The sequence below is a fragment of the Triturus cristatus genome, chromosome 4_2 (assembly GCF_964204655.1).
Source record: "Triturus cristatus chromosome 4_2, aTriCri1.1, whole genome shotgun sequence".
Classification (NCBI taxonomy): Eukaryota; Metazoa; Chordata; class Amphibia; order Caudata; family Salamandridae; genus Triturus; species Triturus cristatus.
The window spans coordinates 905,144,288-905,288,466 of record NC_140586.1 but is presented as its reverse complement, the minus strand read 5'-3'; positions in this window follow the sequence as shown (position 1 = coordinate 905,288,466).

Genomic DNA, 144,179 nt, shown 5'->3' with positions numbered 1-144,179 from the left:
TTCCAGTTCGTGGTTGCGACTTCTTTCTCGGTCCGCTAGTTCCTCTGGGGATAGGCCCCCCTCGGGGGCGCCGTTCCTCCCCGGGCTGCTTCATGGTTCGTTGGGAGGCTCTCCTTCTGCTTGTGACCGGGGAGTTTCTGCCTCGACCCAGGTTTTTAATGCCCCCTGGAAGTCCTCTTTCGTGCTTAGTCCGGTGGTAGCAATTCCAAAGTCTTTGCAAAATTGTTTCAGTTCTCGGTGCGTATAAGATTCTAACTGGTCTTTTTGAAATGCCGTGCTTGGGTTGGTGCCTGCAGCACCTAGGGAAGTTTCTCCTTCCATTCTTCTTGGTGGTGCGTCAGCCGTCTACTGCACAATCTCTAGGTGTTGGCTCGGATCCCGTCGCCTGCCACCAAATGTTGGAAGGCGTTCCCCCGGGGAGGCTGCGGAATGGGTTCCTGACCACCCGGAGGCCCACCTTTCCCAGAATTAGGCCGAGCAAGAGCAGGGAGGCCCTTCCTGGAAGGGTCTCGCACCTAGGATCACACGCGCTGCGCTCACTCTCTCTTCGGATAGAGGGACACCACACAGTAGGTCGTTATAAGGTAATAAGCTTTTATCAGTGGTTGTCAGGGATCTTTATGATCCGGCAGGCAGGTGCAGAATTAATGCCACAAGCGGCAGCGATCTTGTGATGAGGGGGAAAAGGGTAGCGGGACAGACTTTCAATCAGTGTCTCTGCGAGGTATCCGGCGCACAGCTCTCAATCCTCGAGCTGAGGGGATGTTGCTTCTCTTGGCAAGCTCTGCCGATTCTCTTGGAGGAGCGGGCCGCGAGTCACTCAGCAGGCACCGGAGGTTCGTTGTTCGGGGAGCCGCGACGGCGTCAGCAGGGCTCAGATGGTTCAGAATTCGAGGAGCCGCGAAGGCGTCAGCAGGGCTCAGATGGTTCAGAGTTCGGGGAGCCGCGACGGCGTCAGCAGGGCTCAGATGGTTCAGATTTCGAGGAGCCGCGACGGCGTCAGCAGGGCTCAGATGGTTCAGAGTTCGGGGAGCCGCGACGGCGTCAGCAGGGCTCAGATGGTTCAGAATTCGAGGAGCCGCGACGGCGTCAGCAGGGCTCAGATGGTTCAGAGTTCGGAGAGCCGCGACGGCGTCAGCAGGGTTTAGGTGGCTTCAGAGTTCGGATAGCGTTCTTCTGTTCGGTGAGCGATCGAGCCGCGACCAGGTCAGCAGGCTCTCGTCAGTCCAGGTCTTCTCTGCCTCTCGTCCCTTCGGCACTCCTTGTTATACTCCCCCTCCTCTTTGAAGTCCGGAGTCTTCGCGGAGAGGGGTCTCGTGCCTGGGGGGCGGTGTGTCGGGGTTTCCTGTCGCTCAGCCCCTTGATCTGTTCAGATGTGTCCGGGAGGGACTCTAGACGCCCAGCAGGTGAGGCGCCCGCTCACCGGGGACATGGTGGCCGATCGAAACCTCCCTCGGGAAGAGTCCAGAGGTGTGACAGAGTCGGCGCCTCTCGGTCTGGTTTGGGGGGGGGGTTTCGTTCTCCCTCGGCCGGGCATGCGTGTTGGGGATCTGGTCGGCCCTCGGGATGTTGGTCCATGGAGGCCGGAAGGCCGTGCCCACGAGGTTCGGCGTGCTTGTAGTGTGACTTGCTGGTCGGGAGGGCCCACGCCACGAGGCCGGTCTCACAGGTCTCTTAGGGACTCTGGATGAAGCTTTTCTAAGGTCTCTTAGGGGCTCTGGATGAAGCCTACTCAGGTCTCTTAGGCGCTCTGGATGAAGCCTACTCAGGTCTCTTAGGGGCTCTGGATGAAGCCTTTTCAGGTCTTTTAGGGACACTGGATGAAACCTTTTCAGGTCTCTTAGGGACTCTGGATGAAGCCTTTCCAGGTCTCTAAAGGGCTCTAGATGAAGCCTTTCCAGGTCTCTTAAGGGCTCTAGATGAAGCCTATGCAGTTCTCTTAGGGGCTCCGGTCTCTTAGGTGCTCTGGATGAAGCCTTTTCAGGTCTCTTAGGGGCTCTGGATTAAGCTTTTTCAGGGCTCTTAGGGGCTCTGGATGAAGCCTTTTCAGGTCTCTTAGGGGCTCTGGTCTCTTAGGGGCTCTGGATGAAGCATGTTCAGGGCTCTTAGGGGCTCTGGATGAAGCCTTTTCAGGTGTCTTAAGGGCTCTGGATGAAGCCTTTTCAGATCTCTTGGGGGCTCTAGATGAAGGCTTTTCAGATCTCTTAGGGGCTGTAGAAAAAGCCTTTTCAGGTCTCTTAGGGGCTCTGGTCTCATAGGGGCTCTGGATGAAGCCTTTTCAGGCCTCTTAGAGGTTCTGGGTGAATCCTTTACAGGTCTCTTCGGGGCTCTAGATGAAGCCCTTTCAGGTCTCTTAGGGGCTCTGGATGAAGCCTTTTCAGGTCTCTTAGAGGCTCTAGGTGAAGCCTTTTCAGGTCTCTTAGAGGCTCTAGATGAAGCCTTTTCAGGTCTCTTAGGGGCTCTGGTCTCTTAGGGGCTCTGGGTGAAGCCTTTTCAGGTCTCTTAGGGGCTCTGGGTGAAGCCTTTTCAGGTCTCTTAGAGGCTCTGGATGAAGCCTTTACAGGTCTCTTCGGGGCTCCGGATGAAGCCCTTTCAGGTCTCTTAGGGGCCCCGGATGAAGCCTTTTCAGGTCTCTTAGAGGCTCTGGATGAAGCCTTTTCAGGCCTCTTAGGGGCTCTGGGTGAAGCCTTTTCAGGCCTCTTAGGGGCTCTGGATGAAGCATTTTCAGGCCTTCTAGGGGCTCTGGATGAAGCCTTTTCAGGCCTCTTAGGGGCTCTGGGTGAAGCCTTTTCAGGCCTTCTAGGGGCTCTGGATGAAGCCTTTTCAGGCCTCTTAGGGGCTCTGGGTGAAGCCTTTTCAGGCCTCTTAGGGCTCTGGGTGAAGCCTTTTTAGGTCTCTTACGGGCTCTGGGTGAAGCCTTTTCAGGGCTCTTAAGGGGCTCTGGATGAAGCCTTTTCGGGTCTCTTAGGGGCTCTAGATGAAGCCTTTTCAGGTCTCTTAGGGGCTCTGGATGAAGCCTTTTCAGGGCTCTTAAGGGGCTCTGGATGAAGCATTTTCAGGTCTCTTAGGGGCTCTAGATGACGTCTCTTCATGTTTTTTAGGGGCTCTGGATGAAGCCTTTTCAGGGCTCTTAGGGACACTGGATGAAGCCTTTTCAGGTCTCTTAGGGACTCTGGATGAAGCCTTACCAGGTCTCTTAGGGGCTCTGGATGAAGCCTTTTTAGGTCTCTTAGGGGCTCTGGATGAAGCCTACTCAGGTCTCTTTGGGGCTCAGGATGAAGCCTACTCAGGTCTCTTAGGGGCTCTTGATGAAGCCTTTTCAGGTCTCTTAGGGGCTCTGGATGAAGCCTTTTCAGGGCTCTTAAGGGGCTCTGGATGAAGCATTTTCAGGTCTCTTAGGGGATCTAGATGAATCCTTTTCATGTTTTTAGGGGCTCTGGATGAAGCCTTTTCATGGCTCTTAGGGACACTGCATAAAGCCTTTTCAGGTCTCTTAGGGACTCTGGATGAAGCCTTTTCAGGTCTCTTAGGGACTCTGGATGAAGCCTTTCCAGGTCTCTTAGGGGCTCTAGATGAAGCCTTTCCAGGTCTCTTAGGGGCTATAGATGAAGCCTACTCAGGTCTCGTAGGGGCTCTGGATGAAGCCTTGTCAGGTCTCGTAGGGGCTCTGGATGAAGCCTTGTCAGGTCTCGTAGGGGCTCTGGTCTCTTAGGTGCTCTGGATGAAGCCTTTTCAAGTCTCTTAGGGGCTCTGGATGAAACCTTTTCAGGTCTCTTAGGGACTCTGGATGAAGCTTTTCTAAGGTCTCTTAGGGGCTCTGGATGAAGCCTACTCAGGTCTCTTAGGGGCTCTGGATGAAGCCTTTTCAGGTCTCTTAGGGACTCTGGATGAAGCCTTTTCAGGTCTCTTAGGGACTCTGGATGAAGCCTTTTCAGGTCTCTAAAGGGCTCTAGATGAAGCCTTTCCAGGTCTCTTAGGGGCTCTAGATGAAGCCTACTCAGGTCTCTTAGGGGCTCCGGTCTCTTAGGTGCTCTGGATGAAGCCTTTTTTCAGTTCTCCTAGGGGCTCTGGATAAAACCTTTTCAGGTCTCTTAGGGGCTCTGGATGAAGCATTTTCAGGTCTCTTAGGGGCTGTGGTCTCTTAGGTGCTCTGGATGAAGCCTTTTCAAGTCTCTTAGGGGCTCTGGATGAAGCCTTTTCAGGTGTCTTAGGGACTCTGGATGAAGCCTTTTCAGGTCTCTTAGGGACTCTGGATGAAGCCTTTTCAGGTCTCTAAAGGGCTCTAGATGAAGCCTTTCCAGGTCTCTTAGGGGCTCTAGATGAAGCCTACTCAGGTCTCTTAGGGGCTCCGGTCTCTTAGGTGCTCTGGATGAAGCCTTTTTTCAGGTCTCCTAGGGGCTCTGGATAAAACCTTTTCAGGTCTCTTAGGGGCTCTGGATGAAACCTTTTCAGGTCTCTTAGGGACTCTGGATGAAGCTTTTCCAGGTCTCTTAGGGGCTCTGGATGAAGCATTTTCAGGTCTCTTAGGGGCTCTGGTCTCTTAGTGGCTCCGGATGAAGCCTTTTCAGGTCTCATACGGGCTCTGGATGAAGCCTTTTCAGGTCTCTTTGGGGCTCTGGTTGAAGCATTTTCAGGTCTCTTAGGGGCTTTGGTCTCTTAGGGGCTCTGGATGAAGTGTTTTCAAGCCTCTTACGGGACTCTGGATGAAGCCTTTTGAAGTCTCTTAGGGGCTCTGGGTGAAGCTTTTTCAGGTCTCCTAAGGGCTCAGAGTGAAGCCTTTTCAGGTCTCTTAGGGGCTCTGAATGAAGCCTTTTCAGGTCTCCTAGGGGCTGTGGATGAAGCTTTTTCAGGTCTCTTAGGGGCTCTGGGTGAAGTGGTGATACAGGCTTTTCAACCCTCTAGGGTTTAATATGCCATGTTATGGCTTCAAGACTATTCCAGGCCCCCAAATCCATAAGAATGGTGTATATTGATTTAATTGACTGTCGTTGTGGTCATCTCAAAATTATATGCATATTAGACGGATACCGGCATCTCATCAGAAACTGCCACTAGCGCCAGTGTCGACAATTAAGTGCCAGTGTCAAGCACCGGAAACCTCCTGCACAAATTAAGCACTTCTTGGAGTGCATAGATCACAGAGTCGATGGCCATTGAAGGCAGGCTCAGGGACTGGCTGACTCTGCAAAGAGCCCTTCAGTGATTGGTTACGCGTTACAGGGCTTGGTGATTCATGGACGGGTGCGCGAAATTTACCATGCGCTTTGCCCAGTAAATTTTTTGGTGATAAAAATATATTTGATGAATGGCGTGGTGTGCCACTGATTTTCTGATTGTAACCTCGAACAGAGAGTAGTGGGTGCAACCCCCTTACCCTTGACGCGAGAGTAGTGGGTACAAACCCCCTTACTCTCGAACAGAGAGTAATGGGTGCAAATCCCCTTACACCCGAACAGGAGAGTAGTGGGTGCAATCCCCTTCCCCCTTTCCCCTCGAACCAAGAGTAATGGGTACAAACCCCTTAACCTCAAACAGAGAGTAATGGGTGCAAACCCCCTTACCCCCGAACAGGAGAGTAGTGGGTGCAAACCCCCTCACCCTCGAACCAAGAGTAGTGGGTACAAACCCCCTTACCCTCGAACAGAGAGTAGTGAGTAAAAACTCCCTTACCCTCCAACCAAGAGTAGTGGGTGCAAACCCCCTTACACTAACCCTGGATGTCGTTTGCATAGTAGAAACGACTGCGTAGCTGATAACACTGTGTGCTTCTCTGCTCTGAGCAATAATTGCAAACAACATCTTGCACAGAGCAGGTTATGATAAAATAAGTATTTCTGTCTTTGTATGCTAAAACACATATAATCATTTCACAAGAGCGAAAATGATAAATTAGCAAGCAGTGAGAGAGGTGATGATTTTGGGATCCTCCCTAACCTAGGGAGAGAACAAAGCAGCTGCCTTGAAAACAGAAAGCACATCTTCTTGAACGATTTGGCGGTGGTCCCATCCTCTTAGGACCACCCCAAGCACAGTTATTGGCAAAAATACAGTCCCAACCAAAGGCCCTGCAAAGCATTATGGGACAAGATTAGCAGTGGGCAGTGAATATCATAGTATCCAATATCAAAATAATTCTACAAAGAGCTGCAGTTCAACTAGTGGTTACTAGATGTCCCTCACGAGTCAAATGCAAAAGGTTCATGAAAGGGTTTCCATGCTTTTGCATTTGACTCGTGAGGGACATCTAGTAACAACTAGTGGAACTGCAGCTTGATGTAATAATTTCAATGCTTTTGCATTTGACTCGTGAGGGACATCTAGTAAGGACTAGTTGAACTGCAGCTCTTTGTAGAATTATTTTGATATCGGACACTATAATATTCACTGCCCACTGCTAATCTCGTCCCATAATGCTTTGCAGGGCCTTTGGTTGGGATTGTATTTTTGCCCATAACTGTGCTTGGGGTGGTCCTAGGAGGAAGGGTCCACCGCTGAATCGTTCACCAGCATGATATGCTCTTTGTGTTCAAGGCATCTGCTTGGTCCTCCCCCTAGGTTAGGGGGGACCCCAAAATCATCACCCATCTCATTGCCTACTATTTTCATTCATAGTTCACTTTTGTGAATTGGTAATGTGGCTTTTAGCATGTAAAATTGCTTTATCAAAGCATTAGTTGGTATTGTTGATATTGCTGCTATGCTACATGTTGCACAATGCTACGTGTGCGTAGTAGTGCGCACTGTGCTATGTGTTTTGTGTGTAGTACTATGCCCATATGCACTATACTTTACATCACAACAGGAGAGTAGTGGGTGTGTACTTCCTTATACCTGAACAGGAGAGTAGTGGGTGCCCTTGACTCAATAGTAATGGGTGCACACCCCCTTACACCCGTACAGAGAGTAGTGGGTGCAAACCCCCTTAGCCTTGATTCGAGAGTAGTGGGTACAAACCCCATTACCCTCTAAGAGAGAATAGTGGATGCAAACCCCCTTACACCTGAACCAAGAGTAGTCGGTAAAACCCCCCTTACCCCAACAGAGAGTAGTGGGTGCAAACCCCCTTACCCCCAAATCGAGTAGTGGGTGCAAACCCCTTTACCCTTGAACCAAGAGTAGTGGGTGCAAACCCCCTTACCCTCAAACCGAGAATAGTGGGGACAAACACCCTTACCCTGAACAGAGAGTAGTGGGTACAAACACCCTTACCCCTGAACAGAGTAGTGGGTACACACCCCCTTATGCTTGAGCCGAGAGTAGTGTGTGAAAACCCCCAAACAGAGAGTAGTGGCTGCAACCGCCTTACACCCAAACAGAGAGTAGTGGGTGCAAACCCCCTCACCCCTGAACCAAGAGTAGTGGGTGCAAACCTCCTCATCCTTGAACCGAGAGTAGTGGGTGCAAACCCTCTTACCCTTGAACCGAGAGTAGTGAGTACAAACTCCCTTACCATCGAACAGAGAGTAATGCGTGCAAACCCTCTTACACCCAAACAGAGAGTAGTGGGTGCAAATTCCCTTACCCTCAAACCAAGAGTAGTGGGTACACACCCCCTACCCTCGAACAGAGAGTAGTGGGTGCAAACCCCCTTACACCTGAACTGAGAGTAGTGGGTGCAAACCCCCTTACTCCCAACAGAGAGTAGTGGGTGCAAACCCCCTTACCCTTGAACCAAGAGTAGTGGGGGCAAACCACCTTACCCTCGAACTGAGAGTAGTTGGTACAAACACCCTTACCCGTGAACAGAGAGTTGTGGGTACCTTACCCCTGAACAGAGAGTAGTGGGTAGAAACCCCCTTACACTTGAGCCAAGAGTAGTGTGTACAAACCCCCATACACCCAAACAGAGAGTAGTGGGTGCAAACACTTTCTCCCCCGATCCGAGAGTAGTGGGTGCAAACCTCCTCACCCTCAAACTGAGAGTAGTGGGTGCAAAACCACTTACACCCAAAGAGAGTGTAGTGGGTGCAAACCCCCTTACTCCCGAACAGAGAATAGTGGGTGCAAACCCCCTTACCCTCAAACCGAGAGTAGTGCGTGCAAAGCCCCTTACACCAGAACAGAGAGTAGTGGGTGCAAACCCCATTACCCTCAAACCGAGAGTAGTGGGTGCAAAATCCTTACACCGGAACAGAGAATAGTGGGTGCAAACCCCCTTACCCTCAAACCGAGAGTAGTGAGTGCAAACCCCCTTACACCAAAACCGAGAGTAGTGGGTGCAAACCCCATTACCCTCGAACCGAGAGTAGTGGGTGCAAAATCCTTACACCGGAACAGAGAATAGTGGGTGCAAACCCCCTTGCCCCTGAACCGAGAGTAGAAGGTCACTTAAAACGAGTGCCCTGCAGGTCGTTGACAAGCTGGGGGCTAGTTTCGGGCACTCCCTAGTCCCCCGCGCCCCTCTGATCTGGGCAACGCCCCCTTTGCAGGCGACAGCAAGAGAATGGCGACGCTTGACAATGCGAGCGATCCATCCATCATGTCACGCGGAACTGAGCTGTGCCTCCTGCAAAGATGAGTAACTTCAGCCGGTCTCCGCTCTGCCAGATCAGAAGAGACGCATGAATATACATCATGTCTTTAAAATATGCATCTCAGGGCACGTCCTTGTGTGTTTTTTATTTCCCTGAACAAACGGATGCGTTATCAGCCGCTTGGCAGATTTATCGCCTCTGAATTGAATCCAGCAGGTAAGGTCACCTGAAACAAGCCACCATATCCAATCTTGCAGCAACTTTGGAGTCCCTATCTTCAAGAGCATCTGCAGGGGGGCGGGGGTCCTGTCTGGGGACCTACAGCAGAATAATATTTTCTGCCAAGTGCCTTTGAGCGGTCAGGACAAACTCGGTGATGGCAGCTAAAGTGCAAGCTTCGCCCATATTAAAAAAGAAGTACAGTGTGGGCCGCAGCATTACAAGCATCCATCGCATCCTTAGAATACAAATAAGCATAAGCTGCAGCAGTGAAAGCTCTCTTCAAATGCACATCATGTGTAAAGCACAGACAACAGGGCAAGCGTCACTCACACACATACATGAAGACAGTACAGTATGGGCTGCAGCACTGCAAGCTTCCATCACATCCGTAGAACTTAAATAAGCACAGGCTGCAGCAGTGAAAATTCTCTTCACCCACACATCATGTACACCATAGGTGGCAGTGCAAGCTTCACTCACATTCAAGAAGTACAGCACGGGCAGCAGCCTTGCAAGCTTCCATCACATCTGTAGAACACAAATAGGCACAGTCTGCAGCAGTGAAAGCTCTCTTCACATCCACATCATGTGTACAGCACAGAAGCTGCGCAATCTTCACTCACATACATGAAGAAGTACTTTATGGGCTGGGGTACAGCAAGCTTCCATCGCATCCGTTAAACATAAATAAGCACAAGCCTCAGCAGTAAAAGCTCTCATTTCTCATACACATTGTGCACACCGCAGGCGGCAGTGCAAGCTTCACTCACATTCAAGGAGACGTAAAATGTGGGTCGCAGCACAGCAAGCTTCCATCACATTCAATGGACATAAATAAGCACAAACCTCAGCAGTAATAGTGCTCTTCTCATACACATCATGTACATCACAGGGGGCTGTGCAAGCTTCAATCACATTTATGAAGAAGTACACCACGGGCCGTAGCGCTGCAAGCTTCCATTGCATCCATAGAACATAAATAAGCTCAGGCTGCAGCAGTGACGTTCTCTTTTCATACAAAACTTGTACACCACAGATGGCAGTGCAAGCTTCACTCACATTCATAAAGAAGTACAGCACGGGCCGCAGCACTGCAAGCTTCCATTGCATCCATAGAACATAAATAAGCACAGGCTGCAGCAGTGAAGTTCTCTTCTTATTCAGATCTTCTACACCAGAGGTGACAGTGCAAGCTTCACTCAGATTCAAGAATAAGTAAAATGTGGGCCTCTGCACTGCAAGCTTCCATCACTTCCGTAGAACATAAATAAGCAAAAGCCTCAGCTGTAAAAGTTCTCTTCTCATACACATAATGTGCAGCACAGGTTGCAGTGCAAGCTTCACTTACATTTATGAAGTAGAGCATGGGTTGCAGCACTGCAAGCTTCAGTTGCATACGTAGAACATAAATAAGCACAGGCTGCGGCAGTGAAAGTTCTCTTCACACACACACGCATAGTGTTCAGCATATGCAGCAGTGCAAGCTTTCATTGCATCCATAGAACATAGGACAAGCTGCAGCAGTATAAGTTATTTTCTTGTACACATCATGTACAGCACAGGTAGCATTGCAAGTTTCAGTCATATTCAAGAAGAAGTACAGCGGCATGGAGGGGTAGGGAGAATGGGAATTGCTGATTGTTCTTGTTGTTCCCTCATTATTATCTTCCTGCTGATTTTTGTGATATCTCCATATGTGGTCTGTTGGCACTACTTTGTACTGTATGGTCTCATGAGCATTGTTAATAAAAAGATTAATAAAAAAATAAGAAGAAGTACAGCATGGGCCGCAGCACTGCAAGCTTCCATTGCATCCATAGAACATGAATAAGCACAGGCTGCCGCAGGGAAAAGTTTCTTCACATACACATCATGGCATCTTGTATACACTATACAGCACAGGTGGCAGTGGACGCTTCAATCACACACTTTTAGAGCAGCAGCACAGCAGACATCAATAACACACAAACACACACACATATGCACACGCAAAGAGCACACAACAGAAGCACAAGATTCCATCACACACAGAACAGTAAAGAAGCAGTGTAATTCTCCACATGAACAAAAAAGGTTCATTATTGATGGCCACAAAGCATGCTTTGGGATACCCCGTGGACTGCATAAGTACAAATTAACCTACACATCAAACAGGGTCAACATAGGCATCTGAGCTGCATATGTACCGCAGACGTAGGTACTACACAAGCAGCAGCAGTGCAACCTCCCTACACACAGAACAGACATAGAGATGCTCCCTCATACATGTGCACCTCAGGCAGTAAAGAAATTACATCAAACCACACGCAAAGCTTTCCTTCGTGCCATGTTTGGCAGGAAAATCCACTCAGCTGTACTGAGGGGCAGGAACATTTCCATGTGAATGGGATCTTGAAATGCTTTTTTTGTGCATCTATACTCATTCCTTCATCACTCTGTTCACTGACACTGAAAAAAAGATGTTTAAAACAATGTGACTCCAAACAGCAACTACAGCATGATCTTGCCATAGAAACTAAACATAGGCAAATTATATTTTCCTTCTTAAATTATCTGATTCTTCTACAAATAGACATAAAAATGCATTTTTATAACTGTGAATATTGATAGCTCCTTTGTGCAAAACAAAAGCAACAGATAAGTTAAACCTCATTATGTTCTGGAGACATTCAAAGTTCATTTTCTCAGAACTATAAATATTGTAATTCAATTCTATGCTGGTATTTCTTTCTTCTGCTGTGTGCCTCGTGGGCTGGATAATGACACATTTTATAACACACAAGGTTCCCCATTAGAAATGGCACTCGCTCGCACGTTCGAGCATACACAATTTGAAAATACTCATTTTCAAAAAGAGAGGAGCGGTATCATTTCTTTACCATAAGACATATTATTGAGAGCTCACTCTGGGTACTTTCTTTGGACTTTATCTCATATACTCAGGGTGTGGTTCCCACTTGTACTGTTCCTTCAGCTGCACAGATTCAAAACACAACATATAACTTCACTGTTGCTGCAGACGAATGACGCGGATGAAATGTGGCTCTCGCTGGAGACTGTGACATGGGATCTAATGTTCCTCCCTGAAACATGCATTAAACACAGCTCTAACCCTGACCTTACCTTCGCCATTCCGGCTGGTTACCCACTGCTAGGTGTCAACAAGGCTGATAAACTGGGGGTGGTGTTGCGGTGACCCTCCGAGCAGGCTGGGACATTTCCCATTGGAAAACTGAGAATATGGGGCCACTAGAAGCTATGGGCCATATTATCAAGGAACAGCGATAACATCATCGCCGCTTTAGCGGCAGTAAGCGGCGATAATGGGCTTGATAATATGCCCCATCGTTCTTCTGTATTAAGTTTGTCCCTGGCCTTGCTCTGGCCGGGATCCTAGTCTATAGACCCTCAAACTCACCAGTCGAGCACTTGACTACATTCTATGGTGTGGCAGCCGACCTTTCACTCAAGTATACGAATTCCACTATTCTAGGGGATTTCAATGTCAATATGGACGATGACCATTGCACCAAAGCCAGACACTTGGCTGACACCTTTAGTGGCCTTAACATGACTCAGCTGATTAAGGGCCCCACTCATTCTGCCGGCCCCGCGTTAGACCTGATTCCTTCAAACCATCCTAATCTGATAGTGGGGCACATCTTACCTATCAGCTGGTCGGATCACTATCTGGTATCTTTCAGCCTGACACGGAATTTGGGCATTACCAGACCCCATCAAATCCAAGAAAATAAAAGGCTGTGGCGTAACGTCACTCTAAATAGCATGTCACCAGTACTTGCTATGTCGCCCCTTCAACGAGTCAGGCAACCCAGACTCAGAAGCAGCAAATTTCAATAGCTGGCTATCTCCAGCGCTAGACACTGTTGCACCTTTCAGATCTGTCTTCTCCTCTAAGGTGCGCAGTCAAAATATCGAATTTTTTAAATCGACCTACAATAATATTGATTTTTAAATATCGTAGGGACAGAATATCGATGTCAAGAATATCGTTGACCAGAATATCGACCTGAAGTTAAGTAATATCTTTTTTTTTTAATATCGAGGTAAGTAATATCAAAGTAAGTAATATCGTTAGCAAAAAACTATCGTTGTTAATAATATTGATATTTATATTAGTGTTATGTGTTTTAGTATGTATTTTATATATGGGAAGAGTATAACTTTTTAAGATGCCAATTTCCCCGTATCCCTATACTGTATTTATTGCCAAAACTGCATAAGGATCCTGAGAATCCCCCTGGTAGACCTATTGTCTCCTCAATTGGCTCCCTACTAGAAAACACTTCTCGTTTTATCGACCACTATTTAAGACCATTTGTGGTCAGTCTACCAGCCTATCTTAGGGATACTACACACTTTTTGACTATTATAGATGGCATTCACTGGGAACCTGATTTCATTTTGATAACCCTAGATGTATGTAATCTATACACTTGTATCAACCATGATTTTGGTCTGCAAGCTATCAGGCACTATCTGAAGACCCGCTCAATCTCCCTATGGTCTCATTCAGAAATGATTCTAGACATGATTAAGTTTTGTTTAACAAACAACTTTTTTATGTTTGATGATGTGATTTACCGTCAGGCCCAGGGCACAGCCATGGGAACCTGCTTTGCCCCCAGTTATGCCAATTTGGTAATGGGCTGGTGGGAGGAGCAGGTTGTGTCAACGATCCCTAATTTTGAATGCTGTGCCCTGTGGCTGAGATTCATTGATGATATTTTCATCATATGGAAGGGTGATATTGAGTCAGCTAAAGAATTCATTTGCAAACTGAATGATAATGAGTTCAACATTGCCTTAACAGAAAACATAGGTACTACAGAGATTGAATTTTTGGATGTAAAAGTTGAGATTGTTAACAATTCCATTGAAACCAAACTTTTCCGTAAAACCACAGCAGGTAACAGCATTCGTAATGCTACAAGTGCCCACCCACGGAAGCTAATATATAGTATTCCATATGGTGAATTATTACGGGCAAAACGCAACTGTAGCTCTCTTAGCTTGTATGATAAAGAAAAGGATGCCATGATTGGCCGATTCAAAGAGAGAGGCTACAGTATAAAAACTATCTCTGAGGCCTGCAAACGAGTAGAATTGGTTACACGGACTGAGCTTTTGCATCCTAACAAATCTGAATCAGCCACTGAAACCATCAGATTCATTACTACCTATTCAGGTCAAGCCCAGTGTATTCGTCGAATACTAAATAAGAACTGGCATGTTTTATTAACGGACACCAATCTTCAGAAACATCTTAACAGTTGTCCCCAAATTACATTTCAGAGAAGTAAGTCACTTAGGGATGAGATATGTTCCAATTATGTTACCAGCAAGGATGTAAAACTGGGAACTAACTGTCCTGGCTTTCGGTGTTGCAGAAAGTGCAAAGCATGTAAAAACAGTTCAGATTGTAAGACACTTACCCTTACCAACAGTGGTAGAGAATTCAAAATTAAGAAAGCTCTGAGTTGCAACACCACATATTGTATCTATGCACTTATGTGTCCCTGCAATAAGATCTACATTGGGAGCACTATCCACTGTGCCAAGAAAAGAGTGTTAGAACATGTCAGAGCAATCAGACATCACAATAGACAGTATCCAGTGGCTAGACACTTCTTTGAATATCATTCTCAAAAGGAGGAACTATTGAAAATGGTGGTTATTGACGAAGTTCCAATTGGTGTAAGGGGAGGCAACAGACAGCTAACATTACGCCAATTGGAATCAAGATACATCATTGATTTGGAGACTATGTCCCCTGTGGGATTGAATTCCAGTGAGGAATTAGTGGTACATTTACGGCAGTAACATATCAAATTTGTATGAATTCCAAAATCTTTTTGACTTCCAGGTTCATTTTCTGTAATTAACTTTATGGTGATATATATAGTATGATTTGACCATCAGAATCTTGACAAAAGCTGTATGTCTCTAATTTTAAAACAATTTTTCAAGTAATGTTTTTACATAAAATTCTTCTCTTTTTTGTACATCTTTCAGATGGGGTATTTCAGATCAGGCTAATCATGTTGAAGCAAGTACAAGGGAACACAACGTTCTAATTAGGTTGTTGAGTATAATTTTTGCCCACTTGGGCGAAATTTCAATCGATATACAATATATCATGTATTCTATTGTATACACAATGAGGACCTTCACAGTGATATTTCATTTTGGAAAAATATATTTTTTGTAACAATCTAATTAGTTTCATGATAATGACAGCGTTACTTTGTTGTTCATATGTATAGCCCACTTGGGCTTAATCTGCTTTTGTTCTCTTTAATATTAAGAAAGATTACTGCCATGATTAGATACATTTCTATTGAAATTTTACTGTTCTAAGTTGGCCACCACTGAATTGTAAAGACATGAGCTTTAAACTTTTTGTCCTTTTTCATTGTTTATTACACTTAATAAAAAAGATGCTGTCTCTGCGTTAGCCACAGCGTGAGCAAGGCGAAAGCTGAAACGCGTTGCTGGTGCAGTCGGTATCATTCACTGCATTTCCAAAGTGTCCTGGCGTTCTTTTATAAGCTTGAAGAATTGTGGATCTTTATATTTCAGGGCTCCGATACCCTGTGCGAGGACCGCCCTACACTGACAGCCTCTCTACATTATCGGGATTGGTATTGATCATATATTATATGTATATGTTTAATTTGTTTTTACATTATATATATTACTTATAATTTTTAAACATTTTGGTGCCGATTCCGATCCGGGGCAGAAAGCACTCCGACCGAGTCAGATCCGGAGTGTTTTCCGACCGAGCCGGACCCCTACAGTCCGACGAGTGAGTACGATGCGCACGTATGCTGTCGGACTCGGTTCGGTCGGACTCCCATAGAAGTCAATGGGAGCCAGTTGTACGACGCGTACATGCGCTCCCATTGACTGAATGGGTTTGTCTCGAACAGTGCGCCACCTACAGTGGGTACGCGTCGGTGCCATACGTGCCGTACATGCCTGTGTGGGGGAGACCCATGGGTCTCCCCCTGTGTGCGAGTCGTACGGCTGCGGGTGTCGGAGGGTCCGACGCGGACCCCCGAAGTCCGACTCCGGGAGCTTTTGCGAGCCGGATGCTCCGACTCGGTCGAGCTGTCCGATTCGAGCATCGTACTTGTTTGGTCGAGAATCGTCTCCATTCCGCGCGTCGGTTTGCGTGCGACCGAGTCGGACGAATCGGGTCGGAGCCGGGAACGAGTCAGTCGGAGAATTTGCGAATCTTCGCATCGTACTTCGTCGTCCGGACCTGTGTACGGATCGGTCGGAAAAGAAGCATCGGAATCGGATCCACTACGGCCGAACCCGATTCGGTGCCCTTCTGACCGAAATCGGAATCGGAATCGGCCCCTAAGTAATAAATTTAACTATTTTGTTTTAATTATATGTATTATGTACTTTATTTTACATTATTATTTTAACTTAAATAAAAAACGATATTTTAACAACGATATTTTTGATATTGATATTTTTTTTCCGATATTTTTGTAATTACCATAATGTAGACAGGATGTTGATATTCTTGACCTCGATATTCTTGCTGCGTTATTCTGACCTTCGATATTCTGTCAGTGATTCCTCCTCTAGGCAGAGACCTTCAGCCCCATGGTTCTCCCCTGAGCTTCGTGCTGAGAAAAGCCGCTGCAAAAAATTTAAACACTCCTGGAGAGCTTCCTATGACCCCGAGGCGAAGATGGCTTATAAAAAAGCCTTGAAAAATGTTCTGAAATTTAAGCGCTCCTCCATGAGAGACTATTCTTCAATAAGATCCAATTCAGCTAAAACTCTCTTTAAATTTGTTCAAGAGTTTACCACGCCTCATGCCACTACCAGCACTGTGCTCCCTACCTCCACGCTGTGCTCAGGACTGTCAGACTTTTTTCAGGAAAAAATTCACACTATATATAGCGCCTTTACCCTCCCACAGTCCACCTCAGAGCCCTTGGCTGCATCGGTCAGCAATTCTACAATGACCACTTTCCGCCCTCTCCCTCTTGAGGCGTCACTGCAAAAATTCTTAACCTGCAAATCAGGCTCACTTGGTGATCCCGGCTCAGTTTTTCAAACTCCTGGCACCCAGTTTCAATACCCCTCTGAAACAGATCTGGAATTACTCATTGCGCTCTGGGATTTTCCCGGCAGTATGGAAACAGGCTCACCTTCTGCCAATCCTCAAAACACCGGATGCTTATCGTGCTGCTTTTAAAAATTTTAGAGCCATTTCCCTTCTCCCAGCACCGGCAAAAATTCTCAAACAAATAGTCCAGGAGCAACTCTCCCACCATCTGGAATCTAGTAATCATTTTCATGACTTCCAATCTGGCTTTAGAGCCGGTTATTGCATGGAGACTGCTCTCCTTTAAGTATCTGAGAGTATTCGCGAGAGCATGGATCTTTCGAGTTATCATACTTGCCTGCTGCCAGATTCATAGTCAGTGGATGAATTCAAAGCATGACTGTGTGAAAGCTAGCTTATCACTAGAGTCTAGCAGAGGACACTGTGGCTCAAATGCTTTAGTTCCTCCTGCCAAGTTTGTACCAAAGTATCCAACAGCTTCGAATAAAAACCACAAAGTTTGTGGCATTTTGTGGCATTTTGGGGCACACTGCACAATAAGCATATTTTCAGTTTCTCTTCGTTCCTTAGAGTCTACTCTGGAGGACCAGAGTTAAGTGGGGTGCTAATCAGAAGAGAAAATGGGCCTGTACCTTAGTAGGGGGTGGTAGTGGAGGAATGTTTCAGGAGCCACTGGAGTTCCAGTAACTTCAATAGATTTGAGCTGGGAATAGGCCTATCATGGTTGACATGTTTCAGTCAACTATAAGTTTAGATGTCCCAAGTCTAACACCCATTTAATTAGGAGTAAGCCTACTGGAAATATCAACACCTGATAAGCCAGGAAATGTAGTTCACAATCAAGAAAGTTTTAGGCTGCAGGGTGCCTACAAGCTAGGGGCACCGTTTGCAATTCATATGTGGGTTCCTGGGGTTAGTCAAAAACTCAGTGGGGAGAAAAAGGCAGTGATTCATTCAGCTTTCATGCGCAATAGTAAAAATCAAAAGAGACTGAATCACTTGTCATGGGATGCCAGGGTCTAGGAATGGTGTTCAAAGGACCTCATATACTCTAACTGGTTAATAGCGTGTATCTTGATTCTCTGCTTAAGGTAGTTACATGAGTGGTTTCATCATTGGGTCCTGAGTTTCTTGTTTTCCAGGCAGTCACTTTACCTCCTCCTGGAGGGAGACCTATCTGGTTCTGTGACCATCGTGATAAATGTGTGAAGAGTTGCAGAAAAAAGGGTGATGTTAAAAATTCCTCTTTTCCTGTATAAAGTGTTTTATTAGTCAGGGAGGGGTAAGATTAAAAACAGGAGCAGGTGGCTGTCTTAGTGGTCCACTGTATTTATGTGGTAGGTAAGTTAAGTCACTCACCTATCTTCGTCACAGAGTACAATGACCTATAACTTTGAATAGACACAAAAGGGGGGGGAGAAAGGAAATAGACAAAATGTAACTTTACATTGATTACATATAATCTCATTTCATCCATTGATGTACTTAGATCATTGAGCTCATCACTATGCATTATTTGTTAGACTCTACAAATGTATATGTCATCTGTATACTTTTATTGTATATCGATTATCTTTATACATTAACATACGTTTCTGTTAGGGACAAAGATACCTCACACTAAGTACCTATAGATCTCGAAGGAAATTAGTATATTCATTGGAATGCACAGTGCACTGTTAGTTTTGGAGTAAACATAACAACACTGGTAGTTTTTGTGTCTATGGCGGGTGGGGTGGTCTTGGTTTTTGTAATATTTCAGTGTTCTGGGCGTGCAGTTAGGGCTCACCAACATAAATTTATAATTAAAGATGGCTTGAATTAGTGCATAGTTAGTGTTATGTTCACGTTTGGCGCATGGAAGCTGAATGAATCACTGCTTCTTTCTCCCCACTTTGACTTTTTTAATACATAAGCAGCGCACAGCTGTGGGAGTTAAGTTTCCAAATGAGCTGAGACTGCTCTGTATGGCCCCACCCACAGATCATTGTGATACAAACGCCTTCTCCTGAACAACTACGATCTTGAACAGAAATTAAAATGGCAGACAACCAAGGATTGTGTTACACCGATGATGAAATTAGCGCTATCCTCTCCGGTCCTTACAGGACAGAGAATTAACACAAACTTTAGCACAAACTAATGATTGGGAAAACCTAACAAATAATAAAAAGAAACAAATAAAAACGGCCATTCATGGCCTGATAATGACCGAATATCTCAGAGCAAATGCAGCACCGAAAGGACTGTGGGTCCGTAGTGCACCTGGAATGTTTCTACAGGATATCATCTTCAGAAAAGATTGGGCTGCAATCTCATAGAAATGCACAAGAGACTAGTTGGTATTGACCATAAAAACTGCAACAAAATTGTCAGAAGCACTGACCATCAAAATCCATATATCCGAAGCTAAACTCAAAACAACAGTACAAATCTCAGTTTTCAGAAAATTACTTGAAGAGATAAACACAGAGATGAACGAGATGAGAGACTATATCACACAAAACAATACAGAAACTAGGTAAAGACCTAAAACGGTTCTTGTAAGGAACAATGTACCCCTACACTGTGAATCATTATACCCCGTCATAAACACACAGGAATAACAATTCGTCTGCCAGCAACTCATCAGATAACTCAGACTGGAACAGCAGTGAAGAAAATAGACAACAACGATGCGGTAGGACATGCAGGAGAAACTAAACACGAAGCGAAGATGGAACATGAACTAGAGGGCACCCAACTTTGGGGATCACCAAATGCCCATCTTCCAACCCTTCCACCCCCAATCCAAGGATGGATGAACCCATATATACACAACCAGCCGCCACAACCCTTTCCGATTATACGACCCCTTTTTTAGGTAGAGGTACGAATCAACTAAGAGGCAAAAGGAAGGCAGTAAACTGGTACGACACGGAACAAGGAGTACAAACCCGTAGCATGTCCTAGGATTAAGAGAAACCAGGTCCGAGCACAACAAGTTGCTCGTGGTCAACCTAACTGAACCTGTATTTACAGAGGACCAACTGACCCTACTCAATAGTGGACTAAGATTCGTACCCACCCCTTCATTTGATCAATTCAAATTACACTGCAAAATCGCTGAATTTTGTGGCAAGATAACACTGAGAGCTTACTTCAAGGATAAAGTGGAACCCCACAAAGATGAGGACACTAATCTCAGGATAAAATGTACCTTCTGCCCAAATCCTTTACTCATGCAATAGTCTTGGGTCTGTCATAGGTTGAGGGGAAGGGTGTTCCAGATCTTGGCGGCGCGGTGGGAGAAGGATCTGCCTCCGGCGGTGGTTCTCCGGATGCCCGGGACGATGGCCAGGGAGAGGACGGCGGAGCGGAGGTGACGGTTGGGAACGTAGAATCGACTGTTGAGGTAGGCTGGGCCGGTCTTGAGGAGTGCCTTGTGTGCATGGATCAGGAGTTTGAAGGAGATTCTCTTGTCGACCGGAAGCCAGTGCAGGTTTTTCAGGTGGGGGGTGATGTGGCTGTGGCGTGGAATGTCGAGGATCAGGCGTGCAGAGGCATATTGGATTCTTTGCAGTCGTTTGATGAGCTTGGTTGGGGCTCCTGCGTAGAGGGCGTTTCCGTAGTCGAGTCTGCTGCTGACGAGGGCCTGGGTGACAGTTCTTCTTGTGTCTGTCGGGATCCACCTGTAGATCTTGCGGAGCATGCGGAGGGTGTTAAAGAAGGAGGAGGAGACTGCGTTGACTTGCTTGGTCATGGTGAGCGTTAAGTCGAGGATGACTCCCAGGTTGCGTGCGTGGTCAGTTGGTGTCGGGGGTCCCCCTAGTGACGAGGGCCACCAGGAGTTGTCCCAGGCTGATGGGTTGGAGCCGAGGATGAGGATCTCCATCTTGTCTGTGTTCAGCTTAAGTCGGCTGCACTTCATCCAGTCGGCGACGGCTTTCCTTCCTTCGTGGGGGTTGGATTTGGCGGTGAGGCCTTGGTGAGGGAGAGGATCAGTTGAGTGTCGTCGGCATAGGAGATTATGTTGCGGTCGTGCTGTCGGGCGATGCATGCGAGTGGAGCCATGTAGATGTTGAACAGTGTCAGGCTGAGGGAAGATCCCTGGGGTACACCGCAGATGATCTCGGAGGCTTCGGATCGGAATGGGGGGAGGCGGACGCTCTGGGTTCTGCCAGAGAGGAAGGAGGTGGTCCAATCCAGGGCCTTGTCTCAGATCCCTGCGTCGTGGAGGCGTGTGCGTAGTGTGCAGTGGCAGACAGTGTCGAAGGCAGCGGAGAGGTCCAGGAGAATGAGGGCCGCCGTCTCGCCATTTTCCAGCAGGATCCTGATGTCATCTGTGGCGGCGATGAGGGCGGTCTCAGTGCTGTGGAAACCATCCTCTTTGAAAAGGAGCAACGATGTGTGTACCGTCTCTGTACATACGACAAAGGATTGAACGATAACATCCCTTGGCTATCACTGAAACAATGAGGAAAACGCAAATTGCACATAACGAATAACAAATTCTATGCCTCTTAATACCACACATTGACCTGGGAACCATGCTAATGTACTAAAATACTGACCTTGCTATTACAAACAACATGGTTGTGGCGTTACTACAGTAATTAATATTTTCATAGCAATATCCCATGTCTAAAAGAGACATCAACTGTATGAGCAGTTAACTACAGAGTATTCTTCAATGAGCACACACATGACGGCTGTTATGTGACAGAATTATCAGAGGCACTGACACATACCCTGCTATTTAATTTGTAACACTTGCTATTACAACAAACACGATTATAGCGTCATTATAGAACTGAACATTCATTTTGCAATTCCACAGACTTTTTGCCTAATAGGAACATCAACTACACACAAAGTTGGCTAAAGTATTTTTTACTGAGCATGAAGCATGGCGGCTGTCATGTGATAGAATAAGTACAGTCTCTAAACCATCCTCCCTCTGTTAATGAGTCTGTTTTCCCCATTCTATGGCTGTAGGAATTTCTTCCCTCTCTACTACACAGCCCATTACATTGTTTCATTCTGGCACTGCCAAGGTCTATTTCCAGGTCATGGAAGGAAACCACACCAACGAAGTGAGAATTGCAGCCCTGAGATAACGGAGAAATAAGGGCAATCATCAAAAAAGGTAACGCGACTTGCTCACCGGCGTCTCTGTATATTTCGCTCAACAGGGTTTCCCCTGCACATGTAGGAGATTTTTAAGAGTAATAATAAGGTATGACCAGACTAACGGCCAGAACTGTATTAATAACTATTTACTATTCAAGTGTTTTTTTTAAAACTTATTGTGTCGCTGTTGACCCACGAACGGTAACCTCTAAAAACAACAAAAATTGTACATGCCGCCAAACGTGAACATAACAATAACTATGCACTAATTCATGCCATCTTTAATTATACATTTATGTCAGAGAGCCCTAACTGCACGCCCAAAACACCAAAATATTACAAAGACCAAGAGGACCCAGCCTGTCATAGACACAAAAACTACCAGTGTAGTTGTGTTTACTCAAAAATAACAGCGTACTGTGCAGTCCAATAACTATAATAATGTCCTTTGAGATCTATAGGTACTTTCTTTGAGGTATCTTTGTCCCTAACAGAAACGTATGCCAATGGATATAGATGTAGATAATTGATATACAATAAAAGTATACAGATGACACACATTTGTAGAGTCTAACAATGTATAGTGATGAGCCCAATGATTTAAGTACCTCAATGCATGAGATTATATGTAATCAATGTAATTTTGTCTGTTCCCCCGCCCCCCTTTTTTTGTCTATTCAAAGTTATAGGTATCATCTAAACCTATAACAATATCACAATCTATGTCAATGTACTCTGTGACGAAGATAGACGAGTGACTTAACTTACCTACCAAGCACACCTCTTTCTCGGTCCTGATGAAAGCCCACCGATCCATTGAGACAGTAAAGAGCTGAAACATGTCGACCACCGATATTTGAACCACATAAGTGCAGTGGACCACTAACACATCCACCATAGCACCTGCTCCTGTTTTTAATGTCACCCTCCCTGACCAATAAAACACTATATACAGGAAAGGATGAATCTTTAACTTCACACTTTTTCCCCCAATTCTTCACGGACTAATGACCCCAGTCACAGAACTAGATGGTCTCCCTCTAGGAGGAGGTAAAGTGACCACCTGAAGAACGGGAAACGAAGGTGGAAAAGGACCCAGTGATGAAACCACTCACCTAACTACCTCAAGCAGAGAACCAAGATATATAGCTATTAACCAGTTAGCGTGTATGAGGGCCTTTGAACACTATTCATGGACCCTGGCATCCCATGACACGTTGTTCCTGGGGTTAAGCAACTTGAATATAGAATGATAGTTAGTGGAGTATCTAGTTCGTGGACCGGTGCAGTTATCAATGTCATGGTCAGTGTTTCCTCATCCTAAATCTCTCCTTACAGTATCATAGACTTGTCATATGGGGTCTTTTTATCGGTGTCAACGTCCAATAGGAACACAGGCGTTTAAGTGGTTGCTGCCTAAGTAAGGAACATTCCCTAGGGTGGGGTGATGTCTTTCCTTAGTGAACATGCACATGATGCAGAGTACCCCAGAATTGCTCACCTGCACTTTGTAGGTCAGCTACAAGGCTTTTTGTACCAGGAGATCTGCTGCCTCACCATCATTTGTCGTGTCCCGCAGTGTCCATGGTTTCTTGTTGAGGGGGAAGGCTTTCCAAATTACGCAAGTTGAAGATGTTCCTGCAAACCTAAGCTGTGCTTCAGCGGCAGACTTACAGGCAGGCAGCCTGGCCTCCCAGTTAAAACTTCACCCTCAACTTGTCCACAGCTGAAGGAAGGTGGGCACACATACTTCCATGCTATGAAATATAAATGTTAGAAGCCAAGTTTGTGGTCAAAGATTTTTAAAAAACTGGACCTAGATGTCCGGTCTATACTAACTTATGGTGGAGCTAGACAGGCGTTCAACTCCAATCGGGAATCATGCTTCTTTCGAAGTGCAGCCCGCTGGCCTATCATGGACAGGTGTGGATTTATTCAAATTTTTCTAAGCTGCCACACCCGTTTTGTCTTTAGATGGAGATGAGCTCAGATTTCTGCTCAAAGCCAGACAGACTCCAGAATCACACACACTGCCGGCAGTGTGTGAGTAAAAGTACAAAGGTAGAACCACATCTGGGGTATATTCACATGACCAGCAAGCACACCAGTCACTCTTAAAAGAGGAATCACGCCAAATTAGACATAAGTCCTTCACAAACCCTTGAACTGTCTGGTGGCCCTTAAGTTGGGCAACACAATCTCAGGGATTCGTCCCTACTGGGAGGAACATCCGGTATGCAAGAAACACTCCATACCAAACACACACCATGAATGGAAAAAGGTCACACTAGAGATAACCACACTGAAACTTACAGGGGTTGGGGGGGTATCAGTGGACCTCAACTTCAAGAGAACGCATAAGGTTGAACCTTAACTTTTCAACGTCACTGTCACAAGTCAGAATGTAACACGTTGTCTACTAGTCATGCAGTTCACCAAAGCCTTTTGACAAACTGGAGCTGAGACTTGGGGGGTCTTGGCATTTGTCAGGATTTCATCACAGAAACTCATGGGCAAGACTAAATATGATAGCAAAGCCCCTTGAATTAACTAGTCGCCTGTTATAGACAAGGTGAGGATTACAACTATAGAAGGCAGAATGATGGCGAGTTAGAACTGCTGGACCGCTAGCCATCGCTGAGTAGTACTTACTAGAGTAGGGTCACTTCTAGGGGAATGGCAGCAGAACAAATTTAACACCATTAGAGACTCAGGACCATATTTATGGTAAAGTCACGCAGCACATCACCTTACTGCTCTGTGTGACAGGGACAGGGCAGGAATGTGCTGTAGTTAAAAGTATATGGTGCATTCCTGCCATTGTCCCTCCAATTGCGCTGTTTTTTCTGCCTAGCGCCAATGCAGGCACCCTGGTGCAAGGGTGCATGCATTGTAAGCAGGATGTTTTTTGTACAGAAAGGGGCACCTTCCTGCGCAAAAACAATCCTCAGAACCCTGGGGTGTGCCCACTCTGTCCACCATGCGAGAACGAGAGGAGTGTTTGGACTGTTGCATGTGGGCAGAAAAATTAGTGTATCAGACAAGAGGTTGCCTTCGTAAATTTGACAAAATCTGGGGCCCTTGGAGGGAGGGGAGAGAAGATGATGGCTAGGGAGGGACGGAGGATGGTTACTTTAATGACGGACGAACCAGGCATCAAACACGGGCTGAAAGGGGGGGTTCCCAAGCCTGATGTGAACATTAACTGGAGAACAGTCTTGTATGCTATGCTGCTGTCCCCCTTTCTACTGCTGTTTGTGTATTTGCCTTTATGACCTTGAATGCTGGGGGGTGTAGTATGTTGTTTGTTTCTCTATACAAAATTGTATAAAGGGATACATTAAAAAAATAAAAAAAGAACAATCCTCAGAGCCATTATCTTCTTTCTATGTGTGCTACAGAATGCAGCACACACAAAAAGTGGAAAAAACGAGGAGAAAGAAAAATATTTCTCCTCATTGTGCCTCACCTGGGAAGGCGTAGCATTTTTTGCGCATTGCCAGCTCTACCACTTTTGGTAAATCTGTAAATGCATCAAAATCATAGATGTTGCATTGGAACACCCAAGCAAAACGTATGGAATGTCTCCAAGTTGTAGAGTAACGCAACACATTGATTTGCATTGTGTTGCTTTACTCTGGATCTATGCAGCCACTCAGGGCCAAACAAGGTAACCTTGTGTGGCTTCATAAATCACATTTTGGGCTTGTGTCGCACATGCACCACATCAGGTAGTGCAAGTGCAACAGAAAACCACTCATAAATACTGCTTCACCTGATAACATTTCATAGTTGCATTAGCTTTCGCATCTCAACAGTTGTACACTCGGCTTAGCGGACTCTCAGTTTGTTTAGTTCCCCTTTTTAGTTCCCCTTTGGCTCCCCTTAGCCCTTGTGATTTACTATGTATCTCCTTTTCTTTCCTTGTGTCGGTCTCCTTGTTTGTGATCATTGTGCTGCAAACTGCTCAGCGGCTCCTATCCTGGCCTATGCTTGGTCTCATCACAGCAACGTTAGGTGCCGATCACTTTCATGTACCTGCTGAGAGGGACAGTATTTCTGGGCAATTTACTGTTGCTTTCCAGAGCAGACTTTTCACATCACCTCCTTTGGCCACTGGCCTTCCCTTTAGTAGTCGGCACCCACCTAGCCTGGGGTTTACAATCTCTATTCTCGGAAAGCAAGAGCCCTGGTGGCTCTTCCTCCTTCCCCATTTTCTGCAGCTATCTCTGTTCAGGTGTGTGAGTTGTCAGCGCCCTCAGAGAGACTGAGAGATGTGTGAGTTGTCACTCAGGGATGTGTGAACTGTCAGCATCTCCACAGAGACTCTGGAATGTATGAGTTGTCAGCACTTCCAGAGAGACTCAGGGCTGTGTGAGTTGTTGTCACTCGGGGATGTGTGAGTTGTCAGCACCTCCAGAGAGACTCGGGAATATGTGAGTTGTCACTCAGGGATATGTGAGTTGTCAGCATCCCCAGAGAGACTTGAGGATGTGTGAGTTGTCAGCATCCCCAGAAAGACTCAAGGAAGTGTTAGTTGCCAGCACCTCCAGAGAGACTCGGGATGTGTGAGTTGTCAGTATCCCCAGAGAGACTCGGGTTGTGTGAGTTATCACTCAGGGATGTGTGAGCTGTCAGCATCCCCAGAGAGACTCGAGGATATGTGAGTTGTCAGCACCCCAGAGAGACTCGAGGATGTGTGAGTTGTCACCACCTCCAGAGAGAATTGGAGATGTGTGAGTTGTCACTCAGGGATATGTGAGCTGTCAGCACCTCCACAGAGATTCTGGAATGTGTGAGTTGTCAGCACCTCCAGAGGGATTCAAGGATATCTGAGTTGTTACTTGGGATATGTGAGTTATCAGCACAACCAGAGAGACTCAGGATATGTGAGTTGTCAGCACCTCCAGAGAGAATTGGAGATGTGTGAGTTGTCACTCAGGGATGTGTGAACTGTCAGCACCCCAACAGAGACTCAGGAACTGCAAGTTGTCAGCACCCCCAGAGAGATTCAGAGATGTGTGAGTTGTCACTCAGGGATGTGTGAACTATCAGCTCCCCAACAGAGACTCGGGAAGTGCAAGTTGTCTGCACCCACAGAGAGACTCAGAGATGTGTGAGTTGTCACTCAAGGATGTTTGAGTTGTCAGCATCCTTAGAGAGACTCGAGAATGTGTGAGTTGTCAGCATCCCCAGAGAGACTCAGGGATGTGTGAGTTGTGAGCACCTCCTGAGAGACTCAGGATGTGTGAGTTGTCAGCATCCCCAGAGAGACTCGGGATGAGTGAGTTGTCAGCATCCCCAGAGAGACTTGAGGATGTGTGAGTTGTCAGCAACCCCAGAGAGACTCAAGGATGTGTGAGTTGTCACTCAGGGATGTGTGAGTTGCCAGCATCCCCAGAGAGACTTGAGGATGTGTGAGTTGACACTCAGGGATGTGTGAGTTGTCAGCATCCCCAGAGAGACTCGAGGATGTGTGAGTTGTCAGCATCCCTGAGAGACTCAAGGATGTGTGAGTTGTCACTCAGGGATGTGTGAGTTGTCAGCATCCCCCAGAGTGACTCGAGGATGTGTAAGTTGTCAACAACCCCAGACAGACTCAGCATGTGTGAGTTGTCACTCAGGGATGTGTCAGTTGTCAGCATATGCAGAGAGACTCAGGATGTGTGAGTTGTCAGCAGCCCCAGACAGACTCGAGGATGTGTGAGTTGTCACTCAGGGATGTGTGAGTTGTCAGCATCCGCATAGAGACTGTGTGATATGTGAGTTGTCAGCAGCCTCAGACAGACTCAGGATGTGTGAGTTGTCAGCAGCCCTAGAGAGGCTCGGGATGTGTAAGTTGTTACTTGGGATGTGTGAGTTATCAGCACCTACAGAGAGACTTGGGGATATGTGAGTTGTCAGCACCTCCAGAGAGAATTGGAGATGTGTTAGATGTCACTCATGGATGTGTGAACTGTCAGCACCCCAACAGAGACTCAGGAAGTGTGAGTTGTCAGCACCCCCATACAGACTCAGAGATGTGTGAGTTGTCACTCAGGGATGTGTGAACTATCAGCACCCCAACAGAGACTCTGGAAGTGCGAGTTGTCAGCACCCCCAGAGAGACTCATAGATGTGTGAGCTGTCACTCAGGGATGTGTGAGTTGTCAGTATCCCCAAAGAGACTGGAGGATGTGTGAGTTGTCAGCATCCCCAGAGAGACTCAAGGACGTGTGAGTTGCCAGTACCTCCAGAGAGACTTGGGATGTGTGAGTTGTGAGCATCCCAAGAGAGACTCGAGGATATGTGAGTTGCCACTCAAGGATGTGTGAGTTGTCAGCATCCCCAGAGAGACTCGAGGATGTGTGAGTTGACACTCAGGGATGTGTGAGGTGTCAGCATCCGCAGAGTGACTCAGGATGTGTGAGTTGTCAGCATCCCCAGAGAGACTCGGGATGTGTGAGTTGTCAGTAGCTCCTGACAGACTTGAGGATGTGTGAGTTGTTACTTAGGGATGTGTGAGTGGTCAGCACCCCCAGAAAGACTCAGGGAAGTCAAAGATTCACAGCGAGTCCATGACACAAACTATAAACCAGGCAGCTTCAGGCACCACTAGGTGTGAAAGAGTTGGGGAAACTAATCCATAGTACTATGCTTTGCTCACGGAGCATGCATAGTTTGACTACTACGCACTACACAAAATGCGCACGGAGCATGCATAGTTTGACTATTACGCACTACACAAAAAGCACACAGCACAGTTCAAAAACTGTGCTATAACACGTAGTATAACAGCAATATCAACAATACCCACAAATGCTTTGATATAGCAATTTTAAATGCTAAAAAGGATGTATCTAATTCACAAAATTGAACTGTGAATGAAAATATTAGGCAATGAGAGGTGATGATTTTGGAGTCCCCCCTAACCTAGGGAAGGACCAAGCAGATGACTTGAACACAAAGAGCATATCATGCTGTTGAACGATTTCAGTGGTGGTCCCTTCCTCCTAGGACCACCCCAAGCACAGTTATGGGCAAAAATACAATCCCAACCAAAGACCCTGCAAAGCATTATGGGACGAGATTAGCAGTGGGCAGTGAATATTATAGTGTCCAATATCAAATTAATTCTACAAAGAGCTGCAGTTCAACTAGTTGTTACTAGATGTCCCTCACGAGTCAAATGCAAAAGCATTGAAATTATCATTACATCAAGCTGCAGTTCCACTAGTCGTTACTAGATGTCCCTCACGAGTCAAATGCAAAAGCATTGAAACCCTTTCATGAAGCTTTTGCATTTGACTCGTGAGGGACATCTAGTTACGACGAGTGGAACTGCAGCTTGATGTAAAACAATCATTTCAATCCTTTTGCATGAACTGCAGCTCTTTGTAGAATTATTTTGATATTGGGTACTATAATATTCACTGCCCACTGCTAATCTTGTCCCATAATGCTTTGCAGGGCCTTTGGTTGGGATTGTATTTTTGACAATAACTGTGCTTAAGGTGGTCTTCAGAGGATGGGACCACCGCCGAATTGTTCAAGAAGATGTGCTTTTTGTTTTCAAGGCATCTGCTTGGTTCTCTCCCTAGGTGAGGGAGGATCTGAAGTACTGGGAATTTTAAGCCCAGCGATGTAGGGGAACACACCCTAAGACTTCGGGTTCTTCCTGTCTCAGACCAACAGAAACACAGAGTCTTCTGGGTGAAGTCAAAGATCGATTTATTGGCTGCAGACCAATTACAGGTATCCGAGAAGTACAACACAATGTATGTTCTCAGGAGACTGCTTAAAGTTACAGAAACGGGGCTTCTCCTTAAATACAAAATATCGTGCTTCAGGCACACATTCCTTGGTTTACGATATGGTAATTCACATGTATCCATTACAAACGAAAAGGCAGAGTCATGATGACCATCCCACATTCCAGTTAAGCCAGCCCACAATTATTCACCCAGCGAGGCTCAGATCCCACATCAGATATCAACGGGCCCCAATAAACACGGGCATCTCCTGTTTGGAAAACAAGCCATAAAGCAGGAAGAGTCAGGTGTGAAAGAGATTAGCCGGAGGCTCGTGTGGGATGAAAAGGCTTTATGGTGTGTCAAACCCTGATGCTAATCACAGGTGGCCGTAGGACGGGGAGCTCATGAGACCGGACTGACCTGGGGCAGCGGAGCCAAGCTGCATAGGTCACGGAGAAGTCAAACAGAAAGTACATGTGTTCTAAAGGCCCGTACTTGTTCGTAATGTGTAGCCTATGTGAGGGCAACCATAAGATTGCCACCGCTCTAAGATGGAACCCACATAGTCAGTGTATAATATCATATACACAGTGCATTTATAGCTAAAACGTTATACAAAGCACTTGTACATACCGCATTGACCATTCGCGGTTCGCTAATACCGGAATAGACAGGGGTAGGGCCCTGCCTCCTACGCGGTCCCAAATTTCAAAGTACCACAGATCCCAAAATCATCACCTCTCTCACTGCTTGCTAATTTATCATTTTCACTTTTGTGATATGACTATAAGTTTTTTAGTATATAAAGACAGAAATATTTATTTTATCATAACTTGCACTGTGCGAGATGCTGTAGGCAATTATTCCTCAGAGCAGAGAAACACACAGTGCTATCAACTGCGCAGTTTGAGGATTAGCTGAACAGAGATCAAAGTGTACTCCGCGTAGCTACGTGTAGTGCTACTACGCAAGCTACACCCAGGGTTAGGGGAAACACTTCATGATTCTGGAGCTGCAGCAGGGAGCTTGAGTCTTTGGTCAGTACATACAAATATCTCTTTAACTCCTTCCGTCAAAGATCTGCACAGTGTGAAGGCGCTCGAAGAAAGACCTTCATTTTTTGCCTGAGTCTCTGTTGAGTAGTGAGGAAGGAGACGTTCTCTGGGCCTGATTCAGATCTTGGCAGACGGGTAGCTACGTCACAACAGTGACGGATATGAATATCACGTCGCAGAAATATAAATCCCATTAAATCCTACGGAGTTTAAAATTCCTCAGATGGGATATCCGTTATAATTGTGATGGAGTAACCCATCTGCCAAGACCTAAATCAGGCCCTTTATCTTTCACACTCTGAGCCTCTTGCAGTCTATAGTGCATCTTACCCGCAGTAGGTGTAAAGTGCACAGACACCGAATCCCAGGTGTCTGCATAAATTACAGCCGTGCTTCTCTGATACCTCGGATTAGGAGGTGCCGCGTGCATCTCTCTCTCTCTCTCTGGGGCATATCAACAACAACCGGCGATAATTATCTCTAAGCACACTTAGCGCTAGGATAATTATCGCCGGCTAGCGTGAATTTTTATCGCTGAGATAGCATGCTATTAGCAAAGCTTATCTCAATAGCGAGAAAAATCCTCACGCTAACAGGCTAACGTGAGATTATCGCTGGAAACCCAGTGATAATCTCACGTTACCTTGTTGATAGGGACAGGCAAACTTAGCCATGATATCCTCCTTCCATAGGATATCATGGCTAAGTCAGAAAAATACCAGACGTAAAAAAGCAGCGTTAACCGCGGTTAGCGCTGCTTTTTTTGTCTCTAACAGGGTTAGCGACAGTCTTGATAATAGGAGAAATGTCGCTTAGCGACATTTCTCCTATTATTTTACTCTGGAACGCCCCCTTTGCATCTCATTAGAGATGCAAGGGGAAGCGTAGAGTAAAAGGGTGCTAACATGCAAATTTGCGTGTTAGCACCCTGTTGCTGATAGGGCGCTAGTTTTATCTCTCCTTTTTTGGCTTTTAAAGCCAAACAAGCAGAGATAAAGCCCTTGTTGATATGCCCCATTCTCTCTTTCTCTCTCTCGCTCTCTCTCTCTCTCTCTAGCTCTCTTTCTTTCTCTATTTCTCTCTCTCTCTCTTGCCCTTTCTCTCTCGTTTCAATTACTAACGTGGCACAGAAAGCGCTGCTTCTCTTCATCGAGGGAGGCAAGTCAGAGCTGATGTGCTCTACACCCAGGTGCGTGCTTCAAGGCTCCCTGCACTCAGTGCTGGAGAGGAGGAGAGAGGTCCTTAGCAATGCAGGGAGGCGCAGGAGTGAATGAATGAATAGACTATTGTGCTTCTAGGCTCCTGCACTCAGTGCTGGAGAGGAGGAGAGAGGTCCCAAGCCAGGCAGGGAGACGCAGGTGAGTGAATGAATGAATGAATGAATGAATGAATGAACAAGAGGGTGATTTAAGGCGGTCTGCACTCAGGGCTGGAGAAGAGGAGACATCCATAGCAATGCAACAATACATGGGGGAGTGAATGAATGAATGGAGTGTTGTGCTTCATGGCTGCCTGGACTCAGGGCTCGACAGGAGGAGGAGAGACGTCCTTAGCAAGGCACAGAGACACGGGGGTGAATGAATGAATGAACTATAAGGTGATTTAAGGTTGTCTGCACTCAGGGATGGAAAAGAGGAGATATCCTTAGCAATGCAGGGAGGTCTGGGAGAGTGAATGAATGAATGGAGTATAGGGTACTTCAAAGCTGTCTGCATTCAGGGCTGGAGAGGAAGAAGACAGATGTCCTTAGCACTGCAGGGAGGCGTAAAGGGTCAAAGAATGAACGAATGAATGAACTGCAGAGTGCTTCAAGGCTGCCTGCATTCAGGGCTGGAGAAGAGGAGATATCCTTAGCATTGCAGGGAGGCCTGGGGTAGTGAATGAATGAATGGACTATGGGGTATTTCAAGGCTCCCTGCACTCAGGGGTAGAGAGGAGGAAGACAGATGTCCTTAGCAATGCATGGATACGTGGGGGTGTGAATGAATGAATTAATGTACCCTAGGGTGCTTCAAGGCTGTCTACACTCAGGGATGGAGAAGAGTAGGAAAGATGCCTTTAGCACTGCAGGGAGGCGTGGAAGGGTCAATGAATGAATGAATGAACTGTAGGGTGCTTCAAGGCTGCCTGCATTCAGAGCTGTATCTAGGTCAGTTGCGAAGTTTTCTTTGACCAGGGAGTATGCTGTTCCATCTCCACGTGTTGTTTACCGCGGCAGAGTCCATGGTTTCTTGCAGCACGGGAAGCAGGGATTGGTTCTTGTTGCTAGTAATCAAAGCATCGTTTCAGCAGCAGACATTCCGGGGCATATTATCAAGACAGGTGATAAAATTATCGCCGCTTTAGCGGCAGAAAACTGCCGCTAAAACTGCGATAATGGGCTTGATAATATGCTCTATTGAATTCCAATTGAAGCCCATGTTAGATGTGAAGGACGTCTAACCTGAGCTTCAATTGGAATTCCATAGAGCATATTATCAAGCCCATTATCGCCGTTTTAGCGGCAGTTTTCTGCCTCTAAAGCAACGATAATTTTATCGCCTGTCTTGATAATATGCCCCATAGGGAGGCAGTCTGGCCTCGCAGTTAAACCTTCACCCCTCGTCTTGTCCAAAGCTGAAGGAAAATGGGCCCTTCCAAGCATTAAAATATAAATGTTAGAGGCCAAGTCAAGTTTGAGGTCAAGCACTTACAAGAAGCTGAGCCAAGATGTTCAGTCTATAGTCATGTATAGGGGAGCTGGGCAGGCGTTAAGCTCCAATCAGGAGCAGTGTTTCTTTCCAAATGCATTCAGCTGGCCTATCAGGGGCCAGCGTGGATTTGTGCAAATGTTTCTCAGCTGGCACACCAGAGCTGGGTTTAGATGGAGCTGGACGTAGATATGAGCTCCAAGCCACACAGCTGCCAAATAACATATTCTTCCCAATGAGTGAGTAAAGGTACAAAGTTAGAGTGACATCTGGAGTATATTCATATGACCAGCGAGTACACCAATCACTCTTAAAATAGGAGCCATGGCAACGTAGCCAGAAACCTTTCACACACATTTGAAGTGTCTGATGGCCCTGAGGTGCTTCAAGGCTGCCTGCACTCAGGGCTGGAGAGGAGGAGGGAGGGGGACAGATTTGAACAGAGGTTGAGCTGAGGGAGAATAAATGTATGAATGAACTGTAGAGTGCTTCAAGGCTGCCTGCACTCAGGGCTGGGGCATGAGGAGGGAGGGTGACAGATGTGAACAGAGGTTGAGCTGAGCAACACAGGGAGATGAGGGTGAATGAGTGTATGAATGAACTGTAGAGTTTTCAAGGCTACCTGCACCAGGACTAGGGAGGAGGAGGGAGGGGGACAGATGTGAACAGAGGATGAGCTGAAGGAAGTGACCCTAATTGGTCCACCTGGGTCACTCGCAACCACCTCTCAGCCTTCCACAAGAAACGAAGAGTCGGTGAAACACTAGAGAATACAAACTTTGGGGCATATCTACAATGCGGCGATAGAAAATTATCACCGCTTTTGCGTCCGTTTTCGGCCGAAAAGCAGCGGTAGTTTTATCGCCTAATTAGCAAGCTCACGCTAACGCGTGTAACCTTGCGTTAGCGCACGGATTCCTAACGCCCAGCTTTGCATCTCTAATGAGATGCAAAGTGGGCGTTCCTGACCTGACATGACAGGAGAAATGTCGCTAAGCGACATTTCTCCTATCATCAAGCCCCACGCCATGAAGCATAGCGGCAAGGAAAGTAGCGATAACCCATGTTATCGCTACTTTCCTTACGCCTGCTTCAAGATTGACTTAGCCATGATATCCTATGGAAGGTGGATATCATGGCTAAGTTTGTGAGGCCCTATCAACAAGCTAACACCACATTTCGTGAGATTATAGCTGGGTTTCCAGCGGTAATCTCACGTTAGGCAGTTAGCGCTAGGATTTTTATCGCTTTTGAGATAAGCGTTGCTAATAGCACGTTATCTCAGCGACAAAAATCCACGCTACCCGGCGATAATTATCCTAGCACTAAGTGCGCTTAGCGATAATTATCGCCGGTTGTTGCTGATATGCCCCCAAGTTATTTATTAGTAATTGCGCTCAAGAGGAGTCCGGTCAGACTAGCCTCCTTAGATGCTACCGAGGGGACTGACTTCAGAACACTTGGCAAAACATAATATGCATTTCCAGCACACCTAAAGACCCGCCCAGACTGGAATTTTCCAGCTCGGGCACTGATGAACAAAGGAGGTACAGAAGGATGAGCTACCACCTGCAGAACTGGTGCATATTATCACATTTTCAAGGTTGTCTTGTTCAAGCTCAATGCTCTCTAATGTGGGAGCAGGGCTACGGTAGAGCAAAGGCATGCGAAGGCAGAATAAGCCATTCATTAGTACATTAGGATTCAACCTTGAAGACGATAAGAAGAAGTAACTCGAAGCAGCTTTTCGCTGAGGCAGACAATTAAATGAGACAAATGCTTACTTTTGATCATAAAACAAAATGGCGTGTAAAGACAAAATGGCGCAGCAAATGCTAACTTAACTCGCACAATGCTGGAAGGAGTCGGTTAAACACATTTGCAGTCCAACAGACCCTCCTTTTAGCATTTGCTAACAATTTTGTCTATTCTAGCATAATAAGAAAATCATTAACGCAGGACAATACACATTCTGTTAATATTAAAAAATAGCCTCATCTATATTCATTGAATTATGGACAGCTTTCATTATCATAGATGAGGGCTTAGTATCATGACATGGGGCCTTGGGTGCAGGTGTTAACTTGCTAACACAAAGGTGCCGATTCCGATCTTGGAAAAACCGGGTACGAACCGCCGGTCGGAGGGTTTTCTCCGTCCGACTCGTACCCGGTAAAAAAAAACCTCCAAACTTGCAATTACGATTCGTACGGAAACACCATTTCCGTACGAGTCGTAAAAAACACCGACCGACTGTAAAAACACATACCAATGTGATCCGGGACAGCGCCGACGTGACGTCGGGGCGCATACAGGTTGCATTTCATGAACCAGGAAGTATGAATCGTACCAACACCAGTCCGGACGGCATTTTTTACGGCTCCCAAAAAGTGCCGGAAAAGCGAAGTACGGCGCGATGCGAGCGGAATTGGGGGCCCGGTACGCGCCGAACCACCCCCCAGCCCCCGAAGTACGTTCCGAACCACCCCCAGCCCCCGCGGATGTACGCTCCGAACCCCCGCCAGCCCCCGCGGATGTACGCGCCGTACCCCCCCAGCACCCGCGGATGTACGCTCCGAACCCCTCCCAGCCCCCACGGATGTACGCGCCATACCCCCCCAGCCCCCGCAGATGTACGTGCCGAACCCCCACCCATGTATGTACGGAGCGTACCCCCACCCGTGTATGTACGAGCCATACCCCCACCGTGTATGTACGAGCCGTACCCCCACCCGTGTATGTACGAGCCGTACCCCCACCCGTGTATGTACGAGCCGTACCCCCACCCGTGTATGTACGAGCCGTACCCCCACCCGTGTATGTACGAGCCGTACCCCCACCCGTGTATGTACGAGCCGTACCCCAACCCGTGTATGTACGGTGCGGACCCCCAGCGCATAGCATAAAAGGGGGGGGTCGTACATACACAGGTGGGGGTACGGCTCGTACATACACGGGTGGGGGTATGGCTCGTACATACACGGGTGGAGGTACAGCTCGTTCATACACGGGTGGGGGTACGCTCCGTACATACACGGGTGGGGGTACGGCTCATACATACACGGGTGGGGGTATGGCTCGTACATACACGGGTGGGGGTATGGCTCGTACATACACGGGTGGGGGTACGCTCCGTACATACACAGGTGGGGGTACGGCTCATACATACACGGGTGGGGGTACGGCTCGTACATACACGGGTGGGGGTACGTGCCGTACATACACGGGTGGGGGTACGGCTTGTACATACACGGGTGGGGGTAGGGCGCGTATATCAGCGGGGGCTGGGGGGGTTCGGAGCGTACATCCGCGGGGGCTGGGGGGTACGGCACGTACTCACGGGGGCTGAGGGGGTGGTTCGGCGCGTATGCGGGCACATGTCTCCATGGTTGGTATTGAAGTCCGCTCCGGACGGTCTTTTTTCCATACGGGTGTACATTCGGACGGACGGGACATATCGTTCTTGCGCGCTCGGACTTCATTTTTCCGATTCGTACAGATAATCGTCCGGGGACGTGTCGGACACTTTTTCCGACCCAAGGACGTGTGGGGGAATTTTCCCAATGCGATTCGTATGGACTTTTTCCCATACGAATCGTACTTGGCAGTTTGTACGGTACTTGTACGATTCGTACAGAAAAAAATCCGGATACGATTCGTACGGGGAAAATTTTTCCAGGATCGGAATCGGCACCAAAATGTACAGCAGGCAGGAAGACAACTAATACACAGGCAACAAGTGAAAATGACAACCACAATGGCTAATAGGAAGAGGAGTATTTTTCAACCCCAGGATGCTATCAAACACCAGAACCAACCAGAAAGGGATCAGATGCCATTCTCTTTGTGAATATCGGATGCAAGTCGGTGCAACTTCTGTATTGCTGCACAGACATTCGGAGCATGGTCCGGTATGTACACACAGCAGCTACTACCTATGACATGACAAGCACCACCCCGATCAGCATCCGGTTTTGAAGAGCAGCAAGTCTCGTAGCCTGAAGCTCAGCTGTAATGTTGGTCAGTATTTCAGTGTTGGTCAGTCGTGGTGTTAATAACTCCCTCCACAACCCTTGTGAGTCTGCAAATGTTAAGGCTATTAGACATAGGACCCCAGAAGTGCAGAATACCCTTCATAGCATCAGTAAACTGCTGCAGAGCAGTGTCTGTTTGATCTATGTCTTCTGTGTTGATAACCCTTCTAACTCGGGACAACTATACGCTCCTATGCTGCAATCGAAGGTCTCTGTGATAACTGGACGGTGCTATATATACTGGGGCTAGGAGGAAAGAGACATAACATATTACCAGACCACCCCGTGGGAAGGCATACATTAGCCTGAGACCCACAAACAAAATACACATTATGGGGTGGTAGTAAAGGTGGACTATTCGTTGTGCTCAAGTCATACATATAATTGCAAATACACATTCCCACTTTAACACTCCCAAAAGCTTGGACACAGAAACTATCTGTCGTGTTAACTACTGGCACTGGCATTGCTATGTCCTGAGCAATATTATGCATCTGAAAGGACCTGAAGTATTCAGTTACATTAAAATCTTGAAAACCCATCATTTCATTTTGGAGCAACGTTACATTCTTTTTGACTTTGTAAACATTCATACAGGCATTTGGATGCAAAGTATCAGGGGCCCCTTGTTCTCCTGGAGTAAACCCCTGGTGTACACTGATATATTCCTACACAGTCTCATAATCGGCATGTCACATTCATTGCATCAGTATGGAAATGGATATACACCATGGTAAACAATTGAAACTATGCCTCAGATCTCCCTAAATAAGAGAAGGGTAGGGACATCAATAAATCGTTGTTGTTGTGGTATATGCTTTATTTCGACAACTGGTGTCATACAAGCAATAAAAAACATTTAAAAGGGAAAAAAAAGAAAATACAAAGTGACATATAGGTGCCGATTCTGATCCTGTAAATCCCGGGTACGAACGTCGTACGGAGCGTTTTCTCCGTCCGACTCGTACCCGGGAAAACCACCTTACAAACCCGCAAGTACGATTCGTACAGAAATACCATTTCCGTACGATTCGTACAAAACACCGACCGGCTAAAATATACCCACAATTCCGATCGGGGACACCGCGTACGTGACGTCCGGATGGAGTTAGGCAGCGTTTTACGAACCAGCAAGTACGATTCGTGCCTACGTCACTCCGCACGTAGCATTTTTTACGGGATCAAAAAACTGCCGGGAAATTGAGGACGACGCGAGGAAGGAGTACCTGTACGCGACGGACAGCCATGGACCCCATCCTACGTGTCATCCCGGCCCTCATAGCCTACAACCTGGTGCACAGGAACCGACGCAGACGCCGCAGAAGGTCAGAACAACACCCAGGGGCAAAGGTGGGGGGCAGGGGCAGTAAACATAACCCCCACCCAAGGCAAAATGTATACATGCCCTGTACATACCATACCTCCAGGGACTGGTCACTCCGGGGGGGGGGCCTGTCCACCAAGGCCTGCGTCCCGCCACAACGGAAGTGAACGTGGACGCGTCTCGTCACCACAACAATTGTGGTACGCACCGTACCCACGCCTTAATAGGGTGGGTACGGGTCGTACCACGCCTACCCCTACGGCACCCAAACAATGGTGGTACAGCCCGTACCCACGCTCTTCAGGCCTAGGTACGGGACGTACCACCATTCTTGGGGTGACGTAGGGGCATGCGTGGTGCGACCCGTACCCACGCTCTTCAGGCCTGGGTACGGGCCGTACCGCCATTCTTGGGGTGACGTAGAGATACGCGTGTTGCGACCCGTACCCACACTCTGAAGGCCAGGGTATGGGCTGTACCCCTACGTCACCCCAACTGTGGTGGTACGGCCCATACCCAGGCCTGAAGAGCATGGGTACGGGTCGCACCACGCGTACCCCTACGTCACCCCAACAATGGTGGTACGGCCCGTACCCAGGCCTGAAGAGCGTGGGTACGGGTCGCACCACGCGTACCCCTACGCTACGTCACCCCAAGAATGGTGGTGCGGCCCGTACCCAGGCCTGAAGAGCGTGGGTACGGGCCGTACCACCATTGTTGGGGTGCCGTAGGGGTACGGCCCGTACCCAGGCCTACAGAACGTGGGTACGGGCCGTACCACCATTGTTGGGGTGACGTAGGGGTAGGCGTGGTACGACCCGTACTCACGCTCTTAAGGCCTGGGTACGGGCCGTACCCCTACGTCACCCCAACAATGGTGGTACGGCCCGTACCCACGTTCTGTAGGCCTGGGTACAGGCCGTACCCCTACGGCACCCCAACATTTGGGGTACGGCCCGTACCCAGGCCTTCAGAGCGTGTGGGCAGGTGGGTGGGTGTCGTGCTACGATCCACATCAGTGGACAGAGACATAGGGGTGGGTGCCTATCACTCCCAGCAGTGCCCAGACATATGAGGGGTGGGTGCCTACCACTCCCAGTGCCCAGACATATGAGGGGTGGGTGCAGAGGACTCCCAGCAGTGCCCAGACATATGAGGGGTGTGTGCCTAACACTCCCAGCAGTGCCCAGACAAATGAGGGGTGGGTGCCTATCACTCCCAGCAGTGCCCAGACATATGAGGGGTGGGTGCCTATCACTCCCAGCAGTGCCCAGACATATGAGGGGTGGGTGCCTATCACTCCCAGCAGTGCCCAAACATATGAGGGGTGGGTGCAGAGGACCCCCAGCAGTGACCAGACATATGAGGGGTGGGTGCCTATCACTCCCAGCAGTGCCCAGACATATGAGGGGTGGGTGCAGAGGACTCCCAGCAGTGCCCAGACATATGAGGGGTGGGTGCCTATCACTCCCAGCAGTGCCCAGACATATGAGGGGTGGGTGCCTATCACTCCCAGCAGTGCCCAGACATATGAGGGGTGGGTGCAGAGGACCCCAGCAGTGCCCAGACATATGAGGGGTGGGTGCAGAGGACTCCTAGCAGTGCCCAGACATATGAGGGGTGTGTGCCTGTCACTCCCAGCCGTGCCCAGACATATGAGGGGTGGGTGCAGAGGACCCCCAGCAGTGCCCAGACATATGAGGGGTGGGTGCAGAGGACCCCCAGCAGTGCCCAGACATATGAGGGGTGGGTGCCTATCACTACCGGCAGTGCCCAGACATATGAGGGGTGGGTGCAGAGGACCCCCAGCAGTGCCCAGACATGTGAGGGGTGGGTGCAGAGGACCCCCAGCAGTGCCCAGACATATGAGGGGTGGGTGCCTATCACTCCCAGCAGTGGCCAGACATATGAGGGGTGGGTGCAGAGGACTCCCAGCAGTGCCCAGACATATGAGGGGTGGGTGCAGAGGACTCCCAGCAGTGCCCAGACATGTGAGGGTTGTGTGCCTATCACTCCCAGCAGTGCCCAGACATATGAGGGGTGAGTGCAGAGGACCCCCAGCAGTGCCCAGACATATGAGGGGTGGGTGCAGAGGACCCCCAGCAGTGCCCAGACATATGAGGGGTGGGTGCAGAGGACTTCCAGCAGTGCCCAGACATATGAGGGGTGTGTGCCTATCACTCCCAGCAGTGCCCAGACATATGAGGGGTGGGTGCCTATCACTCCCAGCAGTGCCCAGACATATGAGGGGTGTGTGCAGAGGACTCCCAGCAGTGCCCAGACATATGAGGGGTGTGTGCCTATCACTCCCAGTAGTGCCCAGACATATGAGGGGTGGGTGCCTATCACTCCCAGCAGTGCCCAGGCATATGAGGGGTGTGTGCCTATCACTCCCAGCAGTGCCCAGACATATGAGGGGTGGGTGCAGAGGACCCTCAGCAGTGCCCAGATATATGAGGGGTGGGTGCAGAGGACCCCAGCAGTGCCCAGACATATGAGGGGTGGGTGCAGAGGACTCCCAGCAGTGCCCAGACATATGAGGGGTGTGTGCCTATCACTCCCAGCAGTGCCCAGACATATGAGGGGTGGGTGCCTATCACTCCCAGCAGTGCCCAGACATATGAGGGGTGGGTGCAGAGCACTCCCAGCAGTGCCCAGACAAATGAGGGGTGGGTGCAGAGGACACCCAGCAGTGCCCAGACATATGAGGGGTGGGTGCCTATCACTCCCAGCAGTGCCCAGACATATGAGGGATGTGTGTCTATCACTCCCAGCAGTGCCCAGACATATGAGGGGTGGGTACCTATCACTCCCAGCAGTGCCCAGACATATGAGGGGTGGGTGCAGAGGATCCCCAGCAGTGCCCAGACATATGAGGGGTGGGTGCAGAGGACTCCCAGCAGTGCCCAGACATATGAGGGGTGTGTGCCTATCACTCCCAGCAGTGCCCAGACATATGAGGGGTGGGTGCAGAGGACCCCCAGCAGTGCCCAGACATATGAGGGGTGGGTGCAGAGGACCCCCAGCAGTGCCCAGACATATGAGGGGTGGGTGCCTATCACTCCCAGCAGTGCCCAGACATATGAGGGGTGGGTGCAGAGGACTCCCAGCAGTGCTCAGACATATGAGGGGTGTGTGCCTATCACTCCCAGCAGTGCCCAGACATATGAGGGGTGGGTGCCTATCACTCCCAGCAGTGCCCAGACATATGAGGGGTGGGTGCAGAGGACTCCCAGCAGTGCCCAGACAAATGAGAGGTGGGTGCAGAGGCCTCCCAGCAGTGGACAGAGACATGGGGGTGTGTACATCATCCTCCCATTAGCAAAACTCCATGGGTGCATGAAGGCATCTACAATGTGCAACTATGTTGATAGTGCCATGACAACACATCACTGACAGCAGTGTCCCACTCCCATGAGGATGGATGTCCTTCCCCCACTGCATGACACACCACATGTGGGTGTGATGACAAATTACACATGCATACCCACACCCTGGCGGTGGCAGCACAATACACACACTGAGATCATGCAACAAGACTGTATCCTCATGTGAAACCCCACTAAACTAAGAGAGCCTAAGGGAACACACACTGTCACCCACATTCCAGGACTGATAGGAATGTACAGGTGCAGGGGCAGCCAACAAGTTGTTGCCTCCCATGGAAGGAAAAGGGTGGAGTACTCACAGATACAATGCCCACAATTGTCAGTCAGGTGCCCAAATACCCTGCAGAACAAGTAACACATGTGTGCTAGGCTGGGAGTACACACATGCATAGTGCGGAAAAGGGACCATGTCCACATGAAGCCATGGCAACTTACTCCATACACAAGTACAGTGACTACCAAGGATGGCACAGACGATACAGGCGGAGACATTGCTGAGCAGGCATGGGCAAAGTTGAAGGGATCCCTCACACAGCAAGGAAATGTAGACACAGGTCAGCACAACAATTGGGAAACACCCTGCAGGGAAAAAGTCAGGTGCCACAGAGGAAGGAACACTCCTTGGGACAATGTCACCATACAGTAAGAGCTTACATGACCAAAGATTATTTGCAGAGACCTTGTGATGGCACGCAGATACCAGGGTCCTCCCCATGAGCAGCACACTACAACATTTCCCAGACACCTAACACATTATCACCACCCCAACTCAGGGAGCAGCAGCATCAACAGCAATACCAGAAAAGCATTTGTGTGCAAATGAAAAACAAAATGCTTTATTCAGCATAAAAAAAGATTGGATTTTAAATGTACACTATATACAAGGCCCATAGGCCAGTCCATATGCGAATTCCGGGGGGGGACACATTGGGACGCGTCTCCCCTAGCTTGCCTGCACAGTTCAGAGTTCCTTTCCATCCATAGGGGGGGGGTGACATCATGTGGGGGGGGAAGGACCAGGCACCACAGGGACAGGAGGGGCAAGGGTAGGTGTTGTGGGTGCAGGGATGGACGACTCTACCACAGGGGGTGGGGCAGCGCCAAAGGTGGTGGTTAGGATGGCGCTGCACGCGGTTGCAAGGTCTACCAGCGTCTCCCCTGCACCCAAAGGAACCACAGGCCCCAAGGAGGGGGGGGGGTCGGAGGGATGGGTTGCAGCGCTACTGGGGGAGGGTGTGGACAAGTGGGGGGGACTCAACTCCCCTGCCTGGGGACTTCCTCGACCGCTTGTGGGGTGGTGTCACACTGGGGCTGAGGGACAGACTGGCCATGAAGGACTCTGTTGGTGTGCTGCCTGTGTCTGGTGGGGTGCGTGCATGGGGATGTCTGGGTGTGCTTAGGACAGGCATGTGAGTGGGAAGTGTGGGTGGTGCAGGGGTAGGGGGGGGCGGAGCGCTGCAGGAGACCCACTGCTGCCGTCAGTGACGAGTCCATGGACCTCAGCAACATCCATTGGTCAGACATCGCTGCTGACATGCCCTCCATGTACGACACCATCTGTGTCAGCAGTCTGGTGTGGCCATGGAGAACATTAAGCAGCAATGTCTGACCAACCTGCAACTGCCGCAGGATGTCCACAGACTCGGCATTGACGGCAGCAGGGGACACAGGGGCAGGGGGTGCGGTGCCTGGCACGAAGGAGACATGTGGTCGCCTAGCACGGACAGAAGGGACCCGAGCAAGTGGGAGGGCGGTGATGGGAATGGAGGGGGCGGCGAGAGATGTACTGCTGCTTTCAGCTGTGGGAGCAGCCTCCGCCCCCTCTGGGAGCTCAGCCTCGGACCCGTCAGCGTCATAGACGGTGTTGGGACTGGACAGATCCTCCGCCTGACTCCCCTCGCCCTCCGTGCCACTTGCTGCGCCAGACTCCCCAGCACTGGTGGCACCGGTGCTGGATCCCTCCTCCACGTCCGTGCCGGTGTCTCCCTCGGTGTCCCCCGATGATGCTGTGGGCAAGGTGAAGAGACAGGAAATAATCAGACACCTGTATACATATGACACATGAGTCCAAACTACATATGTCACAGTGCATAGCATGAAAAGCATCATGAGTAACATTTACAATACTACGCACATATGTAGGCCCTGCACTACACAGTTGGTTGACCCACCATGCCACTTTGAAACAATGGAGAGCATGACACAACAGCAAATAACTTGATATTGAATTATACAGAGAAGCTAGTGTCTGTGGATAGTTGAGCACAGCATCTGGACTACAAACCGTTGCCAAAAATGGATGAGCAGGAACCATGTCTTTTAACTATTGACACATGCTGCAAAGCACAAACATTAAACCCTGCACAACATGACTGGGTCAATACTTGTTGAGTGTCTGTTCCGACTATCATCACAAACAGACCAGACCTGGCAAGGAGACATAAGCTTTGGACAAGTAGGCCTTGCCCGCACAAACACCCCCCTACCTGAGACAATGTGATTGAGACAGAGGAAGGACTTACACCTCTTAATCAGGGATCACAAAAATGGGCTCCATTAAATCCTAATTGCACTCTAACTACCCCTCGTGGGGCTGACCACACATATTATTGACAAACAACCATCATCAGATAGTTGTACACAGACTCACAGGCACTGGCCAGTGTGAGTATGCACAAGCCACATTGGGTCACCCTGTACAGTGTACACATGTAGCACACTTTACGTAAATACAAATGAGGCCAGGGTACAATGCCACAGAGGCCAACCTATGCTGAAGACACTGAGAATGTCCACAGTGTTGGATGACACACATGATTCCTAGGAAAAGGTGTCTCAGGGGACTGTAGTGGCCACACTGCTCCATGGTCCTGGATAGATCTGACTGCAACAGGAGCAACCGTCCCCGCACTATGCATATCTCCCCCTCATGCACATCATGTCTGAGGCCACAACATCGGCCATGCATGCTGCAAGGCAGTTAATTTTAAGCCTCACACTCGTATGTTGAGACTCTGCATCAGTGCCAACAATCATGGACCCCCAAATGACTGAACTGGACAGGGCACAGGCAAGGTCCCAACACATGTCACAGACCACCCCCACACATGATGCTGCAAGCATTGGGCACTTGGATTAACTGCCAGCCTAGATTACCTTGTGCAAGAGTGACTACACACAGACCAGGGAACACATGTCAAGGAGGGGAAGCGAGGAAGAACAGGACCGGTTGACTTTGGGGAACAGGATATGCACTGCACATATAAACCCTGGCAGTGTATCCAGGCGACTGAGCACTTCCAAAAGCTGGTGACACACAACAAACACACATGTACCTACCCCCTTCCTGCTGCTGCTTCTCCTGTAACCGCCTATCCATGTCAGGGAAAACCACCGCCAGGACACGCTTCATTTGGTGGGTCAGGCGCCGGCGCCCACAGTTCTTGCCCTCTGGTGAGTCCCCCAGCAGGACCCGGGCGATCCTCCTGGTCCAGCACCGGATATCCTGCCAGCGTTTCCTCACCTGGGCCAGGCGCCGACTGCGACCCTCCACCGACCTCACGGCCCTGACAGCCCGCTTCCAAATCTCCCCCTTGGCGTAGGCGGCTACCTGTGAGGATGACAAAGTGAGACAACATCAATACACCTGCTCCATGTCACAGAGACACACATTAGAACAATTGGGCTTGTTTGAACAGGGCATAGTATGCAGCCAACTCATTGCACCTTTGTCATAGGGACATTATCCTCTGGGGAAGGCCAAATGCACTACGTGGCATTTAAAGTACACAGGTGGCATGAGGGGTGCGACAGAATCAATGATCATGGCTCACACTGTGCATCACAAGCAACACCAGGATTATGGACAGCACCTCAAAGCAGTCACATGCCCCAGGCCACTGATGCAACCTCAGCAGAGTACACAGACACACACAGACACAGGACAATCACCTGCCATTGGCAACTGCGGGTACAAACATCACTCTGCACATGTGCCACTTGACTGGGGGAGTCACAGGTGTGGGGCTAGCTCAGCACGTCAGACACACAGCACGGCTCCCTGCTCACATCAGATGGGTAGGGCATATGCATCCTCAATGCAGCTGGGGTGCAACACTCCACATAGACACTCACCCACATGACAGGGGACTTACACACACACCAATGTCCAGGGGCCGTACACATCATTTGGACACTATCACCACAGCTACACTCAACTCACACACATTGTGGGTACAGTCACCTTTCACACTGAGGGGACCACAGAATCACATCAGGACTATGGAAACAACATTCCCAAGAGGATTAGCCAGGCTGAATGTGGCATGCACCATGCAGTGATTGTCACAGTAAGCACAATGCAAGTGAGGAGTGCAGATATGAACCACATCAGGCTCTGCATGGGAGACATAAGGCATCTTCCCCCCTGGGACCCACCATGAACAATATTGCATGTCTGTCACACCTGGACACAATGCCAGAAGTGACAGACACAAAAAAGGGGCTCCGTCACAGCTAGTGGAGTTAGCATTCACCTGCTCCCCTGGTCTCCCATACAGGCAGGGGTACTGTGGGAGGATGACGTCCAGCAACGCCTCATTCTCCTCTTGGGTGAAAGGCTGGGCCTTCTCCACAGACAGGGACATGGTGCCAGAGGAATCACGAGCAGCAGCAGTGGTGTGGAATGAAAGGTTGTGCAGGCAAGTGCTCTCTCATGGGTCCTGGCTGCCTTATATCTCCCTTGCTGGGCTGTTTCATTTACAGGAGTACAGAGTGATTGGTCAATCTCATTTGCATCCTACGTTTCCTCCAATCCCTTTAAACCTACCCCAGTGAGGGCCTTTGCATGGTTCAAAATTTGAGCATGATGTCAAGTCAAAAACCTCTTTGCAACATAGTATATTGTCTCCAACCGACTTTTGCTGACCACCTGATGAAAAATGTTGAAATGGAAACTTGGTCTCCATGACAACCAGCATGCATTTAGGCCCTTATACTTGTCCCTCATGTGTCCCCTATGTAATTTCACTATCCACACACAGGTACGGTGCGTTCCACACGTAGGGGACCACTACTCCAGTGATACGGTCCGTACACGCGTGTGTAGGGCCCGTATCACTTTGGTAGTGTTGCCGTAGGCGTATGCCATTGTGATACAGGCTGTACACGCATGTGTAGGGCCCGTATCTCTATGGCGTGCGCCTACGCCAACACTACCCTAGTGCTACGGGCCGTACCCGTGCGGGTACGGCCCGTAGCACTATGGTAGTGTTGCCGTAGGCGTACGCCATTGTGATACGGGCCGTACACGCATTTGTAGGGCCCGTATCTCTATGGCGTACGCCTACGCCAACACTACCATAGTGCTACAGGCCGTACCCGCGTGTGTAGGGCCCGTAGCACTATGGTAGTGTTGCCGTCGGCGTACGTGACACAGTTATCTGACTGCGCTGACCCCGGGCTGTGCTACAGTGTTGGGGTATGGTGCGTACAGGTAAGGGGCTGGGCTACGGTGTTGGGGTGCAGCGCGTACAGGTACGGGGCTGGGCTACGGTTTTGGGGTACGGTGTGTACAGGTACGGGCTGTGCTACGGTGTTGGGGTACGGTGCGTACAGGTGTGGGGCTGTGCTACGGTGTTGGGGTACGGTGCTGACATACGGGGGTACGGTGCTGACATGTGCAGGGTGAGGGGGCTGTACGACTCGTATTCGGGCACAAGTTTACCCGTGTACATGTAGGCTACAGCGTTTGCTCCGTACGGGGCCTTATACATGCGGTTTTGTATTCGGACGGGCGGTATGGATCGTACTTGCGCGCTCGGACTTCTGTTTTACGATTTGCACGTAAAAATGTCCGGCTCCCTATCGGACACTTTTCCCGACGCTATTCGGACGTAAAAATTTACGCCTCCCTCTCGGACCATTTTCCCGATGCAATTCGTATGTATTTTTCACGTACGAATCGTACTTCGCAGTTTGTACGGTACTTGTACGATTCGTACGTAAAAAAATACGGATACGAGTCGGACGGTAAATTTTTTTAACGGATCGGAATCGGCACCATAATGTAAGAGCTTAGTCAAAGTGATATATACAAGCAATCGATAGAAGTACACCGTTGCTCCCTCAATAGGGGTTACAGTTGTCGAGAGCTGCATGATAAAAACTGTTATACAATTCATCGATAAAAACATAAAAGATTTTGTACTAAAAATAGTTAAAAAGAGAAAGTAGCAGCGTGACAGTCCTTCATGGTGTGGGCCTCATGACAGACACAATGTGGAGCCCCCAATGCACACCTGGTAGAAACGGATTAAACCCACTTTGGGTGACAACTTGGGGAGTCAGATACAGAGTGCAAATGCATGTGATGTAGTTTCCGTGGAAAGCCAGACAGCCATCAGATGCTGCCACAATTTCATCACATCTTTAGGCAGTGGAGTGTTGGACTACACCTAATAAAGTTTTACGCCTAATTAGCCATGCATGGCTGAGAAACTTGGCCACACCACACACTAAAAGAGATCTGGGATCGGACCTGAGAAGGTGCAAGGCAGCCCGATGGTCCTGTGTGCCCAGATGTCGGCAAATTGGTTTTAACCATTTAGATCTTGGAGCGTTATAAGCCGGACAAGCGAACATAACGTGTGCAACACTTTCCATCGGGTATCTGCAGCAGGGACAATCCACTGGTGTCAGGTTGGGAGGGTGCCATTTTACGGTTGTCGCGCAGACAGGGAGCGTGCCGAACCTAAAATGAATATACAGCATCCTGTCCCTTGGGACCTGGATTATGTCTAGATAGGGCTCAAGGCATCTATTCTGCTTGTGTAGATAAAATTCTGCCATCAGTCTGCCGACATTGGATCTGCGGATTTCCTGACAATCCACCCATTCCCAGTATGACCATTTGAGCTCCTCTTTGGTTGGTGGCTCCTGCCTGTCCCAATGTCCTTGAAAACCTAGCACTGACAGTGCTTTCCTAATGTTAGAAATCCATCCAATTCTGCGGCCAGCATCTAATTGTATTACTTCAGTAAGGGCTTCAGCAAACTTAGAGAATTCAGGGGTCCGCCTGATGCAAGCCCAAAAAAGCAGTGGATGCATTCCTAATATGTCTTCGATTGACCGCCTGCCCATATCGAGCATTAAAGGTGTAAGAGGAATGTAGCGAGGCAACATCACCAGATCCCTAAGTAACTTATGCTCAGATCTACGGATATCCTCAACATTATCGAACCCCATAGCTCCGCTCCGTAAAGAGCTGTGCTGACTGCCTTGGCATCATAGACTTTGAGGGCTGGCGCAACTGGCCTACTATGTGAAGAACGATGTTCTTTTCCTAATGCTCCAGCCACATGTTTATGCCCCATGAGCATCTTTGCTAGGTGAGGCCTCCATGACATTTTGTCAGAGAGTCGGACACCCAGATAATCAAAGGTGTCGACTCTTTCCCGTAGTACTCCGCCCAGCATAAGATTGCTTCTAAAGGATTTATGGGGATTGAATGTCATAAACGTAGTTTTAGTGGTGTTGATGACCAGTTCCCGAGAGTCACAGAAGAGTTGAAATCTATTGAGTAGTTTTTGCAGTCCTTCTGAAGTCTTAGAAACCAGCAGGGTATCATCAGCAAACAAGAGGGTTGGTACCTTGTCGCACGCCAGGGTTTGTGCATCTGCTGTGTTTTCAAACAGGAAACTAACCAACCCGTTCATATATAAGGAGAACTGGGTGGGAGCAATGACACAACCCTGTTGGACTTCCCTGTTGACCGAAATATGCTCTGTCAGATGACCCCCATCTTGCCCTCGTGAAGCTGGACCAACAGATTGAGGATGAAGGGGAGAATACTCATGTCTCTAAGTGTGTGCCACAGCTTACTCCTGGGGACCAGGTCAAAGGCAGTCTTTAGATCGATGAATGTGAGGTAAAGACTGCCCTTGCCAATTACCTCCATTTTCCAGTGAATAGGGAGCAGCCAGAAAACCTGGTCCATGGTTCCGGTGCAAGCCCTAAAACCAGCCTGAGACTGAGAGAGGATAGCTTTGTCTTCTGCCCATAGTCAAATCCTCTGCAACAGGACTCTGACGAAGACTTTCTGCAGTGCATCTATCAAACTAATTGGTCTGTAGTTTGAAGGGTCTTCCCTGGCGCCCTTTTTATAAATTGGGCCCACCTTGGCACCCATCCAAGACCCCGGTAATGGGCTGCCATTAGCAGTGACGTAAACAAGGAGGAGAATGTAGCGTGCCCAGTTTGGAGGGTCTGCGAGGAATAGGTCACCAGGCAGACCATCTAGTCCAGCTGCTTTGGCAGACACTATTTTTCCTATCGCTTCCTCAATCTCAGCCAGGTCGAAGGTCTCAATGTCAGTATTGGAAAGGTCATAAGAGTCACAAGGCTCCACAGATGGCGCGACCTCAGGTGCAGAATAGAGCCTCCGAAAATGGTCATGCCAATCGTGGCCAATAATGTGGTTAGGGGGTGCGCGTACATCTCTCTTGTTGTTTCAGGTAACTAGGGTCCAAAATAGGTTGGTATCCTTGGCTAAGCTTGCTTCCTTCAGTTGTTGCCCACGGTGTTCATCCCATACTATGTTTGGTGCAAGGATGCTCAATAGTCCTTTCTAGTAAATTACTTGTCTACTATTCTCCACAGTACTGCTCTATCAGAATGTTCCATGACATCATAAAATGCCTGAGTGGAACCAAGCTACTAATAAAGAAGTATCCTACATGTACAGATGGACTCTGTATCTTCCTTTACAACATCCTTCCTAGTAACTTTGATAAAGGGTCAGTTCTTATCTTTGATTGCTGTAGCTAGGAGCAATCGTTTGCACCTGCAATCTTTCGTATACCATAAATAGGGCCCTTTGGAAGGAAAACTGGGCGTACTGCCCTTATTGGGGGCTAGAAAATATGCGCTCAGTTGTTCCACTGTGCGAGAATGGACAGAAGGTACATCTGCCAATCCCCGGGGGTCGGAAGCTGCAACCTGAAGATCTGAAATGCTCAGGGCCAGGACTTGTCGTATGCCAGCGATCTTGGATTCTTGCAGGGCAACCTTATGCCATTTTTAGAATCTTTTACAGTTGGAGGGTACAATCTCTCTAGTAATGGTTAGGGATGGAATTCTCTCAGGCTGATGGGAAGCTTCCCAAAGAGGGTTCAAAATTGCGCATAGGGGGCTGTGGTGGCTATCAGTGGTGGTGCGCACACTCATGTCTATCAAATCTCCCCAGAGTCTTACATCTAGTAAGATGTAATCAATAGGTGACTGGCAGCTAACTCTGATATAAGTGTTTGCACCCTGACTATCAATAGAGTTCTTCCGTTTGCTGCCCTCAGGCTGAACTCTGTGGTGAGGGCGTTAAGTTGGAGTGCTAACTGTGTCCATTGTTAAATGGAGGTAGATTTAATAGGGGGACAGCCCATTTGTTGTCATCGTCCTCATCCCCCAGCAGGTCCTCTACCTCCAAGGGCTCAAAGGTGCAATGAAAGTCTCCTGCAACCACAACTCTAGAGTGGGGTGAGAAACTGGCTAAACTTTCTTCCAATGCTGTGATAATAGGTGAGGGTCTACCCCCTTTAGTCCCTCTTGCGTAAACATTTAACAGTTCAATAATGCTCCCCTGGGGCCCACTGATGCTAAGTCTCAGAATATCTGGACAAGGGTTTGGTTGGCAGGTGATTCGCCAGCCCAGGGCAGAGTTCCCCCAAATAGTCAGTCCCCCCGACGGGCACCCTCTCCCTACAGTTGTTGCATCAGTAAATCATTTTTATGCATCACAGAAGGGAGCAAGCCGCAAACCCAGCAATCAGTAACATTAGAGGTATGGTGCGCCTGATGGAGCATCTGTAAGAAAACATTGTCAACGTACGTTTATCTGTGCTTCTCCTTTTGAGGGGCCAAAGTGACAAATACATGCTCTGGGGGAACAGGAGTAGTACCATTCAAAGAATGCACAGGATATTTCTCTTCAAGAAACCACATAATTCCGAATGCAGTTATTAAGAGGATCAGAACAATTACTACAAAGACTATCTTGCTTTTAGTAGACTAGCTAGACCAACCAGGACCACTTTGCTCAAAAGGTGGGGCTGCTAAGGGCTTTTCTTCTTCCATAATTAGGCGGCCAAATGGGTAAAAATCATTTTTTTAAATCAGACTACCAGAAGAAAGGTCATACAATGGAGCCAACAATGATAAAACAAAGAAGAGAGGCACAAAACCCAGCGTCCATCAGAGCCTCACTGGCAGACTCCTATTGTTCATCTACGGAGCACTTCTCGGTGGAGCTGCGCGATTGCAGCCCTTTCTGAAGAAATCCACGTCGCTCAGGGCACCCTCCCTCCTGGGAAGACACCCTCAACTTATCTTGCCCAGTGTCTCGGACAATACACCAATCTCTTTTCCCTGATCTATTGTTGGTACCGCAGACAGGGTACATGCACCCTATTCTTCATCCATGCAGTCCATCCCTACAAATCTGACTTTTCCTTTGGTGCACTGTCCCTCCGTCGGGGGCGTAAATTGTACCTAGCCACTATGGGCACTGTGTCATCATGGAAAAGGATCTTAAATTCAGAGGTGCCAAGGGACTGAGACTCAAGCTCCTGTGGGCCAGATGGAGGAGGATCCTGGGCAGCCCTTACTTCTGGGGGGGTCGCCTCATTCAAGATAGCATTGTTCTCCTCCTCCCTTTGCGCCCATGTCAGTCGAGCATCAAAAAAAGGGATGAAGCGTGGTATCTTCTCTGTCTCATGGTCACACACGCCGTCCCGGACCCACTGGTCATAGGGTAGGGGTAACGGGACTCTCCGGCAGTGGGACGGATGTATCCAATGGTTCCGGCCGTCCACTTTCACTGCCGTCCAGATGTGCAAGGAGGACCTGCAGAAGAGGTCCATTCCAACGCGGCTCCAAACTTCCCTTCCTCTGGTAGTTTCTCACTAGGATGTAATCACCGGGTCAGATATCGTGACCTGGCCCCTCAGGTATTGGCAATAGAGCCTCATGAATCTGTTGGTGAATAGAACGCAAATTTTTAGTCAACTCGCACAAGTAGTCCACAAGCAAAGGGTATTCTATCTCAGAAAAACAACGGGGTCATGGGACGCCCCAGACATTCGTCGGGCAGCCGAACACGACCTATAGGACAATCGTGCTCTAGAGTGGGCTGTCACCTTTGTGGACTACAGGGCTAGGGGTAACGCATCTGGCCATTGCAATCCTGTGCTTTCTTTGATCTTTGCCAACTTCAGCTTGAGCGTACCATTGTACTTCTCACCCAAACCTGCCGATTGGGGATGGTTTGCTGTGTGGAATTTCTGCTTGATGTGCAAACCATCGCAACTATAGAGAGTTTCAACACTGTCTGCATCCCTGGAGAAAGGAGGGGGACAGATGTTAACAGAGGAAATGATAGGCAAAGCTAGGGATAAAGGAATAATGCATGAATCAATGAATTATGTCAACAGACGAAGTGATGATCAATGCTAGGTGGTAAGGAAATGAAAACATCAATGAATTATAGAGTATTTCATGGCTGTCTGCATTCAGGACTGGAGAAGAGGACGCTGGATGAGCAATGCTAGGGACTGAGGAAATGAATGAATGAGTGAGTGAATGAATGAATGAATGATTGAATAAATGATTGAATGAATTATAGTGTTTCAAGGCTGTCTGCATCAGGTGCTGGAGCTGAGGAAGACAGATGTTGACACCAGCCTAGCTGAGCAATTGTAGAGGGTGAGGGAATGAACAAATGATTGAATGAATGAATTAATTAATTAATGAATTATAGAGTGCATCAAGGTTGACTGCATTGAAGGCTGGAGAGGAGAAAGAAAGATTTGAACATAGGTAAATCAGAGCAACGCTAGAGGATCTTCGCATGAACAAATGCATGAATAAATGAAGTATAGAGTGCATCAAGGCTGTCTGCATTCAGTGCATGAGTGTGAGATGGCCAATGCAGGGAGGCTTGGGGAGTGAATGAATAAATGAACTATGCAAGTACCCTGCAGAAAGATGCGCAGTCAGAAAATGTAAAGTGTCTCAAGTGGAATTCAAGTATCATCAAAGACCTTTCAGATGCGGGTGTGCAGATCTTAAAGCCCTTCGCCTCTAAGGAACCGAAACCAATACATGCCTGGGATTGGTTCATTGATCATCTGACGGGCAAATGTCCAGCTAAAGATTCAAGTAAGGGGGGGTGGATGATGCTCCGAAACAGTGTGACCATGCCGAAATCCATCCGTCTGATGAAGTCCAAAGTTGGTATGATGCTTAGGCAGCTACAGCGTCACCCACAAACTTGGAGTTGCTGCATGTCCTAAGAAGGGATAGGAAGGCGTTAAAAAGAGAGTTATGGGCTTTCAAAAGAAATAGACAAGAAACTGTATGGGCCAAGCTCCTACAGCCTCAAACCAAAAGGTGTCAAGAACATTTTGGAAACTGGTTAATGAAATTGATAAAGGCGCAAGGGCAGCAAACAATGCAAACAACAGTGAGAAGGACTGGGCAGGACACGCTAAGATGCATCTGGCAGGGAAATTGACCAACGCAGAATATCCTGAGCTGCCCCAGGAAGATTCTTTGGGGAAAATTGCCTCTGACCCGCTGCAGTACACAGCACCAGAGATAATTAAGATCATTAAGAAATCACGAGCTGATTGCGCCCCGGGCCAAAGGGATTCCCCAAGCTCTGTTCAAACAAATGGTTCCTACTTGGGCAAGCTTCCTGGCTGAGCCGTGTAGGACCGTCCTGGTGGGAGGGTCATCCCAGATAGCTGCATTATTCAGCCAATCTGGAGGAATCACTTCGTCAGCAACCAACTGCCGCCTAATTGCGCCACTGTACACAGATCGAAAGCCTTTTTCGACATTGCTGCTCCAAGATTTGGCGGCATGGGCACTTGAAACAGGAAGGCTGCCCATAAATAAAACTGGGTCTTGAAAGACTCAGGGGACAGCAATGGATATAATGTCTGTAGGGTTAGTTATGAGAAGAGCCAGCCACACTGGTACGCCCCTGTCCCTGACACGAAGTGCCATCTGTGCCATTAGACACAGGCGACTTTGCTGCATGTCCTTTGCATCTGCCCTGTCTAGACCCACAGTGGATGACCCTACTGAGAAACCATTTAAAGCTTTAGGAATTAGGACGTGCAGATCGGCTGCAATGGAGTAATTGAACTCATGGAACATGGTGCTCAACATTCGATTAGTGCAGTTCATGGACGTCTTTAAAGATCTTGTCAAGGCCAAAAACCCCACGTTGAGCGGGCCTAAGGCTGACTCTTAAAAACCATACTCCGGAGTCTATTAGCAAGGTTTACATAACCCCACTTGAGTTCAGATGGGCTGCTAGGGGTGGAATAAGCTTGTCAAGGCTGAGTGTCACGCTTAGAGCGGGCCTAAGGCTGACTCTTAAAAACCATACTCCGGAGTCTATTAGAAAGGTTTACATAACCCCACTTGAGATCAGATGGGCTGCTAGGGGTGGAATAAGCTTGTCTAGGCTGAGTGTCACGCTTAGAGCGGGCCTAAGGCTGACTCTTAAAAACCATACTCCGGAGTCTATTAGCAAGGTTTACATAACCCCACTTGAGATCAGATGGGCTACTAGGGGTGGAATAAGCTTGTCAAGACTGAGAGTCATGCTTAGAGCGGGCCTAAGGCTGACTTCTAAAAACCATACTCCGGAGTCTATTAGCAAGGTTCACATAACCCCGCTGGAGGTCAGATGGGCTACTAGGGGTGGAATAAGCTTGTCAAGTCTGAGAGTCACGCTTAGAGCGGGCCTAAGGCTGACTTCTAAAAACCATTCTCCGGAGTCTATTAGCAAGGTTTACATAACCCCACTTGAGGTCAAATGGGCTACTAGGGGTGGAATAAGCTCGTCAAGGCTGAGAGTCACGCTTAGAGCGGGCCTAAGGCTGACTCTTGAAAACCATACTCCGGAGTCTATTAGCAAGGTTTACATAACCCCGCTGGAGGTCAGATGGGCTACTAGGGGTGGAATAAGCTTGTCAAGTCTGAGAGTCACGCTTAGAGCGGGCCTAAGGCTGACTTCTAAAAACCATACTCCGGAGTCTATTAGCAAGGTTTACATAACCCCGCTGGAGGTCAGATGGGCTACTAGGGGTGGAATAAGCTTGTCAAGTCTGAGAGTCACGCTTAGAGCGGGCCTAAGGCTGACTTCTAAAAACCATACTCCGGAGTCTATTAGCAAGGTTTACATAACCCCACTTGAGGTCAAATGGGCTACTAGGGGTGGAATAAGCTCGTCAAGGCTGAGAGTTACGCTTAGAGCGGGCCTACGACTGACTCTTAAAAACCATACTCCGGAGTCTATTAGCAAGGTTTACATAACCCCACTTGAGGTCAGATGGACTACTAGGGGTGGAATAAGCTCGTCAAGGCTGAGAGTTACGCTTAGAGCGGGCCTAAGTCTGACTCTTAAAAACCATAGCCCAGAGTCTATTAGCAAGGTTTACATAACCCCACTTGAGGTCAGATGGGCTACTAGGGGTGGAATAAGCTCGTCAAGTCTGAGAGTTACGCTTAGAGCGGGCCTAAGGCTGACTCTTAAAAACCATACTCCGGAGTCTATTAGCAAGGTTTACATAACCCCACTTGAGATCAGATGGGCTACTAGGGGTGGAATAAGCTTGTCAAGACTGAGAGTCACGCTTAGAGCGGGCCTAAGGCTGACTCTTGAAAACCATACTCCGGAATCTATTAGCAAGGTTTACATAACCCCACTTGAGATCAGATGGGCTGCTAGGGGTGGAATAAGCTTGTCAAGGCTGAGTGTCACGCTTAGAGCGGGCCTAAGGCTGACTCTTAAAAACCATACTCCGGAGTCTATTAGCAAGGTTTACATAACCCCACTTGAGATCAGATGGCCTGCTAGGGGTGGAATAAGCTTGTCAAGCCTGAGTGTCACGCTTAGAGCGGGCCTAAGGCTGACTCTTAAAAACCATACTCCGGAGTCTATTAGCAAGGTTAACATAACCCCACTTGAGATCAGATGGGCTACTAGGGGTGGAATAAGCTTGTCAAGTCTGAGAGTCACGCTTAGAGCGGGCCTAAGGCTGACTCTTGAAAACCATACTCCGGAGTCTATTAGCAAGGTTTACATAACCCCACTTGAGATCAGATGGGCTACTAGGGGTGGAATAAGCTCGTCAAGGCTGAGAGTCACGCTTAGAGCGGGCCTAAGGCTGACTTCTAAAAACCATACTCCGGAGTCTATTAGCAAGGTTTACATAACCCCACTTGAGGTCAAATGGGCTACTAGGGGTGGAATAAGCTCGTCAAGGCTGAGAGTTACGCTTAGAGCGGGCCTACGACTGACTCTTAAAAACCATACTCCGGAGTCTATTAGCAAGGTTTACATAACCCCTCTTGAGGTCAGATGGACTACTAGGGGTGGAATAAGCTCGTCAAGGCTGAGAGTTACGCTTAGAGCGGGCCTAAGTCTGACTCTTAAAAACCATAGTCCAGAGTCTATTAGCAAGGTTTACATAACCCCACTTGAGGTCAGATGGGCTACTAGAGGTGGAATAAGCTCGTCAAGTCTGAGAGTTACGCTTAGAGCGGGCCTAAGGCTGACTCTTGAAAACCATACTCCGGAGTCTATTAGCAAGGTTTACATAACCCCACTTGGGATCAAATGGGCTGCTAGGGGTGGAATAAGCTCGTCAGGGCTGAGTGTCACGCTTAGAGCGGGCCTAAGGGTGACTCTTAAAAACCATACTCCGGAGTCTATTATCAAGGCTTACATAACCCCACATGAGATCAGATGGGCTGCTAGGGGTGGAATAAGCTTGTCAAGGCTGAGTGTCATGGTTAGAGCGGGCCTAAGGCTGACCCTTGGAAACCATACTCCGGAATCTATTAGCAAGGTTTACATAACCCCACATGAGATCAGATGGGCTGCTAGGGGTGGAATAAGCTCGTCGAGGCTGAGTGTCACGCTTAGAGCGGGCCTAAGGCTGACTCCTAAAATTATGTTTCAGAGCCTAGTAGCAGTGATTGTGTAACTTTATCAGAGATCAAGGTGGGCTGCTAGAGGCAGAGTAATCTCCCTCTCTTTCCTTTCCGAACCCCTATGCCACCTTGCTAATATTAGGTACTACTAGGATTTGGCACGCACTTTTATGTGATAGTTACTCTGTGCCATGAGGGGGAATGTTTTTTTTTTTTTCATGCATAGGCATTCCAAAGCTCATGGGCAGTGTTTAGTTGGCACTTTAAGGTCAGGGCTAGGGTGTTGACCAAGCATCTCTCCCCTCCTTTTGCTGCTCAACCCCTACCTTGCCGGTTGAAGGTAGCCTCACCACCAGTACTTAATTAAGCCTGGGCATGAAACCCCTCTCCGCTCGCGGAATTTGCAGTGTTTTTTTCCCACTCCGCGTTCCGTGTAGAAAACTCGGCAGAGTGTAGAGTAGCAGAGTTTTTTTCCTTGCTCGCGATTGCCAACATTAAGTTGGCGAGCGAGGAAAATCTTACTCCACCATCGCCTGGCCAGATTGCTCACCGTGGGCGGTTGCGGATGGTCCCTACAGCTCGCATTGAGAAACCTTCTGTTCGCGCTGAGGAAGCTGCTGCTCAAGCTGAATATCTGCTCAAGTGGCAGAAAGAAAAGCGTCCTCTTGTGCGGTGCACGGTGCCGTTAAAGCTGATTTTAGATCATGGGGCAAACACCCGGCACTAAAAATCAGCATGAACGGCACAAGGTAATGCACTCCGCCGCTTGTGGAACTCCACGTAACATGGCAGAGATGTTGGGTCACTTCGCGGAGTTCTGCATAGCGGACCTCCGCGAACTCCGCCCAGGCTTAGACTTAATATACACTCTGGCACTTTATATGTGGCAGCTACCCCGGGCTGTGACTAAGAATAAAATATCTTACTTTATATCTTTTTTGTAGTGTAGGCGTCCCAAAGCCCATGGGCAGCACTCAGCTGGTTACGGTGGGCCGCTCGGGAGGTTGTATCATCAGGATATAATGTGCGCCTGCCCTTTTACACGTGCTAGGAATGGCCCCTTCTCTTTTTAATAATAATGTGGTTTATCTTTTCATATAATAGGAATTATTTAGATTATTGAATACTGTACTTTATCCTATTTTGTTTTTAACGTGTAAATGTTTATGGTTTTTGTTGACTAATAAACTCTCAGCGGCTTATTTACAAGCCCCTTGCGCCACTTGTGCGTCATTTTTCCCATGTTAAAAATTACGTAAAAGTGTTGCAAGGGGCTTGTGAACCTGCCCCACAGTATTCATTCATACAGATGGCTTCAAAACTCTCTGCATTCGTTAAGGGTAGGATAAAATCATTCAAGGAGCTGCAGAAGGAATATGAGCTGGGGAGCACGGAGTTCTTCCGATACGCTCAAGTGTGCCACACCTTGCGGTCAGTTCTTGTAGAAGGGGAGAAGGTGCCTGAGTCCTCTCCGTTAGAGGACCGGATCCTGGATGGCCATATGCCAGAGAGTACGATCTCGCTCATTTATAAGAAACTTATTAATGTTCGGGCGGATCTTCTTCTAGGGTTGCGTGATCAATGGACCAGGGATGGCCTTGAACTAGATGATGAGGATTGGCAGTACGCAGTTTCTTCTCCCAAAGAGGTCGCGATCCCCGCGCGCCTGCGGTTGGTGCAGCTTAAAATACTCCATAGGGTCTACGTGACGGGGCCCAGGCTGGTCCATATGGGTTTTTCTGAGGAGGGCTTATGTAAGAGAGGCTGTGGTATGGTGGGCACCTTCCTACATATTATTTGGGAATGCGGTGCGATTATGGAGTTTTGGAGGCGAATCCACAAGGTGATGGGGGAGGTGACGGGCATCGTCATGCAGCCTGAGGCGCGGTGTTGTCTCCTGAAGGTTTGGGGTCCTACTGACCACAACGCGGCACAGACTCAGTGGGTGACCCTGGGGAACATGGTTGCCAAGCGCGACATTGCTCGTCTGTGGGGCTCTAATGGGCCTCCTACATTGACAGCGTGGATGGAAAACATGGATTGGAGCATGTTTAGGGAGAAGACAGTGTATTGTGCTCGAGGGCGCCCTCGGAAATGGCACTCTGTATGGGGGCGCTGGAACCAGTACAGAGGGGGCATATGCCTGCCCCCAGACCCGGACCCGCCCGAGGAACAGCTCTCCCCTTAGCTTTCTTTCCGGCTTTGAACTTCTTGCTGGTATGTGTATGTCTTCTTGAGTCTCTGACTTCCCCTCCCTTCCCTTACTATAGACCTGTGTCTGTTGGACGAAATGGGGCTCGCTCCCCCTGATGGGAACCCCTTCTGGTGCTTACAGTACTTATCGCCTTGCTTGTGTTTAGGTTTGGATTTGTGTTTATTTAAAACAGAACCTTCGATTCTCCTGTCAGTGGAATGTTGACGCTGGCATGTGTTGTGTTTTTAAAGCTGCCGTACCTCCGGGTTGTCGGCTGAATAGCTGTGTCACTGATCTTACAGAATAAAGGTTTATAAAAAAAAAAAAAAACTCTCTGCATTCATGGTTGGAGAGGAGGAGGAGTGATGTCAACACACGGAGAGCTGAACAACGAGGATAGAACTGGGGTAGAGAATGAATGAATGAATGCATGCATAAATGAATGTTTTAAGACTGTCTGCATTTGTAGTTCAGAGTTGGAGAGGAGGATTACAGGTGAGAACACAGGTCGTGCTGAACGAAGCAAGGGGCTGTGAGGGAATTCATTCATTTGAATGAATGAATGATAAGGTGCTTCAAGGCTGTCTGCATTCTGTGCTCAGAGCTGAGGAGGACAGCGAAATTCAAAACAGGCAAAGCTGAGAAATGCACGGGAGGGAGCGACTGAATGAGGGTCTAAAAGTAAAGTAAATGAAAGATAATAAATTCTGCACCGATATATCTGCTGCAACAAAATCTGCATTCTGGGCTCAGAGAAGGAGAGGACTGCCAGATGTGAATGTGAGAGCTGAGCTATGCATCCCAGGGACCACTGCTTGCCCTTAAAAAATAATATTGCATGCATTTGCAAAGGAGAAGGGGTCCACTGGGACCCCCTTTCCATTTGCGAATGCATTCCCACCTTCTTGAAGTAGTCGGTAATTTGCGAGTGTTTTGCGACCGCAATTGCGGTCGCAAAACATTGGTACATAGCTTTGCGGTCGCTATTAGGAAGGGAACGCCCCTTCCTAATAGCGAGTCGCAAAACAGTATTTTGCGAGTTGCAATTTATTTGCAAGTCGCCAAATACTGTTTGTTCGTGGCCCATGCATCTTAGCGTGAGCAAACGGGTCTAAGCAATGTTTGCGCACAGTAAAAAGCATCGTACATCTGGCCCTGTGTGACTTCAGGAGTAACTGTGGAAACCTGTGTCCAAGCCTTCTTGTCAAAACCCTTACAAAGGGCTCGATTCTCAGAACTAACTTAAGACAAAATCCTAAACTTACTACCATTTTGGTATTCACAGAAGGCACTTACTCATTTTGGTATTCACAGAAGTTAGGAGTCCTAACTTTAGGACTCCTAAATGCCTTCTGTAAATACCGAAAGTCTTAAAATTAGGATTTTTCTAAGTTTAGGAGTAGTAAAGTAAAGACTCCTAACTTTACTACTCCTAAACTGAGAAAAATCCTAATTTTAAGACTTTCGGTATACACAGAAGGCATTTAGGAGTCCTAAAGTTAGGAGTCCTAACTTTACTACTCCTAAACTGAGAAAAATCCTAATTTTAAGACTTTCTGTATTCCGAAATGAGTAAGTGCCTTCTGTGAATACCAAAATGGTAGTGAGTTTAGGATTTTGTCTTAAGTTAGTTCTGTGAATCGGGCCCAAAGTGAGGTGAGTCGTCACTCAGAAGACCTGCAATCCACTTGCTCCCATATAAAAAAAATACACACACACACACATGCACACACACACGCACACACACACGCACACATACATGCACACACACACACACACTAAATTGATTGTTTTTTAATTGTTTTAGTTGTTTTTATTTTGGTTCCTCTTCTTCTTGTTCCCATAGGAATACCACAAGGACTCAGCAGACATAATGTTTACTAATAAGCAGCATGTAACCTGGGCAGGGTGAGGATGCTACCCAAGGACAGTGACAAGGAAGGCTTAGACTCAGAGTACGGAAATTACAGGTAAGTAACTGGGACTTTACCACCTCGTCCCTTTTCTTTCTCGCAGTCCTCACTAAATGAGGATGCACCAAACACTGCACTTACCACAGTCTCTGCAGCTAAAAGGAAACGTTGACTCCACAAAGAGCGAGTCAAATCTCCACTCACAGGTCAAAAATAGACTTGTCAACCAAACCACAGGGAGGCAAAGGAGAGCAAAGGACAAGCGTATGATGTGAATCGCCCGATGCACCATTAACCAAGATAGATGAAAGTTACACTGTATTTGGCTCATCCCACGAGGTGGCTCCAGAAATCCAGCCATCCCAATATCAAGGAGAACCCGGGTGAGGCTCTTTCGATCCTAGAACTCTAAGAAATACTAGAAAGAGATGTGTGCTGAAATGGTTTAAATTCTGAAAAAGACTGGGAAGAGACAAGAACTTATCTTCAACTCAAACTAGACCATGCTATAGGTGGACTGTGGTCCTCCTGAGGCATCAAGTCAAAGAATGTTAAGAACAGCCCATCATATCTAGAAGAGGACCTCTGGTCTGAGAGGACAATGCGTAGGGACTGCAGGAAGGATGTAAGCTGCATGTCAGTGAGGATAGACTTCTTGGTGAAGAAGACAACCTGGCAGCTCCCTTCCACACATGGATTTAACCTGTGAGAACGCAAACCACATGGAAAAGATGTTAAAAGTTAAAAACAGCAACTTAGAGTTACACCACAGAGAATGGAAAAGTCTGACTTGCAGAACACCAGAACCAGGTCCAGTCCACCATTAAGTGTAACAGAAGACTCACAGCAATGGTAAGGCAATCCACGAATAGAGACCGAGGATGGTGTGCATGTGCCATAACCTAGACATAGGAATTAACAAAGTGAGAGTGACACCAGACACCTACAAAGATGGCTAAATTACATGAAAAATGAAACCTCATGATCCTTACAGGAAAACGAGTGAGGAAACAAACATATCTCAATATGTGCAACACAGCAAAGACTCTGAAGAAAACCAAGTATTCGTACAGTACGAGGCTGGGCTCAAATCTTGCCATCAGTCAACAAACAAACCACAAAAGAAAGGATACCGCACGTGGTACCCAAAGAAGATGAAACAACAAAACCATAGGTGATCTTATCCTCAAACACAGATGGAACAGGATAACACTATCCTTGCAGGAGGAGGCACTACCTAAACACAGCCAAAGTAGCCAATCAAGAACCCTGTCCAGCCACCAGCCTGCAGTATCATATAAGATAGAAATTAAAAGGCAACAGCATGTGGGCATGGTCGTGGCGCAGAAGATGAGGCCCACTGAGGATCTGTGGCACCTTCAGTGATCGGGATTATTTACACGGCATGCAAATGACGAATGGGGCAAGCCTTTAACACTTGTTTCCTATAGAAAATAAACATTAATTTTATTTTCCCGGTCCGCGGGCTGCTCTGGACACCATTTTGTTTTCTCCTTGCGACGGGAGAATTTCTGCATAATCTAATGTTTTGTGCTTACCAAAGTAACCCCCCAGCCTCAGCCAGATACATACTTCATAATAACTTTATTCTGGGTTTTACCTTTCGCCTGGTTTTATTTAAATGCCATTCTTCTACAAATGAATATTGTGAGTTTCACCCGCCAGTTTGTGTCCTACAATGAGCAATAAGCCTTCTCCATCTGCCTCAAATTACAATGTTTTTAGACTTTTGGTTGTATTTCTCCTTCTAAATGACATTTTCAAGATGTTGAGTTGTCTTTAAGTACAGATTGCAGTCGTAGATATCAACATGTACTTCCCAAAGGGGACTATTGACTATAAGGCTTTTCTTCTTTTTTTATTCATGATAATATATGTCTTATACTACGTCACTTCTTAGTTGACTTTACATTTGTAACACATTGGTATTTGGGCAGAAATAAGGAAGTGCACAATTGCTTGCAGTCAACTATATCCAAAGTTATACATTTTCAGTCCGTAGCCAGATCTAAAGCGGTCATGATGAGGGGCAACGATTTCCATCTTTCACAGGGTCAGGATTATGCATCTTCCACCCCAGGTCCTGGCACCATTGCTAAAAAGATAACTAACTCAAGTTCAGTCAAAAAAACTAAAAAGGAAGTGGAGTCTCCTCCTAAATCACTGTTGTCACTAACATTAAATGAACTAATGGATGAGCTGAAATCTTTACGATCGTTTGTTCAGGAAACTAATGCCATTCTGCAAAGATTTAGAGAAAAGTGGTGTACACTCGATCAAAGGATTTCCTTTATGGAACAACACCTTAGTGATGTGGAGGACATGGTGCCCAATGTTTCACAGGTACAAAAGGATGTTGAGATGCTTAAGAGGGATCGACCAAGGATTTGGAGAACAGAAACAGTAAAACCAATCTTAGGCTGTCCAGTATTTCGAAGGAGCAGAGGGGTCGGACATGATTTCCTTTTTACTGTCCATTCTACCAAAGATTGTTCATTCAAAGTCTATGCATCCTTTAAGCATAAAATGAGCACAACGATTGGGCCCAAAGTTCAAGAGTTAAACCTAGGGGTATCATTATGTTGTTTCTTCAACATACAGACATGATGGAAATAGTCAATGTTGTAAAACTGCAAACATCTCTTCAATGGTCTAGCAGCACTGTATATCTGTCACAAGATGTCTGCAACGCAACTTCATCCAGGTGAAAAATATTTCTTGAGCTTAGACCTCCGCTTCAGGCTATCAATGCCAGATATGGGTTGATACAACCTTGTTTTTTCAAAGTGACTATAGGGCCCGATTGCGACTTTAGCGGTGCGGTGCAGGGTCCTCCCTGGCTGCCACAGCGCCAAAACCGTGGTCACGCCACCTACAAAATTAGGAGTTGCCTTTTGTCTGGCTGACTTTTTTTGCATTCTCACTGAAGTGCGTCTAAAATCATGCACTGCAATGGGAACGCCAAAAACAGCTCATGCGCGGCATGAACTGGAAAGTTCATGCCATGCAGGAACTCGTGTGCATGCACAGAGGGGGGCACATGTGTGCCCCCCTCTGTGCATCCACAGGGAACAAAAGCACCAGGAAGCCCTGTTTGGCCCGCTTTACTTCCTCTCTGCCAGGGTTTTCATGGAGGAGGAGCCACCATGAAATCCCTGGCAGAGAGGAAAATCCTAATATGCTTGGAGGAACCTCAAAGGTCCTGCCAAACACATTGATGCCTCTACACCACCACAACACTGCCAGGGAATGGCAGCTCCCTGGTGGCTGTGGTAAGCTGTGGTGGTCTGACCACCCGCCTCATAATAGGGCAGTCTAGAGACCCCCACCGCCGTGCCTCCTTGGGTCTGATGGTCCACGGACTGCCGGTATTGTTAGTTAGTTAGTGCAAGGCCATCAGCGAGGGCAACGTGGCAAGTCGAGTTATCCTGCGAATCCACTCTATGCAAATCTTGTTGGACAGCTCCACTCATACAAATTATAACCCAATTTCATAAAGTGAAGTGTCTCGCAATATTAATCGTTATTGCCTAAGCCCCCGGATGGTGATCCTAGTAGGCCCTTGTTCTTTACTTGGCCAAAAACAACACAATAGCCAATTTTAATCCTATCACTCCTAAAATTTTAATTCCTTGTCATTTGTACACGTTTTTTTACTTGCAATGTGATTTTAAATACCAGTTGGCATGCAAATGTCTTATGTAATTGTAAAGGTTTTAACTGACCAAACAATAAAGATATTTACTTTCGTTACCACAAGGTATTTGGTATTAAACAAACACAAGAATGCTTCATTTCTTCCAACCTTGTTTCATGGAAACTATGGATTGATTTGGAATCTGCATTTATACATAAGTTCATGTATTCACATATTTTATTTATGTCATCTCCTCCAAGATCTTGGTTACATCCTGTTATTTCACACACCTGCGCCTTGTTTAAGCCATTCAAAAGATCTTATCTTCTCTTTTAAATTTGACCTACCAACCACACAACTTAACAAATTTCTTATTTTACATAAAGAAATCTCTTCATTACGATCAAATCTTTTTCAATCTTCGGTGGATATGACTAACACCAGAGATACTTCAATTGGATACAAACATTATGGCAAAGCATCTATTATCTATAAAATACTTGGGGGCATATCATCAACGAGGCAATAAAAAATTATTGCTGCTTTTGCGTCCGTTTTCGGACGAAAAGCGGCGAAAATGTTATCGCCTAATCAGCAAGGTCACGCTATCGCGTGAAACCTTGCATTAGCGCCTATATTCTGAACGCCCAGCTTTGCATCTCTAATGAGATGCAAAGTGGGCGTTCCTGCCCTGACATGACTAGAGAAATGTCGCTAAGCGACATTTCTCCTATCATCAAGCCCCACGCTATGAAGCATAGCGGCAAGAAAAGTAGCGATAACCCCTATTATCGCTACTTTCCTTACGCCTGCTTCAGGACTGACTTAGCCATGATATCCTATGGAATGTGGATATCATGTCTAAGTATGCCTTGCCCTATCATCAAGCTATCGCCAAACTTTGTGAGATTATCGTGGGATTTCCAGCGATAATCTCACATTTGGCAGTTAGCGCTGGGAATTTTATCGCTTTTGAGATAAGCGTTGCTAATAGCATGCTATCTCAGCGATAAAATTCCACGTTACCCGGCGATAATCATCCTAGCGCTAAGTGCGCTTAGCGATAATTTATGCTCACTGGCCAACAGACATGTTGAAGATGTAATTTTTTTTTTTTGCCTTAACGTATTAGAGTTCTGGAAATCAGCATGGTTCAAAATCTGTGATATTACAAATGTTGTTTCAACCTTTTCTTTACACAAATTGTTTTTGGCAGGCTTACATAATACGTGGTCTCCTGACCAACTTCATGGTAAATGAATTGATTTGCTAATGTTTATAGCTCTATGGGAAGTTGCATCCAATTGTAAAACAAAGGAAGATACCAATGCAACAATGGTGGAATTTAATGTGTTATAATCATAGATTGGACATGTATCATCTTCGTGCAACGTCATTAGCAATGAAGCGTGACAGATTATTGTCTCCTGTCACTACCTGTATAGCATAGAATATCTAAGGTCTCCTCTTATCTCCTGAGTCTGTTCGTCTTCATTTCTATTGCAATCATTAATATTGATAGATTACTTAAGTTACATGGCATGTTATTAATACACATTTTCATTATTATTACTGTTACTTGGTATATTTTTACAGTGTTAATTGATTTAGGTATCTCTCCTGTCTTCTAATTTTTTTTTCCTATTTTTCTTGTTCTCTTCTCTTTGCTTTTCTTCTATTTCTCTTAGCTCCCTTTTATAAAAATGTATTTACTTCTAATTATTCAGTATTAGGGTGCTCATATGCTTTTATTTTTTTTAAGTTGTATGTTCTCCCTATGTACTGCCCCTTGTTTTAAACTGTATTTTCAATAAAAAATGAAACTTAAACGACAACAGCATAAAATGTGTCCAGAGGATGGGATAAGCAGAAGCCAACTCCTCTGTGGCCAAAGTGTCATCTCTAGACTGTTGAGGCCCTGCCTCAATCGCCAGTTAAAGGGAAACTGTCCCCTAATACCTGCATCAGAAGATGTAGCAGCAGTATTCCCCCTGAAGCAACACCTGAAGACAAGCAATCACAGTGAAATACATACACATTGAACACCACCTCCATTGACAACCCACCAGAGACCAAGTCCACAAGACATCCATTTCAGGTTACTCCTCATGGAATCAGAAATCTGACAGAAAGAAACAGTTTGAACGGTAATGTATAATAACCCCAAAGCCATCTGGTAGAGCAGTATCCTTGTCAACCAATTTGGAACACAGCAGTTTGAGCAAGCCATTTGTCCATGCTTCAAGTCATAGAGGCCAATCCCTGAGGCAATTAAAGAGGCACTGAGCCTCAATGCCAACAGGTGGAACATCCTCACTTAGTGGGAAGCAACTCACCAGGAGGGAACACATGCTACTTAATACCGAGGCCTGGGTCCAGCCCACAGGCACAGAGTGCAGTAAAAAAAGGATGCACCCAAGTCAAGTCAGCCATCCAGGGCATAATACCACTTACTGGGGCTATAAAAGGAGGCACCACATTCTCCACTAGGGAGGTGGCACCCCTGAATGACAGGGAGGAAGCCACAGAGAACATAGGGCTTGCCTAGTAATGGCAAATCAATGTGAAAAAGGAAGGTCAGTGCCCTAGTCTGTGATGAGAACTCAGAACTCCAGGAGAAGGAGCCTCAATGCACCCTTAAACCATCCACCAGACAGTATAGCCCCCTGGGCACCAACATCAACAGAAGTACATCATCCTTTTACTAACAAGAGAAAACACTCTCCACATTTTCTTTCTGCACCCCTGAACCAAATACGTGTCTTCATCCTGCTCCTAAGGAATATATTCATTAATCTATTCAACAATTCCTTGAAAGAAGACTGTGGAATAAACTGTCCCCTCTGGGCCTTCTCCCCTACTCCCTCTGGTCCTGGCACATCACCTAGCAAGGCCACCACAAACATTTGAGGCGTGCAAACAAGCTCTGTGTGTAGGTACCATCTGACACTTTTGGCAATGTCAACTTTTCATACTTTTAAAAATATTCCACCTCACTTCAGTCTCACCTCAGTCTCAAGGCTAATATCTTCTCATTAGGTTTAGTTCCTTCTGTATGCAGGTGTTACCAAACTCTAGTTCTCCTTTCTACTTTTTCAACATATCTTTAGTCATGTATAACCGATTCACTGCCCTTCGGCACTGGAGGACTTCTTGGTCACTGTTAGTGGTGCAGGAAAGGGAGCAAAGGCCTTTTTCAATCAAGCCTCTCATCCACATTTTTTATAGTAAAACCCTGCCAGAATTTAGGTGCAGTGGGCCTCTATCATTCCTAGGCCCCGGCGCCAGTGTACCTGCTGCACTGTTGATAGCAGTCCCCCTACCCCACAAGTATAGTTTCCCTCTTTCATTCTCCCTTTACATCGTCTTCCTCTCTGCAGCCCGCTTCCTGGCCCTCTTGGTAGGGGAAGCGTGATGCAATAGGCCCCTTCTCACACACCAGCACATTTTGCTATGCAGCTCATGCTAAGCTCAGAATGAGGGTCAGGGGGCTTCTTTTGGCAACAGTAAGAGTTGCTGTTTAAAAGACCATTTCCTTAATGTATCAGGGTCAGAAGCAGAGGGTCATGAAAGCCAAACTGAGGATAAGTGGTGGACTTGGCCCTATCCACAGGGTCATCCCGAACGTTTTTGCCTTCACCATACTGTTATTTGAACCCGCTTTTGTTGGCTTTTAGGACTCTGCGCTCTTTACTACTACTAACGAGTGCTAAAGTGAGTCACTCCTTAGGTAGGCAGCCCAGGGGGCAGAATGCATTGTATTTAAAAAGAAGGACGTGTGTTTTTAAGTTTTACATGTCCTGGTAGTGAAAAACTAGATAATTTTTCAATACTGCAAGGTCTACCTCGCCCATAGGATAACATTGGAGTTACCTTATTAAATTCAATAACCTGCAACTTCCAAATGGAACAAGGTAACCAGTTCATGTTTGGTGTCTTTGGAATTGTACTCTAAAATCCTCTCTTATGTTAAAGTCTAATTTTAGATTCCAATTTTGAAAATGCCACATTTAGAAAGCTGGTATTTTCCTGCCTTAGCCATTAAGTGCCAGCTCATATGGTTCCTACTGCAGCTTGTGCCACAGCCCGCCCTTAGATCATAGCCTTCCCGCACATCTGTATATAACATACTCATGGGTGTAGTATTCCTGACCCCATATCCACTGAGCAAAGGAATTGTGGCCCCACTCCCTGGTGTTTGGTTAGGTAAGTGTAGGAACCTGGGTTCACCAGGCCCTAAGGGCGGTAACGTGGCGCGAGCCAGTCAGGCAATCAGAGGGCTATGTGTTAAGCAACCATACACCACACGCTTCTCATGGACTAGAGTCACACACAATAAGGGACGCCACACCGTTTAAATTATGCAAATACTTCAAGTTTATCCAAGTATAGCTGGTCAGTTGCAGTTCAGGAAATAACAAGGTAATACATGAATCATAATACCATCGTTCAGTACATGCGACACTCTTGGTGATATCTATGCAGTGCCTAACCTCGTTCATGTAACCACGCCCGCTGGTTAAATGCGGGAGATTTTAGCGCTGTGCGCGCTTATGTAAAGTCTTTCCCTGAACAGGCCGTCTAACACAGCGTACTACTTGTAAGGGGGAACATTGGGTTCATCAACATGGCGCCTGTCGAACTGAGCGCTCCTCGTGACCACTGGCCCCTAGTACTGTGAAGCAAGGCACATAAAACACAGCGCTACGCGCAATCAGTTGCATGTGGAAACGTTTGCGTAGAACAGTTATCACAACGCGTTACTCGTAATCAGTTGCATATCATTACCTTCGAGCAGAGCATATAACACAGTGCGCTACTCGCGTTCCTGGGCATGTAACTACGGTCGAGCAGAGCATATAACACAGTGCGCTACTCGCGTTCCTGGGCAGGTAATTACTTTCGAGCAGAGCATATAACACAGTGCGCTACTCGCATTCCTTGGCATGTAATCTACTTTCGAGCAGAGCATATAACACAGTTCGCTACTCGCATTCCTGGGCAGGTAATTACTTTCGAGCAGAGCATATAAAACAGTGCGCTACTCGGATTCCTTGGCAGGTAATCTACTTTCGAGCGGAGCATATTACACAGTGGGTTACTCGCAGTCCCGGTCTCTCCGGCTGGGGAAGCAGGGTCGGTAGCGTGAAGCGCCACACGAGGGTAATGTCAGTCAGTTCTTTGGGCGGCTTCCAGCGGGGAGGGTGACCGGACTTGAGGAGCGGGTCCCTATGCTCCGGTGCAGTTCACAGAGCACCGCGCTCAGTATTACCAAAGGGGGGACACGGACAGGATCCCTCGGCGGGGTCTCTCCGTCGCGCAGGCAGGGGAGGGGACTCCCACGGAGGGGACAACCCGGGCCAAGTGCGGTGTGGTTTCCAGACCAGCAGGGGGCGCACCAGGGGGGATCTCGGCCTCCGGGCTTACCTCCGTCTTGGCGTCAGCAGGCGTCCGTCCTCACGACGTTGGGGGAACTCGGCCCCGACCTTGCGCACCTCCTCACACGGCTGCGACGGCAGCGACGGGGCCCCGGGCTTCGCCTGGGCCTCGCGACACAGCAGGGCACTCCTCCAGGCCTCCAGGCCGTGGCGGTGAGCGCGCTGGCTTCGTCGTCGCAGGGGGGGGGGCTCAAATTAAGGATGGGGTAAAGTGCTCAGCAGAGCACGCTGCCGGGGGTCCCAGACCAGGGCAGGGAGCGCGGGGGTCACAGCGCTAGTACCTGGTCGATCCCCGGTGGCTTGGCAATCGGTTAGCAATTAGTTCAATAGGTTAGCTTGGACACGCAGTCTCAGCTCTGGCATTCAAGGCTTACAGCTCGCTCTTGTCATGCAGTCTCAGTTCTTAAAGTTAGGTTTCAGTTCTCAGTTGACAGATGAAGTCTTTTGGCGCAGATGTATCTGGCGCCCTTAAGGGGTTCTGTTACAGGGGTAGGGATGGAGAGGGCGACTAGGTCCTTCCTAGTCAGGCTGGCAGAGAGTCTCTGGGTCCTCCTACTACTGGGCAAGATCAGTGGGATTCACAGGGCACCTTACTCACTTAAGAGGCAGTATCTAAATCCTGTCACTCTCAGAGGCATAAGTCCCTGGCTAGGCCCTACCGCCTACACTCCTGGTGGATTCTTCCAGCTCTGCTTCACCCCAATGGCCAACTCACCACAAAAGTTTCCCTCCCACTCTTAAGTAGCCCTAGGTCAGGTGACCTCTAGCCAAGGCGGCAAAAGTAAAACCCCACCTCCCTTCTAGAAGGTTCCAGCACATTCCAGGAGCTTCCCCACTCTACCTATGGGACAAAAAGGCGGGCTGGTGTCGCAACATTGTTGTGGGTCCCAGCCAGCTCTTGGCAGCTAGGGTGCTACTATGAAAAACGACCACCCTGCAGTAGCAGGGGTCTGTGGCAGCTATCTTGGGAGAAGGGAACACCTGCACCTTAACACTGATTAGCAATGAAAAGGTGCCCGGAGACCTAGTCCAACATAAAAATGAGGGTGGAAAAAATGAGGCACGATACAAAAATAGAAGGGGAGACCACCCTAGGGCTGACAGGTCCAACAGTAAGGTTATGGCTGAATACTCTATGTAATCTCTGGTGGCAGTGGTAGGTTCATTTATACTGTGAATAAGCATATTTTACTTGCAGATTGTGTTATGTATGTGTTCACTTGCCCATTCCCTGGTGGCAGTAAAAGGCTCACACATATTTTTATGCTGATTGCGATCCCTGGTGGCATCGGTAGACCTTCATGCTTGTGTATTACTGATTCGGCCGCAATGTGGTCTGAGAACTAACTCCAGCACCACATGTACAGAACACATGCACTAGCCTGCGTAGAAGCAGCCAGCGAGCCTTCACCTATGCCGGCAGCCATTTTGAAGGGTGCAGCTACAGCTACATAAACCGCATCCTTCACTCGAGAACTTGCATGGCCTGGTCTCCAGAGACTCACCCGCGCTTCTAGGCTGAAAAGGCTGAAAAGGCTGAAAAGGAAGAGGTTGTAAGGTATTTGGGCCTCGCAGTTAGCAATACACTGCATAATTGAAACAACTTTTATAAAGTAAAGCTGGCCAGCATAAAGACTGCTATGTGCCCTAAGATATGCCTGGTTTAACTGGGTATTCTTTAGAAACATTGTTTTGTGTTCCTGACAGACTGTTTATCAGGTGGCCACAAATATTGATACATGCCTTGGACTCCCAAGACTATTTGTAATTCCTCGCAAGTTTATTCTCTCATGAGAGAATATCAGGGCGCTACTGGAGAACTTATGACAATGTGCACAGTTTGAAGAATTTATGATACGGTTTCCCTGATGTGTGAAAGGAGAAACTAACCGCTGAACAAAAATGTTTCCAGATGTGTGAGAAACAATCATACTTTAAATGGTTGTCCATAACATGTGAAGTCTAATAAAGTATAAGGAACTAACGAGATATGTGTACTAGGTAATTGCATATTTGGGAAAGGATCTTGATATAGTGCCATTGTATGCTGTAAATGCGATGTTCTAATTGTGTCTGTCATCAACAGACAAGTCCTGTTACATCGAGCCGAAGATCAAGAAGGCAGATTATGAAGAAACAGCATCAGGATCGGAGGCCTTACGGAACGAGTCGAAGGCCCCAGTATGGAACTCTACCTTCATAAATGGTTCTCTACAACGATCCTGCAAGGCAAACACTCACACTTCTTTTCAGTGGAACTTGCCCATAGAGTCCTCGGTCGACCCCTCCCCCAAGGAGACTCACCACATCCGGTGGTGGTCTGTCTCTTTAACTAGAGATTATATCCTACAGGTAGCCTGAGCCAGAGCTCCATGGACTGTGGAGAATGCATAGGTCAACATCTTCCCAGATTACACATTGGATGTGAAGCTGAAGCGATTCTCATTTCTACCTGTGAAACGGTGCCTCCGCGAACATATCAAGTATGCTTTTCAATTCTTGGCCACACGCAAAATAATGCAGGGAGATAAAGCCACCTTACGCAAAACTTCCGATGAGGCATGAAAAAGACTAGAATGCAAAGGAAGAGCCAACCCCTGGGTCAACAGACACCACCACATCTTGGAGAACACAAGGGCACTGATGCTCCTGAAAAACACAATCTACAGCGGGCCCCTCAAAGAAACAGGCAGCCAAAAGAGAATGCAGGTGATCGCAGAGGTGAAACAAAGAGGCGATGATCCTGACCCCAAATGAATTTATGGAAAGCAACCTAGACAAGGAGGCACAAGTCAGACCATCAATGCCGGTTGATCAACTGTTTGGAGGGCCCAAGTGTCACCCCTTCTGACATCGGACAATGTGATATAGCCATAAGTAAATATGTGACCCCTACTGGATCCTGGCCCCTGTGCAGAGGGGAGTCAATGAAGAAGATCGAGATCGAGGTATGGTAAATTGCTTATATGGTCGGGGGCTGCGGTAGCACAGATCGCTGTCACCGGTGCTGCTGTACTGACGCTGCCCCATGTCTACACACTATCACAGACTATAACTATCTTACATGTTCATTTGTTAGTTGCATCTTGGTGCAGTAGGCTGGGTGCCCATTGACATACTAGTCTGGGAAAGGGGGTTCTTGCAATTGAGATGCATTTACGTTACAGTTATACTTTAGAATTTTCGTTCAATGCCAGGAGACGGTGTGACATGAGACACGCGGTGGGGGAATGGATTGCAGTGGCAAGAGGAAAGGATGCATAATGACTGTTTTTAAATGAACTTGCATGACATGGGGACTGGAACGCAATACCTTATATTGGCCTGGAATATAAGGGGGCTGGGGAGCTATGCAAAGTGTTATCTGGGGTATACCATTATTTACGCAGGCACAAAGTTCAGGGTGCACTTATACAAGAGATACATCCGACAGCACCAGACTCAGTTTATGCCGGGGGCACTTATTTGGGTGGCACCAGGAAGTCCACTCGAGATGTCGCACATAAGGGTGGACCCAGAGGGGTGATATGTGGTGTTGGAGGGGTTCTTGAACGGGCTCCCTGTGTCCTTTACTTCTATATATGCCCCCAATACCAATCAGACCTGTTTTTGCAGTCCTTCACAGCAGGCCTCCTCAACAATGCACTGGCTCCCAGTTACTGGGGAGGGGACCTTAATTGTGTACCAGACCTTGACAGGGACTGCTATTATCCATAAATTCTGGGTGCGCACTCCACATTCCTCACCCGACATTTAGCACATTGGGTAACACACACTCAAGTAACAGATGCATGGCGTAGTCTCCATATCCTACAAAGGGAAAGCTCTTTCTACTCTGGGCTACATGATTTACACACCAGGACTGATCTCATTGACTGCAGCAATGAGGCTCTCCCAAGGGTGGTCACAGCAGAATATCTAGGCTGCACCACCTCAGACCACCGTCCTTTGCAACTCCCGCTGACATGGGGCCACGGATGCCCCTGTATTCCAACTTGGCACCTACCCGCTGACGAACTTCAAAACAAGGCTTTCGGTAACACCCTATCTGAACTCGTCACTTCCTCCTTTACAGGACAACTAGGGGCCGGCATCTGACCCTGGAATAGAGTGGGATGCCTTTAAAATTGTCTTGGGGGGGACCGCACTCAACACGGTGTACGGTACTAAGGTAGTATTGTGCAGGGAATTGCAAACACTAGAAATAGATATTCGCAGACATGAGTGGAGGTTACCAGAGGATCAGACGGCCGCTGGTCCATTGGCGAGGGCGCGGATGATATAACAAACAACGTTAGAACAGTTATGTAGATTAGACTATAAAGAATACCAAACCTGGAAACACATGGAAGGAGACATGGCAAGTAGGCTTTAGGCCTGGCTGCTATGCTCCGAGTTCCAGAGGGTCCCCATTACCGCAATCCGTGATAAGGCGGGCACCATTCTCAATACACAAAAGACCCTTAATGCAGCATTTCCCTTCTATTGTGCTGAGCTCTACACAGCCCCACAGTAAGCAGATGCCATTCAGACCAACTCATTCCTAGATGCAATACAGCTGCAGCACCTGTGGGTGTCACAGCAGACAGAAGTATCTGGAGAGAGTGGAAGATAAAACAGATGGACGACCACCGTGAGCTTCAGAAGGAATTCACTGACCTGATGGGGACTGCCAGGAAAGACCTGGCAAACATTCCCTGTTCGCACATTAGCCCGCACCCTTGAACACTACACCCGATATTACTGACGATATATATAGGCCACTCTCATCATCCATCGAGAATACACAGACACCAGTAGACCACTCCTGTGGGGTTCTCTAACTCCCCCCCACACTTCCCCCACCGCATAGATTCACTATGCTTAACCCTACACCCTAGTACTGGGTACACACTCCCTCGTGGACACCAGATACCACATACCTTTGATTACACTATTCACCATTGACTGTTGCTGCCAAGAAGTTAATGGCACAGACACTGAGCTGTAGACACTACTATGCTCCTATGCTGGCTATTCATAGTGCACATAAAATAGATTGGAGATATCCCCAGAAGTTGTGTCATTACAAACAGCAGTATCTGTAATACCCCAGCATCTGACTTTTATTGTGAATATAATGCATTCGAATGTTTCCAACTTGTTAATAAAAACGAATAAAGATGAATTATAAAGAAAAGATACGTCCTGTTGCGAACACAGCACACCAGTGTGAATCCAGCTTTTCCTAGAAGACGCCGATGGCCAGGAGAGGTATCCACGCAGCAGTATATTCTCTCTCTTCTCCCGCTCCCAAACCCCCTTCCCTTTGGGAAATATTGCCCGTGCAGAGTCAGTCCCCTGCTACTGAGATCAGTCCTCAGGGGGATTGAAGGTACGCGCTGCCCCGGCTGCTCTTAGCACTACAAAGACGACCATCAGCGATGCTTTCCTGCTCCTCCATCACGAACGGGACTCTTTGCACTGGACTGAGAAGGACATGTTCAGCGGGACTAACCTGTTCCTTGTATCTGACCCAGGCTCCATCGAGGTCAGCCTGACCTTGTGGCTTTCTCCCAGTCTTGCAGGACAAGACATCCACGATAGGCACTTTGGGCTTCTTGGTGCAATTTTCACTTGAAATTGTATATCTCCGGTTCTGCTGATTGGAGTTTTGTTTTGGTCTTGATTTATGCATTAAATGTTGCTCTTTTTAATTTTTCTAAATTGTTGTGTGTTTTTCTTGTGTTTTCACTTTATTACTATTTGGTGTGCTGCATAAATACTTTACACATTGCCTCTCAGTTATGCCTGACTGCTCTGTGCCGAGCCACCCAAGGGTTGAGCACAGGGATTTGCTTGTGAGTTCACCCTGACAAGAATTGAGGTTGCTGCTTGCGAAGGGTTCCCCCCCACAACCAGTAACCAAATTTCTCATATTACGTTTTTTGTCATTGCCAAATCAAAATACTGACGGGTTTGCTTTCCAGTGACGGCTTACCATCACTACACTACAAAACAAGCATTGGCATAGCCAATAGGTCTCGCCTTTGGGAGCTTATAAGTGTTTAACCATGCAACAGTTAATGTTGTTGCACCAAGGATATTGTGCTGCATAACTAAATACTTATAAGGTCCCAAAGGCGAGACCTATTGGCTATGCCAATGTTTGTTTAATATTTATGGTATAGTTAGATAAAAAATGTAAAAGCAATCATTCGCATCTATGCAGTGTAATTTTATTCAACACAGTAGCAAAGTTGCATAGTGCCATTCTCACTGAAAGACTTTCCTCTCTTCTCCCCTTCCACCCTCCCCTGCTTCCCATTAAACACCTTTCAATGTTCTCTATTTTCTGATTACTCGTACTGGTACCAGCATCCTTGATTAAATATCTCGAGGCAAGAAATCCTGCGTTTGTGCTTTCTGACCCTTGAGCTCTCCCATCTATTGCAATTTGAAAGAAAGCAAGCCTTCGACCCCTCCTGCGTAACACTGAAATGCGACAGAATATAAGTTCAGATGCAGCGGGGAGAGCGATCATGAACAGTAAAGATGGAGTAAGTCGGTTTTATGCAGCCCTGCAAGTGTGGGCGACTCCGGTAAGGAAAGAGAGGATTAGTGCCAACAAGTGCCACACTATGTGAAGAATGGCAGTGCCCACCACTAGGGGGATACACTGGCAACAAGGTGAAGCAAGCAATGCTTGAATTATTCTTAGCCACTGGCAATAAATGCTATTCATTCATCCTTTTTCTCTCATAATGACATTCTGGGCAGAGAACAGCCATGTGCAAGTGAGTCTTCTTGGTCATGCTGCAGTAGGAAGAGTCCCACACTACCTGCCAGGCCTGTTTCCCTCGAGACAGGAAATCAAAGCACCTCCTGACTGACTTCCGGGTGTTTAGGCCTCATCGGTGAAGCATGCCCACATCTGGACGAAGTCATTGCAAAGATGGTGTCTACTGCAACAAGCATTTATGTGATGGAAGAATGAATGAATTATTCTCAGGAACTAGTGATTGCTTAGGCTGCATTTCACTGCTCCACTCAAGACACAAAGGGGCATATTTATGTAGGTTTTGCGTCGTCCTTGTGTCACGGACATTGTGCGCCAACGCTAGGAAATGACAGGAATGCGCCGTATATTGTTAAGTGCTGCATATTCCTTCCCTATTCCTATCACACGGAGTGGTGCAGCACAGAAAGGTGGCTTGCTGTGCAATATCTTAATAAATATGCCCCAAGCTATCTATATGCAAACCATGGTTGGCTTTTGTCCTGATGAAGCAACCCAGACAGAATTGTTAGTGATTCTGACTACCATTAGGCCACTCCTAACTAGTCCTGACAGGGCTTTAACAAAGTTCTAAGGGCTTTGCAGGGAAGTCCATTGGTACTGGTCCGCAGATCCTACGGAAGTCACGCCTTTAAACATGAAAATACAAACTTGATCTAGGCCATGGATGAAATAAGTATAGTAAGTGTAAGTAAATATAAGCATATTGCGTCTGGCCCTTTCTGAGTGCCCGCAAAATACAACCAGCATTGGTAAAGCAAGGTCTGGCCTTGGCAAGGCCCCATTTTTAAATATTATTTATTTACTTGTTTGAGCGATATGCAAAAGGCAGAAAGAATGTCGCCATCTAACGGTGGTGGGCAATTGTTAACAACAACAACACTAGACGGATGGGATTTTTTTTTTAAAACATCAAATGACATTGCCACACCAGCCTTGGCTCTGAAGTGGACACATTTTTAAATGGATTCACCCATCTGTACAAACAAAGTGCCATCACTCACAACTCACAGTGGAGAAAGCTAACCCACTGGCCAATGCTGCTGTGTGTGGAAGTAAAGCATGTATGACCCTTGAACAAACCAATGGTTGCAGATAGATGAGCCAGCGATATGAACAATGGCCAACTCAACATCACCTGCCCATGGGCTCATACCGTACATAACCAAAGGGTTCCTTTCCATAACTTGCACAAAGGGCGCCATCTTGGAACAACAGATTACCTTGTGTGTTTTACCTGTGACACTGGCCTTAAAATAGTGTTCTTTTTTACCATTCATTTAATTTTAAATTATTATACATTTTTAATAATGATGATTATTAGTTGAATATGACAATGGTAGGAAATGTGGTTACTGGTTGAGGAGGAGAAACTCTATTCAAGTAACAACCATAATTCTTGTCCACGTGGAACACAAGCAGAGCATATATTAACTTGTGCTTGACCCTCTGGTGGGTTGGCACAAAGCAGTCAGGCTTAACTTTGAGACAATGTGCATAGTGTTTACTTCAAATAGGAATAAAGTGAAAACACAACACAAAGAAAAATCACACACCTATTTAGACAAGCAGAGTAAAATGTAATTAAATGTTTGACACCAAAACAACAAAAATCCAATCAGTAGAATGGGAGATATGCAATTTTAAATATTTAGGTGAAAATAGTGCCTAGAAGCACACAGTCCCAACTGTGGATATAGGGTCGCAGCGGGCTGGTACAAAGTTGCAAGTTCAGGTCTACCACGATGGAGTGAGGGCCAGACACAGGTACAAAGTTAGGCACGCTGGAAAAAGTACCTTAAATCCTGGTTGCAGAGCGTTTCGAGATCCCACATCAAGGATGCGTCACACAGCGGTGGTGCTGAAGAAGTTGCAGGGCTGTCATGCGAGGTTCTGCATTATCGTCGAGGATGCCGTAAACAAGGGGTTTGAGATGGGAAGTCCAGTGTCAAGGATGCATTGCGCAGCGGTGGTTCCGAGGAGCTGCAGGCTGTGATGCAAAGTCCTGTGTTGCTGACGAGGATGCCATGGACGGGGGCTTGCAATGAGAAGTGCTGGATCAAGGATGCATTGCGCAGCAGCGGTTCTGAGCAACTGTGGGCTGCAATGTGATGTCCTACATCAAGGATGCATCACTAAACTTCAGTTCCGATACAGAGCTGCGAGGAGATGCATCACGCTGTGGTGGTTCTGCCCAAAAGATCACAGCTCGGCTGGCAGAGCACCTTAAGGCCTACTATGAAGGATCCAGGAGTGGGGTAGTACCACTTGGGCGGCAGGACTCACAGCAGTCAAAGTCCAAGTGATGGGTTCAAGGTGGTTGGAGCCTTTTCTGTCCCTGAGGCACTGATCAGGAGGCCAGCCAACTTGCCCTTGGAGTCATTCTGATGGTCCTGGATTCCAGATACAGGTCCGGTCCTTTTAATTCAGGCAACAGGGCAGCACAGTAGCAGTCCTTCCAGCAGCAGAGCAGCACAGCAGTCCTTCTGAGCCTTCCACAAGTTCAGAGGTGTACTGAAGAGTTGGGTCTGAGGGTTCACTATTTCGCCTTTTTGCTAGTTTTGAAGTAGAGAACCTTCCCGAGGGTTCAAGCCCCAGAGGTGTTTGGAATTTCCTTCCTTCCTGCCCTGGCACCAGCATGTTTGGGGGCCACAAAGGCTAGTGTGATTCCCTTTTGTGAATGTGCTGAGGCAGAGCCTCTGTGATGGGCAAGTGTGGTAGGTGACAGCTGCTCCCCCTTTCAAATCAGAGATGGCCCAACATGCCAACACTATTCGCCTTTTGTCTTACTGTCTGGGAGTAATACACAAAGACCAACTGCCAGCCTCAACTAGTCATGTGACTCAGGATTTAGGTTTCAGGCACCAAATAGTTGGGACAAGAAAATACCGTCTTTCTGAATGAGGCATTTTCAGAAGTGTGACTTAAAATCAGAGTTTATCATTGAAGAGGGTTATAAAATGCAATTCTTTGGACATCAAACTCGACATTCCTACTCGCTGCCAATTGAAAGTCAGCACTTATTAAGCGAAATAAGATAACCCAATGTTCTCCTGTGGGAGAGGTAGGCCTTGCCGTAGGGAAAACCGAATATGAGTTTTTCACTACCAAGACACGTAAAATTTAGAAGTACATATCCCATTTTTTAAATACACTGCACCCTGTCCTATAGACTGTTAAGGTCCTAACCCAGGGATTACTTATATGTACTAAAAAAGAAAGTTTAGGCCCGGCCTAAGGTTTATTTTGCCAGGTTGAAATAGCAGTTTAAAACTGAACACAGGCTGTGAAGGCAGGCCTGGGACATTTTTTAAGAAGCTACTTAAGTGGGTGGCGCAATTAGTGCTACAGGCCCACTAGTTGCATTTAATTTACAGGCCCTGGGTTCATGTAGTACCACTTTACTAGGGACGTATAAGTAACTGAAATGTACCAATTGGGTGTAAGCCAATTTTACTATGTTTAAAAGAGTAGTCACAAGACCTTTAGCACTGGTGAGCAGTGGTAAAGTGTGCAGTCATAAAGCCAGCAAAAATGAAGTCAGAAAAAACAGTAGGATGGAGGGCAAAAAGTTTGGGGATGTCTCTGCAGAGAGGGCAAAGTCCAACCACTGTCTTTAGGTCATAAACAAATGGATGATGAATAATTATCTAAAGCTAAATACGCAAAGACAGAGCTTATGACCTGTGGACAGTGACAAAAACACCAACCTAGCACCAAATGGCCTAAGGAACATGAGGTTCCTCCAACAATATCATGAGAAGGCAGAAACCTAGAGGTAACCAGAGATTCACACCTTTATTTGATAGGACATTTTAATAGCGTAAAAGAGAGTGCCTTTTACACAATAAAAACACCACGATGCATCCTTCTAAACCTTAAACATCAACAGAAACTGCAAGCCATCTTCACACGTCTGCAACATTGTCTATGGCGAAAAATCATTACCGAAGCCATTAACTCTCATATTCAAGACCTATGGGCTTTGCCAGTGCCTGTTTTTATCTTGGTCAGTTTACCTGGGGTTGAAACATTCGGGCTACAGGCGAAAGCAGCAGAATACAAAGCATCCTTCAGACGTGGAAAATCAATACTGTAGCCTGAAACAAACACTGCAAACAAAACCCATCCTTCTTCACGCCGCACTCTTTCGCGGCTGCTCTCTTTTCTGTGCTTCGCTTTTATTTAAAAATAATGTGGATAGAAGTAACCGGGCTGCGGGCTCGTCCAGAAAACAGACATGCAGCTGCCCTAATCACAGCAAATAAGAGTTACTCCAGCTGCAAAGCACCACAAACTCGCTGCAGCTATGCTGTGAAACCATGCTGAGCCATGCTGCACGTGAGCTGCAGACTCAATGTCTGTGCAGTTAGCTGCAGATTCATTATTCAGTGCAGTTCCAGGGCTGCAGACTCAATGTCTGTGCAGTTAGCTGCAGATTCATTATTCAGTGCAGTTCCAGGGCTGCAGACTCAATGTCTGTGCAGTCAGCTGCAGATTCATTATTCCGTGCAGTTCCAGGGCTGCAGACTCAATGTCTGTGCAGTCAGCTGCAGATTCATTATTCAGTGCAGTTCCAGGGCTGCAGACTCAATGTCTGTGCAGTTAGCTGCAGATTCATTATTCAGTGCAGTTCCAGGGCTGCAGACTCAATGTCTGTGCAGTTAGCTGCAGATTCATTATTCAGTGCAGTTCCAGGGCTGCAGACTCAATGTCTGTGCAGTCAGCTGCAGATTCATTATTCCGTGCAGTTCCAGGGCTGCAGACTCAATGTCTGTGCAGTCAGCTGCAGATTCATTATTCAGTGCAGTTCCAGGGCTGCAGACTCAATGTCTGTGCAGTTAGCTGCAGATTCATTATTCAGTGCAGTTCCAGGGCTGCAGACTCAATGTCTGTGCAGTTAGCTGCAGATTCATTATTCAGTGCAGTTCCAGGGCTGCAGACTCAATGTCTGTGCAGTCAGCTGCAGATTCATTATTCAGTGCAGTTCCAGTGCTGCAGACTCAATGTCTGTGCAGTCAGCTGCAGATTCATTATTCAGTGCAGTTCCAGGGCTGCAGACTCAATGTCTGTGCAGTCAGCTGCAGATTCATTATTCAGTGCAGTTCCAGGGCTGCAGACTCAATGTCTGTGCAGTCAGCTGCAGATTCATTATTCAGTGCAGTTCCAGGGCTGCAGACTCAATGTCTGTGCAGTTAGCTGCAGATTCATTATTCAGTGCAGTTCCAGGGCTGCAGACTCAATGTCTGTGCAGTCAGCTGCAGATTCATTATTCCGTGCAGTTCCAGGGCTGCAGACTCAATGTCTGTGCAGTTAGCTGCAGATTCATTATTCAGTGCAGTTCCAGGGCTGCAGACTCAATGTCTGTGCAGTTAGCTGCAGATTCATTATTCAGTGCAGTTCCAGGGCTGCAGACTCAATGTCTGTGCAGTCAGCTGCAGATTCATTATTCAGTGCAGTTCCAGGGCTGCAGACTCAATGTCTGTGCAGTCAGCTGCAGATTCATTATTCAGTGCAGTTCCAGGGCTGCAGACTCAATGTCTGTGCAGTCAGCTGCAGATTCATTATTCAGTGAAGTTCCAGGGCTGCAGACTCAATGTCTGTGCAGTCAGCTGCAGATTCATTATTCAGTGAAGTTCCAGGGCTGCAGACTCAATGTCTGTGCAGTCAGCTGCAGATTCATTATTCAGTGCAGTTCCAGGGCTGCAGACTCAATGTCTGTGCAGTCAGCTGCAGATTCATTATTCAGTGCAGTTCCAGGGCTGCAGACTCAATGTCTGTGCAGTCAGCTGCAGATTCATTATTCCGTGCAGTTCCAGGGCTGCAGACTCAATGTCTGTGCAGTTAGCTGCAGATTCATTATTCAGTGCAGTTCCAGGGCTGCAGACTCAATGTCTGTGCAGTTAGCTGCAGATTCATTATTCAGTGCAGTTCCAGGGCTGCAGACTCAATGTCTGTGCAGTTAGCTGCAGATTCATTATTCAGTGCAGTTCCAGGGCTGCAGACTCAATGTCTGTGCAGTCAGCTGCAGATTCATTATTCAGTGCAGTTCCAGGGCTAAAGGAGCTTTTTGGGATATCCAAATAAGTTAATCATTTTATTAAATCTTGTGTAAAGTACAAGTTATTTTGTTTGGTTTTATCATCCTATACTGTTTTAGATCAAGTTGAAAATATACATGTTAACATCATTATTTTTTCTTAAAAGCCAATGCTGTTTAATTTTAGAACAAAGTTAATAAATCTTCTATTTAATCTTTTCATTTTTCCTTTAAAAACAAATGCTGTAGATTGATAACAAGGACTACTATCCTTGCAACACGCCTGATGATGAAAGGAGTGATTGTTCTCAACTCCACTGCCCATCTACAGCTGAAACACATTTCAACACCTACCAATCACAGCCATGTTCACCATATAGGAAATGAACTCACACACCAGACAAACTATGTCAGTGAATGTGTTTATTGATTTGCCCCTCCTTTGGGGAACTCATACTTTGGAGGTGACTAGAGCGAATTTACAGACAAATATTAACATCTTTTGGAGGTTCAGGGAAGCAGTCATTGGCACATACCACTTCTGAGCTGATGTAAGCCTGGTCATGGTTGGAACCTGGGATCAGGAGCTTGATTCACTTACAGCTGGCTCCAAGGCTATCTCTGCCCATGTCCATATCCCGGCTGCACTCGATCTCATGGCCACTGGAACTTTCCAGAGAGGCAGCTCTGACGCTGTAGACATCGAACATGCCAATCGGTCTCGATGCTTGCATCAGGTACTGTGATGCAACAATAGCAGAGTGCACTCGTTTGTCACCATGCCACAGTCACGGGTGGAACGGCAAAGTGGGTCAAGGGAAATGTTTGTCTTTGTCCACCTTTCTCATCTACTAGGTGCCACTGACGGCTCCAACATGACATGTCAGCCACCTCACCACAAAGCACACCTTTCCTGCAACATGCAAGCTATTTGCAATGCCACTGTTGCAGCGAGGAACGTCAAATGTCCCCCCCTCGGCACAGACCAACTACCTCAGCATCAAATTCACTCAAACACATTCATTGGTGGGGGCCATAACACCAATACTTACACTCCGTTGATCTGTTTTCTGAGGGAAATAGGCTTCCAAACGCTGACATGAGAGGAATACCTTTACCTTACCTAAAACACATTGACTTCAAAACCTAGGATATCCCTCTCATAAGGAGTGGATCATTTAGTTGTTTAAAGGTTTAGATTCACAGTCATTTATCTAGTCTTTAAATCCCATCAAAATCTCTTCTTAAAATATTCGACACAACACATTTGTCAATTAGTCAAATATTCTTTATCTAAGAAATATTGCAAGAAACGTTAGAAATCATCATCAGCATTTCAGAGCATCATATTTACCTATTCTGGCTAAAGTCGTCCTTTAAGTCAGTCAGTCAAGGAAGAATTTTATTCAGCAAAGTTAGGCCGCAATTCAGTCTCTCAAAGATTCAGGATAACAGCTGTCCAGCAGTGTCACCGTCCTCTCCGTCAGCATAACGTCAGGAAATCGAGTTCGTCAAAGAAGAGCGTGTCGTGACAGTTCAATTCCCTACCTACTTTTATAATGAAAATAATGTCGAAAAGTATCAAGATCGGGGTTTAGAAAGTCCTGATTGGTCCATTTGGGGTAGCGGGGTACAGTTCTCAGGGTGTCGAATGATGAAGTCATCAAACTTGCTTGTTCCGGCTTTTAAATTGAGCTTTGTCTTTGGTCTTGGATGGGTTCCCGGAGCGTCCTTGAAGGGTACATGTTCTCCCGGGGTCAGGTCCAGGCCACTGCTGCTGGCGGTGACGCCTGCGCACTTGTAAAGGGGGGGCCGCTCGGCCCTCCCGCCCACATGGCGGTGCGGTGCCCCCCCTCCCCCGGCCTCTCGGTGACTGGGGTGCGTCGCGGGTCGATGACGCGCGCGGCGCGCCCCCACCTCCGATAGGCTGATGCCTCCCCCGTGATCCGGAAGCAGCGTTTCAGCTTCCGGGGTAGGGGGGCGGGTCGGTCGGGGGGCGGGCCGGCTGTGCCGGCGACCCCTGGTGCAGCTGCACTTTATAAGGCACGGGGAGCGAGCTGGGCGCCCTCTTGCCCCTGGCTCGCTCCCCGCATCTCCCGTGTGCCCCACGCTCGGGGCCTGCTAATTTTTCCCCACCCACCAGCCCTAAAAACAAGCTACTGAACAATGCTAGTCAGGGGTACTATGTAAGTTTGACTTGGGCCTTTTTCCCGTTTGAGCTAGGATTGGTTGTGATCAAGTATGGATGTTGTGTGTACTTAGGCCTTTTTCCCGTTATATAGCTGTGATTATGTTGTCATTAAAATGGTAATATTGTGGGTACTTAGGCCTTTTTTCCGTTATATAGCTGTGATTATGTTGTCATTAAAAGGGTAATATTGTGTGTACTTAGGCCTTTTTCCCATTAGTACAGCATGCTTTGTATTACTATGGTCTGGTTTAGTTTAGTGTAGTTGTCCTTTTGCGAGTTCTTTTCCTAGGTTCATCGTCGTATTTATTAGGGTTGGCCAGGCGGTAAGGTCATGATCGGTGAGCAGCAATTTAAGGTCCCGGGGGGGGTGTCACCATCCACGGAGGGGGCAGCCCAGGGGGAGGGGCCACTGGTCCCTCTTAGAACTTCAGGGGCAGGAATATCTGCTAGCTGCTAAAAATGCGGGGGATTGAGTCACGCTTTCCTTAGGCTGGTAGCCACCCCGCACATACATCATGACGTCAGCAAATGACGCAGAGTGTAAGGGCCCTCCAGGCCATCTCACCCAGAACCCCGTGTTTTCAGGGCAGTCACGTTTAACGTCTCGTTCAGCCATCTTGTATAGGCCGAAATGGTCAACTTAAGCAGAAGAAACACAAAAACGTAATTAAAACATAGAAATGGCTAATAAAATGTTATCCCCTTGCTAATACCCATATGTGTGTGTATTTATGTAGCAGAAGCAACACTCAGAGAAGTTTATACTCACTGAATAAAGCACAAATCACAAATACATCACTTAAGGCAACATATAACATGCAATATTCTAGTTTTCTACTATTAATATGCGTACTCAAGTTAGTTTACAATTAATATAGCCATGCAAGGTGCAATTCCCACATATAATTCTTCTGTTAATATAATTGGTGAGTTGTCACTTCAAACAAATTAATAATATTACAATTAATTGATTATTCGTATTAATATAAACATGCAGAATGGGGGGGTATACAAAATTTTGTATTACCCGCTCCAGCACCACAGGCTGCTTCAGTGATGTGTACATTGCTTTTTTGGAAGCAGACATGATGTCCATATCTTCTAACAGTCACGTGTTGCACGCTGCTTGGCGTCGCCTGATTTCGATGTCATGTGCCTCATTGGTAAGTATTATTTAAACTAGGGGTGGGCGGAACTTGCAGCGTTTCACTCAGTGGAATTCTACACTACACATCCCCCTCCCTTAATGTACAAAGAGAGGGACAAGGTTATGATGAGGAAAAGGGTCCAGGAAGAAGGGATATAAATAGGAGGGAAATCAAGATAAAAAACACATCAAAATCATTGTCCTTTAAACTACATCACATCACATAGGGGCATATCAACAACAACCGGCGATAATTATCGCTGAGCGCACTTAGCGCCGATTTTTATCGCTGAGATAGCGTGCTATTAGCAATGCTTATCTCATCGGCGATAAAAATCCTAGCGCTAACTGGCTAACGTGAGATTATCGCTGGAAACCCAGCGATAATCTCACGTTAGCTAGTTGATAAGGACTCACAAACTTAGCCATGATATCCACCTTCCATAGGATATCATGGCTAAGTCAGTCCTGAAGCAGGCGTAAGGAAAGTAGCGATAACAGGTGTTATCGCTACTTTTCCTGACGCTATGCTTCATAGCGTGGGGCTTGATGATAGGAGAAATGTCGCTTAGCGACACTTCTCCTGTCATGTCAGGTCAGGAACGCCCATTTTGCATCTCATTAGAGATGCAAAGCTGGGCGTTAGAAATCCCCACGCTAAAGCAAGGTTTCACGCGTTAGCGTGACCTTGCTAATATAGCGATAAAATTATCGCCGCCAAAGCGGTGATAATTTTTTATCGCCCTGTTGTAAATATGCCCCAAAGTCTTTTAACCAGGCTGGAAGAACTCTGGGGCATATCAACAAGGGCTTTATCTCTGCTTTTTTGGCTTTAAAAGCTAAAAAAGCAGAGATAAAACTAGCACCCTATCAACAACAGGGTGCTAACATGCAAATTCGCATGTTAGCACCCTTTTACTCTACACTTCCCCTTGCATCTCTAATGAGATGCAAAGGGGGCGTTCCACAGTAAAATATTAGGAGAAATGTCGCTAAGCGACATTTCTCCTATTATCAAGAATATCGCTAAACCTGTTAGAGACAAAAAAAGCAGCGCTAACCGCGGTTAACGCTGCTTTTTTACGTCTGGTATTTTTCTGACTTAGCCATGATATCCTATGGAAGGAGGATATCATGGCTAAGTTTGTCTGTCCCTATCAACAAGCTAACGTGAGATTATCGCTGGGTTTCCAGCGATAATCTCACGTTAGCCACTTAGCGTGAGGATTTATTTTGTCAAAATTGTTTTTATTAGTCACATGTGAAAGAATAACATACAAACCATACCATGGCAAGAGTGTCGCAGCTGCCTGGCCCAACCAGCAAAAGGGAATACAACCACAATGAACCCGCCCGTGCGAAGGCCCACACAAGGGAAAGCTTCCCCCATCGTAGCAGTCGCTATAGGAGGGTTACAGAAGAGTCAAGATAAGAAGAGGAAGCCAGCCAGGGCAAAGTGCCCCAAAGACCTTCAACGAGCGTCCAGCAAACAGCAACAGTCCCTTGCTGGTCCAGCACTACGAAAGGCTGCGCTTATCAGTCCCACTGTCAACATGGCGTAAGGCTGCCTCTACATTGTACCACCATCCCCAATTCCCCACATCCCCCTCCCCCCTCCCCACCCCAACCCCAGGTCTGGAAAGAACCAGAAAAACAAGAAGAAAGAGAAAAAGAGAAGGAAAGGAAAGAAAGATGGAGACAGGGGGGGGAACTCCGGTCGCCGGACCCGAAGGTCCACTGCTATGTCCAGGGAGGAGCGACGTCCGTCCCCCGTGCAGACCCATCAGGGGTCCACTCAAGAACCCCCGGCACCCCGGGGCACATAGGCAGGGGGCTCCCCCGAAAACCTCTGCGGCCAACTACAATTGGAACAGCCGCAGGCCCCTAAGCTGAGGCGGACACACCGCTGCCGGCAGCCCCCTAGAAAGGAACGTCACCAACGGACCCCATTTGAGCTCAAACGCGGCATAGTCGTCTCTGAAGATATCCGTCATTCTCTCCAAGCTCAGGAGTCTCCAGAGGCGGGCATGCCACATCGAGGCCGTGGGCGCCGTCCGCTTCCTCCAGTTGGCCGCAATGGCCACCTTCGCCGCCCCCAAGCACAGCCACATCACGGCCTTATCAGCTCTAGTTTGGTAGCGCAGGGAAGGATCTCGAAGGCCCAATAACGCAAAAGCCATGGAGGTGGGGATCGGGTAGCCCAACATGGATTTAATGTGCGCCAAGATCTCTTCCCAGAAGGGGCGAATCGTGGGACACGTCCACCAAATGTGCTCAAAGTCCCCCAGCAACCCGCAACCCCTCCAGCAGCGATCAGAGGTGCCTGGAAAAATACGCCGCAGTTTATCCGGGTACAAATACCAGTCCACCATTACCTTCATATGCGCCTCCTGTAATTCTATCGAGTGGTTGTGCTTAGAAATATCCGACCATAGCGCCTCCCACTCCCGATCCTCGAGGGGACGCGACAGCATAGCCTCCCATTTAGCCTTATAGCGCGGTAACGGGGAAACTACAGTGGCCACAAGGTGGCCGTACAGAAAGGAGATCGCCCCCCTCATGGACGTGGTAGTGCGCACAAATTTTTCAAAGGGTGTCTGGGGCCGGTGGATCGGTGCCTGAAGCTCCCGTGATTGCAGCCAATGCTTGAGCTGAAGATAGCGATAATGCTCGGTGTGCGGGAGGCTGAAGTCAGCCCTACATTCGGAAAAAGTCATCAATCGGGTCCCCTTAAAAAGATGGGCCACCATTAAACACCCCCCTCCTCCCATGCAGCGAACGGCCCCCTTGTAAGCGCCGGGGGAAAGGCCGCGAGACCGTGAATAGGAGTGTGTAGGGAGGGGAAAGAAGTCCACCTCTCGTCCGAAGCCAGTGTGTCCCACACGCGCAACGTTGTCTTAGTGGGCGTGCTGATGTATGCGTTTCCTGGTCTATCCCGTTTCGGGCGCCAAGCCAGATCCCAAATCGTCCGACCCGCCACCGACCTGTCCATATGTAGCCAATGTTTCTCCAACTCCCTCTTTGACCATTCTATCAAGACGCGCAATTGAGCCGCCTTGTAGTAGAGGTAGAAGTCGGGGAGGCCTGCCCCGCCCGCAGAGCGAGGCCTCCGCAACAAGGAGAATGCCAGTCTTGCCCTGCCCCCCTGCCAGATGTAGCGGGAGCATAGTGAGCGCATTGTCGAGAAAAAGGAAAGAGGGACCTCAACGGGGAGGGCCTGGAACAGATGGAGTAGCTTCGGCAATATCGTCATTTTAAGCGAGTGAATGCGCCCCAGCCAGGAAATGAACAGGGGCTTCCAACGCGCTAATTCGACCTTGATTTGTGCAAGGAGTGGGGGGAAATTAGCCTTATAGAGGTCATCTATTGAGGGGGTGAGTTGAACTCCCAGGTATTGGAGCGAGGCCGCCGCCCACCGGTACGGTGTGCACTGCCGAAGGCGCAAAAGCTCCTCGTCCCGCATCGTAAGATTAAGGATGTACGATTTGTCCTGGTTAATCTTGAACCCCGCGACCCGCTCATAGCGCTGCAGTTCGGAATGGAGCGTCGGGAGCGACACAAAGGGGTCGGCGAGGGACAGAAGCACGTCATCCGCGAAGAGGGAGATCTTATGGTCCTCCCCTGCGAACGGGATACCCGCAATCTGCGGATTACGTCGGACGGCCATCGCCAACGGTTCAATGCTCAGGGCAAACAAGAGGGGGGACAAAGGGCACCCCTGTCTGGTGCCCCTCGAGAGGGCGAACGGGGTCGAACCAGTCCCATTGACCTGAACTCGCGACGTATGGATGCGATTATTGGCCCGGACCATTGCGATTAAGGCGTCAGCAAAGCCCATCCGCCGCATGGTGGAAAAAAGGAAGCCCCAATCCACCCGGTCGAACGCCTTTTCGGCCTCAAGTCCAACCAGGACGGCCGGCAGATGGCGTTTAGAAGCTTTTTCAATAAGATGCACTATGCGCCGCGTATTGTCGTGCGTTTGCCTCCCCGGAATGAAACCAGATTGGTCGGGGTGGATCAGGGCCGCCATGAGCGGGCTGAGCCGAGCCGCCAAAATCGAGGAGTATAGCTTGGCGTCGAGATTCAACAATGCGATCGGGCGGTAAGAAGAACAGTGATCCTTGGGTTTCCCCGGCTTGGGGATGACCGTGATCACCGCTTCCGCCATGGACGTGGAAACCACCCCCTGGGCGACGATAGCGTTAAAGAGCGCTTGCAGGCGTGGGGCTAGGTCCGGCGCGAAGGTACGATAGAACAAAGCTGTAAGGCCATCAGGCCCCGGAGCTTTATTCAGTTTGAGCGCCATTATGGCCTTGGTAACCTCCTCCAGGGAGATGGGAGCGCAGAGGTCCGCATTGGCAGCCGCGGTAACTTGAGGGAGTGGTAGCTCCCGCAGATAATCGTCCTGTGCCGGGCCGTCCAGGGAGTCCGACGTATAGAGCGTGCTATAGAGGGAGTGGAAGCAGTCCGCCTTGCCCGCATCCAAATGAACAACCACGTCCACGGCATTTCTCACCCCCTCGATGTATTCCCTATCCCGCTTAACTCGTAGCTGCCTGGCCAGATGTCTCCCCACCTTGTTCCCCTGGCTGTATGAGGTGTGACGGAGCCGCAGGAGGGTAAGTTCGGCCCTATTGGCGTAGATTGCCTTGAGTTTGCCCCTCAGTGCCGTAAGGGGCCGCAAGGTAAGGCGAGAGGGTTTAGCCTTGTGGGCCTGTTCTGCTCTCACTAACTCTCCCTCCAGGCGTTCTCGTTCCACTGTGCGCTGCCGGTTGAGCGCGGAGTTGAGTGCGATGCACTTGCCCCTGAACACCGCCTTGAAGGCGTCCCACCGCGTCTGCTCCGAGGTTTCCCCCTCGCAGTTGAGGGCAAAGTAATCATCTATAGCTACCCGTAGCGATGCGCGTAGGACTATATCCCTGGTAAGGGAAGCGGGGAAATACCATTTCCGCTGGCGCTCCCGAGGGCCCGGCCAGTGAAGCGTCATCGTAACCATACTGTGGTCGGAGATGGAGAGCGGCAGGATCCGCGCATCTCGCAATGACCCCGACAGAAAACGATTAATAAAGATATAGTCCAACCGTGCATACGATTGGTGGACATGCGAGAAGTGGGTATAATCCTTTGTGGAAGGATGCAAGGTGCGCCATGCGTCGCATAAGCCCAGCTCCTCGAAGCGTTGTTTCGACGCCGCCGAAAAGGCCCCTGACTCCGCTCTCTGGGAGTGCGAACTATCCAACTCCGCCCGCCACACCAAGTTAAAATCCCCCATCAGAACCACCGAGCCCTCTGCAAACTGCTCTAGCCGCGAACAAAAAGTGGACAGGAACCCTGCCTGGCCCGTGTTGGGTGCATAAAGTGAGATAAAGGTGCACGTCTGCCCCCGGAGGACTCCCTTCACCATCACCCACCTCCCCGCCTTGTCCGCGCTGACCTCCAGTGGCTGGAACTTTACCCCGCTATGAAACATTAACACCACCCCTCTGTGTTTGGCCGTAGTTGACGAGCTATACATGAGTGGGTAAGACCTATGTCGCAGTCTCTGTTCGTCCCCCCTCCGTAGATGCGTCTCTTGCAACGCCACCACATCTAAGTGCCGGTCAGATATGTACTTCATCACCCTCTGTCGCTTCTGGGGGGAATTAAGCCCTTGTACATTCCAGGAACCCAGGGATACCGCCATCAGGAAATGGAGTTCCCGCCACTCTCAGCAGCCCCGCCCGAAGCCCCACCGCCCGTCCCCAGGGTCAAGAAAAGAATAGGAGAGGAAGAAAAAGAAAAAGGTAAACAAAGCCCCAACACCACATCACCTCCCGACATTCACGTGGCAAGTACCCGTGGGGCACGGCAACCCGCTCCCCCCCCCCCTCCCACCCCGGCCGCAACAATAACACAAAGCATAGTAAGTAGCGTGAGGATTTTTATCGCTATTGAGATAAGCGTTGCTAATAGCACGCTATCTCAGCGATAAAAATCAATGCTAGCCGGCGATAATTATCCTAGCGCTAAGTGCGCTTAGCGATTATTATTGCCGGTTGTTGTTGATATGCCCCTATGTTTGTTAGTCGACCCCATGAGTGCATCCCATGGCAGGAATGGCTCCTAACATTCCAGGCCCAATTAAATATACACAGAATCATAGAACAAGGAATCCTCAACACAGTAAATTCTACCCAGTGATACGCATACCAAGAATGGCTAATAAAAATTTTATAAAACCAATTCTACACATTCCCATGCAACCACCTATTGGCTTTGTCGTAAATCTCTATCTACTAGCATTTGTAGAAGGGATCCTTATTTTTCCATCTTTACGTGTGTGCTGCATTGTACAGAATGCACACAAAGTGAGAAAAGTATTGAATGAGAGTTTGTACACTGGAAAGGTTTCCAGTACAAAACCTATGCTTTAGAGAATGCACGCACTGGTGCACTATGGCGCAAGGGTGTGTACGTTGGTGCATGTCAGCCAAACCTGCAGGAGCGATGGGGGGAAAACAGGCCAGCATACCGTAGCAGACGTGTAGCATGTTTTCTCTTTCTTTTTGACACGAGGCAGCGTAGCAGCTTTGGCTGGTGGGCTACTTGTGCCAAATATTCAGGGGCTGCAGCCCTGCAACGCAGGGGGCCCAAGCCTTTAGAAGTTCCCCAGGGCTTTAGGGGCCCCAGGGCACAAGTCGGGGGTACACGCAGGTACACGGCGTCCACCCACTCTTTTCACAGGGTGGCCCCGCCCCCTTGCCAAGAGGTTGGATCCCACAGAAATATGCTGAACTTGTCCTTGTGTAATTTTCAGACACCAGGACACGTTCAGCAGCGCCTGCACGTTGTCTGCTTTCCATTCCCAGCAGGTACAGGCAGTGAGGGAGTTTTTTGTCCCTCCAGCTGCACCGCAGGTAAGGGATCATCAGGCATCCTTTTGTTTGAATATCCTGACCTTACACAAATGTAAATGCCACGGAGGGAAAACAAAGGCACGCAGCTTGTTATCTCTTCCCAAGTACTTAAGAGAGTCGGCCTTTTCCTTTGTTCAGTCCCTGTATATAAAAGACGCCTGCGCTGTAAGAATGTCAGATGTGTTGGTCTGTCCCAGTATTCACACAAATAAAAATTTCAATAGCACTATTTTATTTCTTTTGTAGCGCTAGGCAACCCAATGCAGGGTGTCAGGTCTCTTTACTTAACATACATATTATACATTGACAATAAATCATGTACATGTGTAAATCAATGTACAAGGTGAGTAACATGAGACAGGGAGGGTTAGAAGGTGTAGGAGTCAAATGTCCTTCATACCTCACTGTGGTCCTTTAGAAGGATTGCAGTTTATGAACTGCAGGTAACAAAAGGATCTCTGCGTTAAAAGCAGTCGCCCACTTTACTATCTACATAAAATAAAAACCTGTCATCTGCGTGTTAGATGATGTGCTTTGCAGGAGACACATTTACCTTCTCTACTACTCTGGTTCTAATCTGGGACTTTACAAAGCACAGATCTCTCCAGCAAGTGCTTTAACCACCAGAGTTATCTCACCATTATTACTATTCCCTGAGATTTACTGGGCACCTTCACAGCAGATGCCTTAACCCAATCAAATATTTTAAAATTTAGACTTTGCAACCAATTAAGCATAACAGATCTACGACCATGCTTCTCCTTGTTGCCAATTTCTTTGTGGCAGGGTTAAAAAAATTAATGTATTAGTTGAGGCCCAGATTTTGTGTCAGGATTGCGCCACTTTTTTGGCACAACCCCAACACTAAATCTCATAATGCGCTTAAAAGTACTCATGATATATATGTGTGAGATCTTAATATCTGATGTCACTTCCAGTGAGGTCACTTCCTCTGATGTCGTATGCAATGTCACGCATCGTGACATCATGCGCTGTGATGGCACGCGTCAAGATGTCACTTGCATACGGCCTAACCTGGTTAGTCAACCACTTCTTTTTTTAGGACTTGTGCCCTGGGGGTCCCCAATCTGCCCAAGACCAAAGAATATTTATGATATATGGACGACTCAGGAACCCTTTTCACATTCTGCGGAATGGTTCAAAGGACAGTGCCCCCCCTCCCCGAGCACTCAGGAGAGGGAGACCAGTCTCTTGGGTCATAGGGGGAGGAAGAAACTTCTATTTATTAAGACCTGGGACATATGCCCTTCGCTGATAGAATACAGATGACTGACTCTGTCACAGCCCGACGACTTTGTAGTAGCACCCGCCTAACACATGACTGACTCTACTTCAGGCTCAGGGAAGGCCCTGTCCTCTCTTTTAGAGACACTGGCTTCTTCAGAATATCCCTCCTCGACCCCACCCGGTGGCGGAAAGAAACTTGAGGGAGCCCCCCCCCAGCCGGCAAAGTACATGGAGGTGGCCGACCCGCCTCAGACCCAGTCAGGAGCTCTCAGGCCATGGGTCCGCCGCCCACAGTGCCAGATGGGGCTCTCTGGACCTCGGTCCCCCCAGCACTGGAGGAGCTGCAAGGGCTATTGTTTTAAAATATCACCACGGTAAACGTTCTATTTTGTCCAGAGCGCTATCCATTTCCTTGGACAACCACGTGCCACATAAACAGTTTTTTCCCGTATCATGCACCAGTCCATGTCGAGTTTCCATGCAGCAAGTGTTGGTAGTGTCGGTGCCCCCCAGCAGCGAGCGATATTCCCCTTGGCTATCATCTGGCCGAGCATTGACCAAAATTTACCCCTCGTGTTGAGATCCGTGGGTTCCAAAACATTCAGCAGACACCTTTTGGCTTCAAGACGTATTTCAACCCCCCACACATTACTCATACATTTATGTACCTCCTTCCAGTATTTGTGGATTAAAGGACATTCCCAGATTATATGTAGAAAGGACCCTTCCAAGCCACAACCCCTCCTGCAAAGCCCCTCCTCGCTCCTGCCCATCAGAACCAGTCTAGGACCAGAGAGATATACCCGGTGTAGGATTTTTAATTGGACCAACCTAAGTTTCACCGATATGGCAAGTGAGAGGGTCTGGGGTGTTACTTATTAACTTTTTGTATGTAAGTGAGATAGCTTTGTCTGGCAGGTGTCCGTCCAGGAGTCTGTCCCCGAGCGGGGAGGATTCCGGCAGGTGTGACCCAGACAGGATGTTAGCCTGAAGGGAGTGCCTGACTTGCATATATCTAAAGTATTCTGATGCGGCTAACTCGTGTGTCTGTTGTAGAGAGGCAAATGTTATCATTTCGTTCTTTCCCCAGATGTCACCAATGCGTTAGAGTCCTATGAGGTCCCATTTGCAAACCCTTTGGTGCAACCCAGTGTACCCAAGGATTCAGAATCCCACAGTGGGGTGGCAAGTGTGAGTCGCTTCCCCCACCCTAGAGTGCGGTTGATCGTGTGCCAAACCTGTACTGAGAGTCGTGTGGGGCCCGTCAGGTGGAATTTGTTGGGTCTGGAATACAGGGACCTTGTGAAACTACCGTCCGAGAGCATCCATCTGTCCATCTGGTATTCGGGTTCATCCCCGCCTCGATAGATGCACTGGTTTATTGCGGAGAGATGTGCCGCCCAGTAGTATTTCCAAATGTCAGGGAGTGCTATGCCCCATCATACTAGCCTAGTGTCAATTTTTTAAGTAATATGCGCGATTTACTGTCCCAGAGGAGGTCTCTCTGGGTGGATTCTATGTCTTTGAAGAATTTTTCTGGGACCGGGCCCGGGAAATTCTGGAGGGCATAGAGGAAATGGGGCAATGTTATCATTTTGGAGAGGGCTGCATGACCCAACAACGATAGTGAAAGTGCTTTCCAGGCCTCAGTGTCCCGCCTGAACCTCTGTAAGGGAGGGAGGAGGTTTTGTTCATATCGGATCTTGGCATTTGTGGAGACGAATATACCTCAGTATTTGAATCCGTCTTTTACCGTTTGTATTGGGCAGTCTTTCGGGACCGTGGGTGGGTCGCTGTGCAATACATAGAGCAGCGAATTGCTCCAGTTAATCCTATATCCAGAGTTCCCTCCAAAACTCGTAAAAATACCTCGGACCACTCTCAGGGACCTACGGGGGAAGGCCAAATATAGAAGGATGTCATCCGCATATAAGGATATCCGGTCTTCCCAGTTCGCTGCCCACCTATGGACCTGATGGACGGGTCTCTCCGAATCCAGGCAGCTAATGGCTCGAGGGAAAGTGCGAACAGTAATGGCAAGAGAGGACACCCCTGTCGAGTCCCTTGTCCTAGCTCAAAGGTGGTTGAGATTTTGTTGTTTACCACCACGTGCGCCAATGGTTCAGTGTAGAGGAGCCGCACCCAGCCGATAAAATTAGGCCTGAATCCCAGCTTACGCAGGACTGCCATTAGATAGGCCCATTCAAGGGTGTCGAAAGCCATTGTGGCGTTGAGTGACACCACAACAGCGTCTTCTTGGATAGTTGTGTGGCGCCCCAGTACACCATGTAGCCTTCCCAGGTTTAGAGCAGTGTGGCATAAAGCCTGATTGGGCGGGGTGAACTCGTTTTTCTATGACTTGCCATAGCCGTAGTGTGAGCACCTTAGCGAGGATCTTGGGCTCAGCGTTTAGCAAGGAAATGGGTCTATATGAGGTGCACTCTTGTTTTGGTTTACCTGCTTTGTGTATAGCCACCAGCGTGGCAATGCGCTGGTCCCAGGGGAGTTTGCATGTTTCCTTGCTGTCCTCAAACATACTCTTTAAATATGGGGCTAGTCTGTCAGGTTTGAGTTTGTATAGCTCGATAGGTAGACCGTTAGGGCCAAGGGCTTTCCCCGGCTTCAACGCTCTGATTGCTGTGGCTAATTCATCAGCTGTAAAGGGACTCTCCAACACTTCATTTTCCGCATTGGACAGAGTGGGTAGTTGGATGTCTGCTAGTAGAGCTGCATAACCACTCCGGTAGACTTGCTCGAAGTGGGTAGCAAATTCGTGGACTATGTCATGTGGGTCAGTGAGAACAGCACCTGTACTACTCCTAAGCTCTGGGACTAATCTATTTGCCCATTCTTTTTTATCCAACCAGGCCATCAGTTTGCCTGCTTTGTCCCCTTGGTCGTACAGATGTCCGTCCTTATTCCACGCCAGAGTTTTGGCGGCATCCGTCGCCAGTGCTCTGTACTCAGCCACCTTGAGCTGCATTCTGTGGAGAGCAATTTGGTCGTCGCCTTTCTTTGCCACCTCCTCGAGGAGTAAGAGATCGCATTCACATGTGATCATCTGCTTGCTATTTTCTTTACGCAGTCCAGTGGTGGCTGAAAGGGCTTGCCCCCTGATCACTGTTTTAAACGTTTCCCACAGGGTGGAAGGGGAGGGCACTTTTCCGTCGTTTTCCTGAAAATAATAGTCGATGTTCTTAGAAAGTACACCTTTAATTTACGGGTTACGCAGATACCATGGATTGATGGGCGCTACACATCCCACCCGTTTCTCCCCAATGGTAAGGTGTGCCCACAGGGGGGAGTGATCTGAAATGCCCCTTGCAAGGTGCCTTATTTCTTGTGTAGTAATATTATGTTGGACAGGCATGAGGATGTAGTCTGTTCTAGAGAACGTGTGGTGAGACCCTGAGAAGAAAGTGTACTGATGAAGGTCCGGGTGGCTCATTCTCCAGAGGTCTGTAAGGCTGAATGCCTCAATGAAGTTGAAAAGCCAGTTGTGCCCAGCAGTTATGTCTTGGGGCGGGTGACGATCCTGAACCCCCGATTCTACTGCATTGAAGTCTCTACCCAGTATGAGTTGCCCTTCCGGCAGGGAAAGTAGGAGCACCCCTAGGTCCTTGTATGATTGGGTCTGAAGACCCGGTGGGATATATACTGCGAACAGTGTAAGGGTTAGTCCTTCCCATTGCCCCGAGACCCCTGCGATGTGTCCAAGGGGATCCTCCCAAGTATGTTTGATGCTGAGGGGGAATGAGCGTTTGAGAAGGATGCCCACTCCATGGGAACCAGAAGTGAAACCTGCATTCAGGGCCCTACTGGAGTTGCCAATTAGGTATGTCTCTCGGAGCAGTGCGACATCTGGTGAGCGACGCTTTACATATTGGAGTACGATGCTCCTTTTCACCTTGTCCCCAAGCCCATTGACGTTCCAGCTGATAAGTCTTAAACTCTTATCCGACTTCACGCTGACTGCAAAGAATCAGGGCGGTACCACGCCCACGCAACATGTGACACAACCTATGCATATAATAACTTGTTCTGCATGACCAAGGACCTTCCCTCAACTCCTCCCCCCTCCCCTTTCCCCCCTAAGGCGAAACCCATTACAATGTAACAAGAAGTAATCGTCATAACCCAGAACCTCCCCCCCTCCCTGCCTCCCTGCCTCCCTGCCACGTAGGTTTGAAACGACCCACATCCCCAACTAGCAGAGTGCCTATTGCCCCAAGAACGGTTCAAAACAGGTGATGGGGGTGAAAAAGGCTAGCACCAGCTCCGGTCGCCTGAGGGATGCCCCCATCCATAGAGAGGACTTGTGAGGGTAACAACGAAGCAACTCATTAAGAGGTCAACCCCACTGCATAGAAAAAATCTCCCTCCCGCCCCACAACAAAGGAGTCTATACATTACAGTTCGTCAAATTGGGTCCAGTGGACCAATAGTCCAAAGTTCAGAGTGGTCAGTCTCCTTGACCCTTCAGCGTCTCTGGGCTGCTGGACCTTGATCTCCACGAGCACTGGCTCTGCCTGTCGACTTCCGATCTTCCGTCCGCCGAGCCCGGCGGATGGGTGCGAGTTTCTCTCCAGTTGTCACCCGTAGTCCCCGCCGATGTCTGGGCTGCCACCCTTTCCAGCCAGTCCTGCACCTCCGATGGGGCCGTAAAGAAGAGGGATTTGCCTCCCGCTAAGACCTTGAGTTTTGCTGGGAAGAACATCATGTATTTGATTCCTCTTTTTTTTAGCTCTCTTTTGACCCCGTCAAAGGAGCGATGTTCCTGCTGGACCATAAGCGTAAAGTCTGGAAAGAATCTCACTGTTGCATTCTCGTATAGGGGCTATTGTTAAGCCACTTCCCCACCCTAAACCCAGCCACCTGCTTGCAGGCCCACCTCACAGGTCAGGCACTGTGGCAGAACCAATGGAATGAGGGGTAGTGCAGGCCCAACAAAGCCCCTCTTTTATGATATGTGTTTACCGCCACTCATTGCACTTAGATCTCATGGCGTTCATTCAATGAACCATGCGGATGACACTCAGCGGATTTTCACTCGCAGGCTGAAGGAGAGAACTCTTTCCACAATTGCTGAGTTGACTTCTCAACTTGGCTAAACAGCGATGCAATGGAATTTAATGGGGATGAAACTGAGATCCTCCTCTCTGCTTCAGGGAAACCCGCCCTTCTCTACCAACTCATTTTTGACCCCTGCCGGACAGTGAGCTGCCACATCAGTGTGAACTTTGTGAGTGCAATTTGACACTCGTCTTTCTCTAACTGCACATGGTATCAAGATTTCTTCCAAAGGTTTCGCCTTGCTCCGAAGACTTCAGAAAATGTAACCTTTTCTGTCCCTCCCAGCAAAGGTGCTGATGGTCCGAAGTCCTGGAACGGCCGCCTCTCCACCTTGGGACCTCATCATCTCTGCTGGGATTCAGGAAAGGACTCAAGACGTGGCTGTTCCACTGAGTGCCCTGCAGCAGCGCTCTCAGGGCCCGGATACCCCCATGGGTGATGACCCGCTCTATACAAATCCTGATTGAGTGATTTATTGACTATTGTGATGCGATGCGTCTTGGCTCCCCTGCGTATTTACTTAAACTATGGCTGTACATTCAAACGGCAGCAGCTAAATTGGCCCCGCACCAGCCCAGACATTGATCGACACAGGCTCTGGCAAAGCTTCACTGGATTCACAAGTTCCAGAGGCAATTTCCAGAGGCAATTTCCAGAGACAATTGTCTTCACAAATGTATGGATAACTCTTAGTGCGTGCATAAGATGGGCCCTTATTTTTGTGAAGAAAATGTATATGCTATTCCCCATCTAGAGTGTTGCGTTCCTCTAAGGTTCGTCTCATTGTGTTCCTAAACTTCAGAAAGTTTGGACAGGGGGCCGGGCCTTTTCTATCAGAACACAACTAATGTTGCATTAGGTGTGTTAGTCACCTAATGCAACTTGCAACATTAGTCTGGGACAAGCGTCTTGGGATCTGCATTTCAAGGTCAGCTAACAATAAAACATAAACAATGTAATATGAATTTACATATCTTTACCATATTTGTTTACACAAATGTATCTAAGACCAGCAGATTGAGGCACATAGGCTATGTCAGCAACTGCTTAAAAATTCCGCCTCTAAGAGAAGATCGGTGATGAAGGGTATAACGACTCATCCAGTGGGCATTAGATCAGAAGTCCTCCGCCCCAGATTATCACATGAAATACTGGCAGACACTGCCAGTCTGCCACCCTGCTGCAGCATCCAATCATATGCAGAGAGCTGATCCCGAGCCAAGTCTGAGAGGAGAGGAGCTGAGGCCAGCTGATGTCTGCTTGTCTTCGAGGGAACACTCTCTCGGCTGCTGACTTCTTGCCACACACAGGCATGCAGTGCGCTGTGTACTCATAGGAAACTCTAGATGCAAGTTAAGCTATGAGATAGTATAGCGCATAGAAGTAGGCTTTAGGGTGTCAAGTTGCCAAGTGATATTCCCACTATGTTAGAAATGTTCATATTATATTTGCCGTTAGCAACATGCATTAGTGCTGATTTAATAATATTCTGGGCGGTTATTTTACATGTGCTAAGCAACAGGATGAGGCTGTAGAAATAAAACACTTTTAAGCATAATGTCTCTTTCTTTTAGAGCAGCGTCTCTGAATTATAAAGAATGAAATTGGGTTCAAGTTACCAGTCTGTCTCTGACCTCTTTGTAAGGGGCTGTTATGGGTTTGAATTACCACTGTGTCTCTGACCTCTTTGTAAGGGGCTGTTAGTAACCCAGAAAGCAGTGACGCACTTCAGCTTTGTATTGAGTGGGGTTAAGCGCCGGGCCAGACTGAGAACCCAAAGCAGCCCTGGCAAATTTTGCCAGACCAGCCCCAATAGGGTGCAAGCGATCAAGCACAGCGAGCGATCCTGACCACTACAAAGGAGATTGAGGGGCAGCTCTCCCCTCAAGAAAATGTGGGAAAACATGACAAAAATGGTGCCTTTTACAACAAATTTTTCCTTAAATATTCAATTGTGTTAGTGTTTTTAAGCATAGTACACGATGACCTTACAGTGCACCAGGAATACGTCAATCTTTATTAGGAATCTTCAAATATTTCCTCACTATCACCCTCCAGCAGGGGGAACAACCTTTACAACGCAACTTTTACAACGCACTACCATTACAACGCATTTTTTACAACGCATAATCCATTACAACGCATGATATTACAACGCATGACACTACAACGCATTTTTAAAAACTACCTTTACAACGCATTCCATTACAACGCATACTACCATTACAACGCATACCATTACAACGCATAATATTACACTATACTATCCAACACTTACCCTACTGATGCACCCCCTGGAGTTAGAATAGTAATTTTTACCCCTATACTATCCAACACTTACCCTACTGATGCACCCCCTGGAGTTAGAATAGTAATTTTTACCCCTATACTATCCAACACTTACCCTACTGATGCACCCCCTGGAGTTAGAATAGTAATTTTTACCCCTATACTATCCAACACTTACCCTACTGATGCACCCCCTGGAGTTAGAATAGTAATTTTTACCCCTATACTATCCAACACTTACCCTACTGATGCACCCCCTGGAGTTAGAATAGTAATTTTTACCCCTATACTATCCAACACTTACCCTACTGATGCACCCCCTGGAGTTAGAATAGTAATTTTTACCCCTATACTATCCAACACTTTCCCTACTGATGCACCCCCTGGAGTTAGAATAGTAATTTTTACCCCTATACTATCCAACACTTACCCTACTGATGCACCCCCTGGAGTTAGAATAGTAATTTTTACCCCTATACTATCCAACACTTTCCCTACTGTTGCACCCCCTGGAGTTAGAATAGTAATTTTTACCCCTACACTATCCAACACTTACCCTACTGTTGCACCCCCTGGAGTTAGAATAGTAATTTTTACCCCTACACTATCCAACACTTACCCTACTGTTGCACCCCCTGGAGTTAGAATAGTAATTTTTACCCCTACACTATCCAACACTTACCCTACTGTTGCACCCCCTGGAGTTAGAATAGTAATTTTTACCCCTATACTATCTAATACTTACCTTAAATGTAATTTAATATTATGCATTGTAATGGTATGCGTTGTAAAGGTAGTATGCGTTGTAATGGTAGTGCGTTGTAAAGGTATTTTTTAAAAATGCGTTGTAGTGTCATGCGTTGTAATGTCATGCGTTGTAATGGATTATGCGTTGTAAAAAATGCGTTGTAAGTGCATGCGTTGTAATAGTGTGCGTTGTAACGTCATACATCCTCCAGCAGTGCCTCTCATCTCTCCAAAGCCCCTCTCTCACAAGTATTTAATTTGTTTAATAGCACCTCTCATACAAGAGCAATATGTGGGAGAATTTTACATCACAAACACATACAGACACAATCATACATGTGTAAATCAGTACATAGAAAATATTACATAGTAGAAAGGGGACTACAAGGTGTAGGATTCACATGTCATCCATACTGGAAGGCATTTTTTAAGAGTGTCCAATGAAAGCTTGAGGCAACGGACTTTGTCGAAAAGCACCTCACAACTGTGCTACAATCTTATGTGGGGGTTGGTTCGTGCACACTTCTCAGCACCTGTTGCTTTTTGGTGCCCCTGGTCACAGATTCCAAAATATTTTACATTTAGAGCAGTGCACTTGAACAAAAAGAGCTTATTCAGTCCTTTTAAATTTCTTTTGATCCTTTATTTTCAAGTTTACACGAGATTTCATAAACAAGCAGCCAACGCGTTTTGTTCAGTTCGGCAAATAGCCTAAAGAACTTCTTCAGGGCTACGAACAAAGTAATGTAAAACATATATAAGACAAAATACATCATATAACATGACTGACGGACTGGTGAAGCACAAACTCAGGATTCAGAACGTACCACAGTGGTTAGGGTTGGCTTTGCTAATAAGAATTTATTTCTACTCAAACAAACATTTTTTTAGCAAAATTAGTTTAATGAAAGATTGAGAGATAAAACAGAGCTTTGTAACCTACAGCCATTCTGGCCCTGGTTGCGTGGAGTACAATTACCTGTTCTTTCACACGCAAGCGTTGGCCCACTGAACGCAGTTCAGAGTCAGACATCTGTGGGTGTGAAAGCAAACCTTGTAAAAGCTGGGCCAGAGTCAGAGTTTGTACTGTATTGTCAGAGTTGTATTAGAGGTGCTCTTGTCGTGGAATGCTGTGCCTAGCAACATAATGGAGGGAAGAAGTGTGAGAATGTAACACATGCAAGGATAAGTGTAGTTAGCCTGTAGTTATGATTGCATTACATATTTCAATTTATTTCATCCCGACTGCAGTGAATGAATGAATGAATGAATGAAACAGGTTTTATAGAGCGCCTGGTTACCCATAGGCATCCCCACGCTATAGCCTGATTACACACTGAACTGTGCCCCATTCATTTAGGGAAAAGTAAGGTTTTAATCTGTCTCCGGATGGTGAGGTAGTTAGGTTGGTCACGGATCTGCAAAGGCATACTGTTCCAGATTTTAGCCACATTATAAGAAAAGAGGCGGCCACCACTTTGTGCTCTCTTTATTCTTGGTGTTACCAGTAAGTATTTGGTTTACGACTTTAGGGCTCTATTTGGGCGGTACAGATGGATAAGGGACTGACTAGCTAAGTATCCCTTGCCTGAAAGTGATCTATGGGCTATGCATAATGCCTTAAACTGAATGCGCTCACGGATGGGGAGCCAATGAAGAGATGCCAAAGCTGGTTTAGCTGAGGAACGCTTTGGGATGTTCGTGAGCATACGCGCCGCGCAGTTTTGAACAACTTGTAACTTTCGTATCGAGGAGCAAGGGGCTCCGAGATACAGCGCATTCGCATAGTCAAGACGTGATAGGATAAGAGCCTGAACTAAGACTCTTCTTGCTGAAAGAGGGAGTAGGGGGAGCACTTTGGGGACCATTTGTAGGATCCCGAAACTGCTTGCAGCTACTTTTTGCCCTTGCTCTTTAAAATCAAGGTTCCGGTCTAGCCAACCTCCCAGACTTTTGATTTGGTCTTTAGGGGAGGGGGCAGGACCAAAAGAGCTAGTCCAGAGTAGCCCAAGATTTGTCTTTTCTCTATTACCTAGGAGCATTAATTCAGTTTTTGATCCATTAAGTTTTAGAAATGAGTCTTCCATCCACCTTGATACTTTGTCCAGACAAAGGGCAAGACCAGAGCTGGAGGGGTCCCGTTGGTTGGAAGAAACAGCCAACTGGGTGTCGTCAGCATACGTGACGATCTGGATCCCAAAAGGTAGCACTACCTCCGCCAGAGGCCTCAGATAAACATTAAAAGGGTGGGGCTAAGGGATGACCCCTGGGGACCCCACAATTAAGAGGTATGGGCTTTGAGGAAGTGCCTTCTTCAAGGACTTCAAAGGATCGGTCTTCTAGAAATGACTGCAGCCAGTTGAGCATGGTCCCTGCAATTCCCACCTCACTTAGCCTTTTTATCAACACTGGTGGTTGACCGTATCGAAGGCTGCGCTTAAATCTAAAAGAATGATGGCCACGCATCCTCCATCATCTAGGATTTTTCTAGACTCTTCCACTCCCACTAGGAGAGCCGTCTCAGTGCCCTGTTGAGGTCTGAACCCCATCTGGGAGGGCTGGAGAAGGTTATTACTCTCCAAGTAGGTGGACAATATCGAGTTTACATATTTCTCAGTGATCTTGCTGATTGCTGGCAACAGGGAGATGGGGCGGTAATTGCTCCAAACTTCCGAGTCGAGAGTTGTTTTTTTCAGTAAGGCTTTAACCATAGCCCATTTCCACTGTGGGGGGACCGTCCCTGAGGAAAAAGAGGCATTGATCAGGTCAAGGATTACTGGAGAAAGAGTTTTAGAGGCCAAATTTAAGATGTTAGGAGGGGCAGGGTCAGTGGGGGAGCCGGAATTCAGTTTACTCATGATGTCTAGCAACTTGGGCGAGTTAAGTGGAGGGATTTCCTCAATTAAGCTGGCTCTCCTTCTGTCCACATTCTCCTGCTCTCCAATATGTGGTTGGGATGTTATTTGAGGGAAGGAGGAATAAATGGTTTGGATTTTACTGGAGAAGAAATCAGCTATGGCGTTACATCGTGCCAAGGTATCTTCCGATATAGTAGGGGGAGAGGGGATAGTCAGTAGATCCTCAGCAATGCGAAAGATTTCGCAAGGGGAATTTGCAGCTGCTAGAATTCTCTCTTCCTAGTATAGAGTTTGGGCCAATTGAATTTCAGTTTTATAGATTTTTATGGCCTCCCTATAATTTTGTTTGTGACTGGCAGAGAAATCCTCCCTCCATTTCCTTTCGGCTCTCTTGCAAATCTTCTTGAGGTCACGGAGTTTCGGGGAATACCACGGATTCCGCTTAGTTTCTGCCTTGTTAAATGCTTTTTTATTATGAAGGACAGAGTTCAATGATGATTCCACCCAGTGGTTAAAATTATTAAATGCAATGATAGGATCAGGGTCGGAGGTAGGTCTAGTATTTTCCAGGGTCGTTACCCATGGTTCAATTGGTAGTTTAGACCAAGTACGAGTATTTCCTACTTCCCATGGTCGCTGTAGAGGTAGTGTGCGGGTCATTGATTATGAAGCGTCTTCTAAGTCCTGGAAGGGGTTGTTAGAGGACAACATGAACCGTGTTAGTCATCTCATGTGTGTTTATGAAATGTCTGTGTTTGATGAAGGGCAGGAGGGTCTGTGGTTCAGTCATCCCATGTGTGTATTCAATTAATCAATCAATCACAGAATTTGTAAAGCGCACCAGTCACCCGCGAGGGTCTCAAGACACTGAGGAGGAAGAGGGGAGGGGTTGCCGCTACTTGTCGAACAGCCAGTTCTTGAGTCGTCTCCTGAAGGTCAGCAGGTCTTGGGTCTGTCGTAGGTTCAGAGGAAGGGTGTTCCAGGTCTTGGCGGCGCGGTGGGAGAAGGATCTGCCGCCGGTGGTGGTTCTTCGAATGCGCGGGACGGTGGCCAGGGAGAGGTCGGCGGAGCGGAGCTGGCGGTTGGGAATGTAGAAGGAGAATCGACTGTTGAGGTAGGCTGGGCCGGTCTTGTGGAGTGCCTTGTGTGCGTGGATGAGGAGTTTGAAGGAGATTCTCTTGTCGACGGGGAGCCAGTGCAGGTCTCTCAGGTGGGGGGTGATGTGGCTGTGGCGTGGAATGTCGAGAAGCAGGCGTGCAGAGGCGTTTTGGATTCTTTGTAGTCGTTTGATGAGCTTGGCCGGGGCTCCAGCGTAGAGGGCATTTCCGTAGTCGAGTCTGCTGCTAACTAGGGCCTGGGTGACTGTTCTTCGTGTGTCCGTGGTGATCCACCTGTAGATCTTGCTGAGCATGCGGAGGGTGTTGAAGCAGGAGGAGGAGACTGCGTTGACTTGCTTGGTCATGGAGAGCGTTGAGTTGAGGATGACTCCCAGGTTGCGTGCGTGGTCGGTAGGTGTTTGGGGTGCCCCCATAGTCGAGGGCCACCAGGAGTCGTCCCAGGCTGATGGGTTGGAGCCGAGGATGAGGATCTCCGTCTTGTCCGTGTTCAGCTTCAGTCGGCTGCACTTCATCCAGTCGGCGACGGCCTTCATTCCTTTGTGGAGGTTGGATTTGGCGGTGAGGGGGTCCTTGGTGAGGGAGAGGATCAGTTGCGTTTCGTCGGCGTAGGAGATTATGTTGAGGTTGTGCTGTCAGGCGATGCGTGCGAGTGGGGCCATGTATATGTTGAACAGTGTCGGACTGAGGGATGATCCCTGGGGTATGCGCAGATTATCTCGGCGGCTTCGGATCGGAATGGGGGAGGCGGACGCTCTGGGTTCTGCCGGAGAGGAAGGAGGTGGTCCATTCCAGGGCCATGTCTCGGATCCCTGCGTCATGGAGGTGTGTGCGTAGTGTGCGGTGGCAGACAGTGTCGAAGGCAGCGGAGAGGTCTAGGAGGATGAGGGCCGCCGTCTCACCGTTGTCCAGCAGTATCCTGATGTTGTCGTGGCGGCGATGAGGGCGGTCTCGGTGCTGTGGTTGCTGCGGAACCCTGACTGGGAGGGGTCCAGGATGCTGTTTTCTTCGAGGTATCGGATAGTGAAGGTCGATGGAGGGCAGTATTGACTGCATTAGTTATTCCATGACATTATGGGATGCCTAGGCTTGATGACGATGGGATGTACTGTGCTACAGTAATCTCATGTGTGATAATATGAGGATTAATGCAAAACAGGATGGACCCCATTTCTCATCTCATGTGTGATTGTGACATATATAGGGTCGAGACATGACAGTATGGATCTCATTAGTCATCTCATGTGTGATTGTGGAATACATAGGGTAGATGGTGGACAGTATAGTCTGTGTTATTCATCTCAACTGATTCTGGGCTGTATAGGGTTGAGAGATGACAGCATAGACAGTATTGGTCATTTTATGTATAAATATGAGATATATTGGGTTGATAGGCTACAGCATGGACTGTGTTACTCGTCTCATGTGTGATTATAGGATGCCTAGGGTTGAGAGACAATAATATGGAGTATGGTGGTCATATCATTCGTGATTATGGGATATATAGGGTTGAGAGTGACAGTATGGGCTGTGTCAGTCTTTTCATGTATGTTTATGGGATATGGAGAGTTGATAAAGCACACAATGGACTGCATTAGTCATCACTTATGTGATCATAGGTTATATGGTTTAGAAAAAGAGGACAGTATGGACTGCATTAGTCATTTCATGTGTGATACGGGGATGTTTAAGAATGACAGAGTGCCAGATGGACAGTGTTCTCTTAATCCTTTTTGACTATTCAAAGTCTATGGCTCATAAAAGGCACTATTGAGACCTGAACCTGCAAGGATAGACTATATTAATGCCCTCCAACGTGCCCGCGAGGTGCACCATGTACGTTCAATCATAAGGTGCTTGTTCTAGCTCTGGTGCCGAGTTGCTGGTTAAGCTGAACATGCCCAATAGCAGTACTGGAGGCCATGAGTTATTTCTTACGGCCGCCAGATTTTATAAGTATTATAGTCTGCACTGAATATAGTTATTTGTGTACCCTGCAGTAGCTATAATACCTATGCAGATTGTGTATTTCTGTTGTGTACCCTATGCTAGGTATAATCCTGGTAAAGCACTGTCACTATTTTTTTTTTTCAGCAGGCATATAACCATTATACAATTATATTCAAGTGTGATGTTATGTTCAGATTGAGCATAGTTTGTAATTCTTATGTTGTAGTTAAGGCTCCGTGTTTTCCATTGTTACTGATTGTTACCGATAACTACAGACAGAAAACCATTTCTTTTCTTCTCTGTATTTGTTTTTAAATGTGGATAAAAACGGAAATTGGGTGCTTTTTGAGTGGTTCCAAATACACTTTGCCATGACTGCCACATCAATATCTGTGTGTAGTGATCGGTATGGGGGTTAAAAAAGAAAGTAATTTTAGAAAAGAGGCTTAAATAGTAGAAGCTATGCACAAGGCTGATACTGAAATGCGCATATTTTCGTATAAGTGCATTGATTTATCTTCTGTGGGTGTTCATATGACTGAAACCTGGCAGGCATTCAAGCAAGACTGCATATTTATTGGTTAAATAAATGTGGAAATATACCAAGTTCAGCTTTACTTTTTTCAGAAAACCCATAATAAATATGGATAAATACAGATAAAGTTGACAAAAAATAAATATGAATAATTACAGACGGAAATGACAAAAAATGGGTATCATAAAACCGGGAGCCCTAGTTATAGTTGACCAAAGTTAAATAGTGTTCACATTAAGTTAGCCATAGTTAACTATGTCTGGAAACTCTTGCTAAAATCAATATTGCGCCTTTAGCTGTTAATGTGTTATCTCACTCTTTATTCTTGCTTCAGGAGCCAAGCTAAGTGCAATAGTTTGAATAATACATTTTCATCTATTTTAATCTGCATGAGAACATGTTGTTTGTTTCACTGTAACAATTTAATTAGTTTCATGCACCTGTGCTAAATTCAGTCTGATTGTGAGGAAACGCAGCTGTGATGCTTTGTGTGATGCCTGAGAAGAAGAATGCGGACAGCTTATCATCAAATGCTACATTTTGATTGGTTCCTGCTTCGTGGGAACCATAAGGAGTTGTATTTCTCTTTGAATTTTTTTTTTTTACAATTCTTTTTATTATAAACAAATCGACATTACATACCATTGCACGACTTGAGCAAGAGATTATACGTCCTGAAATTCTCTGATCTGGGTCAAACACAAATATACAAATCATAACAGTTAGGGGGTTTCAAGAGTCACATCGTCATTCAGTGGCACTGGTGGGATACATATATTTCCTCTATACAAGTTCCAGGGCCCCCATACTTTGCTCCACTTCCTGGGACACCCTCTGGCCACATATACTGACTTTTCCCGGAACATGCACCAGTCCAAATATTCCTTCCATTTATCTAGCGTTGGCGGTTGCTGGGCACCCCAATTTTGTGCTATGTTCCTTTTAGCCACCATTAGTGCCAGTATCACCCATTCTTTAGTATGAAAAGTGTGGTCTGTTGGTTCCCAAATGTTTAGGATTCACCTGCGGGCTTCAGGTTGCAAATCAACTGCGAGCACATCTCGGAGAGTGTGATGTATAACTTGCCAGTACAAAAATTGTATTTTTAACTATGCTTTCCTGAGTTAGGAAGAGCCAGGTTACTCCTGTCCACATTTGAATGCAGATGCCCTTTTCAGTCTTGAGACCCTATGCTAACTTTGTCCTGCTCACAGAGTTAAACTCTAGAGCAAAGTGATTATCCCTTGAGTCAACCTTCATTTGGTTCAGCCTCTGATACGTCATTGTTGACACCGGCTGCTTAAACTTCTCCAACCTCACTTGAAATCTTAGCTTAGTATTAGGGAGCTTCCCTTCAAGGGAAACGAATCTTCCATGATTTTACCTACAAAAATCTTTGAATAACTTGGCTTTATATTGCTATTCGGACTTTCTTTGGAATATACTAAATCATGCTGTAACCAGGTGATTTTTAATTTGTGACTAACTTAGGGCCATATGTAGGTAGAACGTGTTTTGCGATTCTCTAATTGCAATTTTTAGGGAATCGCAATTAGAGAATTGCAAAACGGAATGTAGGTAGGATTAGCAAATAATTTTGCGAATCCTACATATTCCTTAATTGCGAATTGCGAATTGCAAATTGCAATTCGCAATTAAGGAATACCTCCCCATTCATTCCTATCAGCCTAGAGGCCCATAGGAATGAATGGGAAGACATTCTCAATTTGTGATTCTCAATTAGAGAATCGCAAATTGAGAATGCAATTTCAAGTGTGCCAGGGTGTCAAAAGGACACCCTGTTGCACCCCTGAAATGAGCATGGGTGCACATGTGGCACACATACATGCCCTAAGGACATGTGTGTGCACCACATGCCACTTTGAAAAATGCAAAAATATGCATTTTTGAAAGAAATCGCAAATTACCACCAACCTGTAGGCCAAATTGGACTTTTTTGGTGCTTCTTACATTGCATTTAAGGAATCGCAAAATTTGCGATTCCTTAAATGCAATTGCAAAATAAGGAATCGCAAATTTAGCGATTCCTTATTTTGCACGCAGATTTGCCTTCCTACATAAAACTTAGCAAAATTGCGATCGCAAATGCCGAAATTCGGCGAATTTCGGCGTTTGCGATCGCAATTTTGCTTTCTACATATGGCCCTTATTGATTTGAGTTTGTAACTTTGCTAATCTGCCAATAAAACCTTAATTGTTTGTAAATCTACTACACCGTCATTCCTGTGGGGCAACATGTGCTCTATTGTCATTGATGTACGGCAAAACTGTTGATGTTAGGCCTCAATTCAAGACAAAGATTTTGCAGCTTCTGTATTTTGATTGTGTACACTGTGATAGCTTTCATATCTTTGTATGTAGATTCTGTACTTCGGATGTGTACCCTGAGGCAGCTATCATACCTTTTCAATAAGTGGATTACAGATGGGTGTCCCTCAGTAGCCATGACACCTTTGTAGTGTGTGTATTTCAGTTTCCCATCATGCTCTGAGTTTCAGTCAGTCTATTGGTCCTAATGCAACATTTCCTTGTGATAGCTCTTGTTGATGTTCCTGTGAATGTGTGACCTGGGCTGGATTTATGGAATTCATTGAGCAGAGAGTCTCAGTGCAGCTTACCAAGGTCCTCTTTACGAGTTTGGTGAGAAATCGGCGAAATTTACTTCACCAGTGAAAAAACAATTTTCAACAAATGTTGGATACTATTCAGTGACTCCCATGAAGGACCTCAATTATTTGTTGTCCTGAGGTGGCAGAGACAAATTGATGGCTATATCTTCCTTAGGTCTCCCTCCTTCATCAGAGATAGTGTGACCCAGGTATTCAATTTCTTTGGCTTAAAATTTGTATTTGTCTTTTTGTAGGGAGCTACATGCCTGTCTAATGCCTGGTTCAATACAAATTTGTGTTCCTCCACTGTTGAGTATATCGTCCTGAAAATAAATGATGTTGGTTAATCCTTTGATCACCTCAGACATCATGCGCTGGAAGATGCTTGACCAAAAAGCATCCTTGTAAATTGAAATGTTCCCTCCATGCTGATTACTGTGCTGTAAGCAGGTCTGATGGTATGCATTCCACAAATCCAGTTTTAAGATGCCTTTCCTCCTATCCAATAGCAGTTCGTTGCTATTTGGCAAGGGGAAGTTGTCAGTGACAATATTCTCACACTTCAGCTCCATACAAAATCTATCTCAAGCAGCCATCTGCATTCATGGCTATAACAACAGGAGACACCCAGCTTAACAGGATCAATAATTCCTCCCCTCACCATCGCTTCCAGCATTCTCTTGCCCTCACTCCTGACTATCACACAAAACTCTTTTATTTTGTGCGTAACAGGAACAGACCCAGACTTAACTCTGACCTTATGGACTTACTCTTGCAATTGACTCAGTTCCTCCCTGAACACATTGTTAGCTTCACAGAGTATATCATCTACACTTGTTTTATCCACTACCATCACTTAGCTAGGAGCCCATGGGTTGATGACAATATGTAAATTATATTGATGCATCCAACCCAGTATTGGTGACCCTTCCTCTGCAAAGTATTTTGTGCCTCCAATCCCTTTGGTCATAAACTCTATGTTGATGATGAAGTATCCTCAATGGTCAGTGGCATATTTAACACACTTTCATGCAGTGCAATGCAGCAAGCCACCTTGCTGTGTTGCACTGTGTGAAAGGCTAAGGGAAGCCAGACTTCTGGAGAAGAACTGGAGAAATACCAAGCGAAAACCACACCACCTACAAAGACACCATGACGAACTACCACAGCCAGATCAGAGCCACCAAAAGGAACGTCACCCACATCAAAATCCTGGCCAACTCCACCAACTCCAATGAACTTTTCAGTGTAATTCAAGAATTCACCAACCCACACAGCAAAGCCACAGACATCACCCCATCCCCAGACTTCTTTGACAAGCTTGGAACCTATTTCCACCTCAAGATCAAAAACCTCTACGACAACTTCATCGACCATCCACCTGGCACCACAGATGGCCCTCCATCCCCCAGAAACACCAGCCAGCCCACCATCTCCAACTGGACACTGATCACGGCTGAAGACACTGCCTCTTCCATGAAAAGCATCCACTTGAGGGCCCCCACCGACCCCTGCCCCCACACATCTACCACAGAGCTGCAGCCGCCATCACACCCAAACTACAACACACCATCAACACCACCTTCAAAACAGGCACCTTCCCAGATGACTGGAAGCGCGCAGAAGTCAGACCCCTGCTCAAGAAGCCCACAGCTGACCGAACCGACCTCAAGAACTATCGGCCCATCTCGCTCCTCCACTTTGCAGCCAAAGTTGCAGAGAAAACAGTCAACAGGAAACTGACACGATTCATTGAAGAGAACGCCGTCCTCGACCCATCCCAATCTGGATTCCTAAGCAACCACAGCACAGAGACTGCCCTACTCGCCGCCACAGATGACACCCGTACACTCCTGGAACAAGGCCACTCCGCAGCCCTCATCCTACTCGACCTATCAGCAGCCTTCAACACCATCTCCCACCACACACTAGTCACCAGACTACACGACGCAGGCATACTAGGAACAGCCCTGAACTGGATCCGATCATTCCTCACCGGAAGAAACCAAAGGATCAGACTCCCACCCTTCCTCTCCGACCCCACAAAAATCACCTGCGTAGTCCCACTGGATTCATCACTGAGCCACACCCTCTTCAACATCTACATGGCCCCCCTCGCAGCCATCGTCCAACAACACAGCCTCATCATCGTATCCTACGCCGATGACACCCAGCTCATCCTCTCCCTCACCAAAGACCCCACCACTGCCAAATTCAACTTCCAGAAAGGAATGCAAGATGTCACAGTCTGGATGACCAACAGCTGCCTGAAGCTTAAAGCAGAGAAGACAGAAATCCTCGTCCTCTGTACCACCCCTTCTGCATGGGACAGCACCTGGTAGCTGACCGTTCTCGGAAGCCCACCTACCCCCTCAGACCACACCAAGAACCTCGGCATCATACTCGACTCATCACTCACCATGAACCAACAGGTCAATGCCGTCAACTCCAGCTGCTTCAACACCCTCCGCATCCTCCGCAAGACCTTCAAGTGGATCCCCCCTGAGTCAAAGAAGACAGTCACCCACGCACTCATCACCAGCAGACTATACTATGGAAACGCACTCTACACCGGCATCAACAAGTCCCTACTACACAAATTCCAGACAATACAGAACACCGCCGCTAGACTCGTCCTCGGTATCCCCCGACACAAACACATCAGCCAACACCTACGAAGTCTCCACTGGCGCCCCGTGGAGAAAAGAGTCACGTTCTAAATCCTCACTCACGCCTACAAATGCCTACACAACAACAGACCCAAATACCTCAATGACAGAATCAACTTCCACGCGTCCAAAAGAAACCTTCGATCTTCCAACCTCGCACTGGCCGAAACCTCGCGCACCCACAGAGCCAGAACAGGCAGAAGATTCTTCTCTCACATTGTGGCCAAGACCTGGAATGAGCTAGCATATGGCCATGTCTAAACTGGGGTGGTGTAGTGGGCAAAAGAACGATGGATTTAACCCAGATCTCTTGACTGGGGGAGAATGTTTGCATTGTCAGCATTCCGTCCATCATTTGTTTGTTGTAACGCTGGAATGAGCTAGCGGCAGGCATCAGACGTGCCCCCTCCCTGAACACCTTCAGGAAGACCCTCATATCATATAGCGCATTCCTGCCCTTTCCTTGCCCTGGTGCGCTTCTGGCAGCCTAGCTCCAATGCAGGCACCAGTACCTGAGTTACAAGGAGAATTGTTTTTGTGCAGGAAGGTATATCTTCTGGCAGAAAAACAATATCTTGAGGCATTCTCCTCTTTCTATGTGTGCTGCAGATTGCAGCACACATAGAAAGAGGAAATAATGAGGAAAAAAAGTTTCTCATTATGTCATCCTCTGGGAGGCTTAGTGATTTCACACAATCCCAGGTTTTCAAATCTTCATACATCTGGGAATGTGTCAAATCCATGGGTGGGTGCATTGGAACCCCCATGTTTCACATATGGAACTCCTCCCAAAATGAAATGTAGTGCACTGCAGCACAAGCCGCTAAATATTGGAGGATGGATTATTAGTAGGAGTGCGTATGCCTTTACCACTAGCAATAAAGCCATCAACGAAATATAAGGTCCAGACAGGGCCTCAATGCATTAGCCATTACTCAAACCTTGGCTGATGGCAATGAGAAAGCAGGCTTAACTTAGGAAATAGGTATGTAAAGCATTTTAAACACCAATTCATTAAATAAGTAAGACACAACACACAATAAAGATGCCAAACTACTTTATAAAAATAGGAAATATTTCTATCTTTCAAATGACACCAAAACTACAAAATTCCAAAGTAGGGAACAAGAGATATACATTTTTAAAGATTAAACACATTCTAGTGCTTAAAAATATATAGCGACAACTTGGGACTTCTGGTCATGTTTGACCGGGACAAAGTCAAAGTTTGATGCTGACCGCGATGGAACCCTGGTAATACACTAAGCAGGAGGCCCTGGTCAAAATGTTACCTTCACACTTAGAAACGTTTGAGGAGAATTTCTCTTGGCAGCGAGCAAGGCACTTCATCAGGTCAGATTCACAGCGGGTTCGCCAGCTTGGTTCAGAGGGAGCTCCTGGTCAACTCCTGGAAGTCTTGAGCGCCGGAGCTTTCAGCGTGACAAGCCTGAAATCCAGGCGGGGTCGCAGTTGAAGACAGTCGGCTTGACTGTCAACGTAAGGTCAATCCACTTCTGGAGCTTTTTCCACAAGTTGTTCCAAATTTCTCCAAACTACTGGAACTTCTTCCTGAAGTTCTTCTTGAGGGTTCAAAGTGTCCAAACACAAATCCAAGGGTCTGGAAGCTCTGAGATGGTCCTTGGAAATTTGGAACTACAATTTCCACATGGAACCTGGCCAAATCATTTAAAGCCTATTGGGCACCCTCTAGGCTGGGTACTTCTTGAGGGAGATGGTGCAGGGAAGCTCTGTTAACCTGTTGCTTTCAGGGAGTCAACTCCTTAACCCGTTTTGAAGCAAGGCAAAGTCTTCAGGGCTGTAGTTCCAAGTGTGCAACAGGAGCAGTCCACCAGGGAACAATCCTGCGTGGTGCAGACAGAGGTTCCGGCAGGGCAGTCCTTCTTCTTGTAGTTTCAAGCAGCAAATCTGAGTTGCTATGCAGCGCTCTAATATTTATACAATGATCTAGGGCAACAAGCAGGGGAACACCCCTGTTTAATAAGGTGTAGGGTGGCACCCAAAAGCATGACAGCTTCCTCCACAGTGTGGCATATTCTTGTCCCACAAAGCACTGAAATTTAAAATTCAAAATAGACTTTTTTTCTCCTTTGGAGTAAGAGCTAGCTAAACAAACCTATTGTTGTGGCTAATTTCTATTAAAACTACCCCCTTCAGATCGTCTGAAAATTCCAGTCCTGGATCTGCCATCTGGCTGGGGGTACAGGAAGAGGCGGTAGGCCTGGGTGACATTCCTTACTGTCCTTCTCTCTTTAAAGCCTAGTTTGTTTACCTAGCTCCCTTCCTGGCCTGTTCTCTGCAGATGCAGAGCTTCTCCAGCAGATAGCCTGATTCTGTGCAGGCCCCTTATCACCTCACCAAAGCAGCTTGGCTAAACCTGTTAAGGCTGACTGAAAAGGCTGCTAGAAGGCTGGATTTTCGCTCAAAGAAAACAAAGTCCTATAACTTCTTTTCTGTACCAGTTATGAAAAAATTCAACAGTTGCAAGTTGTTGGATTCATCATTTCCAATCTTTTAAGCTCTTGAATTATATATTTTTTACCCCTTTCTAGCAATATTTATACTTAAATAACATGTTCCTTTGTTAGCCAAGGGAAATAATAATCTACAATGGGTGGAAATGAAATTGGCAATTTTCCCCTCACCAGGTCATATAAAACATCTTTTGTAATGTCCCTGCTTATAGTTACATGGAACTCCAACCCTCGAGCACTTAGGGGAGACCTCTGGGGTGACCTATGTAAAAATAAGGTAGATTACCACTTTGGAAGTACCTTTAATTCCAAAGACGATTTTGCATATAATTTACTTTTAAAGACAATCTACAAAGCAAGGCAACACAGTAGTGTATACTCCAAAGCAGGGTATTTACTGGGCCCCTAAACCCCCCTGTCCTATTTTATACTAGGGACTTATAGGTAGTTTGAATCTCCCTTGCCTTATTATATACTTGGGACTTATATGGGTATGTCATTGCCAATTGTAATAATGCCTAATTACCATATACCCTTTTTATCAGAGCACTGGCCCTGGGCCAGGTTAGCAGGGCCCAAGGCACAGTCAGAGTCAGTTACCACCAGTATCAGTCAAAAAATGGCAAAAAGGCTGACTTTCCCACATCACAGCATTGCGTTACTTTTTTTTTTTTTAACAAAGCCACACAGGGTGGCACAAATTGCCCTTGTGTGGCTTTCTAAATATCTACTAGCCTTTTGCATCATGGATGCGCCACAAAATTAGTGCAACCATGACGCAAAATGTTAGTAAATGTGACCACCATTTTTTTTTAACTTGATGTCTCCCTGGAATAAGACTGCAACAGGCTGTTCCCTCATAAACATTTCTTTGGACACTACTTTGTGCATCCTTCCGGAATTGACCATAAGTGCAATATCTCTATTTTTGAATTCGAAAAACTGCTTTTGGTCTGCTCTTCCTGCCCGTGCTAGCCTCATCCTCACCACAGCTCAACAAACGATGCACTCATTTGTCAACACACAACACTTCAGTAATAGCTATTATTTACCTATTTTCCCAACACATATGTGCACAATGGCATTTACAACCACATTTCCTGCACACTTTTTTGAAAGCAAAACAAGACTTTCACCCTCCTCCATTGAAAAGCTTCTGCACCTCTGACAACAATAATATTCTGTTTAGTGTTTCAGCCACCTTTCTGATATTTGTTAGAGCTCTTATGGACTAAGCTCACAGCATTTTCTTATATCCATTAACTGGCTGCAGAAAAGATTTTTTAATTACCTGCAATTGTTTCCCTCTTCTTCATTTCTCTTATACAAAATTCAGACTTATCCACCACTTTTGCTGTAGCACTAGCATCCTTTAATGTTCTGTCCATAGACTCTCTTGCATTTTCCTACTCTCACATTGGACAAGTTATTGCTCGCGTATACGTTCTTCTGTCATGTGACTAAACTGGCACTTTACAGAAATTCACACAGCCTTGCCACTAATGTATCTACTGACACCCCTTACCTCTGAAGTTGGGTATAGAATTTGGACCTTGTCATCATACTTCCTTGGGAAATCTACACAACAAAGTCAACTTTGCCTCCTTGTATATATCGGGGTGACTGTGACCATTGTGATCATGTGTTTGTGGAAGGAATCAAAAAATATGTTATTTTTCCATCCCTAATGTGCTCTTTGAAATAGTGTTTTTTTCCTTTCTGATCTAAAGTCTTGCCCATCTAGGGCTATAAGATAGGTTTCAAAAATGCCTATCCATATGTATGGGTAGAGAACATTATCATGCCAATAAACAAGGAGGGAAAATAGTGGTTGTAAATGTCACTGTAAGGAGTACTTAAATTAATTTAGGAGTGTGTTGTTCTGAGACAGAATGCCCAATGTATCTACTGAGGGCCTCATTTATGAAAAGTGACGCATTGCTGCGTGAAAACAGCGATGCGTCACTTTTCAATGCGCCATCCTTGCGACATGATGGATGCGTCATATTTACAATATGACGCATCATGTCGCAAGAAGTTACTGATACGCCAGTATTTCTGACGTATCTGTAGGCGCAAAAATGATGCATTGGTGGAGTGTGTCACAAAAGTGACGCAACTCCAGCGATGGGTCATTACACATGGGCAAGTCCCATGTGAAATGTGCCTGCGTCAGTCTTGTGCCTGCTATTATGTAGGCGTAAGATATTGATGCTTTTGCGTCCTAGAAGTGGCACAGTGAAATCTCATAGATTTCACTGCGTCACTTCTACGACCCTTTCTTGCGTCATAACGCCCACCCTGGATACATTATACCTGGCGCAGGTATAATGTGGCGCAGGGGTTTACAAAGTGACGCATCTACCTAGATGCGTCACTTTGTAAATATGGTGCAACAAGGCGCATTTTGTACGCCGCCAGTGCATCACAAAAAGTGACGCACCGGCGGCGCAAAAGTGACGCAAGGGCTCATAAATAAGCCCCTGAGTCTTTTTATTGTTTCTGTGTTTTGTTTGTAGAAGCTGACTTAAGGGTTTTCCTCTATATCCTACATGATGTCACAGGAATCGGCTGGTCAATGGGGAAAGTTGAGACTGTTAGGCAGAGTACTGGTGAGTCGATCTTTCTACATTTATTTTAGTTCACACAGTGGTGCAGGCAACATCTGTTAGGTCCTGTATATTTCTACTGCTGTGACTCTTGCATGTCATTTAGGGGTTGGCAGGGGTCGCAGCTGCCACCCGTGGCTTGCCCCTTGCAACCACTGGTACTGCATTTGCAACCCCTGGCCTCAGAGGTGGCGAAATCAGTGCTAAGAACACAGGGCGGTCTGGTATTATCAGAGATAGGCTTCATCCTTGTTTTCTGCTCACTCTTATTGCATTAATAGTGAATAGTAGTCTTTTATACACTATTAGTGTAATAAATAGTGGAGCAGCAGGATGTAGAACTGGACCTTCACTGGCATTCAGATACGAAAAATAAAATGGCTTTATGATTGCATGTGGGTGGAAGTGAGTTTGTGTGAGAGTAGATCATGTGTATGTGTGAGCATGTATGCTTGTATGTGGGATCGTGTGTGTGTGTTTGTGAAAGTGAGTGAATAAGTATAAGTGAGCCAGAGCAAGAGTGAGTGAGTGAGTGCAAATAAGTGTCAGGGTGAGAGTAAGTGTAAGAGACTGAGTGAAAATGAATGAGTGCAAGTGAGTGCTAATAATTGAGTGAGACTGAGTGTGAGGAAGAGAATGGAAGTGAGCATGAGTGAGAATGTGTTGCTGTGCTTGCAGGTCTGCTGTTGGACCTGGCAGGCTTCTTGGCTTGGAGAAGCATCCTCGCCAAAATGTTGGCACTGGCAATCTGGAGGCAATACTTGCTTATGGGATACCCACGGCAAAAAAAGTAGTGCCAGCACACTGTAGGCAAGTTCTGATGAGGGGCACCCATGATAAAAATACCATCGTTGGCATACTGCAGGACATTCATGGCATAGGTGGCGCCTTTGGCAAATTGATGGTGCCAGCCCAGTGGAGGAAATTCTTGGCATATGGGAGGTCAAACGTCAACTTCATGGGGCCATCAAGGACAAAATGTGGTCCTTAACATATCAAGTTAAAACAAATTTTCCCTTTGGGTAAATCAAATATTCAGCACTTATCATTCACATATATCATTCCTATAGACCACACATCTCACACAAAGTATTGATGATTGGGGCACTTATAAATCAGCTACAACCTCATAAAGATATCAATGAATTTTTAATCAATATTACAAATACATGAATATGCACTGCACATACAAATTTGATCACATTAAAATTCATCAAAATGCCTATGCAATCAAAAACAAAATTAACAAAATTAAAACATATGAATTCCAAAATCATTAAAAAACATATAAAAAAGGAGAATACGCAAAAAAGACAATGCACTATGTCTTTCAAAACGTTAATTTGGACATTTGTATAGGCAGCATCAAGCATAGGTCTGAATTCCCTGTCTGTAACAGTTTGGTGACTTCTCCAAATGTAACCCCATATGTAAGCGTTAACATATCAGACATAACTTTTGACACAAAGGTCCCCCATAGTACATAGAAAGCTGTATTAGCAAAATTCTGGCACTGACATATTGTATGTAATGTTTGGGTAAAAGTGCACCCATGCTAAAATGCTGGCCCTACCAATGGAGGGAAGGGGGCATCCATCGGAAATTTGAAAAAGATAATTTGGTCAACGCATGGGGACTGATGGATTTCATTCGCTGGGCACATCAGGAAAGGACTTGAATATTTATTTAATGAGCATCTTTTCAGAGGCTATGGCTCTTTAGCACATTTATGTGAACATTTTACAAAAAAATGCAATAGTAGAGACCATTTTTCAAAATGTTCTCAGGGGAGGGAAACCGCTGTTTCCCCCATTCTCCCCTTGAAGAATATAGAATCTTATTTATTCAATTATTATGTAACTTCAGCAATGTTAATTGTTGAGATTTCAGGATTAAGGTAATGCGACATCCACTTTTTGGTAAGATTCAGGGTGAAAGGTCATATGATGTTACTTCCTGTGACATAATTAAGGTCAAAGAGTATAAGATGTGAGTCGATGTCCATGCTGTAGCCCTGCTGACTGGGGCTAGAGAGTCACTATGGTTCTAAAAGTCAGTGCTACAAGGAATAAAAGTCTGTACGTGCGGAGTCGCTGGCTCAACAGACAATGATGTCTATAAAAGATTTGGGAAAGAAATCATTTGTTTGGCCAAACAGAAAGAAGTCTCAATCCAAGGTTTAATATTTACAGAGTGTGGTCGAAGTAGGTCTTTCAGAGTGTTGTCAACAAGAGCTCGCGCCTCTCTCTGATAAGACAGAGGAGAGCAGAAGACATACTTGAATCGCGTCGCAGGCTGCATGTGCTTCTGACTAGCAAATCCTCTCCACAGTGAAGTGAAGAAATACAGCTGACTCCAGAAAGAAGTTGGATTGCAAGTTTATTCATAGCACCATGCCTAAGTGTGAACCCCTCTTGCCAGCCAGGAACAAACTGACTTGGCATGGAACCCTCACCTCAGCGATAAACAAGTGAACATCTGGAAAGGAGGGATTCAATATCATGCCTTAAATACAGATCAGTCATCTTCCAGTTCAGTTTACACCACGGCATTATCATATGCAGTGGCGGCCAGGGGCAAAAAAAGTGGTGAGGCGAAAATTTGACCCACTGAGAGGCACTGATAAAAAACAGCAGAGACTTTAGGCTCAGCACCAAAACTCTCAATCATGATCTGTTATAAACAGTGTTGATGACGTGTCATGATTGAGAGCTCTGGAGTTGAGGCTGAAGGCATGGCAAGTTTCTTACAGTGCCTGTCAGTGAGCTAAATCAAATTTAATACAAAAATAAATGTACTTCCCTGCTGCTCCTGTTGTCGCCAGTCTTGGTTCCAAGACAGGCTCCCAGAGCCTCAGCCAGCTCCCTTCGACTAATCCAGATAATGTTTTGTGCTGCACAGGAAGCATGAGAGAAGCACCAGTTTTGGCAGGAGTGGGCTGGTTCGACCCTTCTTTGCATGATTCCCACCCAGGTGTCTAAGACAGCTCGGGTCGGCGTGTAAAAAGTGTGCATGTCAGGCTGAGAGTCACAAGATAGCCGGCCAAAGTGACATGCGCACTTTGAACTGAAGTTTATACCTCTCCTCTTTGCCATTTTATTTTTCATGTGTGTTGGCGTTCCAGCAGAGGGGCGACGCTCCTCCGACTTAAAACAGGAACTGCCTGTGATCAAATACAGAGCCAGTAGCAAGTTCCATCTCAGCTCCATCTCACATCTCTTCAGAGGTCGAATCACAGATTAGGCAACATAAATGACCCACCTGCCAGCTGAGTGTGAGCAAATATTTCACACAGTAGAAGCAGACGCTGGCCCTTTGGGGCAATTGGAGACCTGAAGATCTGACTAGTGACCATGCACTGTCAGCAGGGCCGGCCTTAAATCGGACTGACCGGGACAGCGTACTGGGAGGAAAGAAAATCTGGTGTTAGTTATGGGGGTTGTGGTTCTTTACGGTGTAGCGGCAGGAGATGTGAGAAAGATGGAAGGAGGGCAGGGGGTTGATGGGGTGTTAACAATTATGCTGAGATACACTAAGGGCTGATTACAAATCTTTAACATGACCCAATTAAGATCAAGTGAGATGGAAGATCTGCTGTTTGCATAACATTGCCAGGCAGTTCCCTTCTGTGGCCCTCAGAATAGTAGCAAGGCTGGCCCTGAATAGTAGCAATCTCTGAAGCTGAAGAAGAAGATATATAAAAAAATATATATCATACCAGAAGGACGAGGAACCTAAAAAAGGGCAAGATAGATTAATAATAGAAACAAAAACACGTTGAAAATTTTCCATCAATACTAAAAATATGAGCCTCCTTAGGGAGGGGAGAGGAAACCTTGAAAGAAGCCAGGGAACACCAGAGGTGCCACATTTGCTCAACATGTGTGCCCTTTCATGGCTCACCACTTCTGCATTTAAATCGACAGATGGCCGAGTGTCAAAAAAACATCAATGCATCATTTCATACATCTGGAAGATGGCTGGGAAGGCAGGATGGGGGCATGTGTCAGATGACACATTTCACATGCAGAGGCGATACCACTCCATCTCCTGCAACAGAGCAGCATCAATGCATCATTTCATACACCTGGAAGATGGCTGGGGAGGCAGGAGATGGTCCTGTCTCAGATGACACACTCCACATGCAGGGACAGTACCACTCCATCGCCTGTGAATAGCAGACATCAGTGCATCATTTCACACACCTGGAAGATGGCTGGGGAGGCAGGAGATGGCCCTGTCTCAGGTGACACACATCACAGGCAGGTGCGGTATCTCTCTATCTTCTGTGACAGACAAGCATCAACAAGGCAGGAGATGGGCTTGTCTCAGATGACAGTACACAGGCAGGGATAGTACCACTCCATCTCCTTCCATTGCAGCGTTGTGATTGGCTATGGGGAAGGAGGGTGCCTGCTTTCGGTTCTTGCTAGAGGCAGGAGGGCAGGAGCCAAGAAAACGCGGGACGCAGCTGGTGGACAGGTATGTTTTTCTATTATTAAATGTAGCCTCCCCATGCGACCCTTGCCTCGCGACCCCCGCGCCCCCACCCGCAAATAATGCCGGACGCGTCTGATGAGATGGTCCTGTCTGTGATGACCCACTTCACAGGCAGGGACAGCACCTCTCCATCTCCTGTAACAGAGCAGCATCAATGCATCATACCATACACCTGGAAGATGGCTGGGGAGGCAGGAGATGGGCCTGTCTGTGATGACCCACACCACAGGCAGGGACAGCACCTCTCCATCTCCTGTGATAGACCAGCATCAATGCATCATACATACACCTGGAAGACGGCTGGGGAGGGATGAGATGGGCCTGTCTCAGATGACCCACACCACAGGCAGGGACAGCACCTCTCCATCTCCTGTGATAGGCAAGCATCGATGCATCATTCCATACACCTGGAGGCCGTCGCTTCTCCGTCAAGGCGTCCAATCACTGGAACTCTCTTCCCCGCAGTCTGCGACTGGAACCCTGCCACCTGCGTTTCCGCAAACATCTCAAAACTCTGCTCTTCCCTAAGTAAATTTCCTCTCGCCTTCCGACTAACTCAGCTCTAACAGCGCGGGGATGGCTTCGGGTCACCAGGCGCTTTACAAATCCTTAAATAAATAAATAAATAAATAAATGGCTGGGGAGGGAGGAGATGGTCCTGTCTGTGATGACCCACACCACAGGCAGAGACAGCACCTCTCCATCTCCTGTGATAGGCAAGCATCAATGCATCATTCCATACACCTGGAAGAAGGCTGGGAAGGCAGGAGATGGCCCTGTCTCAGGTGACCCACACCACAGGCAGGGGCAGCACCTCTCCATCTCCTGTGATAGGCAAGCATCAATGCATCATACATACACCTGGAAGATGGCTGGGGAGGCAGGAGATGGTCCTGTCTGTGATGACCCACTGCACAGGCAGGGGCAGCACCTCTCCATCTCCTGTGCTATCACCACCGGCCTTACACGCTTCTCGCGATTCCGATGTCACAATACGATGAATCTCTTCTAATCACACTGTATCCTTAGCTCATTTTTTCTTTCAGGCATAACGTAGCAATTGAGGGCTGAAGACGGAAACATATTTTGTTTTGTTCTGGAAACAAAACTGTTGTTCCCGCTGCCTCATGTTTTCTGTGTTTATGTTATTGTCTGTTATTGTAATGAGCCGATGCACACATAATTACACACATTCAAGACTAGGTTGTGCCTGACGGCCGTGACTCAGCCACCTTTTGTGTGATGCTGCAGGTCGTCTCCTGAGTCATCTTCATCGCTGCGCCTCGCTGGAAGGCCGTCAGAGCCTTGAGACCAGAGTATGCGGCATGGCACTCACAATAATCATGCAACACACTGGCCAGCGTGGTTAGAATGTTACATAAAGCAATGCTGCGCCTCTCTGGAAGGTCGTCAGAGCCTTGAGACCAGAGTATGCGGCATGGCACTCACAATAATCATGCGGCACACTGGCCAGCGTGGTTAGAATGCTACATAAAGCAATGCTGCGCCTCTCTGGAAGGTCGTCAGAGCCTTGAGACCAGAGTATGTGGCATGGCACTCACAATAATCATGCGGCACACTGGCCAGCGTGCTTAGAATGTTACATAAAACAAGGATGCGCCCCTCTGAAGGTCGTCAGAGCCTTGTGACCAGAGTATGTGGCATGGCACTCACAATAATCATGCGGCACACTGGCCAGCGTGCTTAGAATGTTACATAAAACAAGGATGCGCCCCTCTGAAGGTCGTCAGAGCCTTGTCACCAGAGTATGTGGCATGGCACTCACAATAATCATGCGGCACACTGGCCAGCGTGCTTAGAATGTTACATAAAACAAGGATGCGCCCCTCTGAAGGTCGTCAGAGCCTTGTGACCAGAGTATGTGGCATGGCACTCACAATAATCATGCGGCACACTGGCCAGCGTGGTTAGAATGTTACATAAAACAAGGATGTGCCTCTCTGGAAGGTCGTCAGAGCCTTGAGACCAGAGTATGCGGCATGGCACTCACAATAATCATGCGGCACACTGGCCAGCGTGGTTAGAATGTTACATAAAGCAATGCTGCGCCTCTCTGGAAGGTCGTCAGAGCCTTGAGACCAGAGTATGCGGCATGGCACTCACAATAATCATGCGGCACACTGGCCAGCGTGGTTAGAATGTTACATAAAGCAATGCTGCTCCTCTCTGGAAGGTCGTCAGAGCCTTGAGACCAGAGTATGTGGCATGGCACTCACAATAATCATGCGGCACACTGGCCAGCGTGGTTAGAATGTTACATAAAACAAGGATGCGCCTCTCTGAAGGTCGTAAGAGCCTTGTGACCAGAGTATGTGGCATGGCACTCACAATAATCATGCGGCACACTGGCCAGCGTGGTTAGAATGTTACATAAAACAAGGATGCGCCTCTCTGGAAGGTCGTCAGAGCCTTGAGACCAGAGGATGTGGCATGGCACTCACAAAAGTCAAGCAGCCCAGTGGCCAGCGTGGTTAGAATGTTACATAAAACAAGGATGCGCCTCTCTGAAGGTCGTCAGAGCCTTGTCACCAGAGTATGTGGCATGGCACTCACAATAATCATGCGGCACACTGGCCAGCATGCTTAGAATGTTACATAAAACAAGGATGCGCCCCTCTGAAGGTCGTCAGAGCCTTGTGACCAGAGTATGTGGCATGGCACTCACAATAATCATGCGGCACACTGGCCAGCGTGCTTAGAATGTTACATAAAACAAGGATGTGCCCCTCTGAAGGTCGTCAGAGCCTTGTGACCAGAGTATGTGGCATGGCACTCACAATAGTCATGCAGCCCAGTGGCCAGCGTGGTTAGAATGTTACATAAAACAAGGATGCGCCCCTCTGAAGGTCGTCAGAGCCTTGTGACCAGAGTATGTGGCATGGCACTCACAATAATCATGCGGCACACTGGCCAGCGTGCTTAGAATGTTACATAAAACAAGGATGCGCCCCTCTGAAGGTCATCAGAGCCTTGTGACCAGAGTATGTGGCATGGCACTCACAATAATCATGCGGCACACTGGCCAGCGTGCTTAGAATGTTACATAAACCAAGGATGCGCCCCTCTGAAGGTCGTCAGAGCCTTGTCACTAGAGTATGTGGCATGGCACTCACAATAATCATGCGGCACACTGGCCAGCGTGGTTAGAATGTTACATAAAACAAGGATGCGCCCCTCTGAAGGTCGTCAGAGCCTTGTAACCAGAGTATGTGGCATGGCACTCACAATAATCATGCGGCACACTGGCCAGCGTGCTTAGAATGTTACATAAAACAAGGATGCGGCCCTCTGAAGGTCGTCAGAGCCTTGAGACCAGAGTATGTGGCATGGCACTCACAATAATCATGCGGCACACTGGCCAGCGTGCTTAGAATGTTACATAAAACAAGGATGCGCCCCTCTGAAGGTTGTCAGAGCCTTGTGAACAGAGTATGTGGCATGGCACTCACAATAATCATGCGGCACACTGGCCAGCGTGCTTAGAATGTTACATAAAACAAGGATGCGCCGCTCTGAAGGTCGTCAGAGCCTTGTCACCAGAGTATGTGGCATGGCACTCACAATAATCATGCGGCACACTGGCCAGCGTGCTTAGAATGTTACATAAAACAAGGATGCGCCCCTCTGAAGGTCGTCAGAGCCTTGAGACCAGAGTATGTGGCATGGCACTCACAATAATCATGCGGCACACTGGCCAGCGTGCTTAGAATGTTACATAAAACAAGGATGCGCCTCTCTGAAGGTCGTCAGAGCCTTGTGACCAGAGTATATGGCATGGCACTCACAATAATCATGCGGCACACTGGCCAGCGTGGTTAGAATGTTACATAAAACAAGGATGCGCCTCTCTGAAGGTCGTCAGAGCCTTGTGACCAGAGTATATGGCATGGCACTCACAATAATCATGCGGCACACTGGCCAGCGTGGTTAGAATGTTACATAAAGCAATGCTGCGCCTCTCTGGAAGGTCGTCAGAGCCTTGAGACCAGAGTATGTGGCATGGCACTCACAATAATCATGCGGCACACTGGCCAGCGTGGTTAGAATGTTACATAAAGCAATGATGCGCCTCTCTGGAAGGTCGCCAGAACCTTGAGACCAGAGTATGTGGCATGGCACTCACAATAGACATGTGGCACACTGGCCAGCGTGGTTAGAATGTTACATAAAGCAATGCTGCGCCTCTCTGGAAGGTCGCCAGAGCCTTGAGACCAGAGTATGTGGCATAGCACTCACAATAATCATGCGGCACACTGGCCAGCGTGCTTAGAATGTTACATAAAACAAGGATGCGCCCCTCTGAAGGTCCTCAGAGCCTTGTGACCAGAGTATGTGGCATGGCACTCACAATAATCATGCGGCACACTGGCCAGCGTGCTTAGAATGTTACATAAAACAAGGATGCGCCCCTCTGAAGGTCGTCAGAGCCTTGTCACCAGAGTATGTGGCATGGCACTCACAATAATCATGCGGCACACTGGCCAGCGTGGTTAGAATGTTACATAAAACAAGGATGCGCCCCTCTGAAGGTCGTCAGAGCCTTGTGACCAGAGTATATGGCATGGCACTCACAATAATCATGCGGCACACTGGCCAGCGTGGTTAGAATGTTACATAAAACAAGGATGCGCCCCTCTGAAGGTCGTCAGAGCCTTGTCACCAGAGTATGTGGCATGGCACTCACAATAGTCATGCGGCACACTGGCCAGCGTGGTTAGAATGTTACATAAAGCAATGCTGCGCCTCTCTGGAAGGTCGCCAGAGCCTTGAGACCAGAGTATGTGGCATGGCACTCACAATAGACATGCGGCACACTGGCCAGCGTGGTTAGAATGTTACATAAAACAAGGATGCGCCCCTCTGAAGGTCGTCAGAGCCTTGAGACCAGAGTATGTGGCATGACACTCACAATAATCATGCGGCACACTGGCCAGCGTGGTTAGAATGTTACATAAAGCAATGATGCGCCCCTCTGAAGGTCGTCAGAGCCTTGTGACCAGAGTATGTGGCACTCACAATAGTCATGCAGCCCAATGGCCAGCGTGGTTAGAATGTTACATAAAACAAGGATGCGCCCCTCTGAAGGTCGTCAGAGCCTTGTCACCAGAGTATGTGGCATGGCACTCACAATAATCATGCGGCACACTGGCCAGCGTGGTTAGAATGTTACATAAAACAAGGATGCGCCTCTCTGAAGGTCGTCAGAGCCTTGTGACCAGAGTATATGGCATGGCACTCACAATAATCATGCGGCACACTGGCCAGCGTGGATAGAATGTTACATAAAACAAGGATGCGCCCCTCTGAAGGTCGTCAGAGCCTTGTCACCAGAGTATGTGGCATGGCACTCACAATAATCATGCGGCACACTGGCCAGCATGGTTAGAATGTTACATAAAACAAGGATGCGCCCCTCTGAAGGTCGTCAGAGCCTTGTGACCAGAGTATATGGCATGGCACTCACAATAATCATGCGGCACACTGGCCAGCGTGGTTAGAATGTTACATAAAACAAGGATGCGCCCCTCTGAAGGTCGTCAGAGCCTTGTCACCAGAGGATGTGGCATGGCACTCACAATAGTCATGCAGCACACTGGCCAGCGTGGTTAGAATGTTACATAAAGCAATGCTGCGCCTCTCTGGAAGGTCGCCAGAGCCTTGTGACCAGAGTATATGGCATGGCACTCACAATAATCATGCGGCACACTGTCCTATTACTTACCGGTAATCTTCATTACTCCGGGTCCCGTAGTCCTCGACACCGTCATGGACAAGTGAGATCTTCTATCTCACTGACAGAAAAAAGAACGAAGGAATGCTGGACCTACCCTCCCCCTCCCACTGGGAGTACTTAAGGAGTACCGTCCCAGCATTCCTCCTGAAATACCAAGCACCAATGAAGGCCGGCAGACAGGGAGGGAGGGAGGGAAGTCATGACGGTGTCGAGGACTACGGGACCCGGAGTAATGAAGATTACCGGTAAGTAATAGGACATTACCCCCAGGTCCCTCCGTCCTCGACACCGTCATGGACAAGTGAGAAATACCAAAGCAAACACCGGCATTCATACCAGAAAACACAACAAACCACCAGGATAGCAAACAAACCCAGAGATTTATTGGAAATAAAGCAGAAAAAAACATTTAGGAGCGAACAGAGCTCAACACCCCCAATGCAAAACCTCCATCATCCCCCAAAAGATTGAGGAGACGATAATGCCTGATGAAGGTATTAGAAGAGGCCCACGTGGCAGCCCTGCAAATCTCAGAGAGAGGAACACCCCGAACCTCCGCCCAAGAAGCAGCCACCCCTCTTGTAGAACGACCCTGAACCCCCAAAGGAGGAGGAGAACCAGACAGAGAGTAGGCCAAAGAAATGGATTGCTTCAGCCAACGGCCGATGGACACAGAAGAAGCCTTACACCCCAGAGAAGCCGCACCAAAGGAGACAAAAAGGGAGTCCGACTTGCGAAATCCCGCAGTTCGGTCAAGATAAATGCGCAGAGCCCTGCACACATCCAACAAAGACCACCGGGGACCACCGGGAGAATCCAAGACAGAGCCCAGGGAGGGCAACACCAACTCCTGGCACCTGTGAAATTGCGAAGAAACCTTCGGCACAAAGGAAGAATCCAGGCGGAGGACAACCCCACCCTCCGTGAAAGACAGAAAGGGAGCACGCGCCATCAAGGCCCCCAACTCCCCAAGACGTCGAGCAGAGGTGACAGCAACCAGGAAAACCACCTTGAGGGTGAGAAATTTTAAATCCACCGTATCCAAGGGCTCAAAAGGAGGACCGACCAAAACCCGCAGGACCAAAGGCAAGTCCCACAGGGGAAAAGAAGGGCGAGGCACAGGCCGGGAAACAGTAAAACTGCGAAGAAGACGAGAAACCAAATCTTCAACATCCGAAAGATTCCCCCACGGGGAACGAAAAGCCCGAACAGCGGCCCACTGGGCACGCAGCGTAGAAACAGCCAAACCCTTCTCGAAACCTTCCCACAAAAATTGAAGGACAACCGGCACGGAACAGAACAAAGGGGAGACACCCAACGCAGAACACCAGCGATTAAAATTACCCCAATGCCGATCATAAGCCTTAAGGGTAGAAGGCCTTCGGGAACGCTGAAGAGCCATCGCTAAATGTTCCGGAAACCCGCGCCTTCGCCAACCCTGCCTTTCAACTTCCACACCGACAACCGCAACCGGAGAAGAGACAGGCACGGGGAAGACCGCAGAGGAGACGGAGACAGGGGAAGAAACCAAGGACCCTGCACCGCCAAAAGCCGCACCGTCGGAAACCAAGACCTCCGAGGCCAAAACGGTAGCACCGCCACCACCTCCCGATCCTCCTGACACAACCGGGCCAGAAACCTGGGAACCAGCGCCAGGGGGGGGAAGGCATAGAGGAGACGCGACGGCCACGGGAGAGACAGAGCGTCCACCCCCCAGCAACCCTCCTGCAGAAACCGGGAGCAAAACCGAGGGAGCTGAGCATTGTGCCGGGAGGCAAAGAGGTCCAGAAAGGGATGCCCAAACCTCCCGCACACAAGCCGAAACGCAACCGGGGTGAGAGACAACTCCAGAGAATCCGGAAAGCACCGACTCAGGGCATCCGCCACAAAGTTGTCCACTCCCCGAAGATGAACCGCCGTCAGAGACAGCAGATGGCCCTCCGCCCAACAAAACAGGGGCACCACTACCGCATTCAAAGACGCCGAACGAATCCCCCCTTGATGATTCAGATAGGCCACCGTCACCATATTGTCGGACCGCACCAACACGTTCCGATCGAGCAACAGAGCTCGGAAACCCATCACAGCCCGGGACACCGCCGTGAGCTCCCTCCAGTTGGACGACCGGCGGCTCTCCAGGAGGGACCAACGACCTTGAAGGGAGCGAGACCCCAAGGTCGCCCCCCAACCCAAGGCGCTGGCATCCGAAGTCAAGACCAGAGAAGGAGAAGACTGCAGGGGCAGACCTAAAGACAGATGATCCCTCACAGACCACCAAAGAAGAACCGGGAGGACCACTGGAGACACAGGAATGAGAATCTCCAAAGCGAGGGACCGGGGATCCCAAAGAGACAGAAGGTACACCCAAAGGGGGCGCAGATGAAACCGCGCCCATGCTACTGTAAAAACAGTCGCTGCCATCAGACCCATAAGACGCAACCAAAGGCGCACCGGAAAGGCTCCCCCCAACCAGAAACGATGAGCAAGGGACACCAACGTCGTCACCCGAGGTTCGGGGAGGAACACACGGTTCAGATCCGAACGGAATCGGGCCCCAATAAAAACCATGTCCTGAGACGGAGTCAGTTGACACTTGGGTAAGTTGATCAGGAAACCATGGGCCCGCAACGCCGAGCACACCACCTCCCTGGCCTCCAGCAACAGGACCCGAGATGGAGCATGGATCAACCAGTCGTCTAAATAGGGGTAAACCATCACCCCTTGGAGATGAAGCCATGCGACCAAAGGCGCCACCACCTTCGTAAACACCCGTGGCGCCGACCGGAGACCGAACGGCAAGACCATGAAGTGGAAATGACGTCCCTGAACACAAAACCTCAGAAACCTGCGGGACCGAGGATGGATCGGGACATGGTAGTACGCATCTTGAAGGTCGAGGGTACACATGAAGTGCCCCGGCAGTACCAACGGAATTATCCTTTGTAAAGTCTCCATGCGGAAAGGAATTCTCGCCACCCATTTGTTCATAACCCGCAGATCCAAAATTAAGCGGAAACCCCCCGTGTTCTTTGGAACCAGAAAGACCAGGGAATAGAAACCCAACCCCGTCTCCAACGGGGGAACCTCCTGAATGGCACCTTTTCGAAGAAGGTCCAGAAGCCCGAGAGAGAGATGAGACCGCTTTACGTGACTCGAAGGCCAAGGAGTCGGCCGAACACCCGAGTCCGGAGGCGGAGTCGTAAACTCCAGAACATAACCCTGGCGAATGATGTCCAACACCCAGACGTCGGAACAAGACTGAACCCAGGCAGCCAGGAAGAAGCGCAGCCGCCCTCCAACCAACAACCCGGGAACCACCGCCAAAGAGTCAGGAACGTGGCTTGGCAGGAGGAGGGGATTTAGCCTTACGGTCCCGACCACGGCCAGAAGCAAACCTACCCTGGCCTCTCACAAACTGTCTACGAGAAGCAGGGCGAAAGAAAGATTTGGGTTTTGAAGGGACAGGAGCAGTAGTAGAGATCTTAAAGGAAGAGGAATGCTTCTTTTCCTTAAACAATTTGTGTAACTTCGCCTCCAACTCCCCCCCAAACAACATAGTACCCTGAAAGGGCAACCTTAAAGCGCATGCTTTCTGCGCAGAGTCAGTCTTCCAGTCCTTAAGGACAAGACTGCGCCGTGCAGCCACACAAGCTCCCCCGGAAAGAGCCGAAGCACGCACAACGTCAAAGGAGACATCAGATAGCAGTTCCACCTGACGCTCAATCTGCTCCAGCAAACCAGAACAGTCCGTGGCATTATCCATAGACTGATAGAGGGACTTCAGGTCAGACAACAGTGACTGCGACACATAAGTCCCGTAGATGCCTGCTCGTAAGGCCAGGTGGGAACCAGAATACACTTTACGGAGCGCCACATCCGCCTTCTTGTCAACCGGATCCTTCAGTACAGCATCCTCAGCAAGGGAAGTACGCCCCACCAAACTAGCCACAAACGAGTCAATAGGAATTGAATCAGGCAGTTCAGTAGCCATATCCTGCAGAGGATAGAGTTTAGTCATGAATCGCGGAATCAGGATGCGATCTGGATCAGCCCACTCGCGCTTCAAAACATCTCGGATGAAGGGATGGACAGGTACATCGACAGTGGCAGCACTCTGAAATTGTCGCAACAAAGGGCCCCTAGAGGTACTAGGCGCGTCTCCGTCAGGGAACCCCATGTTCTCTTTAACATGCTGCACAATTGCGGACATAGTCTCCTTGTCCACATATTTGCCTTTTAACTCCTCCTCTCCCAAACCCGCAGACTCATCGCCACTAGAGTCTGAAGAAACAGGAGCAGGACACCTGCGACGGGATCCAGCATCACCCATCTCAGACAAAGTCTCCCTGATCAGGCGCTTAATATGTGCATCAGCACCAGTCTCACGGCGCCTGGACCTGGCAGGAGAGGGAGACCTGGAAGCACTAGAGGAAGAGGACGACCTCTCCCGGTGATGTCGTTTCCTGGAATGCTTTCCCATCACAAAAACACACCAACAACAGCAATTTTACCAGAGAAAATAACCGCTATGCGGTACTCACCCCAAACGCTCGTTTTTAAACGAGTTTCCCCAAAGCCGGCAATCACGAGGCGCCTGACTTCCGTCCCCACGCTCAAAAACCGGAAGTCAGGCATGACCACATCCGGCCGGGGAATCAGCGCCAACCAATCAGAGGAGCAGCGCGGCCACGCCCCCCAGCAAGCCCAGCAGGCCGGGAGAGGCAGCCATCGGGCCAGGAGAGAACCAACGCGGTATTACACCGCCGCGAGGTCCGGAAAATGAAGAGGCCCGCGCCACTCCCCCCAAGCCCAGCAGGGAGGGAGAGGCAAACAGCGAAGGACCGCCGGCACCAGGTAAGACCCAGCAGCCACAACGCTACATCCAGAAAGAAGGCAGGAGCGCCCACGCTCCTGCCGCGTCCTCACACTGTCAGGATGACAGAAAAAAGAACAGGAGGAATGCTGGGACGGTACTCCTTAAGTACTCCCAGTGGGAGGGGGAGGGTAGGTCCAGCATTCCTTCGTTCTTTTTTCTGTCAGTGAGATAGAAGATCTCACTTGTCCATGACGGTGTCGAGGACGGAGGGACCTGGGGGTAATGGCCAGCGTGGTTAGAATGTTACATAAAACAAGGATGAGCCCCTCTGAAGGTCGTCAGAGCCTTGTGACCAGAGTATATGGCATGGCACTCACAATAATCATGCGGCACACTGGCCAGCGTGGTTAGAATGTTACATAAAACAAGGATGCGCCCCTCTGAAGGTCGTCAGAGCCTTGTCACCAGAGTATGTGGCATGGCACTCACAATAATCATGCGGCACACTGGCCAGCATGGTTAGAATGTTACATAAAACAAGGATGCGCCTCTCTGAAGGTCATCAGAGCCTTGTGACCAGAGTATGTGGCATGGCACTCACAATAGACATGCGGCACACTGGCCAGCGTGGTTAGAATGTTACATAAAGCAATGATGCGCCCCTCTGAAGGTCGTCAGAGCCTTGTGACCAGAGTATGTGGCACTCACAATAGTCATGCAGCCCAATGGCCAGCGTGGTTAGAATGTTACATAAAACAAGGATGCGCCCCTCTGAAGGTCGTCAGAGCCTTGTCACCAGAGTATGTGGCATGGCACTCACAATAATCATGCGGCACACTGGCCAGCGTGGTTAGAATGTTACATAAAACAAGGATGCGCCTCTCTGAAGGTCGTCAGAGCCTTGTGACCAGAGTATATGGCATGGCACTCACAATAATCATGCGGCACACTGGCCAGCGTGGTTAGAATGTTACATAAAACAAGGATGCGCCCCTCTGAAGGTCGTCAGAGCCTTGTCACCAGAGTATGTGGCATGGCACTCACAATAATCATGCGGCACACTGGCCAGCATGGTTAGAATGTTACATAAAACAAGGATGCGCCCCTCTGAAGGTCGTCAGAGCCTTGTGACCAGAGTATATGGCATGGCACTCACAATAATCATGCGGCACACTGGCCAGCGTGGTTAGAATGTTACATAAAACAAGGATGCGCCCCTCTGAAGGTCGTCAGAGCCTTGTCACCAGAGGATGTGGCATGGCACTCACAATAGTCATGCAGCACACTGGCCAGCGTGGTTAGAATGTTACATAAAGCAATGCTGCGCCTCTCTGGAAGGTCGCCAGAGCCTTGAGACCAGAGTATGTGGCATGGCACTCACAATAGACATGCGGCACACTGGCCAGCGTGGTTAGAATGTTACATAAAACAAGGATGCGCCCCTCTGAAGGTCGTCAGAGCCTTGAGACCAGAGTATGTGGCATGGCACTCACAATAATCATGCGGCACACTGGCCAGCGTGGTTAGAATGTTACATAAAACAATGATGCGCCTCTCTGGAAGGTCGTCAGAGCCTTGTGACCAGAGTATGTGGCATGGCACTCACAATAGTCATGCGGCCCAGTGGCCAGTGTGGTTAGAAAGTTACATAAAACAAGGATGCGCCCCTCTGAAGGTCGTCAGAGCCTTGTCACCAGAGTATGTGGCATGGCACTCACAATAATCATGCGGCACACTGGCCAGCGTGGTTAGAATGTTACATAAAGCAATGATGCGCCCCTCTGAAGGTCGTCAGAGCCTTGTGACCAGAGTATGTGGCACTCACAATAGTCATGCAGACCAATGGCCAGCGTGGTTAGAATGTTACATAAAACAAGGATGCGCCCCTCTGAAGGTCGTCAGAGCCTTGTCACCAGAGTATGTGGCATGGCACTCACAATAATCATGCGGCACACTGGCCAGCGTGGTTAGAATGTTACATAAAACAAGGATGCGCCTCTCTGAAGGTCGTCAGAGCCTTGTGACCAGAGTATATGGCATGGCACTCACAATAATCATGCGGCACACTGGCCAGCGTGGTTAGAATGTTACATAAAACAAGGATGCGCCCCTCTGAAGGTCGTCAGAGCCTTGTCACCAGAGTATGTGGCATGGCACTCACAATAATCATGCGGCACACTGGCCATCATGGTTAGAATGTTACATAAAACAAGGATGCGCCCCTCTGAAGGTCGTCAGAGCCTTGTGACCAGAGTATATGGCATGGCACTCACAATAATCATGCGGCACACTGGCCAGCGTGGTTAGAATGTTACATAAAACAAGGATGCGCCCCTCTGAAGGTCGTCAGAGCCTTGTCACTAGAGGATGTGGCATGGCACTCACAATAGTCATGCGGCACACTGGCCAGCGTGGTTAGAATGTTACATAAAGCAATGCTGCGCCTCTCTGGAAGGTCGCCAGAGCCTTGAGACCAGAGTATGTGGCATGGCACTCACAATAGACATGCGGCACACTGGCCAGCGTGGTTAGAATGTTACATAAAACAAGGATGCGCCCCTCTGAAGGTCGTCAGAGCCTTGAGACCAGAGTATGTGGCATGGCACTCACAATAATCATGCGGCACACTGGCCAGCGTGGTTAGAATGTTACATAAAACAATGATGCGCCTCTCTGGAAGGTCGTCAGAGCCTTGTGACCAGAGTATGTGGCATGGCACTCACAATAGTCATGCGGCCCAGTGGCCAGTGTGGTTAGAATGTTACATAAAACAAGGATGCGCCCCTCTGAAGGTCGTCAGAGCCTTGTCACCAGAGTATGTGGCATGGCACTCACAATAATCATGCGGCACACTGGCCAGCGTGGTTAGAATGTTACATAAAGCAATGATGCGCCCCTCTGAAGGTCGTCAGAGCCTTGTGACCAGAGGATGTGGCATGGCACTCACAATAATCATGCGGCACACTGGCCAGCGTGGTTAGAAAGTTACATAAAACAAGGATGCGCCCCTCTGAAGGTCGTCAGAGCCTTGTCACCAGAGTATGTGGCATGGCACTCACAATAATCATGCGGCACACTGGCCAGCGTGGTTAGAATGTTACATAAAACAATGATGCGCCTCTCTGGAAGGTCGTCAGAGCCTTGTGACCAGAGTATGTGGCATGGCACTCACAATAGTCATGCGGCCCAGTGGCCAGTGTGGTTAGAATGTTACATAAAACAAGGATGCGCCCCTCTGAAGGTCGTCAGAGCCTTGTCACCAGAGTATGTGGCATGGCACTCACAATAATCATGCGGCACACTGGCCAGCGTGGTTAGAATGTTACATAAAGCAATGATGCGCCCCTCTGAAGGTCGTCAGAGCCTTGTAACCAGAGTATGTGGCACTCACAATAGTCATGCAGCCCAATGGCCAGCGTGGTTAGAATGTTACATAAAACAAGGATGCGCCCCTCTGAAGGTCGTCAGAGCCTTGTCACCAGAGTATGTGGCATGGCACTCACAATAATCATGCGGCACACTGGCCAGCGTGGTTAGAATGTTACATAAAACAAGGATGCGCCTCTCTGAAGGTCATCAGAGCCTTGTGACCAGAGTATATGGCATGGCACTCACAATAATCATGCGGCACACTGGCCAGCGTGGTTAGAATGTTACATAAAACAAGGATGCGCCTCTCTGAAGGTCGTCAGAGCCTTGTCACCAGAGTATGTGGCATGGCACTCACAATAGTCATGCGGCACACTGGCCAGCGTGGTTAGAATGTTATATAAAACAAGGATGCGCCCCTCTGAAGGTCGTCAGAGCCTTGTCACCAGAGTATGTGGCATGGCACTCACAATAGTCATGCGGCACACTGGCCAGCGTGGTTAGAATGTTATATAAAACAAGGATGCGCCTCTCTGGAAGGTCGCCAGAGCCTTGTGACCAGAGTATATGGCATGGCACTCACAATAGACATGCGGCACACTGGCCAGCGTGGTTAGAATGTTACATAAAACAAGGATGCGCCCCTCTTTGACGGGAGCGTGCGCTCGTTGCCTCCACGACGATGCAAGCATGTAAAGCTTGATGACAGCACACCCGGTGCCTGCTCTCCTGTGTTGCTGCTTCCATCATAGGCCTATGTGCACGCCTTTCTTGCCCTGTTGATGGGTCTTTAACATGTGTCATTGGCCTTCGCATCAGGAGGTGGCCAGCATCACCTGCACATATGACATGGCTTTTGTTCATTTGAATGTACTTGCTGTTGGTAATGGAATTGATGCATTTAGTGGATACAAAAGAGTTGTAGGCATTCATTTAAAATGTGAAATCATTTTTGCTAAATATGTGTGCATGTAAGATTTGTGTATAGTTGTCATTTCTAGTTTAATTATTTTCATTCAGCATAGTTGTATGAATCTTTAACAATTTTTAAACAGTGACATGTGTTTTTGACAACAGACTAAAATAATCACAATGCATCTGGTTGTTTCATAATTTATATTAAATACATATTTCAGTTTTATACATTTATGAAGGTGAATAATTCACATTTATGGAAGTTAATAATTCACTTTATGCATCACACAACTGCTCACACATATTAATACAAAAAATAGGGGGTTCATTCATGCGACTCCTGCGTCGCTTTTTCACCAGGTAAAGTGGTACATGCATGACACAGGGGCCTGACCCGATTGATGAAGCCACGCACAGCCACCCTGCGTAGCTTGGAGTGGGCTCATACATTTTGAGCAAGGCAATGCAGCACCAATTGCTGCTTCACCTTACTCTGTGCCCGAGATGAGTTCCAGAGGGGTCGTGACGGGTTTTCATGGATTTTGAAGCTGCTCCAGATTTACAAAATCATGTGAACCTGGGGAAACGCAAAATCCGTACACCTCCCGAGATGAGGCATAACGAGGAGAAATTTGTTTATTTCTCATAGTTTTTTCCTCTTTCTATGTATGCTGCATTCTGTAGCATTTATCAAGAAAAGGGGTTCTGAAGGGTGTTCAAAGAGTTATTTCATATATGTACAAAGTATCGTACAATCAAATTATTCATAAGACATGTATATCGCCCATTCTGTAGCAGACATAGAAATAGGAAAACGCCTTTATGGCGTGTTTTTGTGCAGGAAGGTCTTCCTTCCTGCACAAAAACAATCCTGGCTACAACACAGGCACCCTTGACCATGCAGCAAAGGTACCTACATTGGCGCTATGCTGCTGATATGGCACCAGTGCAGGGAGAAAGGACGGGAAGGCACTGTATTGCATAAATACGGTGCATTCCTGCCCTTTCACTGTGGCGTAGGGCAGCGCAGCAGGATGACTCGCTGCGCTGCCCCACACTAAAATCCTATAAATGAGGGCCTAGATGTGTGATACTTCTACCAAACCAGGTAGGATGCATATGGTCACTCTCCATGGTGAAGGAAAGGTTGCTTCTACACAGGATCTTGCCATCTTGAGTTGAGACTGCGTACTTGGCGCAAAAGTGCCTGAAATATAAATCTGTGTCACACACCATCCAAACATTTATTCAGTTACTGATCCTGGAGCTGGGGTGATGTTTGTGTTTGGGGAAGATGTCCCTGTGGAACAGCTTCACCTCTGGGAATTTGGTTAGGTGGGCACAGGGGAACATACTGCCTGCTTTCCCAGATGTCTTTGGAACATGTTAACATTTAGGGGCCAATTACGATATGGCCCATAAAGGCTCCGCAGGGCCGCATCGCAATGGTTACTCAGTTTACTTTCCGACCGCCTAATTATAAACTGGGAGGTCGGAAAGTAAACCAGACGGTCATTCTGGAAGGCTTCCGATGGGCTCGAGAAGCCCATCGGCGAGTCAGACGCCAGCGAGTAATCTCAAGGATGGGCCTTTCTACCATGGAGATTACGATGCACGGTTCCAGCATGGTTTCCATGCCGGCCTGTCCGTCATGGAAACCATGTCAGAAAGCGTGTTTGGGGGCCCCCAGCAGTGCCCCCATGTGCTTGCGGCCTCTGGTTGGGGAGCCAGGCGGCACCGGTGGTGCCCGCCTGTAGATCGCTGCACCCCGTGGCAGGCACCTGGGGTGCAAGGATTAACTGCCCCTCCCTTTTCTCAATGGGAGCTTGTGTTACGGCCGGTTTACAGCCATAACACAAGCTCCCATTGAGAAAAGAGAGCTTGCGACCAAACAGTCACATTGTAATGGACCAATTGGGACCGCCGACCGAGGGTCAGTCGGTCCCAGGACCGAGTTGGTGTTGGCCGGAAGCAATTCCATCTGAAATCACAATCGTCCCCTTAGTTTTTTACAAAAAAGACAGACATACTTTAAAAAAATGTTGAGCTGCTTGGAAGGCAAACTCAGGGTTGGAGGATTACTGCGACCATTCCTACGTTTGCAGCTTTTCATAGAGTGTTGCAAAATGTGACGCATTCATGAGACAGGTGGTATGGACAGCTTCTTTTGGAAGTGACTAACTAATACATTGGCTACATTGAAAAATGAAGGGTGGTAAGCAAACCAGGTTAGCAAGCTGCTGTTATAACATCAAACCCAGAATCCTTGAAGGATTTACCTGTGGAATTGTCCATATGTTATGACACCTAAGTACCACCAGGTTATCCACCCCTTTCATCAGTCTTAGATCTCTTGATGGAAATGTGTAACCCACACACACCAATGTACATCTTCCCCCTGCAAACCCTCTACTTCTTTCCTGCGAATACTTCCAAAACCCTCTAAAACCCAGAGTTTCTGGAAAACATTGCAACCAAACATAGTGTAAAAGCTAGTTCATAACAAGTAACATAAAACATTTGTGTTCCAATCTAAATGAAATAACATTCCACAAGCTCCCATCATATCCCCAAGAGTGCGGCCTTCCAGACGGCTCCCTTCCTCCTGCCGAAACCTGCAGCCTTCTGGCCTCCAGTCCCCCACCCTGGGCTGATAAACGCAGACTGCGCCCGGTAGCTCACCTGTGATCGTCACTGGAGACAACCCCTGCCAAACAATAAATTTACAACCTCCTCCAGCCTCTGCTCAGTTCTAACAACTGCCCAAACTGAAGAGGAAAACCTCAGCTGTACATTTCCAGATAGTTTTAGTGAAATGGGCCCACAAATTGCAACCGGCAGGACCGGGCAAAGAATGTCATTCCAAAGAAAAATTAGGATTATCCAGGCGTGGGCTGCCGTTAAGGGCGGAGGGGCCTCAGCCCCCACTTTTTTCCAGTATCTGATCGGTGCCTGTCATGTGGAGTGAAGGTGGGCCTGACAGACGCTCTTCTTGAACGGGTCAAGCAACCAGGCGCTGTACATGCCCCAAATGCTCATGCACCACTCTCCTAAGCCGACTTTGCTGGCCTGAAGATTTCACAGCCCTGGTGGGCATGACCTCCTCAAAGAGCTGTGATGACATCCACCTCATGATGAAGGGACACGTCACTGAGGGACTCGGACGTGGACTCTTCCGTTTTAAGCCCTGAAGTGCCCAGGCTGAGTGTCATCTGTGAAGCTTGTCACGTAGGGTGGCTTCAGCAAGTCCCACTCTGTTACAAGTAACAAAAGGTTGGTCCCCCTCTGATTGGCTGACCCGTGACAAGGTCAGCCAATGAGATGAGGCGGCAGGATCTTTCTGTTATCCTTTCCCTCAAGCCTCAAGGAACCACCAACGATCCCTCCTGCCCACGAGATCACCGCCAGCCCAGGAGGGGCTTTTATAAGATTAGGTGCGTGATTACATGTGTGTATGCAGAATTGTTTGTGTATCTGTGCGCGTGCGCTGTGAACTGGTGTAAGCATGTGTATGTTGTGGAATGTGAATGGCGGGTATACGTGTGCACGCTTTTCAATATACAATTGTTACATAAATAAATACGAAAATCGATTAAACATCTCACTGTCCTGAGTGCATTTGAAGAAAAACTGTGATATAATTAACTATATTTTATTTGACCACAGAACATCGGGGTGAGCTGCCGATTGCCCCTGTGGGATTCTCTATCCACAGTACAAAATAAGTTTGTATGAGCAAAGAGCGTCCCCGATCCCACACGTGTGATGGCAGATGTTTTTAAAGGGTGAGTTGAATCTAGAACTGATTTTGAATTTGTCATAGAGAAAGGAAGTAACCTGTTGGCGCCAACAATTTTGCTCATCATGGGCATTTTCGAAAATCAGCTCAATGCATTCAGAGTGTAATTTAAGAAATTTGAATAAACGACTCAGGTGTGCTCGGATCTGCAGTAGACTTCGGTGACGTCAATGAGTGCAGGTTGTTTTTTCAGTTCAGTTCAGTTCGTGAAGTGGGAGAGAAAAATGAAACTGTCAAAGCTTCATACATTGTTCTGTCAACTTAAGTCCTTCATGGTATAATGCGTGGCTTCACTTTAGAAGAAAAAACACACAAGTATTTAATTTAACAATCCTATCATTATTTCTAGTGTTATATGACCACGTAATATGCGAAATCTGGGGCATATTATCAAGGAC